The 144,179-nt window shown below is 35.6% G+C and overlaps 1 protein-coding gene and 1 long non-coding RNA gene across 8 annotated transcripts; one reads left to right on the plus strand and one right to left on the minus strand.

The window, feature by feature from the left end:
• Positions 1-8,398: 8,398 nt before the first annotated feature.
• Positions 8,399-82,585, minus strand: CHD1 (chromodomain helicase DNA binding protein 1). 7 transcript variants are annotated; one of them, XM_061189479.1, is made up of 37 exons: positions 82,109-82,585; positions 79,846-80,044; positions 56,041-56,242; positions 54,888-54,992; positions 53,555-53,619; positions 51,462-51,611; positions 51,056-51,324; positions 49,457-49,682; positions 49,176-49,276; positions 48,771-48,949; positions 47,381-47,508; positions 46,479-46,695; positions 45,722-45,811; positions 44,646-44,836; positions 43,739-43,927; positions 42,255-42,417; positions 41,242-41,394; positions 39,456-39,527; positions 38,845-38,994; positions 35,813-35,961; positions 35,346-35,442; positions 35,131-35,226; positions 33,251-33,427; positions 30,573-30,733; positions 29,235-29,276; positions 28,415-28,545; positions 27,582-27,720; positions 27,203-27,353; positions 25,742-25,864; positions 24,812-24,940; positions 24,107-24,370; positions 23,602-23,742; positions 19,509-19,687; positions 12,420-12,516; positions 11,402-11,453; positions 10,670-10,880; positions 8,399-9,116 (listed from the first exon to the last, which is right to left on the minus strand). In XM_061189479.1, exons 2-37 carry the CDS (start codon positions 79,896-79,898, stop codon positions 8,771-8,773), a joined length of 5,388 nt encoding a protein of 1,795 aa, XP_061045462.1. In that variant the 5' UTR covers positions 79,899-80,044; positions 82,109-82,585; the 3' UTR covers positions 8,399-8,770. The 7 variants fall into 7 exon arrangements, with proteins under 7 accessions (XP_061045462.1, XP_061045463.1, XP_061045464.1 ...); XM_061189482.1 differs by having other exon boundaries at positions 8,943-9,116; positions 10,670-10,717; XM_061189480.1 differs by lacking the exon at positions 24,107-24,370.
• LOC133090884 (uncharacterized) lies at positions 82,261-92,444 on the plus strand. The gene is made up of 5 exons (XR_009700825.1): positions 82,261-82,881; positions 84,549-84,587; positions 86,951-87,038; positions 90,251-90,430; positions 91,836-92,444. It is a non-coding gene; the product is annotated as an uncharacterized LOC133090884 (long non-coding RNA).
• Positions 92,445-144,179: the final 51,735 nt, after the last annotated feature.

Below are 144,179 nucleotides of genomic sequence, written 5' to 3' on the forward strand. Positions count from 1 at the left end.
AAGGCAGACCATAGATTTGGAGGAAATATTTACAATACACATATCCGATAAATAACTGGTATTCATAATATATTAAAAGTGCTTATGGAGGATGTTGATAATGGGAGACGCTATACATGTGTGGGAGCAGAAGGTATATGGGAAATCTCTGTAGCTTCTGCTCCATTTTGTTAACCTAAAACTGCTCTAAAAAATAAAATGTATTTAAAACTATAACAGAAAAAAAAGCTTACAACTCACTAGCAAGAAAACAAACTACAAAACAGGCAAAAGATTTGGCAGGTACTTTACATAAGACATACAAATGGCCAAAAAGCACATGAAAAAGAGATCAATATCATCAGTTATCAATAAAATGCAAATTAAAACCATAATATGACTGCATTACACAACTATTACAATAGCTTAAAAAAACTGACAATAGCTCATGCTGACAAGGATGCAGAACAACTGGAACTTTCATACATTGCAAAGTGACACAGCTGTTTTATGTAACAGTTTGGTAGTTTCTCTAAAAGTTCATTAAGTACTTACCATATGACTTACCAACTCTTTTCCAAGGTATTTACCCAAGAAATGAAAACATATGCAAAAAACAACTTGTAAAGGAATGTTCAAAGAAGTTTTATTCATATTAGCTAAACACTGGAAACCCATTTGTGAGGTGAGCAGTATATCCATACAATGGAATTTTACAAAGCCATGAAAAGGAACGAACCACGGATATATGTAACAACATGAACTAATCTCAAAAACACTATGTGGAGCAAAAGACAAAAAAGTGCATACACTGTATGATTTTTACTAATTTACGTATTAAACTTGTTAGACAAATCTAATATGTAGTATTTTAAAGCAGACCAGTAAGTAGTTTCCTGGGCTACCGTTCAAGTATGGAGATTGACTGGAAAGGGGCAATGAAAACTTCTGGAGTGACGAAAATATTCTGTGTCATGAGTATGTTATATATTTCTCAAACCTCACCAAACTGTACACTTACAGAGCATGCAACTTATTGTACGTATATTACACCCCAGTAAAGATGACTCAAAAAAACTCTCATTTGAGAGTTTCTCTTCTTAGGATGTAAATAGCTGCAAGAGAACATTCCTCCTGTCCTAACAAGAAAAAAGATGGTTAATCTAAAAAAAAAATCGTAAGTTTTTCTTGAATCCATTAGAGACCGGAGGTCACCAGGCAACCAAGTGAGCCGAATTATAAAGAATGACAAGACTCTCCAAGAGGAGCTAATATACATTAACTGTATACTACATTTGACATATTATGACAGGAAGAGAGAGTTTATAAAGCAGGTAAGAATAAATTAGTTCAGTTTGAATGAATTCTTAAAGACTGTGTATGGGTTACTGCTGTGGTTTGCAAATGCAGCAAAAACACAGGGATGCTGCAGGAAATTTTAAATTTTCAAGGGAAACACAGTGACAAATATCTGTTGGCCTAAAACAACATTAACTACCAGCTTGAGATGGTTCAGTTTCATCATTATATCCCATTACATTGCAAAGCTGTTTTTTGATGGTTTCTTTGATAAACAAGTACTGGGAGAAAATCAGTATGAAACAGGTGATAAGGGTGGCTGTCTCCAATCTGATTCCATGATCTGAGAAGTTGTACAACAGGTGCACATATCCCATGAAAAAGTACTTAAGGTTATTTTAAGAATAAAAAACAAATATTTTTCTTTTAATACTCCAAAAACTAAGATTAGAAGGGAATTTCCTTAACATGACAAAGGTCATATACAAAAAACCTATGGCTCATACCATGCTCAGCTGTGAAAGACTGAATTCTTACCTTTTCCAACCCAGATGGGAATAAGGTAAAGATGCCCATTTTTACCAACATTGTACTAGAGGTCATTGAAAGGACATTAAGGGAAGAAGAAAAGGCATCAAGATTGTGAAGATACAATTTTTTTCTTTTCACAGATGTGTTTATCTACGTAGAAAATCTCAAAGAATCTGGAATTAGAACTAATTAGTGAGTATAGCAAGGTCACAAAATAAAGGTCAAATCCAAAAAACAATGAACACTTAAAAATTGAAATTTAAAAAAACATAATAGTAGAAAAATACGAACTACTAAGGGGTAAATTTAACAATATATGTGTAAGATTTGTACACTGAAAAACCACGGCACCTGATGAAATTAAAGACCTAACAACAGACATATATACTGGGTTCATAAGTCAGAAGTCTCAATATTGTTAAATTGTCAATATTCTCCAAATTGATTATAGATTTAATATAATCTCAATAAAGATCCCAGCAGGCTTTTTGGTAGAAATTGAGAAGTTAATCCTAAAATGTATGTGAAAAAGCAAAGGAATTTAGAATGCCAAAACAATTTTGAAAAAGAACAAAATTTAGAATTCATACCACTTGATTTCATGATTTACTATAAAGTACAGTAATCAAGATAGTGTGGTGTTAGCATAAGGGCAGAAATATAAATAGGCCAGAATAGGGAGCCCAGAAACAGACCCACACGTATATGGACAACTGATTTTCAACAAGGTGAAATAAAAATTCAGTGGAAGAGGACAGTCTTTTCAATAAATGGTGCTGGAAAAATGGGATATACATATTCCAAAAACAAAATACGAAAAATCCACCCCCACATGCAGTTTTGATCCATATCTCATACTACATACAAAAATCAACTTGAAATGAATTGTAGACTTAAAAGCAGTTCCTAAAAGTATAATCCTTCTAGAAGAAATCATAGGAGAAAAAATCTTTGTGACCTCAAGTTAGGCAAAGATTTCTACACACAAAGAATGAATCGTAAGAGAAAAAAATGGATAAACTGGACTCTTTCAAAATTTTTTTAATTCTGCATTTCAAAAGGGACTGTTAAGAAAATGAAAACACAAGCCATAGACTAGGAGAAAATCTTTGCAGCTTATCTGACAGATGACTTGTATCAACAATTCTGTTTTATAAAGTTGGAAAAAATGTGAACAGATACTTTACCAAAGAGATAAGGATGGCAAATAAATACACTAAAAGATGTTATCACTAGTCACTAGGGAAATGCAAATTAAGTTACCACTGCACACTTATCAGAATGGCTAAAATGCTAAATGCTCACATGAGTAGAGAGTAATAAGAACTCTCATCTATATCTGGTGGGAACATAAAATGGTACATCCACTTTGGAAAATGGTTTGGCAGTTTTTTATAAAGTAAAACATATGATTTACCATACCACCCAGCAATCCCACTCCAAGGTATTTACCAAAGAAAAATGAGAATATGTCTATCCAGAGACCCTTACATGAAATGTTTATAGCGTCTTTATTCATAACCCAAAGACTGGAAACCCAGTTGGTGAATGGTTAGAAACAAACTGTAGTACATCCAATACGAGAAATGCTACTCAGTAATAAAAAGGAGGGGATTTTTGCTATTTCACCTGAAAAATATTGCAAATGCAACCTATTTCTCTTGCATTATAGTGTCTTTACAAGTTGTGTTCTTTACTTGTGAGTAGGAAAAGATAGTGGCATGCCATCTAAAAACATATTTCCTCTCAAAAGATAAATAAAATAGACAAATCCAAATGTTTTATATTTTCCTCCTACATACCACATCTCTGAATATCTTTTCACAAAGTATCATTAAATTTCTTAAGTAGCCATAAATAACAGAAACCAATTTTTCATTTATATGTAAGCACATGCATATTATTTATAACAGTGGAATTAACCTCTATTATTCAAGTCAATAAATATTAAAATCCTTAAAAATATTACTTGGGCCCTTCTCTGCCAATTTTAATTTATGGAAATGACACTTAGTTGTTTCTCTATTTCTCAAGTGTCTCAGGTGATTTATTAGTCAGGTTTAAAAACTGGAAGATAGTAAACAGACTCTAGTAATAGAGATGCTGATAAGGCATACTAAAGTTTCCAATAATACTAACAGATCACGTAACAATGACAAGAAAGAAAAGTTTGGTAATGCTAGCCATTTATGGAACATAGCATTTCTGGGAGACATCAAAATAATGAAAAAAACACAACTGATGTGTGAGGCACTGTTTTAGGTGCTGGGGATACAGCAGTGAACAAAATAAAGGCCCTGCCCTACTGGAACTACATTCTAGTGAAGAGACAATGACAAATGAAAATAATAATAATAATAAAGTCAAGTAATGGTTAAGCGTTAGAAGAGAAAGCAAGATAAGGAATGTAAAAATAAGGGCAGGGTACTAATTTGGAGACCTGAGATGACATTTGAGCTGAGACCTGAATTAGGTGAGGGAACAAGTTTTCTGCAAATCAGGGATAAAAATATTCTTAATAGAGGAAACAACAATCCAAAGACCCAAGAGTATTCTCGGGTGTATTCTAAAAACAATGGAAGTAACATGAGTGAGGCAAAACAAACAGAAATAGCTAGGGGGAAAGTGTCATAGATTAGAGAGCTGTGAATGCTGAGTCCATTCATCAAAAATTATGGAACATTTGGAAGTTGTTTTTTTTCTTTTAACTGTCAGTGATGGAGAAGAGTTGAATCTAGTTTTACTATTTTAAAATTAGGTATCTATTAGATATCTAAGTGGAGATGACTTCATGGGGAGTGGTTGAAGCTGAAGATACTCTGCGCAGAAATGGAAGGAGAAGGAAAAACAGTAAAGCTGTTGAGACAGAGAAAAGAAATTCAAAAGTCGTACGCTAGCAACACCATAGGAATTCCAAAAAGTAAAAAGAACTGGGCAAGAGGCAAGATGTGAGCAAATAAATAATAAAACCACACCTAGACTTAGCACAGTGAAACTGCACAACACCACAGACAAAGCAAAGGTTTTAAAAGTAAAAAGAGAATAAAGCAATTAAGTGCCAATTCCATAGCTCATTCTACAGATTGGAAACCTAATGGCAGCCTACAATAATGAAATTACAATGCAACCCACATTTCTGCATGTGAAGTATGTATGTCATCAGTACAATCGATTATCCTTAGCTCATTTAATAGAATCATTATAAGCTAGGGAGCTTCTTGAAACTGTTTATACCTCTTCAATTTAATATTTAGATCAAAACTCAAATGTGGAATAGAATTTGGAATTAAACTAAGCAACTCCTTCATTTGGGAGTTTGAACTACCAATCCCATTTCAAGTAAAGGTTCGGTTTTTTTTTTTAACTTAAGAACAAGATGGCTAATGGCCTTTTACAATAGAAAATCTGGCACATGAAGCCCCACTGGAGAACTTGTATAGATACTTGAAAAAAATCTGAAAAGTATTTTTTAAATTCTACTTTACCAAGTAATCTCATCTTTCATTATTTAACATAGGTACTATTTCCTAAATCTAGGTCTTTCTTTATAAAGAATCCAAAGAGTTTCTGTAATAAAATCTACCTATTAGGTAGGTGCTAAAAAAAAGAAAAAAGAAAGAAAATTAGCGTAAAGCATTCTGCAAAATCACTCACTATCAATATATAGTCATTTCCAGGAGAAAATGTAATTTCAATTGAATTATTTTCTTTTAAATGTCTAAAAGTAAATGCCTTAAGAATTTAACACAGAAGTTTTGACACTGTCTCGATATTTTTGTTGTTGCACTATTGCCTAGTTGCTTCCTTTTAAACATGTTGCATCCATCAATCTTGCATAAAGTGCTGCAATAATATGTAATAGGTTTTGTTTGTATTTTTGAATTGAGTCTTGAATGTAAATAATCTGTTTGATAGAGGTATCTGTTAATATGCTTGAATGTATCAATTCAGAAACATTTAAAAATTTTTTTTGCATTACTTGCTAAGTAATGAACTACTCAAAATTTTAACAGTTAAGCCACATTAAGCAGTTTACATTTAACTTTCAGATGAAGCTGGGAAAGTCTAGGAAAAAAATCCTATGTTTAATGATTAGTTGCTTTTTCAAATCCCCCCACCTTAAAAAGCCTCATAAAGTTATTTATAGTCCAATGATCATTTTCTAGTCAGAAACAGTAATGTGGTGCAAAGACAGAATTATGCCATTTACCCTTTGTGCATACTCCTGATAAATTTCAAGGAAATGAAATCTGTGTAAACCAGCCTATAATCTACACAAAACTTTAATTACTTAACCTCAAAAACAGATCACAAAAGGGAAATTACATATGTAATCTATGTTTTATGCAACTTTAAGGTTCTAATTTTATTAAGCCCACTCACTGTGAAGTTAATGAATGAATCATTCACCCTCATTTTCCACAGCTTTCCAGTCTGAAAATTATCTTCTAACATACCCTAAGCAAAGAATATTTTCTTTATACGCAAACAGGCCATTGCTTTTAGTAAGAATCATTTATTGTGTATTATTAAGGTGGAGGGTTAATTGGTACAGTACTATGCATAATCTCTCATTCTCGAAAAATTAAACACAAATGGATAAAAATGGCAGATCAGAATGAGCATGTAAAAAGACAAAAATTAAGCATATTTTATAGAGAATTTTTCCTGTTATATCTATGTACTAATGTTCTTCTCCATGTGTCTTAAAAAATTTATGGCTTGTTCCTTTTCTACATAATTGCTGATTCTTAAAAATAATGAACATATTTTCCATCAATTAATAAATGTTACATACAGTTTTAGATTTTTTATTCAACTCAGCTATTAGTTGACTGAAATATTCAACTAAACGTAGCATTGTTAAGAAAGTTAGAGCCCATTCCATTGTCTCAAAAATGTAATACTGTTTTATGAAATTTTCACAATAGGATATAATGCAAATGTCCCAGCTACAAAGTGATAAATTAAAAATGCCAACCCTGATCTGTTTCCTCTGTTAATATTATGATTTTATTAAGCATTATAATTTTTTATTAATGCTATCTTGTAGAATAAAGTAATCATTTATACTAATAGTGGAAAAAAGTGAAAAAGCTTAAAAAATGTGTACCAGCACTAAACTGTTTTATCACTTTTATATTTAATTATAATCAGACGTTTAAAAATTTGAGTTATTCCTCTTGTTATCTGACATACCAGGAAAAGACATTCAGGGTAACTCTGGGTGGGGGAGGGGGGGGTGAGGGGGGCAGGGGGGGGATAAAGAAGCTCTGTTTTGTACACATAGTGTAAATTTTAGACCTAATTGGATAAAAGGAAAATATTAAAAAATACATCTATGGACAAATTTCTGTACATCACTCCCACAGCTAATCAACAGATACATTTAAGAATATTATAGGAATATATCAATATACTTATATTTGTCAAAGTTAAGGTTCAAATTTGTTACATCACAGCACACATCCAAGAATGTATGCCACATGATTAAAAAATTCCCACTGAATATAACAAAATAAAAAAATCTGTAAATAAATATAAGGCATTCTAAAATAATATCTGCAGAAAATCAAGAGTCCAACAGAGATTTCTATGATCTAAATTTTACTTCATAGATTCATATATTCTTCAAAATAGATTTAACTGTAGTGCTACACATTAACAATATTCAACTGCTTATCAAAATATCCTTTTCTAGAAGCTAAATGTGACTACTTAAAAAAAAAAGTTAAGTGCTTGAGGGAATAAGAATGCAGCAGAAAATTACAGGAGCCCACATATCCTTTTTCTTAAATTTAATTTGTCATATATAAGGTTTTTATATACAATCAGTGTGCATTGTAACAGTTTTTATTAAAAGTCAATCAAGTTTATCTAAAATGTTACCTGGCTGCATAGCACATTTGACATTATTGCCCACATGAAAAGGAAAACAAATGGATTTACAATAACTTTTGGCCATTTGGATTCTGAAAGTGTTCATACACCTACCCTTTTAAACCAAATGCATCTGAAAAAAATGTTTCCAGAGCATGCAGTTTAGATTTTACATTATCATCTCACCATTTTGTTACACAATATTGACTAAAAAAGGGAAAGGAAAGAAATAACATGTATCTAATAAAATAGTCAATATAAAAAGGACTAATGGAATTAAGTGGCCCCTTTCCCCATTTTTTTACATTCTAAACAATGACTCCATCAAGACAAATCATTAAAAAGTGTTATTACACTGATATATATATTTTTAAATGATAAGAAGGCCTGAGTTGGTAGGGAAAGGAACAGTCAAAAAAAGCCTGAGAAGGGGAAGGAAGTAAGGAAAGCTCGTTTAATCCATTTACAGTAATTTACAGCCATTGTTTGTGTGTGTAAAAAGGCATAATAATAGATCACAAACAGGAAATTCCTGGCTATTTTACAGATATAAGTACAGAATTTAAATATTCAAGCTTGTGATGAAAAGCGGCAAGGTGGTCGCAGTGTACATGTAAACAAGTAGCTTTGGAAAGTGAATAAAGTCCTTGAGTGTGTTTTCTTTATTAAGAAAAGAACTCTCTTTCATTCCTTCCTGAAACATGATCACAGGTCAGAGTAAAGTTCATATACAAACATAATTTAAATGGATGTCAGTCTAAAACCACTGACTTAAAAACAGTTTTATCCAGCCTATATGGAAGGGCAGTGTTGAGGTCCCTGTAATAGTAAACATTTTCCATTTCTTTAAAAAAGAAAAGAAAAAGTACTACAATATTTGTAGTACAGTGCAGCATAATCCTTAAATATAAAAATATTTTCTCTTCTGTTGGGATAATAGACCTTGCATCCTGGAAAGAAGTAACAATACTGCTACTGATAGAAGATCTGTTTATATCTTTCAAGTCATGTAAGGCAATTACTGTGTTGGTTTATGATATATGGCTAAAAGAAAAGTCCAGAAAGACACTATCAGTTTTTGTTATGTTTTCCGACTACTCCAGGTATGCTCAGGTGTACTTCTGTGTTCAATTGAGTGTTCAAATGGAGATCTGGAGCCATAAGGAGACCTCTGATCTAGTGGTGATCTAGAGCCACTACTGGAAGCTCTATGGTCCAATTGCCAATCTGAGTGATACCTATAATCCCTGGAAGATTTATGGTGTGTATATTCAGAACTTGACCGATGGTCTGAATGCAACCGATGATCTGAATGAGAACGATGATCAGAATGAGTTCTGTCTTTTAAACTTCCTTCCAAATTTGACCTGTGGTCTCTACTCCTGTGATCATCCAGTTTTCTGTGTTTCTCTCTATCACTATAGTATCTAACAAAAGAGAAATTAGGAATTTTAGTTAAATTAATAATGCTAATTAAATGTTTCCAAATAAATAAAATCTTATTAAAAATAAAACAAAATTACTTTAAAGCATACTTTTAATTGTATACAAATTCAGTGTTTAATCACAAAACTTTATAAGTGAGCTTAAAAATCACTGGAAATATCTCTGCATGCCTTTGGAAAAACTATTCCATTCATTAAACTAAAGTGAAACCATACAAAGCACTTCAGGTAGCATCTAATTTCTCTTGCTCATTTTAGATTGGCTGCTACTTTTTATTCTATGCATCATTTGTCTTAATACATCTTAACTATCTGAAAGTTGGAATTAAGATAACTACATGAATCTAAAATACCCCTGAAATCAGAGCCTTTTATGAGCCTGTAAGCAGGAAAAAAAATAAAAACCTCTAAAACAGTCTATGAAATAAATTTGTAAAAGATAATTTTTATTGGTTGGTGATGCCTATTAAAAGCTTCCTTAATTTGATTACTTATATAGTAAGACTTGATATATAAGTCATTGTGAAATTTACTCCATACATAAATGTGGCAGTTGGCTAAAAAAAATTATGGCAGTTTAATATAAAGTAATCTCTAAAATGTTTGCCTTTTCAAATAAAATACACCAAACATAATTTAATGGTTTTTGGTTCACAAAAGGTCCTTATTATAAACAAAATAAATTGTTATGTAAGTCTGTGAAATTACAAACATTTACCACTACAAATATGGCTTTTCCTTTTCATTGTGTGCCTTTTTCTAATTTTTAAGAGCCATTATACAGTTGACATGTTTATAATGTGGCTGTGTTTCTCAGAAGAAATTACTGCAGTGAGCACAACTAAAATACAAAAAACCTACTAACTTCCTTATTTCTGATCTTTACTTTTACCCTTCTCAGTATTTTTGTTTGGCTTACAGTAATGATCACTATAATGAAAATATTCCCTTACCAACAAAGGAGTAAAATATATTGTTATATTACAGTTGTTTACTACTTAAAGGCTTCAAAAAAATAATAATATATGGAGAAAACGTCCTGATTTCAGGACTATCTCAGATTGCTTTAAGTTTAACCTCAATGAATTGTTTTCACATAAATTAATTATTCACATAAATATTAGGAGTTTTTTTTTTAATGGAATAGAATGTAGAATTCACCACCACCTCACTTCAGCCACAGTCCATCAATCTTTTATTTTACCTTACTATATTTTGAAGAGTATTTGAGCCAATATTCTCCAAAACCAGCAATAATGAATCCCATGACTTACAGAACTCCCTACACTAAACTTTTTCTTATTGTATACTTTGATCTTAAATTTATAATTAAAAATCCATTTTTATAGAGAAATTCAGCTCTTAATATTAACCAAAAGAACTATATTTCAGTTTTTCTTATTTACAAACAAAACCTTTACCTTACATAAGACTTATTTTGATTACCTGAAGACTGAATTGGCCGATAAAGTCAAATACAGCAAATAAAATAAAGAAGACATCAATAAGCAAAATTTTAAAACTGTCAAGTTTACCTGCTGTCTTGCTTGTAGTGATCCCAATCACGATGATCTTTACCATTACTAAAAGAAGAATAGGGTCTTTTCCTAGAGTCACTCTTTTTATAAGAATCTCCCTGATGTCGGTCTTTATGATGATCATGATATTGAGATAAGTGCCTATCAGATGAGTAACTGTCCCTGCTGCTATCATCATGATTTGTATTCTCTTTTAATCTTTCCACATCTGTTAGATAGAAGTGTCCAACTTTTGTTAATGACTTAAAAAAATACATGGTAAACAAAAGTAACTTCACTGCTAGATTATAAGAACTCCTGTTTCAACTCCAACTAACAAAACCGGTTCTCAAATACAGGCAGTTAAAGCATTTAGAAATGGCTTTATAAAAGCTATACTAAGGCTTACAAATAGGTTACTTTAATCTGAAATGTGAAAAATCACAACCGAAAAGTATAAGGCCCTTTTCCTTCTTAGACTATACTTTTGTGACTCTTACACAGAAAGAATACATTATTATTCCAAATAATGTTTTTTTAAAAATATGTTCATTTCAACAATTATTCTATAATTTCTAGAAAGTGGTAATAGGTTGATTTATGGGAAAGTTAATAATAAGCTAAAAAGGATTATTAAGATACTAGATTCGATATAATAACATGGGTATATATCATCTAAAACACCCCCCACCAAAAAACCCCCCCAATTTTAAAATTTACTTTCCAAAACAATTAGCAAGACTTACTTACCTGGATTTCTAATCACTTGAGTATTCAAGTTGCTGTTCTGGTCATTATTTTGCTAAAATAAATGCACAGGTGTAAGAATCTTTTAAGTGGCTTCAAACACCCTTATAAAAAACAGGATACAGAAAATCCTTATGCTAAAAGAAGTTCTCACTTAAGATGTTAGAATGTATAAATGTAATGTCTGCAGATATTTTTTAAAAGCATAAACTATTTGTCCCATGACTTTTTAAAAAGTTTGACTTTGAAATAATTTTAGACTTACAGAAAAGCTGCAAAAATAGTACTGAGGGTCCCCATATGCTTTTTACCAGCTTCTCCTACTGTTAATATCTTATATAACCATGGTATAATGATCAAAACTAAGTAATTAATACTGGTACAATACTATTAACTGAACTACAGACTTTATTCAGATTTCACATTTTTCCACTGAGATCCTTTTCCTCCAGAATCCAATCTGGTACTCCATTACACTCAGTTTTCATGTCTTCTTAGTTTCCTCCAAACTGGGACAGCTCTTTAGGTTTTTCTTGTCTTCCATGACCTTGATACTTTTGAAGACTACTAGACAGCTATTTTATAGAGTATTTCTCAATTGGGGTTTATCTGGTATTTTCTCATGATTGGATTGAAGTGATGCTTTTTTGCCAGGAATTCCACAGAAGTGATGTACCTTTTTCAGTACACAGTGCAGGGGGTTCATGATGTCAATATGTCTTATTACTGGTGACATTAACTTTGATTGCTTGTTTAAGGTGGTGTGAGGCAGGTTTCTCCTCTACAGAGCTATTATTTTTCTCTTTGTAATCAATAAACATCTTGGAGGAGATACTTTTAGACTATGCCAATATCTTGTTTTCTTGCCCACTAATTTTAGCTTCCCTTGGAGGATCTTACCTGCAACAATTTTTATTGTGAGATTTTCTATTTCCTTCATTCCTTCTACATTTATTAACTGAATTCTTCTGTAAGGAAAAATGTTTCAATAACATAAAGAAAAAATGATGCATTAATTTACCTGAGATTCCTGCCGTTTTTTAATAGCATGCTTATATAATTTATGTAATTTTCTTGCATCAAACTCAGTAAACTTAGATACAAAAATCCACAGGTTTCTAGAAGAAGAAAAGGCAAATTAGTCTGGTGGAAAATATTTAGCTTTTTAATGAAATCCCTTCCCTCTACACAGAAATATACACATCTTAGCCCTCTATGGAACAAGGTCTCAGGAGATTATTTCTAGCATTTTTTTTTTTAAACTTCATATATGGATAAGATTGCAAATAAAACTGGACATTGTTAACTTTTATTTCTCTTTCAAATTCCTTCATTTTACAATCTTTGGATTTGAAAAGTAGTAATCAATCCTAATTTGAAACCAAAGGGAAGTAAACTTACAAATCAGGAAGGGACTCATATTGTGGTTCAGATTAGATACAAAAGGAATAAACTATGTTAATCGTTTGAGTAAAGATACCATCAGATAATATGGATTAAGCCTGTGAACGAAAGGTCCTGAATAATGCATTAAAAAACAACTGTCATTTTATAATTGTGATGTAATCGTCGTGAGAGTAACATGATCAGACACTATAAACCAAGGACAGTATTGTATCTTTAGGTCTCTCTTCCCATTCCCAAGGCTGGGATCAGTAATTGATCATGGTACTCCTTCATGATAAATTCAGATGCAGTCTCTGAATCCTTCTCAACACAGCTTCCTCAGAGCCACTAATAACCAGTGACACTTGAGTTGAAGTCTATGTGCCATCACTGAAAAAGTAACAGCTTCATATATTTACAATTTTTTCTTGAACCACTAGCTTTACAGTAGGTATGTTAAAGATTTTGAATCTTGCTTATATAAACAGAGGAAAGAGATTACTAATTAGCCAGTGATGGAGGTTTAGTGGACTACCCAACATCAACATCTTTGCTGAGTCAAGCAATAGATTTTAAGTGATTTTTAAAAAATAATAAAACTCTGTGTGTGTGAATAATGACTTCCCAAAAGAAAGCCATCTGTCAGGATATTAATTGAAGAAAGAAGGCCTAAGGAAGCAAAAATTCTTAGCTAGAAAATAACTATTCTCATTCTTTTTTATGGGAGAAATAAAGTTATACAGAAGCACTTAATTGGGGGATTTTTTAAAAAGATTTATTGATTTATTTATGGCTGCGTCAGGTCTTAGTTGCGGCACGTGGGATCTTTCGTTGCGACGTGTGGGTTTTCTCTTCTCTAGTTGTGGTGTGCAGGCTCCAGGGTGCATGGGCTCTGTAGTTGTGGTGCGCGGGTTCCAGAGCACGTGGGCTCTGTAGTTTGCGGCCCACAGGCTGTCTAGTTGAGGTGCGCGAGCTCAGTAGTTGTGCCACGCGGGCTTAGTTGCCCCGCAGCATATGGGATCTTAGTTCCCTGACCAGGGATCGAACCTGCGTCCCCTGCATTGTAAGGCAGATTCTTTACCACTGGACCACCAGAAGTCCCAATTTGGGGATTTCTAAACGGCTGAGACATATTTCTCTCAAATACCAAGCATCAATTTGCCTATGACTACAAAACATACATTGTTACAAAGGCTTGAATGAGATAACTGTATAAAGTACCTAACCTGTGTCTGGCTAGGTACTTTATACAGTTTTTATATTTTCAAAGCTCTTTTCTATTACTTAATTCCACAAATAACCAGCCTTTAGGTAGGCACAGTCAATGTAGCAGACAATTTTTAAAATAAACGAACAAATGGGGTAATGAGGCTAAGTGACTTGCCTAAACTCATATAGCTAGGTAAGGCTAGAAGGCAGGGCTCTGGCTCCTAATTCTCTTTCCACTAAGATGAGTAATTCCCAGCCTTTTGATTTTGGACATCGATATGTGTGAAGAGCTGCTTGCTAGTAAACTCCTAAGTGTTAGTAAATTTTGGAAATCAGAAATCTGTGAGTCATACAGTAACTGCAAAATTATCCCAGCATACGTGCATACAGAGATGGATGGATATCTGGTGATTTTCTAAAAGAATTCTTGCCAGTGTTGTTAAGACAGTTGTGGCTTTCTCAAGTGTTTTCTTTCCTTTCTTTTTGTTTTATTAATTATAAATTACCATTTATAATTAATTTAGTTTGTGACAGCTCTTTGCTTAACTGTGTATATGATACCTATTCCTCATCAATATTTTGATCTATAATTTTACAAAAACTAGACTATAAAATTGTACTGCAGTTTAAAGAGCAGTCACCCAAACTCTTATAGTTAATGTGCATATGTGTGTGTAATACTCTCAAAATTTGCTTCTATAGTGATACTTCATATAGCCTGTAAAATTGGGCTATTTAAATAAATTATGGCATATTAACAGGTATATCAAGTTATAAAGACTAATATTAGCAGGCTATTTTAAACTAATGGGACATTTTCATAATACATATGCATAGACTATTTTGTTTCTTAATTTTCAACATCATGAAAATTTTCATACATCAAAGATAAAAGAACTTTACAATGATCACCCATATACCTAATACCTAGATTCTCTTATTAGCATTTTACTGTGCTTGCTTTATCACATATGATTCCATATGTCCATCCCTCTGTCAATCCCTCTAGTTTTTGTTTGATACATTTCAAAGAAAAATTATAGGTATTAGTATATCTCCCCCCTAAATACTTCAGCATGCATATCATTAACTGGAGTCAATATTATTTAGTTTTTTCTTTTGAAACGCTCTTTAGATTATACTACTCTCGGTAATCAATTATCAATGAAACGAAAGAATGAAGAAATAGCTAATACCGAGTCATGAAAGATAATTCTTTCAACAAATTTGATAAAAGTTTATCAGATAGCAGTTGGGAAAATTAAATCATTCAACAACTTCAATACTAAATATAGTAAAATCTCTGTAATTTATATCTAACTTAATTAGCCAAATCCTATTATTATCCATTGTTTGACATTAAATTAGAACAGCTTATTTAAAAATTAAAGTATCAAAACACTGATTAAAAATGGGCAGAGGACCTGAGTAGGTATTTTTCTAAAGAAGACATACAGATGGCTGAGAGGCACATGAAAAGATGCTCAACGTAAGGGAAATGCAAATCAGAACCAAAATGAGATATATCACTTCACACCTGTCAGAATGGCTATCATAAAAAAGGAAAAACAAGTGTTGACCAGGATGTGGAGGACATGGAGCCCTCATGCACTGTTGCTGGAAATGTAAATTGGTGCAGCCATTATGGAAAACAGCATGGAGGTTCCTCAAGAAATTAAAAATAGAGCTACCATATGATCCAGCAATTCCACTCCTCCGTACTTTTCTGAAGGAAATAAAAACACTAATTCGGAAAGATATATGCACCCCCATGTTCACTGTAGCATTATTTTTACAATAGCCAAGACATGGAAGCAACCTAAGTGTCCAACCATAGATGAATGGATAAAGAAGTGGAACACTCTCTCTCTCTCTCTCTCTCACACACACACACACACACACACACAAATATTACACTGTCATAAAAAAGAATAAAATCTCGCCATTTGCAACAACATGGATGGACCCAGAGGGTATTATGCTAAATGAAATACGTCAGACAAAGGCAAATACTATATATTTCACTTATACGTGGAATCTAAAAAAACAAAACAAATGAACATGTGACAAACAGAAACAGACTCACGGATACAGAGAACAAACTAGTGCTTGCCAGAGGGAAGGTGCGTAGGCGCATGGGCAAAATAGGTAAAGGGGATTAAGAGGTACAAACTACCAGTAAGAAAATAAATAAGTCACAGTGATGTAACGTACAGCACAGGGAATATAGTCAATAAATATAACAACTCTGTATATTTACAAATCACTATGTTATATACCTGAAATTAATAGTTAAGTCAACTATATTTTAATAACAATAAAGTAAAATGCAAATTTGGTCCTGTTTAAAAATAAATGAAATTAAAATTATGACTAATGTTCATGGGGTTCTATTAATTTATAAAATACTTGAGTTATTTATTAAAGATAAATGAGTATAATCTGGTTTTCATTTTGTTACTGCAACAAAAGGCTAAAAAGAATCAGCATGTCTTTAAATTGTTAAGAATACTGTGTTAGGGCAGTGGTCACCAGAAGATATTAAAACTTTCACTATAGGTATGACATTAACCTTGAAATAAAATTTATAAGCAAACTTAGAAAAAATTAATTAAATGATAACTGAGTGAAGTGAAATCCACAGCAGCTGAGAAAATTCATCACCTTTAAATGAATTTATACACTATCTCTAGACTATCTACATTCTACAGTTAACTCAAAAGAGTAAAGAGGTAGGAATTAATAAACTGTGTTTTTGTTAGTAATTAAATTTCTTTTTAAGAATACTTTTTCCCTAGAAAAAGTCTAGTTGAAATTAGATTCTGGTCCTAATTATATCACCTGCTGAATTGTGTGATCTTGGGCAAAACTCCAGATCTGGAACTAGCGTTAAGAGTGCGCACCTTGTTGTTAAAGTTCATGCCCTGTGCGCCTCCTTGGCCATACCCCAGTCCCAGCCCTACAAAGCTATTCACCTGAGTCCATTTTTTTCTTCTCTAAAAATGGAAGTATTAACTATTAAGATTTCCTAAATACAGTATTTTTAAAAGGATCAATTAGAATGAAGCATATGAAAGTACTTTGATATACAAATGAAACACAAATACACATTATTATGGTTATCACTTGATTGTAAGTGATTTTTAAATAAAAACTAGTGTTGCATTTCCTCACCAACTATTCATTTGGCCAAAATATTTATATATAAACATCTATAAGCAAGAAATAAAGCAGATAATTATGGTTACTGTAAAAGTTTGCTTAACATCAACTGCTGTATAATTATGGGTGAAGTCCCTATCTTTAAAATTACAGGTAAGGTCTTGATCTTCCTTCCTTTTGTAGAATCAGTAACTGTAGCTGTGTTCTGTGGGGTGGAGTGGAGTAGGGCAGGGTGGTCAGAAGTTCAACCTTAACACAAGGGACTCTCCCTTGCTTCTACATTTTTCCCCAATCTTTCTCTAAGACAGCACTCAGACCAGAGCAAAAACGAATTTGCTTTTGAAATATTTTTCAACTGGGGTCTTTCTGTTCGCCTTTCCCAGTTAAAGGAATCTGGTATAACCAGAGACAGTGGCAGCAGGAATAAGTACCAAGGAATATGAAATCAAGGTAGATGAGAGCTAAATGGGAGAAAAACAAAAGCTAATTTGCCCAGCTGGGTAAAAAGAGGAATACAACCTTGGGAGGTAAGGGCAAACACAAAGAAAAATGTCTCCTGGCTACTTGGTCTCTCTTCTTTTAAAGGTTTTTTACCCCCCTCCCCCATTTCCTAATAACAACCTAAACCTGAAATAACATCCAGTTGTATTAGTCGACATGTAATTTCAACGAGATGCTGCTTATTTCTAATCTAGAAAGCAGGTAAAATAGATATTCTGCCTTCTTCACAACCTCAAAAATCTGAACTCTAATTATATTAAGGTTTAAAAACTGGTATGTAGTACACAATTAAGTTTTGTCAGAGAGAAATAAGCTCCTTTACACTAAAAAGTAGAAAATAACTTTAGTATAATCCTTTAAATTAACTAAATTTAGCTTTAAAAATAACTCACTGCATTTCCTTTTTTTCCCTAATTTTATCACAGACAAGCAACAATCAAGAATATGTCCGGGAGCCACTGACAGAGAACATTTATTTAACTTTGGATCTTAAATATAAAAAGATAGAGGAATTCCGCTATATTCTCATTTAATCCTAGTATATATAATTAAACTCTACTGTATTCATGTCCTGTGGTTCTGTACTTTAGGGGTCCCTGTATGAGTTGATAAGAGCTTGAGAAGGATGGAGTAATTCTATTTTACGGTATATAAGGAAAGCATTAAGCTCCGGTGTATATATATTCCAACCATAAATAAAAGATTCAACTAGACACTATGAACAGTACTTGAGAATTATTGCCTCTCATTCTGCTAATATATCTTATCATTATCCTTCAATAACTGAAAAAAACGCAGTGCCTTATCATTTTACAGATGATAATACTGGGGGGCTCATAGATATTGGTAACTGTTTAAGGTCACAAAGCCAAAAATTAGCCAGGATGGAACTAAGCATGCATGTCTTGTAATGCCAACTCCAGTGATCATTCCATGTCATTATAGGCACATGACTTTAGGCTCTTCTTCATGTCTGTGAATGGCTTCAGTTTCTTTAGACATGAGCTCAGTTTCACTTGTTTTCAAAAGCCTAGTGATCACGATCAACTTCTATCTCCTCTTTCTAAAATGGGGGTCCTGGTTGAGTTTAAGAAGAAAAGGGACAAGGATAGAAAATTTTTTTTTAACTTTTGTGTAATCATCATGCCTCCTCCAGAAATGTGTCATTAAAGTTTTTTGTTTTGATATGTAGCTGCACTACATGTAGCAAAGAAATCAGAAGGCTAATAAACAGACGTCAATGACTGGTTTATGCTCATTTTATTTTTTTCCTATCCTGTCTACTCGTCTGGCTTAACAGTGTCCTGGATTTGGTAATCATTAAGTGATTAGTATATATTATAGCAGTTCAGATTTATAATTTTAAAATCAACTGTAATTTTAAAATCAATCAAATTGCTGCCACTTCTAAGATGAAGAGGAAAACAGAAGTCTGCATTTTACATTGCTTGAGGACATTGAGTTTTACAAGGCTTAACAGTCATACTTAGAAGATGAATTGCTAAATTTATGTAACAAATTGGTACACCAACCTCTGAAGATATTACTGAGAATAATTTGATAAATTGTGGAGATTTTTAAAAATAAAATGCAATCTGAATTTTAATGAAATGCCTTTCACTATTTATTTAAAGGCAGAGATGCCACCTGTGGTTTATCATGATGCACAATTAAGTAATCACTTATTTATAAAAAGCTTTAAAGGAAAAAGTGAAAGCAATCATCCTCAGGTTACCTTTTTAAACTTTTTGTTACCTAAACTTCAGAAGTAGAAAAAAAATTGAAATACAAGAGACAAATAGATGGTTACAAAATTACAAATTTAACACTTCCTAAAAAATACATCACTTACTTTCTCCACTGCTTGATTTGTTCAGGATTTGTATACTCTTTCAGACATTCCGTGATATGGTCTCCAATTTTTATTAAGCACTGTCTAGTATGTTCCAGTTGTTCTCTTTCTGAAAGGCCTTTCTCGGGCCTATCAAGTTGCTTCAAAGCTGCTTTGACAGGCCTCATTCTTTCTTTACACTTTAAAACAGGAAAATAAGAACACAAATACATGTATTAAAACCATGAGTTCAACAAAGATCTACTTCTTTCAATGATACTTACTTACCTGAGTAAAGATAGCATTGTCTAATGCTGAATTGAGCATTAAATCTCACCTCACAGCTCTTAAACATCAAGCATTTTTCCTTCAGACTTTATTCAGAAAGCAAGGCTTTCCATTATCATTTAAAATCAGTCTTTGCCTAAGTAAAAGCCTTGGATTTTACTTACTTTTTATAAAAATGGTTACTTTTTACACTGTAGAACACCATTCTAAACAGACTTAAAGAACGTTAAAAGATAAAATATTTCAGAGTATAACTTAATATTATGTATTGACTATAATATAGAATAAAATGTAAAAAAAGATCTTTATGTAATATATTGGCAAAGCTATTTTTATATATAAATACATAAATAATAATCTTCATATACTATAGTGGCAAAGCTATTAACATCAATATAGCTACAAGTATAACCTGTCTATTCTTGGGGCCAAAGTAGCTAATGATGAATTTTGATTCTATCATATCTGGGCAGTCAGGGACGTGGGGGTAGTTGATGGAAACCAACCTCTTCCTTGGCCTACACAGCACTAGCATGCTAGTAAAAGGACAACACACCCAAACTGTACCATTCAGTAAAGTCCAATTTGTGTAATAAAAACTGTTAACCTTATACCAAAACCAGAATTAAAATATTACTAAAAAGGCAAACTGCAGATAAATTTTATTGTATACAAATGCAAAAACAACTTTATAGTAATTATATCCATGAGTAGCAAGTTGGGTTAGCTTGGGGAATGTAAGGATGGATCAACTACAGACAATATATTTAGTTGACCCAATGCCACCATTTATTTGAAAAAAGAAATCCTTACATCACTGCTGTGAAGGGCCTTTCTTATTATCAATTAAGTGTCTATATTATACGTGCGAATTTGTTTATGAGTACTTTATTCTGTTTTATTGACCTGTTTCTCCAAATCAGTTGGGAAACTTTCCATCTTTTGTCAGGAATAATTTAAATAACACTGGAATCATTTATTCTTTAGTTAAAATTAGAACTCAGCCAAGCCTAATGTCTTTTTAAAAAAGGGAAATTTTTAATTTCCTTTCTAATTTTTAGTGTTACTCATATTTGTTCTCTACATTTTCTGTTTCTTGTTCAATTTTCTAGTTTATATTCTGCTAGAAAATTATTTATTCAGCATATGTAGGCTGAATACATACTGTATTCTAGGCATTGTTCTAGACCCAGAAAACAGAGCAGTAAATAAAACGGAGACCCTGCTTTTATGGAACCTGTAGTCTAGTAGGAGAATAGAGCCAATATATAAACAAGACACAGTGTTTAAGATGGTGACAACCATGATAAAAAAATAAATAAATACAGCAAGAAAGAACATGGAGCTTTCTACCTTACTTAAGATTTCAGAGAAGGGTGATGCTTGAGCAGGTATCTAAAGAAAACGAAGGAGTAAGCCATTTCAAGCAGAGGGAAGAGCAAGTAAAAATGTCCTACAACTTGTCTGACACGTTCAAGGGAACAGTATGAATTCCAGTGTCGTTGGAACCAAGTGAGTCAGGCAAACAGCAGGAGATGATGGGAGTAAACCAGATGCTGTATCTTTTAGACTATTGTTATGAATCTTTTATCCTGAACAAGAGGGAAAGCCATTCAAGGTTTTTAAACAGCAAAGTAACATGGGGTGACTTTGTTATCCCTGTAACAGTTATTGTCAGTCTGGGTTGCTGTGTGGAGTACAAACCGGGGTACGAAAAGGGCATAGGGTGAGATGGGAAGGGTGAAAGCAGTGAGAACAGCTATGAAGCTATTGAAATAATCTAGGAAAGAGATGGCTATGGCTTGAACCAGTGTGTTAGAGCCAATATGATTTACTCATTGACTGAATGTGAGTGGAGGAAAAAGAGAGGAATTGATACTAAAATCTATGCTAAGGTCAAGGCCTGAAGATGGGAACTGGAGCAATGATAACTAATATTTATAAAGCACTTATTAGGTACCAGAGGCTGTGTGTTCGTTGTTTTAAATTTGATTCTGACAATAGACCTTCGCAATACCATTCACTCTATTTTATAGAAAAAGAAATTGAAGCTTAGAATGAAATGACATCTGTGAAACCCAGTTTTGACCTCAAACACTTTCTTGACTGCTAAATTATACTGCTATCTAGGAAGACACATCAATAAGACATAAGAAAATCAAGAGATGCTAAATGAGGCAAAGATGTCAAGAAAAATGAAGACTAAGACCAGTGAATTTCTTAATAATCAGAGCTATTCCCGAATACAATAAAATGTATATACCAAGAAAATCTTAATCATACAAGCTCAGAAAATCTGGCTCTGGAGTCCATGTTTAAAACTATTCCATTATTCCTTTCCATAATACAAGAGATTTTAAATCATTTATGAAGGTTAATGAAGAAGAAATTCATGCACTGGGCACAAAAGGAAACTTTCCATTTCACTGGTTATATGAACAAGTCAGATGGCTAAGGAGGAAATGTGGGCAAAGAAGAGGCAAGAGGTGCAATTTCACCTACCTCAGTAATGGAGCAGATAGTGTAGGGGAAGCAGTTCAGAAGAGTTCAGTGTTTTCACCTCAGAAAAGCAAAAGCACACCATCACCCATTCCCACCCAATACAGAGGGGGTAAAAAAACCAAACCAAAACAAAAAACCAATAGAAAATGGATAGAGAGGCTAGATTAAGATCTAGGCCATAAATAGAAAGGTTAGCCTTAAAAGTTGCTAAGGAATCACAACATGTGAACCTGGAGAAAAGATAAAAATGAAAGTCAAGAGATAAGATATATGTTTATTCAAGTAAGTAAGATGGAAGACAGGAGCTGGAACAGCTTACCTGGGAATGTCCCCAATATTCTCAGAGATTAGAGGGCTGTAAACAGCCCAAAGTGAGGAGGACAAGAAAACTGTGGTAGGAACTATGTTATTTAAAGAGCATATCTGGAACTATATTAGGGCATGTAATGGAATCAGTAGGAAATGAATAAATGCGTTCTCAGTCTTAGTATCATCTAGTCAGAGTACACAATAGGAGAAAATGGGACATGAAGGTGAGCTGGGGATCTAAAAGGATGTAGTAGGTCAAACACAAATATAATTTTAGAAGGTGAAAATTTCCATCTTTCAAGTATAGCATTTGATTAGTATCAGTGATAAAACTGACTTAAGATTACACCCATAAGATTATTTGGGTTCCTGAATGTATACAGCAAATAAACCCTTTGGAGAAAGGCCAAGATAGATTCTCCCTGACTTCGATGAATATAAAAGCATGGTAGCATGTAAAACCAGTCTATTTTAGACCAGTGTTACTCAAAGTGTGGTCTATGAACCTGTGTTAGTCCAAAGCAGGATAGGTACAGAAATTTTAGAAACCTTTATATCAGTTTGACAGTGCAAATTTATACCTACTGAATCTAGTAATACAACACCGGGGTTTATATTTTATATTCTTTTTTTCCTATTTTCATTTTTATTTTATTTTCTAAAAACACTGGTCTGTAAAAGATCAGAAAAGAAGGGTCCTTCAGTATAGATAAAAAGCACTGTTATATGGATAATAGGCTCAGGAATTGAAAAGTTTAAAATTCTAAAGTTGGAGGAAAAAAAGTTTATTCCCTAAATACCTCTTCTTAAAATCTTTAATTTATGAAGAAGTTTTTCTAGGTTGATTCTAAATTTAGGATACCTTTCAAAATTTAAATCTATTGCTTTTGTCAACTTGAACTGCAATACTATCAAATTCAAACATATTTCTAAAGTTAAAGTTTTAAAAGATGAATATAAATTAAATAAAATGTTATATGAATTATTCCTAATAACCAGAAACTTTACTACTTACTATGCTGAATGTCTTCTGATCTAGCTCTTCAGATTCTTCAGATATGGGAACTGGTTCACCACTTGCAGTGATATGAACTGGAGCATCCGACACTGAAGATTTCTTAGATCTTTCCTTGCTATCAGACTTGGATTCACTCAACTGATGAAAAAGAGAAAATAAAACAAAAACATAACAACAACAAAGGCAAAAATGATTAACACTTCCAGAAGAATTATGGTCTCATTTTATTCTATAAAGTTTACTCACATTTAACATTCTTATCTATTTTATCTTTCCCCCATTTTATTTGGGGAAACCAAAAATAAAGCTATTCTGTAACATTCCTTTTAGGTAAGGCATCTAAAAAAGGATTCAAACCTGTTCTTCTCCTCTACTAGATACCCATATGCATTTTTAAAGAACTCAGTTATTGAGACTAATTGGGCTGACAGGCAATTTATTCTCCTAAACTGTAAATATCCTGTTGTGTCACTTTCTAAATTTTATTTTATGATTTGCATACCTTTTCTTCCTTTATGTCTTTTTCTTTCTGTATAGCTTCTTTTACTTTGTTTTCTCTTTTCTCTTTAAAATCTTTTTCCTTTATATCTTTCTTATCCTCTTTTTCTTTTATCTCCCTTTTAAGTTCTCTTTTATTTTCCTTTTCTTTCGCTTCCCTCTTTTCTTCTGGTTCCTTCTTTATACAAACATCTGGCTCAGGTTTTTCTTCACTGTCTCTTTCTGTTTTAACTTTTTTATTTGGATGTTTCACAGAAGTGATCTCATCCTGAAAAGTGCAAGTATGGCCAATGTATTACTAACCAAATCTCGACAAAGACTAATTTCTTTTCTTTGCATGACTATGGATTGCATGTATGTGGATTCTCAGAGAAGTAATTCAGAATCCCATTAGTAATGATACATGCAATATTTACCTTCCTATAAAAATTAAGGTAAGCCAATCCCATTCAAAATTCATAACAAAATTAAAGGAGACAGAATGTCTTTAAATGGCAAATGTTTGAAAAGGAAGGACCTTTGCTCTATCCCTCTAGTGAAATATAATCTATTGGATGGGTAGAATTCTGTTCTGTAAATGAGACTACATAACAAACTATAAAAAAGAACTTCAGTATCTAAAAGTAAAATTTCAAGCCTTACTTCAAACTTCAAATATGCCATGTCCCCTTTCTATATAACAGGTTGCTTTTCTAAAACACATTCTTACCTTATCATCATCTTCATCAGACTTTTCTGAGGGCAGGGGAGAAGAATCGCTCTTTATTTCCTCTTTCATTTTTATAGACTTCATTGCTTTATTCTTCTTAGCTCTTACTTTCCTCCTTTTTGAACCTCCCTAAAAATAATTATTTTTATTCTAACCAACCCCACAGATTCCATTAAAAAAAAATCTTAAATACCACATCTATAAAGCTAAAGAACACACACTCCAACCCAATCCTTAATCTGCTGGCACTAAGCTACACCAATCTTAGAAAGTTATTATCAACAAAAGTGATATAACTTAATGAATCAAGTACAAATTAATGTGAATAAATGCTAACCAACTGTAATTATTTCTTAAAAAAAAAACAGAGTAGAGAGAAATAGGAGGGTTGTTCACCTTCCTAAATTATTATTATTTTCAACTAAATCCAATGTCACCAGAGATAGCCTTAGAAATTATTTTTAATAGTACATAGGTAGTTATTGACACTGTGGTCACAGGTAAACTTTCAAGGGTTGCTTTAGTTTCCAATCACCTCTCTTTTAGTGTCTTTTTCCTTCTTTTGTGAAACGCCCTCATAAATAAGCTTGGTGATCTTTAATGCTATTCCTTAAGCTGCCCAGTGTCGCCAAATGAAACAATAATGGAAGCCTGTCCTCTCAAAAAGCACTCCAATCCACTCCAAAAGTTGCTCCCACTCTCTCTCTAAATACTAGGAAAAAACAGATCCCATTCTGAAAGATAGGACTCACTAGAGTTTTAACATGAATGCTGAGATCATTTAAGGCAAAATATTACCATATTCAAATAAAGCTAAATTACAGATAAACATACTGATGAGCCCATGCTAACCACAGGTGCCTAGGGTGATCAGAAAACTAGATTTATCTTATTCAAAAGTAAACTGCTCTTAAGCATATGTTAACTTACTGCACCAGAAAGCCTCTGAGCTTCTTTTCTTGCAAGATCTTTACTAAGTAATTTGATGAGGTAGTCCGCACGTGTCTGTAACTGTTTTGCTTGTGGTTTTTTATCAGGATCATCTGGAAGAATCTGAAAAGCAATTAATTTTTTCATCTTGTCTTAATAAATAACATGAGAAATAATAATCATTGTTTAAAAAAGGCTTACTCATTTAAAAAATATGTATAATTCACTAACAAGTTACAACTCTTAAAATCTGTAGGAATAAACAGCTTAGAATGCAAAATACATTTTTTATAGCTATGCCACAAAGATTCAATTTCTCTGGGAATGAATTCTAAATACACGAGAAAAATATCCCTCTATTCAAAATGAGACTACACAGTATGAGGTTAGAAATTTCTTTCAAATATGTAATGGTGTATTGGCATTCAGTGTTATTAAACATCATAGTATTCTTAGATTTCCTTCCTTCTCAACAGTATATTTTAAGTATAAAGTATACAAAAATTCCTAGAATATAAAGTATCATCTATCAGGACTTCCAGGGTGGTGCAGTGGTTAAAAATCCGCCTGCCAGTGCAGGGGACATAGGTTCAATCCCTGGTCCAGGAAGATCCCACATGCTGCAGAGCAACTAAGCCCGTGCGCCGCAACTATTGAGCCTGCGCTCTAGAGCCTGTGTGCCACAACGACTGAAGCCCGTGTGCCTAGAGCCCGTGCTCTGCAATAAGAGAAGCCACCACAATGAAAAGCCCGCGCACCACAACGAAGAGTAGCCCCCACTCGCCGCAACTAGAGAAAGCCCGCATGCAGCAACAAAGAACCAACACAGCCAAAAATAAAAAATTAATTAAAAAAAAAAAAGTATCGTTCATGTAGAAGATGACCCAAAGCATGTACTGTGAGGAAACTTTTATAATGAAAACATAAACTAATTTTGTTTCACAGTAGCAAATGACAAATATCTGAAGGTTCCCATTTGTCCATGAAGAAGTAAAATATAAAAAGATAAATGATAAGCATAGGGCAATGCTTCCAATGTTTTCCATTCTAGGCAAAGAAATGATCGTAACTAGTGTGGTGGCATCAAATCACCAAAACTCCTAAACATTGTTTGTTATTTAAAAAATAAAAATAAACACACACACATAAAAAACAATCCTTTTTTGCTCTTGAATAATATAATGACTGAATGACAGACAGGTTTACTTTTAACCTGATACTATGAAGAAAAATATACCTATGCCTTAATAACAAAAATGTAATTTCAGAGGTAAAGCAGAATCTAGAGATCATTTAAATTCAATCCCTTCATGAAAACCAGATTCCAAAGAAGCCAAGGTCACACAGCTAACTACAGCCATGGTTTCCTGACTCCCAGTTGAGTTTATTTCTAACATAATTTAAAAGCAAAAAATTCAATTTAACATCAGTGGTCAACAGAATCAAGAAATATTTAAGTACCTTGTGTGTCAGACTGAGGTCAGGATCCATTTTAATCATTTCCCAGCTTCCATATCCGTATTCGTAGATACCAATTAACAAATTGGAATCATCTTCTTTGCCCCAGTCTATATCAAAATGAGCTGCCTTCGTGTGGCATGGGATGATATACCTATCATTAAAGTTAACAGCCACTGTCAAGTTATAATTGCCTTATTAAAAATTAATTTTGAAAAACATATATGAGTCATTACAACTTCAAAATACTATGCTTTATTTTATTTTTAAAAACATTTTATTCAAATTGGCCAATGGCATAAAAAACATTTTTAACATACATTCATATCCAAATTATTGAATAACAACAAATATTTTACAATGGAAAAAGTAAACAACTCACTGCTTTCTTTCTTCTGGATCTGAAGGAATGGATTTGTGCAACGGTATTAATTCTTCTTCATGGGAGATGACTAGCTTGGCATTCACCTGTACTCCTGATATTCGGAACGTTGGACCCTTTACTTTTCCAAGTCTACCACCTTAATTTATTTGAAAAAGAATATTAAAAAGTATAAAATATATACTATGAAACACAAAGCAAAATATGTTATTACTTATATAAATAAGTACTACTACTTATTTACCTATATTTTTAAGTATTACTTATTTGTGTTAAGGGGAGGCTTGCTGGCAAACCTAAATTTCACTCGAGATTTTTCAGTACATACTACTGATTATAATATAGCACACGAAGATTCACAAAAAGCATTTCATGTACTTTAGCAAATGCATAAGATACATCAATCTATTAATATGTCAGCCTTTCTAAATAAGAGTTCCAGTATGATTTTTTTCAGTACATCTAATTACTGAATCTATTTTTATTTAGATAGATGAATTACAAAATAAGTATAATGAAGTAACTATGCTAAAACCATTATCACATGTGTACACTTATAATATCTCATCTATACTAAAAATATAGTACAACTAACAATAATTCCTGATGTTACCTCCCAGCCAGAAAATATACCAGGCAGATGGATTCTACTGCCTTCAATAATACAATTCTGCTGCCCATTTTCTATTACCCAGAAATGGCCTTGCTTTGTTTTATAAAGCATCTTTTAAGACTAATGAATAGGTAACTTAAGATATAACACCTAAGTCAATAAAAGCATATTTTGAAAATTCCATTTACCTCTCTTTAAATCACTTTCATTTTAGTATTACCTGTTCGTTCTGTTCCTGAAGAATTGTCCTTTAAAGCTTTAATGCAACCATTATGTACCAATTCTCCTAGTCGTCTGAGGTCTGTCTCTGACTTATCAACTAATTCAGCATCTCGAGCAATTGCATCTAATCTGTAATAAAATAATACAATTTTCAGGTAAATATGCAGAATAAAATGGAGCCATTTAAGACAGATATTATAAGAGTAAAGTTCTATAATTTTTTATTACTATACACTGAGAAAATATGAATAAATGTTCAAAACATTTTTTTCATCATCTAAAATAATTATGTAAGTATTTCATTGTAACTTCATGCAAGTCATCTCAAAATAAAACAGAAAATATCTCTATTTTAAGATGGAGTTTTGGGGAGAAAAATAGAATTAAACCAATTTGAGTCTCTGCCACTCTATAATTAAGATAGTGGTTATAGCAGTTATTGAGAATAACTGTTAAACAAAATTGGTCTTTAAGTCAGAGGCTAGGTTAGCAACTTAGCTTCTCTATGGATGAATCTGCTATTTTATAAGCTTGTGATGAAAAAGTAAGAAAAAGCATTTGAAAAGTAGCTTACAATTATAAAAATGCAAATGTTTTACAGGCCATGTATTTTATAGAAAACTTCACTTGTAGGTAAAACTTTAGAGACTAGAAAGGATTAAGGATAGTACAAAAAGCTTTCAAAAATCGATCTGAAATTTGCTTTCTACAGGTTAACTTTGTAAAAACCTTTTACAGCAAATTTAACAATAGTATAAATAAAGCTGACAGCATGTGATACATTCTATAATTCTATTGAGAATGACAGATGTATTTACCTTTCTAGAGGGCCACCAAATTTCTTGTAACTCTTGATAAACCTAACAGAAAATAATTGTTTGGTTTAAATGTGGGCTTCACTATTCGTTAAAAAATAGATATAAATATATAGAAATAATACTTGTTAGTATAAAAATTAATTCAAGGCACTGTTACTAACAAAAATGAATAAACTATGCTAGAATCAAAACATTAAGATAAACCAAGTTAAGACAAGATATATTTTTTAACACCCAGGATGATGTTTAGAAACCAATATAAATAAAACAGAAGCTAAATTTTATTTTAGAAATTATTTTTTTCACAAGACAAAAAAGGTTCAAGGCTACCAGAGGAAGTGTCTCCAGAATTATCAATCATATTACACCTCCTCACATTTCAAGTGTAGATAAAAGTTTACTGAATATAGCTTTAATTCAGATGTATGGTATTATACCAACAATGGAAAAATAAATATTACTTAAGAACAAAGCTACCCAAGTGGTTGATGGATGGGGGAAAATATCCAGGAAAAGTAGAAGTTGAAATGCCTCTTCAACTAGAGACAGAAAGTCCAGCAAATCAGGTGGTCACAAAAGTACCCTAAACAAAATCTAACAATATATTTAGTTTTCTGGTAGAAAAAAATGAGGAAGAACTTTATCAGTCAGGTCTATGATTTAAAAGAAAAGAGTTACAATGGCTTGAAAGAAACAACAAACTCTCAAAATACAACAACGAACAACCTTTCACAAATTTCATATGCAAAAATATTACATAAACAAAGTAAGCTGCTATCCCATTCCCCTTAAATAAATCTGTATATATGAACAAACATATTTTGAAAGAAAACTACAATTTATCCTGCCTGGCCAATCTTACCTCAACTCCTATTTGGACATATCAGAAACACTTTTAACATGGTTAGTTTCAAAAAACCAATCACCTCAGTGTAAAAAAACTAGAAAAATATGGAAGTAAATTACTCCCACGTAAAGAGTAATGTTGGGAGTCATAAATACAGTCAGAATTTTTAATAAATAATCTAATGTACTGAAATATACACTCATTATTCAAAAGGGCCACTATTCTGAACCACATTAATAAAACCAAAATAATTTAGCAGTCTAAATAGAGTACCAATAAATAAGTAACACAGCAAAGATTAATGGCAAACTCATTTTTTACCCATAGTTATAAAGAACAATCAAAAGCAGAACCACCCAATCCCTACACAATTATCATATATTTGCCTCCTCTAAAACTTTCATCTTAATCTTTAAAATTTATGGAATTTGTTTTAATTTCACCCCCTACTAAAAGCAAGTTGAAGTAAAAATGGTCTTATGTCATCTTACCGCCGAATTTCTGCATCACTAAATCCTTTAATATTTTCCCGAGGGATAGTTCGTGGTCTTCCACGTTTCTTTGGCCTTTTCCTTTCTGAGACTGAATCACTATCAGATCCAGAGTATCTCCTACTTCTACTGCGCCTCCCTTCACTTCCATTGAAACTAATCTGGAATTTGAAAATAAAATTTTGCCCAAGTTTAGGTAAAGCAGGCTTCTATGTTAAGGGCAAAGAAAACATTATAAAACATTGACAAAATTAACAAATATGTATCAAAAATATTCTATAAACAAAATTAAAAAGCAAACAAAACAGAAAAAATATAGCACATTAATGACAAAGAGTTATTAACAGCCTTAACACTTAAAACATTCTCATAAATCAGCAGGAAAATACCCATTGTCCTTTTGTAAAAATATATGAAAGGTTATTAAAAAGCAATCAAATAACATAAACACAGAATTATACAACCTCATTGGTATATTTCTTAAAATGTGAATTAAAGTTACAGTGCAATGTAGTTCTTTCTTTAATCCATCAACTTGACCAATACTAACTAAGCAATAATAGCCAAGACTGGTACTGGTATAGAATAATAGTCAAACAGCTCTGGTGTGTATTTAAACTGGGACAGAGGGCAATTTGGCAATACTGTATCAAACGTCTTAAAATTTATCATTCTGCTGACCCAGCAACATCCCTACTAGGCATTTTTCTTGATATCAGGAATGTAAAGGAACACTGGTCAAGTCATTTTTATCATAAAAATTAAAAAAAAAAAATTGCAAACAATCTAAATATTCATCAAAAAAAGATCAGACAAATAATCTATACAACAGAAAGCTGAGAAGCCATTAAAAATTTTGTAGAATGACTAACATTCATTATATACTGTCAAAAGGAAGAAAGCAAGTCCCAAATTAATGACTCCAATTAAACCTGGCAAATGATATGTATTAAAAAAATACTAGAATTATGTATACTATATACTGTAATAGTATTATTACTATGATATCTCTGAGTGGACAGACATTTTTCCTGCAAGTCTTTGCAGTTCTTCCAAAGCCTCAATACATATTCTGAATCCCTAATATGCTGAAAGCTAATTGAAAGTCAATGATGGTATTTAGTTCTTATTTGTTCTAACCTTCTCCCATCCTTTCACTAGATGTAATATAATGCTGTGCTTCCCTTGCACTATAAAAAGAAACCACTAAGGGGTTTGCAGAAATAAACACAAACAAGAAACTACACATACAATTACTCTCAGGCCAAACACAAATTACTTGGCTCCATTTCTGCCTGGGATATAAAAGTTGGTAGGCTGCTCCCGCCCTAACAACAAATCTAATCTACAAAATCATAACTTTTATTACACACATCAAAATCACAAGGCAATCTAGTAGTCTAAAATATAAGGAAATAAAGCAGATTATAAGAAGAGATGGAACTTGGACACTGGCTCACTTGTGAAGAGCATGAATGGCAGACATCAAGTACCATTCAAGCAGGAAAGAGGAAAGTCAGCTAACATTTGCTAAAGACTGAGTGTGAGCTACCATGAGAGCAGAGGATCCCTGGGAACCAAAGACACAGGGAGAACCTGTACCCACTCTCAGGCGCTTCTCCACAAACCTCCACCAGCTGCTCATGAGACAGACTGGAAACAGGGCTGGAGATTACAGAAAACTTTCCTTCATGGTGAAGGCCTAGAGAAAGAGAGTAGTCACCTTTGAGGGGACAGGCAGAAAGCCTGGCCAGACCCTTCTCACCTACTGAACCGAGGACACAGAAGAAGACCTAATACAGTTGTAGGAAAAGAAAAAGAAAACAAAAAACTAGCAGGGCAAGGATTAGGGTAGGGTGGGTTCCTCATTTCCCTCAGACTCAAAATTTAAGGAGATACCAAAAAATTCAGTAATCAGGACAAATAATCTTGTAATGCAACAGTAGTCTAAAAACAGAAGTTAACGCAAAGAGCTCTAACATTAAAGTTTTTCCTTTTGCCACAGGACCCAATATAGCTTGGCATGGCGCTGCTACCATTATTTAAAAATCTACCATTTTGTTCATCTGGGCCATAAAATAAACACCAACAAATTTCTAAAACTTCAAATCACACAAGGTATGCTCTCTGACCATAAAAGAATTAAACTAGAAATCAATAGCAAAGATACTTGACAAATCTCCCAAATATTTGAAAATTAAACAACACACTTCTAAAAAAACCCTATGGGTCACAGAGGAAGTCACAAAAGATATCGGAAAATATTTTGAAATAAATGAAAATGAGAACACGACAAAAATCAAAATTTAGGAGATTCAGAAAAGGCAGTGCTTAGTGGGAAACTTGCAGCATTAAATGCTAGTATTAGAAAAGGAAAGTCTTGATTTAATGATCCAAGTTTACACCTTTAGACACTTAAAGGCCTAGATAGTTTCCCTAACACTGCCAAACATTTAACGAGAAAATAATAACCTATCCTACACAAACTCTTCCCAAAAATAGAAGAGGAGGGAACACTTTCCAACTCATTTTATGAGACAGGCATTATTAAATCAGATGAAGTCATTACTAAGGAAAAAAAAAAAAAAGCTAAGAATCAATATTTCTCTAAACAAAAAAGACAGTCCATATGTAAATACTCTTACAATACAGAAATATCTTTTAAATTAGAAAGTCACCTGTTTTGCACAGTTTCTCATTCTGGGGAGCATATAAATTTCTTCAAGTTCCTTTTGTCTTTCTTCCTCTTCTAATCGTCTTCTTTGATCTTCAGGAATGATTTCTTCCCAATTCTTTGAATTTCTTTCAGGTTCCAACTCAATGTCATCCTCATCCATATTTGAAAAGTTGGCAACCTGATAAATTCCAGAATTTTAGCAGAATAAGATTAAAGAAGAACTCATCCTTAAATTATATTTTTCTTTTTTAGCGGGAAGGAAGAGGCATACCAGAATAAGATAATATAACTTAAATAGCCTCAGGATAATGAATATGACTATGGGTTAAACCAAATATGACTGCTAAGCTAAGTTTATTTCTTCATGAGGTCAAAGTAGATAAAACCAAATGACTTCTAAGATTTCTCTTCCAGGAATGATTCTCTTTTGCCTTGCTTATCAACAAAATTATTACTAATAACAGAACTAGAGGAAGTTAACAGAGTAACAACAAAGTAATTTATAGAGTAATATGCTAAATCACCTTCTGCAGAAATTACCACACCAGTCCATTAACTACAAAGTGCTATAGAACAACCCAAAATTCTTATTTTTATGATCATAAACGAAGTACCTAAAGAGCTAATGACAAGACACAAGGAGCTCTGAGACCATAGATAAATTTATTTAGGTTCCCTAAGCCCTAGTTTATTCAACTCTGAAAACAGGGGGCTAGTAAGAGCTCACTAACTTTTGTGAGGATTAAGTAAGATAATGCATTTAAAGAACTGCGCAGAGTCTGGTACACAGAAAGCACTCATTAAAGCTAACTGCCAATACTAGTACATTAAAGCTTACAGATAACTGAAAAGACAAGAAAACTATGCTCATGCTATATAAGGAATGGGGCTGAAAATATAGTGCTTGTTCTCTCATGTATGCTATCTAAATGTTGATGATAGCCTTAAAGCCAGCTGTGTATGAGTAGCAACTCACTGGTATAAACATAATCTGTATTTATTCAAGTTAACTTATCAGTGACTTTTTCAAATTGCCAATTAGTCAAATTAAAAGCAAATAGTATAACAATGTTTAAAAAAACAAAAGTTCATTAGACAATACCCAGAGTGAGTGCCGGTTCCAGAAAACTTTACCTCTCACCAGGATTACTGAAATACTCTTCTAACTTTTCTTCCTGCTTCAATTCTTGCCTACTACAGTAAATCCTCTGCACTGCAGCCAGAATGATCCTCTGCATTGCAGCCAGGGTGATCCATTAAAATTGCAAAAGTTTCTATTCACTGCTGTGTCTGTGTGTGGCACATTGCAGGTGCACAATAAATATGTGTGAAATGAATGAATGACATTAACTGACTCTTAAAAACCTTAGGTTGTAGGAAATGGCTAGGATATAGAGGAACCTGCTTCTTTATGCTAAACAACTGGCACACAATTTATGAGGCTGGTTGACTTTAGGACTCCTTGCAACCTTTTAGCCCTCACCTAACCAGGGGTATTTGTCAGTGTTACTGCTTACTTTGTCTGACTGATTTGAGTCAAACTTGAAAACTTGAGTTTTCTTAGTTGTGATAATGCTTAAATTAATCTGATGTCAAAAACTGCTCCAATAAAGATTAGCTAAAGTCTTCAGTCATGAAAATGTAACTGTTCATAAATGATTTGGTCCCTTTCAAATCAGGTCACTACTGGTTTGTCAGAATAAGAAAGAAAAATTTTTATACACCAAAGCAAATTTTAAGACAAAGATGTTTTTAACATTTTTTTAGATTATCATGCTGATCCTGCTTAAAGAAAGAAAAGAATAAAACACTAAATGACAAAAAAAAATCATCTCTTATCAATTTATATAATTATAAAGAAAAATTAAAAAAGAAAACTACCTTGAACTGAGAAAGTAATTCATCTCCTACAGTTAAAGGTCCTGGTTCATTTTCATGAGTTTCAGCCCTCTTCAAGATTTCATCTATATCCATTTCCTAAAATAAGAAAGAAATCTTTATTTTAAATATGCTTTATGTTTTAAAATAAATATACTTTACATTTATGGCTTAAAAAATGACACATTTTGAGACAAGTTTGTTTTTGTTTGTTTTACCTGGGGCTCTTGTTCTTCTCCCTCGGGCTCCTTAAAAAGTTCCTCAGCACCAAACTTTAAAATGGCTGATAACTCTTCTTTATTGAAAGGAGTAGAACTAAAATCAGGAAAAACAAAAATACTTAACACTAACAGTCACAAATTTAACATTTACATAGCACTTCTATGAATTATTGACATAGTCACCTTTACAACAGTTAACATGACGTAGATAAGTGAAGCATTACTAGTATACTTATTTTAAAACTAAAGAACTTGAAGCTTAGGGTATTCCCCCAAGATTACAAAACTAGAGTGGTGAAACCATGTACTGAATGTATGCCATTGACTAGAAATTAGCTCAGTGCTTTAAAAAATAATACAACAACACTAAATATAGTACTTCAATGACCTGTTTACACTATGTAACATTTCAGAAAAATGAGTATAGTATGATTCTAAAAGGACTTTTTAAGTAAAGTAACTACCTTGAGGGAGCAGAACCTGTGTGTAATACTGTCTTCCCAGTTGTGTCCATTCTTTGAATCACAAGATGATCTAAAACCATCTTCTTTTTGGCCCTTTCAAGAATATCCTCTTCAACTGATCCCTTTGTAACTAGACGATAAATGTTCACCTGTAAAGATACACACGATGAAACTTAAAGCGCAGTAAAAAGGATTCGTTTTGCTAATGTTAAATGCCCAAATATTGGTACACAGACTGATGTTCATCCGACGTGAAATTTTCACTGGTCAAAAGCAATATGAGGGGCTTCCCTGGTGGCGCAGTGGTTAAGAGTCCACCTGCCAATGCAGGGGACACGGGTTCGCACCCCGGTCAGGGAAGATCCCACATGCCGCAGAGCAGCTAGGCCCGTGAGCCACAACTGCTGAGCCTGCGCGTCTGGAGCCTGTGCTCCGCAACGGGAGAGGCCGCGACAGTGAGAGGCCCGCACACTGCGATGAAGAGTGGCCCCCGCTCGCCGCAACTGAAGAAAGCCCTCGCACAGAAACGAAGACCCACCACAGCCTAAATAAATAAATAAATAAATAAATTTAAATTTCTAAAAAAAAGAAAAAGCAATATGAAAATTTAAAAATATAAAACTAAGTTTCTTCAATTTAAAGACTGAGAGTATGTCCTTCCTTCTTACATTTTGGTTAGTAGACTTTATTTGCTTCTTTTTCTTTTTTTAAAGGAATGACAGTAATTTTTAAATTATCTTTTAGCTGGGAAGGAGGGGGAATGGTAATAAACTTATGACAACCTCATACCAGTTCCCTTAATTCTGATTAATGTTTCATCATTCCAATAATCCAAAATTCCACAAATCACTTGCCAAGTTAATGATGAAGCCCTGCCATTAAAAAAAAAGAAAAAGTTTTCCAAAATAGACAAAAATTGATGTGTAGTAATTCTGCCCTACTTCTCAAGGTCAGTGGTTCTATATCAAACAATACCACCATATAGGGATACTTTGAAAATTATGGAAACATTTTTAGTTTTCAGTGATTAGGTGGGCTTATCAGCATTTAGAGCACAGGGACCTGGGATACCAGGCATTCTTCATCAAACTGGACATTTTGGCTCAATGAAAAATTATCCTATGCCTTTTGAGTCTTCCAAATGATTTTTTAAAACTGTTCTAAATTATCATGAGTCTAAATTATAACTATTTTAATATAAACATGAAGCGTTTTTACAAAGTTACAATACACACTAATTTTTTCAGGATTGGAACTACTGTGTAAATCAGTAGATAACTGGATATTGTATTATTTGGATCTTTATCAAAAGTTATTTCTAAACATTTATAGTATTGGGTCACCAATAAAACTCATCTGTATTACTAACCTAAAACTACTCACTTTGTAGTTGCTGCATGCAAATATTTAAAAGGAGATCTTAGACTCCTTTGATCAGATTTAGAACCAACTACTACTAAAATAGCAAGTACATGAAGCACAGGAATCTTATATGTCACCAATAATGAAATAATAAAGAATTTATCTCATTAATAATAAAAATATATTTCATATATATACCTATGTTTAAAAATTTTTGTTAACACAATGGTAAGAAATCTGTATTGCATTATTTTGTGATCTTATTTAGGTATTCATCCCAGAGGTCTACCACACAGCTTTCTATAGTATCTTGTCTTACTGGTTCTTTTCCTAATATGTATCCTCTATTTTCTATCCCGTATTAGAAAATGTGGTAGCCAAGGTCTTTAAGTAGTATAAGTGGAATGTTTAGTCTAGCCATGTGTTGAGGATTTCAATATAGGAGGTATCTGTTCAGTGCAATTAATCACTTTTCTCCATCTCATTCATAATATAGGAATATGCTGTCTTTTCACATATACATTAGGCCCAGCTCACCTGTGAGAATATCCTATTTCCTCACTTTCTCATCTTTGACAGTCTATAATTTGTCTTGGCATGTTGTTATCCCTCCTTCAAGTTTCCCTCTCTTTTATAAGAATTATCTGAGTAAAAAATTTTTTTAGTTTTATATTATGGATTTATTTTTCAGTAGAAAATATGAATGTTTAAAAAGTAAATAAAACGTGCCTTTTTGTGCTACTTGCTCATATCTCCTGCTTTGAAGAAGTGTGAGAACACTAGTCTAGATGGAGGTAAATGAATTAAAATTACAAGGACCAAGACATCAAAAGGATGACAGACGGTTTTTCTCAAGGGCTATTACAACTGTGCCAGACAGTTGTACAAAACTTATGAGAATGGCTTTTTTGCATAGAGAATCTTGTGGGCACATGGATAAAACACAGCCTAACAAAAAGGCAGCAATGTACTAAGCAAAACTCTTTCAATAGTTAAAATAAGTATACGAAGACATTTTAAAGTTTATATACTGAATGAAGAACACTGTATTCTATAGTTGTAAACAGAATTATGATCAAAAGAGAGTGCATGATCTTATTTAGGCATAGTTTTCTCAGTTCTGTCAGAATTTCCAGGTGATTCTGGTAAATTTGAGTTCCTCAGTACCCTATCTGTTCAATAGCAATGACTGTTCCAACAATCTTACCAGAAGGATAAACCAAAATCACTTCTAAACACTGATCATAAAAAAGATTCTAAAAGAGTAAAATAGGGCTTCCCTGGTGGTGTGAGAATCCACCTGCCACTACAGGGGAAACGGGTTCAATCGCTGGTCTGGGAAGATCCCACATGCCACGGAGCAACTAAGCCCGTGCGCCACAACTACCGAGCCTGTGCTCCACAGCCTGCGAGCCACAACTACTGAGCCTGTGCTCTAGAGCCTGTGAGCCACAACTACTGAAGCCCGTGTGCCTAGAGCCTGTGCTCCGCAGCAATAGAAGCCACCGCAATGAGAAGCCCCCACTTGCCACAACTAGAGAAAGCCTGCGTGCAGCAACGAAGACCCAACACAGCCAAAAGTAAATAAATAAATAAATTTATTTATTTTTATTTAAAAAACTTTAAAAAAATAAAAATAAAGGAGTAAAATAAGGAGAATAAAAAAATACCTGTTTCTTTTGCCCAATTCGATGAGCTCTAGCCTGTGCCTGAAGATCATTTTGTGGATTCCAATCAGAATCAAATATAACAACAGTGTCAGCTGAGGCTAAGTTAATTCCTAAACCTCCAGCTCTTGTGGAAAGCAAAAAGCAGAAATCCTGTAAGGAATTAATAAATAGGCACAATTTTAAATTTTTCTAAACTGGGACTGTGAATAATCAATGTGAGAATTTTACAATTGAATTTCTGAATTTAAAAAGTATTTTACCAATAAAACTGAAAGGTAGTTTTAAAAATTACTAATAAAATATATAAACATCTAGCAAAACCAATCAACAAGACTCCAAAATACAAATATATATATGGGAATAATAAACAATTCAAAAAGAATTCTAAATCAAAGTGGGCTAATTTATTTTGAAGCAAATCTAACTGTCCTATATTGTAATAGTATTGATACGAAAGGGTAAAATTCCTCAGATTTAACACAGAATACTGATTTAAAAACCTCACTTGCAAATCGAAACTGGCTACCACCAATAAAAAACTACAAGTTATGTATGACTAAAATAATGACTAAAACAATTTATTTACAATAAAAATTGAAAAGCGTTCATACCTCTGATCCTTCAGCATTAAAATGATCTAGAGCTTGTTTCCTCAGCTCCCCTTTTATTGATCCATCTAATCTCTGGAATAAAACATTAAAATACTGCATTGTAACAAATCAAAACTTTAAAAAGGAATTAAAATCAATTATGAAATTAAGTATGAAAATGCAGCATCGCTTTTGCTAACACTAGAAGGTACTTATAGGTAGGAAAGCAACGCCCAGGAATTCTGTCTCCAGAATCTGTGCTCTTAACCACTGGAACTGCTTTCGCTAAGAGTAAATAATAGCACTGGCTGTCATTTTACCTGAGACCCACCGTAAGAATACATTTTACATGGGAATGAAGTATACAGCTATATGCCCAAAGCAAGTTTCATGACACAATGTACTGTGATATACCCTCATTATTTTATGATTAAAAAAAAAAAAAAAAAGTTGGTACAACCCATTAAACTGATTCCCAGATCCATTAATGGGTTACAGCCCACAGTTTAAAAAACACTGAGTCCAGTGTGGTTACGGACCGACACATTGATGTCACCTGAGAACTTAGAAATGCAAATTACTGAGACCCATTTCAGACCTACTGAATCAAAAACTGTGAGAGAGGGATCCAGCAAAAGCCCTCTGTTTTAAAGTATGAGAATCACTGATTTGGGGCACCATGGGCTCTAGATGAATAGCCCACATTTGAGTATACTGAGTATTCATGGGTGCCTTGGGCAAGTAATTTGCCTTTTTCTCCTTGTAAGTTTACTTCTCAGTATATGGACATAGGAAGTAGTGTACTTCCTTCATACAGAGGATTCAGTTAGAGAACATAGTAAAACACTTAGCACAGTGTCTGACATATTGAGTGTTTACTAAATATTACCTAAACAAGAATGTCCAAAATCAAAAAAGTTTTTAAAGTATTATGTTTCTTTTTCACTAAAAATTACAATTAGTAAAACCTTTCATTCTTTCTACTTTTTCCCCTAAATGACTACATGTATCTCAATCAAGTTTATATCACCCAACACCTGCTCTTCATAGCACTTACCAGAGTCGTAACATTACATTTATTTGTAATTACCTACTTAATGGCTATCTCCCACACCAGAGTGTAAGCTCCAGCAGAGCAGGGATTATGTGTATTGAGGTTCATCATTATAATTCTGCTTCTATTTTACTGCCTGTACTAAATATACATCATTTATTAGCTGTATATGCTGAGTGTTTGCTATGTGCCAGGTACTGTTCATAAAATTGCTCTAAGGATTAAATAAATTAGATGTAAAGTGCTAAGACTGACTCTAATATTAAACACTCATTCATATTAGCTGTAATTATATTGAATGAATTTCAAAATAAATATTGAATAGACGGAATATAAGCCCATTTTGGTCTTTGGTATATTTTCTAAAGTCATGTAAGTTTTATTCAGCAAACTATGCATTAGAATAACTATGAGCTCATAATCTTCAGAATCTGCAACAGTCCTGGCAACATTCACAAGAACTGCTCTCTCTTGTCCTTCCTAAGACTAAAGCCTAATACATAAGGCTGCCCCTTAGCATTTGAACACAGGAGAGGAATACAAACTTAAAAGAAAAACTGCTTTGCTATAAGGTCAAGAAGAAAAAAAAAGAATGACAAAAATTTTTTTAACAGATCTATTTTCTTAAAAAGAGTATGATTTATATAAAATCTATTCTTCATTTACAGAAGAATTTCAAAGGTAATTTTGTAGAACACGCCCAGGAATTAGATGAAATTTAAATCAACAAAAAAGACAAAATGAAATGCTTACTTGAAAGGGGAATTGACGATACTTCAAATATTCTGCAAGTATATCTAACATCCGCACCATTTGAGAAAAAATAAGAACTCTATTGCCTCGCTCTCTTAGGCGAATTAACAGTTTGTCAAGAAGAATTAATTTTCCGCTACTACGGATTAAGTGCTATAAAGAAACAATAAATTACAACTGTTATGATGCGTTAAAAGAACTATATCAAATGAAACAAATGCCCCACAACACCTGTTTCTTTAATTATTTTAAATTGAGATTTTAAATTTTTATGTTGGAAATAGTTTATTTCAGTTTTTGAAATTTTCAGAAGCTTTATCAATTTGCTCTATGACTTAAGCTAAATTTTCCTTGCCATTTAGCACCTAGGTTTTTGCTGTATTTTCTGGAGACAAAAAAACAAAAGCACTGTTTCACTCTATTTGTCAGTTATTACACCATTTCTCCAAAAATCTTAGCTGAAAAACAATACACTGAAAGAAGCAACAACTAAGTAATCAAAGGTCTTGAAAGAGTGCGAAAATGTATTCTAATTTATATATATAAGTCACTGATAGCACTTCAAAGCACTACTATGGCTGGATGACAATTGTGCCTTCTTCACACTCTTCATTTGTCTTCCAGAAGTGATAGGAAAGGTAAGATCTAAGGTCCAGATGCTCTTCTTAAGACTACCATTTGCCATGTCACGAATTCAGCACAATCACTATTAGTGAATTTTTTCCACAATGAAAAATACACTAAGGGGTTTTTGCTGGATAAAGTACGACAGCCCATGGTTAGAGAGATCTGTTTTTAGAAAAATGATCAAAATGATTAAATGGATAAATTATAATTTTAAAATCTTTTTATAAAGACTAAAAAATAAGCAGCACCATTATTTAAATATACCATTAACCAAAGAGAACTTCTAGTCAATATATTAAAGCATTGTGCCATTTTCAGTTAAAACTGAAATAAACGTTTCTAGAATTTTGCTTTACCACAAAGTAATAAAATTTTTAAATTCTTACTTGTAAGGCCTCCTGTTTATTATAGAATTCATTATTATCTGGTGGTTTAATGAGGTAGCAATGGTTACAACATTTCTTTAGCTCCATCATAATATTCAAAAAGCCTGAGGTACTGCCCTTGGAACCTTTGCTGAGGGCTTTGTAATTTCTAGTTAATATCCATCTGTTTAGAAAAATGATTATGAAAATGATGTAGCAGAACAATTATCAGGATGAATTCTAAAACCATAAAAAATCAATTAAGTACCAAAGCAAAACTGCACCATTAAGAAGTTCAACTGCATATACAATGGACCAAACTTTGTTCACAAGACTAATGAACCTCATTCATAAGACTCATGAGAACACATAACTTGTTATCCGAACCATTAACTATACAAAGTAAAGGCTTAACGTAACACAGTGAATATAGTGTATTAATCCCTTACCCCCAAAATTTATTTTTAAAATGGTCAACTGTATTATCTATCTTAACCTTCCTACAAATTTCACTACATTGGGCACCTAATACCGCATGAGGATATCTGGTTTAGCTCCATTGCCTTCTCTAAATTACAGTTACACAATACACATACAACTTAGAGAAAAATTTTAAGTGGTTATTTTATTACTGCAAATTATATATAACATTTCCACTCACCATGATCTAACTTGACTAACACCTTTTATTTTCTTCCTTTTTACAAAGTTAGTCTTCGAAGGGACTTGAAACAATTACATCTGATTTACCTCAAAATGACAGAAAATAGGGGAAGTAGGGGTGGCTAGAGATAAAATAAGACTGGCTATGAGCTGAAAACCAAGCTGAGTGATGGAGTTTAATATATTACCCTATTTTGCATATGTCTGAAATTTTCCATAAAAAAATGTAATATTTATATAATAAATGTATTTTTTAAGTGGATGACACACATTTGTCATAAAATGTTTCTGAGAATTCAAATGCATGTAGCAGTGCATTTTATGCAATTAGATGTTTAAAAAGATATTAGGACAGGTATTTCTTTTTGATTCTTTGAAGTATTACTATATAGATCCAACATACATAATTTATACAAAATATGATTATTAACATTCTTCGAAAAGCAGGGGAGGCCTAAAATTTTGTTCTAAGTTTGTTCTTCTGGCTTCTACTTCTATCTGTCAATTATATAGTCATCATAATTACATAATAATGCCTTGGTATCATGGCAATCCTAACACTTAAAAAGAAACCCTCCATAATGTAACATAGTATGAAATAGAGAAAAACAATTAATGATGTGTTATAAGATGAATTATTTAGTCTTATGTCACCCATGATCTTGGACATACCATTAAATCTCTCTGCCTCAATCAATATGCCATAGAATAAACCCATTCTAAAATTTAAGAATTGTTACTGCTCTAAGACCCAAATGGGGCTGGGGGGGCACCTGGATGAGACAAGGACAGGGGTTATGTACAATTAAATGTTCAGAACATGTGCTCTGTTTACAGCTTACTTGTAATATTGTTTCTGTAAAGCACTCATTTCCATTCTTAAAATCTGCTCAACCTTGGCAGGAAGAGATTTTTCCACATCTTTCTTAACCCTGCGTAACAGAAATGGCTCAAGCTCCTTGTGGAGGCTTGCATAACCATATTCTCTGCCTTTGCCATGTTCTTCTTCAAAATCTTCCCAGGAAGAAAACCTTAAAAATGTAAGCAAATGGAAGAATCACTAAAAGAAGTCAAAATGCATTTGAGATTTTTCAGGATAGTCAGATGTAAACAAAATACAGATTTTTAGAAAAAAAAAATTAGCTAAAATTAATCACTTCTAATAACTATCCTTCCAAGAAATCTATTGTATATCTATATAGAGGTAAAATATAAGGAGTTGTTTTATAAATAATTTTTGATTTTCCTTGAGTTAAATAAAGATGAAATATTTTCAAATACGGGAGTAATTATCACTAAAATATTTCTCAAAGAAAGTTCTGAATCTATTCAAAGAAAATATGTATGTGAACTTGGATGAGTTATTTATCTTTAGTCTGGTTTTCCTCATTTAGAAAATGGAATTTTCTAAGAGCACCTCGTTACTGTTGTTACTGCTACTGTTCAGTACTAAGAATGATACTATTTCCATTTTTTAAGCAAGGTATATTTCGAACCCAGGCAAAATCAACTGTTGTAATTTATTATACGTGGCTCAAGCTTATTTATTTACAAAATTGAAAAATTAAAGTATTATTTCAAACATGAAATATTCCATCCCATTTCCATTTCGTTTCTTCTTAATAATCCCTGGTCCAATGTTTGGGACAATATAACCTCCTTCTGACCTTATTACCTACACTAATTATTTTCCTGCTAAACTTAGCATACAAAACTAACACTAACATTGTATATCTCAATTTATCTTACTTTTCTGGCATAATGAAATGTAGCAAAGACCAGAGCTCTTTGAGGGAGTTTTGCAGAGGAGTTCCAGTGATAAGGAGACGGTGATTGGACTTAAAATCTATTAAAGTTTTATACAGAAGAGAATCATCATTCTTTAATCGATGTGCTTCATCTACACCTATAAATGCCCAATTTAGACCTCCAAGGAATGCCTTAAAATGAACAGAAAAACATAGTTAATATTTCGAGAGAAACATTAAAATGAGGCAAATTTAAAAACAAACCTATGTCTAATATTCAGATAAAAATTATGTATTATTCTAAGATTTATTGGAATCTTCAAATCAAGTAACTCAACATGCAAAATAAAGTTCCTTCCATGACTAATTGAGCCATTAGAAAAACAAAATATAATATAATAAAATGAAAGTTTTTTTACCAGCTTACATATTGAAAATAAAAACTATGGTATCATTTAAAAATTTTACAGAAGATTTTTAAGCCTAAGCCCAGTAGAAACCTCTATTAATGTTAATTTGCAGAATATAAATTTGGAACAGTGTGTTACTCCAAGTGTAGTTATAATTTACTGTATAAATTTTATGAATTGTATATCTCCAATATATAAACGTGGGTCTCCGACTTAAAACAGAGACAAACCTGATTCTGCTACTTAACAGTTGCATGACCTCAGGCAAGTTCATTAACTTCCTTGAGACTTGACTTTTCTTCACAATAGGGACAGCAGTATATTATAAAGTAATTATGAAGAATTAAATAAGACAATAGCTATAAAGCATTTACCCAGTGGTAGCGTAATCCTGTTAAGTATCTTCCTCCTCTTTAAAGACTTCAGAAATCAACAGACACTACACCAAACTAGTTTCATATTCTTTGGCTTGTTTTTACAACACTTTAAAAATGTAAAAATTATTCTTACTTCAAGGATCATAAAAAAAATAAACAGATAAGCCAGATTTGACTCACAGGCTTTAATTTGCTGACCCCTGATTTAAGTTATCTTCTCATCCTATCCACAACGTATGGTAAAGAAAAAACTGATGTATACTAAACAGAGAAATACAGATAATACACACCTTATCCTTCAATAAGATTTCATAAGTTGTTAACAGTATATTAAATTTTAACCGTTTGGTCTGGGGATGCATCCATTCATGAGTTCTTATCTATCAAGAAATTTCAAAGACAATTTTAGGACAAACAGTAAAAAAAAGTATACTGTTACTTGAATATCTAAAATAAAATCCATTCAAAATACACAAAAAACTATGTCTATATGTTTAGGTAATAAAATAATTTTAACTATTCTTTATATAGTCCAACAAGCTACAATGATCTTACTTATCATAAATAAAATATAAATACTCCAGCATATCAAAACCTTCTATAAAAAAAGACACATTTTTAATATACACTTCTTACTGAAGGAAGTTCTCATTTGACAAACACAAGTGATTTTTTTTTTTGAGGATTAAATATTATGTCTGGGGTTTGCTTCACAACAACTGGGAGGAAAGTACCATGTAGAGGTACAGATGAAACAAAACTGGCAAGAGTTAAAATTGTGAAGTTGTACCTATGCACATGGAAATTTATTATACTCTTCTGTAGGCTTTCATGCATATTTGAAACTTTCAATAAGGCAGGAAAAATATATATATATAAAGTAACACTAAACCAAAAATTAATTTTTATTAAGCCAATCAAACACGTATTGAATCTTACTGTGTGGCAAGTTTAATGCTAGAAACTAAGACTTTATAAAGACAAATCAAGATGTGTCCTCAAAGACAAGTTTGTCTAAATTTCTAAATTTGTGGAGAAACAACTTACCATGTTTCTGCTGTTGATGTCACCTAAATAAACCACAGCATTCATTTGAGAAGCCCATGTTTGAATCTCCCTTTGCCAGGAAGTGAGAGTGGAGAGTGGTACTACTAATAGAAAAGGTCCATATAATTGGTGTTCATGAAACAAATAGTTCAGAAATGATATCGTCTGTATTGTTTTTCCAAGGCCCATTTCATCAGCAAGTATGCAACTATTTCCTCTACAAAGTTAAAAACAAAAATCATGTATGCAATAAAGATTCAAATTTACAAGACACCTTTTTACATAATCCATGTACAGGTTTATATGAAGTTAAATAAGATGAATCTGATAGTATTATTTATAATATGCCACTTTTATTAACTATAAATAATAAATGTCAAGGCCATTATAATAGTGTAAGAGAAGAGTTTATCATTTTAGACCAGAAGCAGCTAAAAGATTAACAGCATTACCTATAATCAGATATGTAGACAAGAACACAACCCATCTACAAGTGGTAGAGCCCAGATAAAACTACAGCTATGGTAAAGTTTTAAAAAAAAATTGCACCTTAGTCACCTATATTGCCAAGAACAGAGTAGGGGACATAGGAGAGAGGAAAGAAAAATAGAGGCCTAAATGGATATTAGAAATAACTGGAAGAGAAATAGTCCAGGACTACTGTGAAACAGAATGTATACATATTCTGATTTCAATTTCAATAAAAACTTATTTAAATACTGCAACGATCAAAAGGTTCTTTCTTCTTAATATGTAATAAGTACTGTTTATATAATTGGAAATTCAAAGACCTGCATATAAACACCAAAGGGTCTTATTCTTTACGTTGGTAGAAATCTTTTCCAAACCCTGTATTTGTAAAATTTTTACCCTCTTAAATAGACAATTCAAAATATACTTACTTGCACCAAGAGTGAGCAAGCCAATTTAAACCATTCAGTTGATAATCTCTTAATTCTAATCCCTCATGTCCTCCAATATAGGATGGCTGCTTCTTTAGGGCTACAAATCTTGGCCTCTGTTTTAAAACCTTTAGTAGAAATAAATGTTAATATGAAGAATTATTAAACATAAGAAATCATATTAAAAGAAGAAGATCTTTTATCTTTTACCATAAATTTTAAAATTTCATTTCAAATCATCAAGCCCAAAAATTCCATGACTCAAAATATATCTGAGGATTCAGTCAAAGAAGACTGTTTTCTATTACTGTAACAATGTACGGTAAAATATTTTGCTCTCTTTTGTGAATAAAAAATGATAGATAAGTAAGTTCTTACTGAAATACTTGGGTCTCACATGTTTCACAAGCAAAAGCTATGTTAAACTTATTCATTTAACCATCGCTCCAGCCCTGACGTAGAAATAAACCATAAAACTGGTTTAACTTCCCATTTGATTTCTGATTTCTAAATTACCATTATGAATTTAATTCCATCTTGTAATAAGAAAACAAATTCTAGTAGTACACACCCAAAACTATCACTAATAGTAATTTTAAGTACAAAGATATTATATTAGGCAAGGTAGTCCTGGATACTTTCTTATGGGACATCCCTCTTTTCCTTTCCTACCATCATGGAAAATATTCACTACTTTTTAAAAAATAAGTAAATAAATAAATAAATGTATGTATGTATGTATGTATGTATGGCTGCGTTGGGTCTTCATTGCTGTGCGTGGGCTTTCTCTACTTGTGGCGAGCGGGGGCTACTCTTCGTTGTGGTGCACGGGCTTCTCATTGTGGTGGCTTCTCTTGTTGTGGAGCACGGGCTCTAGGCACACAGGCTTCAGTAGTTGTGGCAGGTGGGCTCAGTAGTTGTGGCTCGCGGGCTCTAGATCACAGGCTCAGTAGTTGTGGCGCATGGGCTTAGCTGCTCTGCGGCATGTGGGATCTTCCTGGTCCAGGGCTCGAACCCGTGTCCCCTGCATTGGCAGGCGGATTCTTAACCACTGCGCCACCAGGGAAGTCCTTCACTACCTTTTAAATCAAGCATATACATCTAGTTTCCAAGGAATTTTCCCTTTTTGATCTCCCTAACCCACTCCCCACAACTACCACCACCAATTTATTATCTATCTGACACAGATTCACTCACCAAGGCTAAAAGACAGTGCCACATGTAAGATGGCATAGCAATTACAGGAACATCATTTCCTGTAAGACCTACCATCCAAGCAGTTCTCTCCTTTAGCCTATGTGAAATCAGGATCCAACTCTCTATGTAGGCTTGTAATATTTATGATGCATAAATATATTTTCAATAATTAAAAATGGCAAACAATACTCACTTTGCAGTCTTTAAAAGGAGTAGTTTTTGATTGATTCCTGCTGAAATACTCATCTATGCACGCTTGAAATTTTTTGGAAATGAGAGCTCCATCTTCCCAGCTGCACTCTGAGTATGGAAGGCCCTGCCATTTGCAATAATAATCAGGATAGCCAGCAGCTGACTTTTGATTGGAATGAGCTGTGAGATAAATCAGGTATTTATTTTACTTTTTACACTCTTATCCAAGGAATAATTCTTGGTTAAAAACTATACAAGTAAAAATAAGCCATCTGATTTAAATACTCTATTATTATAGTAAGAGCAAGCTACTGTATTTGATGTGTAAGCAGTAAATTTAAGATTTTTTTCAGATGACTTCAAGCATGGAAAGATAAATGTTTAATTAGAATCATTTATTACTAACCAATTATTCGCTCCACTATTTGATACTGCTTATGGAGATCATCTGTAAGTTCTTGCTGGCAATTATAATATTCCACATCTTCTGGAGAAGCATTTTTCAACCTGAAAGATTATTAATCCAAGAACAGACTTAAAAATCTCCCCCAATAACCCATCCTCCAAAAACCATCTGTAGCACAAAGTCTCCCATTTTGCCACTCATCATGTGAATCAGTTTGAATAATGAAGAAACTGAAAAAGAAATAAAGCATCATTAATTTTTAACTCTAATATAAAACATACCATCTTTTTGTTTCCTGATCTTTTTTCTTATAATTATCTAATTTTTTCATTCCTCTAACATTCTGCTGCTTAAGGGTTTCTTCTGTCTCCCAAGTATTGTGGATATGTGACCATCCTTTCCATTTAATTAAATACTGGATCTCTCCTGGTTCCTTGTTTTTTTCAAATCCTGCATTTGGGTCACCATCTGCTTCAACTGCATAGATGGTTGTAGTAGCACCAGTAGCTGAAAAGAAAAGCACAATACATTCCATGTAATTCTGTTATAGAAGCATTTCAACTCAAAACTTCAAGAATATAAAGAGAAAAATATATGCTCTTTTAAATAACAAACAGGGTGTAAGAATTTATGGGAAATTATATTACACATTTATAAAAGAAACTCTGAATTCTAGAACAGAAAGATTATCTAATTTAATCCCCTCGGTTTTAAAATTAGAAAAAAAAAGGTCAAAAAGACAGCAGCTCACATGAGATCATACAGCAATTTATGATAACTGATGATTGAAACATTAATAATTGGAAATTAAAATAACTAAAAATCATCTTTAAAAACTACATGTCCAAAATCACTGTGGAAAAGATATCTGCACCCCCATGTTCACTGTAGCATTACTTATAATAGCTAAGACACTTTGGAAAGAGCGTAAGTGTCCACTGACAGATAACTGGATTAAAAAAAACATGATACATACATATACATATACATGTACATATACAATGGAATACTATTCAGCCATAAAAAAGGAGGAAATCTGCTATTTGTGACAACATGGATGGACTTTGAAGGCATCATGCTAAATGAAATAAGTCAAAGAAAGACATGCTGTGTGATCACACATATATGGAAAAGGGAGGGAGGAAAGGGAAGAATTCATAGAATGAGAGATTAGATTCATAGTAACCAGAGGTAGGGCAAGTATGATGAAGGTGGTCAAAAAGTACAAACTTCCAATTATAAGATAAATAAGTACTGGGTATGTAATGTACAACATAATGACTATAGTAAACACTCCTGTATGGTATATCTGAAAGCTGCTAAGAGAGTAGATTCTAAAAGTTCTCATTACAAGGGAAATTTTTTAAAAAATTCTATCTATATTGAGATGACAGATGTTAACTAAACTTATTATGGTAATCATTTCACAATATATGTAAGTCAAGTCATTATACTGCCCACCTTGAAACTTATACAGTGCTGCACTGTCAATTATGTCTTAAAAAAACTGAAAGGAAAAAAATGTATGTCAAGGTAACTAAAAAATAACTTACATATTTGAGATGGAAGAAAGAAGTTTTAAACCAAACCATATGTCAAATTGAAAATACTTAAAAAACAACTATTTATTTAGGTATGGTAACAGAAAAACTCAAATGCACAGGTTAAAAATTCCCTAATATCCACAACGTACGATGAGATCAAATGGATACTTCCTGGAAGAAAATATTCAGGCTAAGCAAAGTATATTTTATAGCAAATAAGTAAAAAGAAAAAAATCCACCCTCTTGGCTTTCAAAGTTGAAAAATCTTCAAGAAATACTTTACTCTAGTAAATATTACTGAAACAACCAAAAAATAAATGTTTCTTAAAAAAATACCTCCTTTTCTCCCAATCCGACAATCCATAAACCGTTCTATTGTTTCAAATTCCTCTTCCTCGGGTTGAGGAACATCCTCTCCACAGACTTCAAGTAGGTCATCAGAATCTGTTTTCATTTCTTCGTCTTCCTTATAGCTAACATTGACAGTTGCTTGTCGACGAGAGCTTCTTTTATCATTATCATAGTCTTCTTCATCCTCCTCCTCAGATGAATCAATCTGTCTCTTTTTTTGTCCAATAATCTTTTTTCCATTTTTTGACTTAGATCTAGGGAAGACCAGGGGAGAGAGGTGTTTTACAGAAATACTGGCATAAAATAAGATTTGAGAAACTGTGAGAAAAAGAACGAATACCTTCTGTAACCAACAATTTTCAGAATCAAACCAAGAACATACTATACTTACCTATTTTGAGGTTTTCTACTTTTAACTTTGTTTTTTGGCTCATAATCAGATTCTGTTTCATCACAACTACTTTTATCTCTTTCTTCTTCAGATTCTGAATCTGAACCAGACTGAGATGGAGATCCTGACCCAGACATCTGCCAATCTTCACTGTATGTAAAATATATAAAGGATGTTTATTCATACTTATCACATAGCAAATTATGTCTGATAAGATATAAAAATAATCAGGCTAAATTACATTCCAGCTGATATCAAAAATATTGCTTTCACCCATTATAAAAATATTCAAATGTCTATAGAATAAGAAAAATGCTAGAAAATATTCTTCACAGATTTCTCCAACTCCAGAGTTTTCTGTTAATTATTTAGTTATACCTCAGTGAAAGGCAAATTAAGTGGATCTATTTTGATTATTAGTATAGATGAAAACACAGTATGTTAATTTGAAGAGTCACAGTGTTTAATTTTGAAAACCTTGTATAATTATTATACTGCCATTTCAAAAAGAGATTCTAATCCCTTTCATCTTAATTTTCTGGAGATTGTGATTTTTAAAAACATACCCTTCAAAAATGATTTTTAAAATACAACATGTTCATTAAGAAGCTTAAAATAAGGTATCAGAAAATGGAAAAACAAACAAAAAATCCCATCTTAACCAACATTCAATTATTACCTTAACTTTATTACTATTTTTAGTCTATTTAATTCCAATTAACATGTAAAGAAAAAAATATTGGATGCACTGTTAATATTCTGCTGTAATATAAACTTCAAATGAAAGATACACATTTAAGTTCTTACGTATACACTACATCCTGTCTCACAGTTGCTGTTGCTACTCCATTGCTCTGCATGGCTTGCATCAATTATGACTGTGTTAAGGGTTACACAAGCAAGCACATATGATAAAATCTGGTTTATGATAAAAAACATAATAGAGAAACTAATTTTTTTATCTTGAGATTTGTTTTCAGAGTTTGCACATTAGACAATAGCAATAGGCAGGATATATGAAAAAGTCTCCGTTTTACATTTTTATAATAAATATTATGATTTGTATATCCAACCAAATCTCTCCATCATCCCAAATTACTTTTGTTTTAAAAATATTCTTTGCTTGCACCCATGCTAAGTTCAGAAATTACTAACTCAGTGGAAGAGTTAAACAGTTGATGAGACACAGTAGTTGAAAATACACTTAGTAAAACAGAAGACAGATCTGAAGAAATCAGCCAGAATGCAGCATAGCAATAAAAGGATAAAAAACATGATACAGTAAGATTCATGGATAGGATGGATGATCCAACAAATATATACAATAGATATGATCCAGTAAGACAGATACAATATATATCTATTAACTGTAGTAACAGAGAAGATTTACAGAATGGGAAAGAGAAAATGCCTAGAGATACAATGACTGAATTTTCAGAAACTAGTAAAACTCATGAATCTTCACATTAAAGATACATAAAATAAAGTGCATAAAGTGGGATAAATAACAAATCCAAAGCTGGATGCACCAAAGTGAAAGTGCAGAATACCCAAGACAAAGAGAAAAATAAGAGACAAGACAATGGAACAATGAGAAATGAGAGAAAAAAAACTCAGACCATCTAAAATATCAGAACTGAGATCTGAGGTACTCTTAACACTTCCTGGGTCAAGATCTTTAGGAAATTACAGTGAGTTTCTAAATGAGTTCTACAGAACAAGTAAATTTCATGTGCAGATAAATAGTAAGGATAGCTATTAACATCAGAATCACCTAAAATCTATCATCTGTTGGTCCCTACACTTCTATATAGGTTTCTCAAGTTATCAAGATTTTCTGATATTGTGACTAAGAAGATCTTTGAAGTTTAAAAATATATAGGGGAGAGGGGTTATAGGAGATAAACAAATGGCACAAAAAACTCAGGTTGTCACGGAAAGATAAAAGTTAAAAATTAATGGTTTAAATTAACCTAATAAAATGCCATGAACCAAGAAGTTCACTTTTGGCAACAATTGTTCATAAAGGAAGAAATACAAAATCATTAGGATTTTCTTGATATAAAAGTAATCAGTTGAACAAAACGGCATACTCTTTATGCTTTTTCCTTTTGACCTCACTCGATGAGTCATCGGAATCTTCACTGCTAGAAGAATCCTGTAGAGAAAAATATATGAAGTTAATGTTATTAATGATTAGAATTTAACCATAATATATTTTTATTACTTTTATTAACTTTGTATTACTTTACTACTTTTATTACTTTTTATTAACATTCACTTTAATAATAAAGGCTCCTTTTTTCCATGTTATGTTTATACCATTAATTAGCACATAAAGTAATTAATAACATTTTTATTGCAAATATATAACAGCCAGTGAAATTAGGTAAACATCAGCATTTTGTATAAAATCTTATAATCTACTGTCTCTGGAGACTATTACTGTTGCCTAGTATGGCCTCAAAAAGGAATCCTAATTGTTGGTATGTCAAATTTTCATTTAATATTTTTCTTCCTCATCAGGCAGTTTTTGATACACAAATATCCCCCACTCTTTGAAAGTTCAATTTCTACCACTTCACTTTTACAAAAAACCTTCATTGGTACCTGTTTTCACTAACTGAAAAAAATCCAAAGAGAATTTTTACTTTTACAAAAACCAGCAAAAAGCAAAAACAGCGTTCAGCATTTGTTTTGCAGAGAGCTGTTATAGAGGCGGCAAGCATGCGGAGCAGCGAGAACAGCACCTCCAAGCTCCTTCCCTGGGAACTACACTCCGCATCTCAGCACTAGCTCCCTAATTCTGAACTGTGTCTGTGAGCATCTGTGCTTTATCTCCGTTTATTCTGCACAACAGTTACCAAGATGTGTCCTAAGGAAATAGCTTCTTTGCTTTACACCATTTGGCTTAGGAAAGGAACACTCTACTTTCGGATAGTTGGGGAAACCTACAGTTCTTCCTGAATGTCTTTGTGCAAACACACCTGCATGTGTGCTCATGTGCGCACAGGAACTACAATGTTTACAGTTGCAGCCTATTCTTTTAAAAACATGTTGAGAATTCTGTTATTAATGTTCTGTACAAATATGATTTAACAGTATAGTACTTCTTCATTCATATATGTGAGTGCATACATGTGTGTGTTTGTGTATGTGTATTTTCCTAGTATTCATATTTAGTTTATTCTAGTTTTGCTGTTATGAGCAAATGCATACAAATTTCTGTTGTTTGTTTTAGAAACAAGAAGAAATTTGGATAAAAATATGTCTACATTTCAAGGCTATTGATACACATATTTAAATGTAGTTATTTTCCTATCCTTTTAAAACCCTTACTGTTTCTAGTAATTTCATAAATTGCTACCTAAATGATTACATATCATGTCTACTTTTCAGATAAGAGTTTTCACAATGAAAACTCACCTCTTCTGATCCACTATTAGATGAAGCTTGATGTTGCTGCTGCTGCTGCTTCTTGAGCATTGCAGATCTCTGAACAGCCAGAATACTAGGGCTAGATTTCCAAAACTATAATAGAAATATAAACAAGTGAACAAAGTTTTGAGAAAACTGGAAAAAGATTAATTTATTGAAAAGTAGTACCAACATTTTCACTGCCTCCAAATAATAAATTAAGACTATTTTTCTTACTCACATTATATGTAATACAATATTATTGCAATATAATTAAAATAAAATGCTGAGCTTTAGTTGTATATAAATAATTTATGGTGTTTTGAGTTTCACAGACAATCAATCAATATGTTCTTTGGTATTAAGACTATTATTTTCAAAAACGATGTGATAATATATGACACCAGTGCTACTCAAAGTGCGGCTGCTATTGTTTTAATTGGCGTGAGGTGAAGATGAAGAGCTTGAGTCAGAATGCAAATCAACTAAGCACAGTTTTAGTTCAACTGACTTTTTGTTTTTGTTTGTTTTTGATAGCAAGACTTCCTGAATGAAGGAAGCTGTATGTATATTCTGGCCCAAGCATCTTATCATGACTGGTACTCTAAGTAACACTACTGTATACTATTCTGAGGTATAGACAAGTTTTAGTAAATCTTGTAATAGCCTTTTTTAAACAGAATGGCTCTTAGCCGATTCTACCATGTATCTTCAAGGAAGCAGAGTTCTATTAAAGTCTCCTATTAGCAATAAAGTATCTCCTCTGAAGATCTTGAAAGTAGAGATCACACTGTAAGATTAACAAAAAGACCTCACAAAGCCTTAAATTTTTATCCATGAGACAATGAATGTTTATGCAACAATTTCTGCCTCAAAAAGAGAAAGTTTTGTATGTGTTCATTTTTGTATGTGTTACAAAGTTTTGTACAGTTTTGTATAGTTAACAAAGTTTTGTATGTGTTCATATAGTTAGACTGCTTCTCTTCCAAGCCAATCAGTCCCCAGATACTGAACCACAAGTTTGAGAATCACTTAAAGTGTATTTTAATATTTGAAATTAACATTTTCTAAAAGCTAGATTAAGAATGCTCTAAACCAAAGCTATACATTTTCCCAAAGTAATACAAGAAATCTACCTTTCATTGGATAGTTTATTTATTACCTCAGCTCCATCAACTTTCGGTGGTTTTGCTTGAACTTTATTTTCTCGGGAATTGTCTGACTCAGACTCTGACTGACTGCCCGATTCAGATCCAGAGTCAGAGTCACTGCTACCTGACTGGCTACTGCTTCCATCACTACTGCTTCCAGAACTTGAACCAGATCCAGAGCCTGACGCTGACCCAGAATCATCATCCGACTGGCTACAATTTGAAAATAAACAGATTTCAAACAAAATTCATTAAAAAATTTAGTTTTTCTTAACTCAGCAAAAAGCCCCAAATCATTAAACCTTGTTCAGTTCATATGTCAACTGTCTATAACCAAACAAATAGAAAAAGGAATTAATGTTAATCTCTGGTAATAACTGACATACTGGATAGATTTAGTACAGTTTGGGATAAAACACAAGCAATCAGATCACAATCTTCCTCCAAGATAATGAACAAAACCTACCAAGTACAGAATCCTGGGCTAGAAAGTTGGGAAAATGAAAAGTTTAAGCGGCAGTCCCTATCTTTAAAAGGCTATTTGATGTAGTAAACATAAAGAATGAATTCTGTGAAGAAAAGGTTAAATGTGTTAAAAATTCTCATAGCAAAAGGTAGAAAACAAATTAATTTATAGTTTCAACTTGTTTTCAAGTTTACATTTTATGTTCTATCATCTCAGGGGAATGTAAATTAATTACCACTAAACTACGATAAAATACAATTTACTAAAAAATAAGATCAGTAATTGCTTCTCTGAGAAAATTATTGAGTCTTTTACGGTTCCTTAGTAATAAATCTGAAATAGCAAATTCTCACAATCTTTCCTAGCCTCTATACACACACATGTGAAAGCAATTAATAGTTCAATGAGAAACTATCTCATTCTCCAGAACTTATTTTCAGTCCGAAGTGACCTAGAGATGGTCTGTACGAAATAAATGATTGTATAAATTACTATTATCCAAAAGGCCATTTGTTCACTTGGTGTTTACATTTGAATTGTTGAAAACCAGGGCATTAAATTTTTGAAATACATGGTAGACTCAGCTTTTGATGTAATTTCATCTGGCTTCATGAGAAACAACAGGGAATATACACCAACACACAGCAAAACTCAAGCTTCATGTTCTCTTGCTGTAATTTTCAGAAATACCACCAGATGGAGGTATTACTCTAAGAAAATCCTGCAATATCAAAAAGTAATCCCTTTCTAAAAGTAATTTCTCCTTTTCGAGAGCAAGAAGTTTCTACATGGAAATACAGACATAAAAGTTTTCAAGAAGACTTTTGATTCCAAAAGTTAGATATAAATTAAAATGCTTAAGGTGTGAACAAACATATGCCTATTTTTAAAATCTGGGAATCTAGTGGAATATATGTTTTTCTACATTTCTGCCACAATTTCTACCCTCTAGACACCTGGTTCAAGAACAGCATAGTGTCTTTTAATTAAAAAACAAAAACAAAATTTACCATACTGTATTTTACTTGGGTCCCTTGAAATTTCAACAAGAATATCAGAGAAGATATTTTTCCTGACACACAATTTTATTGTTCCTTTAACCCACTAGGCAAGAGACGTTTTTCATTTATTCAATAAACCTTACTGAGAACTTTCATTCGTTAGGCACTGGGAAGACTGAGATGAGACAAAGTCTTTACCATTAAAAGAACTTCTAACCTGTTATGGAGAGACAGTCATGTCAACCAATGAATACCACTCTGGGCATATTTAAGATAACTGAACTAGGAGTATGGGGAGCACTGAAGACACAAACAAGTCAGGTACAGTAATCACGGAACATTTAGAAGAAAGGGAAGATGAACTAATCCCTTAGGAAAGAAGAATTAAGCAGAGGGGTATCATTTTAATTGCTTACAAGCTTCTTGAGGGTACTGTTTATTTTTCCCAGCATACCTTACACAGGTGGGCGCTCAGTAAATACCTGAAAAGTAAATGGACGGATGATTGAATTTGGGAACTATCATGAGCCTATATTGTTAATTATATCTTGATTAGTCATAAAGTAGCTAGTCAAAATTCCTCGTTAATAAATCAAAATTCTTAAGTGAAGGTAGGAATCTTCCTTTCATACTCTCTAGGCAAAAGTTGGCTGGAGACAAAAGCTAACAGCCTGAGCCTAGACTACTCTAAAGGCATAGGTTTATTATTAGAATGTCTTCACCTTAGGTATTAAAAGTATAAAGTATTTATTTTATTTAGTTGTTTATAGCAGGATTAAGAATAGACAAAGAATTAGTAAGGAATGTTTTACATACTGCCATAGAATGAACTATAGGATATAGTTAGGTAAAAAGAGCAAGATGCAAAAGTGTTTATAGTATGCTTCCTTTGTATATGAAGGGGGAAATGTTTACACATAGTTGCTTATGCTTCTGAAAAAAGCAATAATGGCAGCATAAAACAACAATTAAATTAAAAATGGTTACCTACAAAGGGAGGGGAGGGAAGAACGTAGAGGGAACAAGGATAGAAATGAGTTGTCAGGTTCTGAACCATGTAAATGCTTTACATAATTTATTTAAAAAGGAAATCCTGGGCTTCCCGGGTGGCGCAGTGGTTGAGAGTCCGCCTGCCAGTGCAGGGGACACGGGTTCGAGCCCTGGTCCGGGGGGATTCCACGTGCCGCGGAGCAACTGGGCCCGTGAGCCACAATTACTGAGCCTGCGCGTCTGGAGCCTGTGCTCCGCAGCGGGAGAGACCGCGACAGTGAGAGGCCCGTACACCGCGATGGAGAGTGGCCCCCGCTTGCCGCGACTGGAGAGGCCCCTCGCACAGAGACGGAGACCCAACACAGCCAAAAATAAATAAATAAATAAATAATTAAAAAAAAAAAAAAAAGAGTTATCCTTATTACTTATATTAAATCTCACTAGCCCAACAGTAATAAGGTGGTAGATTATTAAAAACACTGAATTCTTTTCCTCATCTTTCTCAATTTACCAAAAAAAAAACCCACCATCATGTTTATGGGTACTTTGATAAAATTATAGTTTTCTTAGGGTAAATTAAGTAGAAATACAACATTTAAACATAAAATAGCAATTCAAATTAAAGTTTCTTTTCAAGCTTGTTTCTATGCTCAATTTCAAATATAAACAAGAGAGGAATATAATGAATTACCATTTATCTAACAACCAGCTTCGCAATTAACAACTCATACCAATCTTGTTTCAAATAATCCAGCTTCCCACAAATACACAATCTCAAACATGTTAAAATTTCATCCATAAATACTTTAGTACTCATATGTAAAAACAAACAACAAAAAAACCCCTACTATTTTTAAACATCCACAAAATGAGTATCATTTTTAAAACAAAATCACTTATTCCTTAATGTTAAATATGATATTATTATTAAATAGTATTAAATATCCAGTTTAGTTTATCTCTTTAGTTGATTTTGTTTCTTCATGGACTGGAAATCCAAACACAGTTCATACACTGCAACTGAATCACATATTTCTTAAGTCTCTTTCATTAACCTGACAGTTCCCTCTCCCTCTTTTTTTTCCCCTTGCAATTTATTTTGTGGAATAAATTAGGCAGTTTTTCCTGCAGACATTTCCTGCTTTCCAGATTTTACTGACTGCATCTCTGTGGTATTATTTGACAGATTTTTCTGTCCCTTGTATTTCTTGTAAACTGTTAGATCTAGAGGCTCAGATTTAAATTCAGTTCTTCTTGGCAAGAATGTATTTTAAGAGTTGTTGTGGACTTCTATTAGAAAAGCAATGTTTGGTTGTCTCTTTTTGTATGAGGTTGTTTGATCTGTGTGTTCAGGTTATTTTCAGCCTTATCCTTCCATTATACAGTTCCTCATACCCCTACAGGGACTTCATCCACTATTTATTTAGAGGCAGTAAAATGGTGATATTATATCATTCTTTATTTACCCATTATATCATTTATTCACTAGTAGGTGGAATACTTCTTCTATAAGGAGAAAATTTCCCTCACCATATTTGTTAACTTTGAGGTACAGTTCATACAGGAAATGCACTTTCATTTCTTTTCCTTCTTTTCCAGCTTTCAAAATGAGTTAAATTGCTAGCATCCTTTCAAAGTAAGTAGACCAGTAATTTTCTAAGTCTCATTATGAACTCATGGATTTGAAGTTATTTGATGAGTTTTAACAATCCATTATCATTGTTAATGCCCAAATTGTCCCCTCTTTAGCGAACAGGAAACCCTTTACTACTTCCTGAATCCTTTTCGCAAGACCTCAAGTCGTCTTTGATAGCTTCCTCACTTTCTGGTCTGATGAGATGAACCACGCTCATCTTGTATATTTCTTGCCTCAGACTGTAACTCAGGCATTTCATCAAAAAGCCCTGCTTCTGGGCTTCCCTGGTGGTGCAGTGGTTGAGAATCTGCCTGCCAATGCAGGGGACACGGGTTCGAGCCCTGGTCTGGGAAAATCCCACATGCCGCGGAGCAACTGGGCCCGTAAGCCACAGCTACTGAGCCTGCGCGTCTGGAGCCTGTGCTCCGCAACAAGAGAGGCCGCGATAGTGAGAGGCCCACGCACCGCGATGAAGAGTGGCCCCCGCTCGCCGCAACTAGAGAAAGCCCTCACACAGAAACGAAGACCCAACACAGCCAAAAATAAATAAATAAATTTATTAAAAAAAAAAAAAAAAAATCCCAGCTTCTGTTTAAGCTGGAAATTAAATTGCAATCTGAGTACTGGGTGAGCCTATTACTACTGGATTGGTCATTGTTTTTAAGATTTTTTTTTAATAAGATGAGCTAGGATACGTGTATTTTTAGAGACAATGCATTAAGGATTTACACTGTATTTCCAAGTCAAATTCGTAGGTTTTTTACTTCTCTGATTTTATATTTACACCATCACTTGGGTTGAGTTTCTTGGTTCCAAATGACACTAATAAAATTATTTATTTGCTTTATCTTAGAATAGACATAACAGTTTCAAAATAGCAATAACATTGATTAACAATGTTAACTAAAAGTTAAGATGTCTTAACTTTTAGTTACGACGTCTGAAGTAAAAGTTAAGATTTCTTCACAATTCTTCTTGGCCTTCAGGAATACTCACCCCTACTATCAAATTATTGCTTTGAAGCCAACTAAAATAGTGATATTTTATTAGTGATATTAGTTTTGATCACCAAACTTCTGTATGGTCACTAATTTTGTTTAATTAGGGTCATTTGCTTTTTTTTTTTCATTTTTAGGAACTGCTTTTTATTCACTTTGATTTAATGTTGCTTTATTATTTACTTGGATCCAACTTGAGAGCTACCAAAGTTATCATCAAAATCCAGCTTCCATCCTTGTCTCCTCTACACCATGACCTCTCGCCCCCTTCAGAAATTATTTTTTTAAGTTTTTCACTTATTTTCCCTTTTTCAATATAAGCAAATTATGAATAAGAGTATATTTATATTCCCCTTTCACAAATGATTATTAACATATTTACAATCTTATATAAATGTCATATTATACACACATTGTATCCCGGAGGTCATTCCATAGCAGTGTAGGGATATAGTCCCCTTTCCTTTATGCAACTGCATATACTCCATTTTGTAGATACACCATAGTTTCAACCTGGCCCTCAAAGATGAACCAGTCTTTTGATACCACAAACAATGACACAAAAAAATGACCCTCTGCATATATCTTTTTTGTATTTATGGCAGTGTATCTTCTTATTTGCTATTTATCAACCAATGTAAATATATCCCCTTTGAAGTTTTAAATTTACAATCACCTAGCACCCAGGTCTTGATTCCTAAATACAAATCCACACTTAAGTAAACTAGAAGTCCTTTGAGAAATGGCAGATTCTAAGGCTGGGACAGGGAAGGCACCAGATGAACCTAAACAAGCTTGTTGTGCCAAAAAGCAAAATACTAAAGAGAAAAGAAGAAAAAACAGGATATGGGAGCCAACTTGAAGGGGCTTCCATCAGCTCAATCTGATTTGAGCATCAAAACAGACAGTAAAGGATTATTACCTAGTAAATAAAACAGGAATCCTCAAGTCCATGCTGATGATAGGTAGGTAGGTAGAAAGACAGACAGACAGATGGCAGATGACAGGCTGAAAGAATTCTGAATGCCAACTGGTAAATGTGGACAGGGTGGCAGTGTTAGAAAATTACCATTTTGCAATCATCATAGAAAACACTGGTTCAGGCAAAAATCATCATAAGATGCTAAATCTAGGGGGAGAGTTTGATGAGTAAGATATTTACACAGTCTCAAAGTATCTTCTCACAAATTGCTTATTAGCTGTATTAATGGATGAATTAGAAACTACAGTGGAAAAACCAGATATCACCCTGTCCTGGTGATCAAAACTAATATCACCAATAGGGACAGACAGACATGAGCCTCCAGATTTGATACCTTTGTGAAAGACATATCATCACTCACACAGTCCTCCAGCCAGGGGATGCAGAGTGAAGGGGATGCATAAATTGCATCAAATCATAAGTAAACATAAGACAAACCTAAATTGAGAGATATATTCTATAAAATAACTAGCCTATAGCCTTCAAAATGCTAATGTCATGAAAGACAAAGAAAGAGGAACTGTTTCAGATTAAAGGAGATTAAAGAGACATGACAGCCAAATCCAATTTTAGACTGAACCCTGTACTGAAAAATGACTGGGATGATTGACCAAACTGGAATACAGAATAAAGATTAAACTATTATATTAACATAAATTTTCATGAATATAATAACTATACAGGGCTTATGTAAGGGAATTCCTTGGTTCTTAAAAATATATATACTGAAGTTTTAAAAGCATAAATGGATATGATTTTTTCAACCTACTCTCAAATTATTCAGGAAAAATAAATACATATTACATAAATATCATGTATATAAACATATATGTATAAAAAGAAAGAATAAAAGGGAAATGTGGCAAAAAGCTAAAAATCAGTGCATCCAGGCAGAAGCATATTACAGGAACTATTCTTGCAACTTTTCTGTAATTTGAAATTCTTACAACTTTTCTGTAATTTGAAATTAATTCAAAATTAAAATGTTAATAAACAAAAATAATTTTTTCCAATACAAGATTTTGTCACTAATATTCAATATTGTGGTATCTCATATTCAAGTAGTAAAAGGTACAAAGATGAGGAAATTTTAAAGCTGCAGAAGTCAAATGCATATGAAACAGGCAAGTAAGTAAACATTCAGTGGCATGAAAAATAAAAGTATCTAATATTCAGTCAATAAAATGGCCAAGCTGAATAGGTAAAAATATAAGAACTGCATAAAGCTTTTCCTTAAGAGATATGGAAAGATAAAAACACTAAGGAAGAGAAATTAAAGACCAGCTGTATACAACAGCTGCCTCAGAAACTGCTAGTCACCCAACTCAGCATGTCTTCTTTTCCTTAGTAACAGAAATCCCAATGTTATGGTCTACACAGTATAAAAAAGTGTACAGCAACAACTCCTTGCAGCTAAGTGGCTATTAGCTAAAAGTTCTGACAAATGAAACATAAGCAGAAATGTTGGGTTGTACTTCCCAGAAGGCTACTCAACCGGGCTGACTCAGCTAGGAGATGCTCCCTTGTCTGGTCCTTCTGATTTGCCTTCAAAACTTCCAGCTGTCTGACAGTAGGAAAAGTGCTCAAAATTCACATCTGCACAGGTTCTTTTAGTATAAAAGCCAATATTCTTTTCCAGTATTCCCAAGGTTATGGTAAGTGAATGTTCTTAATAACCTGAGTGACCATGAACAATTAATATTCTGTTCTAAGACATTAAATCCATTTTTAAATTGTTTTATTCAAGTTAAGTTTTTAGGAGCTTTAGTGCAGCTATCGTCAATGGTTTACTTCCTCATGAGTTCCACATAACTAAAATGTTATGATTCTGTATCTATGGATTAGCTCTGAGAAATGCTTTTCAAACTCTAACAAACATGAAGATGACCATCCCTCTCCAAGTTTTCAATTACATATGCCTTGGCCCCATCTCATAGCCTCTGGTGAAGCTAGCGCCTTGAGGAGTTTTAATGACTCACTTTTGTTCTTGGGATAAAATGACTAAAATCTGATCTCTGCCTACCTCTCCAATTTATCTTAAATATCTCTATTGTGCACCCTAGTCTCACTAACCTCCTTTAGCCCTTGAATTTGCCATGCTTTCTCACCTCATAGCCTTGGTATAAAGCAATTCTCCCTACCTGGAAAACTTGTTAATCTTCATCCCACCTTCTTCCCTAGTTTTAGACCTCTTCCCCCAGACTAAATTAGACATCTAGCATGGTATCTGGCACTTAGTGTATGCTTAACATAAACTAGTATGAGCACAGGGGTGTTTTACTTAACAACTGTATCCCTACTTTCTAGCGCTCTACCTGACATATTCTGAAAATATATTTGTGAATTAATAAATGGCTAATACTACCTCCTCATTACTTTTTTTCAAAAACACCATAAGCCTAAGTCTTCCACAGAAATTTTCTTGTTATTACTCCTGGTTTCTCTGCCTCTACTTTTCTCTTTTGGGTTTTTTCTTCCTCCAAGTCATCTAACTTAAAACTGTTTTGGAGAAACTAATTTTAAGAAGAAATTTTTTCTTCCTTTTTTTTATTTTGAAGAATCAGACGATCTGAAAACACCAGGTCCACTTCCCACATGGTCACAATTGTCTATATCTAAGTAGCACTGGTTCCTTTTGATGAAGGATATGACCTCCAATTCACCAGTCGCCTCCCCTAAACAAATGTCTTATACCTGGACAGCTTCGTTCATTTATGTTATCTGTTTGGCCCTTATGGCTCCTTTTCTCATTTATACTCCAATTAAGAAAAAATTTTTAATATCTCTTTATAGCTTTCAAAACATTTTGGTAAAACGAATTCCATTTTATCCTCACCACCAAAAAATGTCCTTGAAGGCACATATAGGGAGACTTTATGAACTGTTTTCAGAGAAGACAACCCTTCTAAGGTCCCAGCTTTAAGGAGACTTAATTCTGTAGTCAAATACTAAGTTCCAGTCCCAATCCCAGCACCCTGTACAGAGGGCCCGTATCCTTCCAAATATCCTGCGTTGCCCTGTTTGCTCAGAGCTTACTGCTCTGACTTTGAGTTCCGTTCTGTTCCTGGCACATCAAAGTTTTCTCTAAAGTTCAGCTGCACATCTACTTTTTTTTCCTTTGCTCTATATTATTTAGCATTTTCATGTGTTTGTGGGTAGGAAGTGCTTCAGAGTGAGTCTATGTTAGCTCAGCCCAGCCTATAACAGAATTGCAAGACCTCCTTTCTCTATACTCAACTTTCCACTCTTATCAGTCCTTTGAACTAAAGAAAACACTACTACCTATACTGAGTACTTGAAAATGATGTATTCTCAAGTGAATAAACAAAGATTCTTCTATGTTACAAGGAAAAACATGCTTTTTTATCACAGGAATTGGAAACTAGCCTGCAATGGAACATAAAGAAAGAATGAATAAAATAATGACCTTCTAAGAAAGTGGTAGCAATGGACAGCTGCTTTCCTTACCACCAGATCACCAACAGAAGAAACTGGCCCTGATAAATCTTGGAATAGATTGAAAAGTCAAAAGAAAGTAATACTGAAGTGGGTGTAGAAGTACTGAGGAGGAATGAAAAGAACATCTCAAAACAGTAGCACTAACGAAGAAGAAAAAAACACTGTGTATTTAAACATCATATGTAAATTAGACTACCTGTATCAAAGGCTTAAACCGACGATTTCATTTTAAAAATGTATCCATTTGTTTACTTCTTTCCTTCCTAATATGTAAAGATTTTCTTTCTAATATATCACATTTCCATAATTTTTCTTTCCTTTTTTTAAACTGGTAGAATTTAGATGAATTAGACTCTGGGGAGGAGGAGGGGAAGAGAAGTTATAGGATACATTGATAAAAGGTAAACTGATTTTACACGGATATTATAATAGAGGCTTGTGTGCCTGACAATTACAGTAATAATTTATTTATTAAATTACAATAAATAGAACTGTATTTGCAATCAAAGAACTGTATTTATTGTTCTAAAGAACAAGCATACTGCACTAAATTCTCACTTTACGCCTTGCTCCCTTCCTCCTTAACTACTGCTTAATTGTCAATGCCATTCAAAAGGACTTCTTTGAGGGAGTTTTTGAAAGAATTTTTTGACAGACATTTGTGGGGAAATTCGGGACTAACTTAACTTGATGGTGTTCTGAAATTCAACTGACTTATTTTCTCCTCGCCTCCTAGCCATTTTGTCTCATTATTTGTATATATTTACACCCATTAGATAAGCCTCAGGTTTCTACCACATGGAAATAATAAACATACTTACGGATTACTGTGAAGATTTTAAAAAATGTAAAGCATATTATCTGACATATACTAGGAGCTCAATATTAATAGCTATTAGAATTTTTAAAAATTGATTTTTTTTCCCCTGAGTTCAAGATCAGAATCATTACTTCAAAATTTGTGTTAGATGTTCTTTGGACTGTCATAATTATAAGTATAAATATATAAAATGTCTATGAATAAAACCTGTAGAGGCTTCCCTGGTGGCGCAGTTGTTGAGAATCTGCCTGCCAATGCAGGGGACACGGGTTCGAGCCCTGGTCTGGGAAGATCCCACATGCCACGGAGCAACTGGGCCCGTGTGTCACAACTACTGAGCCTGCGCGTCTGGAGCCTGTGCTCCGCAACAAGAGAGGCCGCGATAGTGAGAGGCCCGCACACTGCGATGAAGAGTGGCCCCCGCTTGCCGCAACTAGAGAAAGCCCTCGCACAGAAACGAAGACCCAACACAGCCATAAATAAATAAATAAATAAATAAATAAAAATTAAAAAAAAACCCAAAAAGACCTGTAGAAATACTAACATTTTCAAAACAAACTAATAAAAAAAGGAAGACATGGTGATTATTAACTGGTGCTATGTGCCAAACACTGGGTTCTCGTCTAATCCTTTCATTTTCATATAATAAACAAATAAACAAACTGAGGTTCAGAGAAGGCTAAGTGAAGAAAACAAAAACTAATATTATGAAGAATTGAAAGAAAATTCAGAAAAATGAAAGCCACTAATTTCTTAGGATGATAGGAGTGATTTTTTTTTTTTTTAAAGCAGAGGTTCTTTTTTTTTTTTAATTAATTAATTAATTTATTTATTTTTGGCTGTGTTGGGTCTTCGTTTCTGTGCGAGGGCTTTCTCTAGTTGTGGCAAGCGGGGGCCACTCTTCATCGCGGTGCGCGGGCCTCTCACTATCGCGGCCTCTCTTGTTGTGGGGCACAGGCTCCAGACGCGCAGGCTCAGTAGTTGTGGCTCACGGGCCTAGTTGCTCCGTGGCATGTGGGATCTTCCCAGACCAGGGCTCAAACCCGTGTCCCCTGCATTAGCAGGCAGATTCTCAACCACTGAGCCACCAGGGAAGCCCAGGAGTGATTTATTTTTAATGTCCCTTTATGTTGTGCCATATGAATGTTGTCTACTTGCCCCTCCCCACTCGCCCAGTATCCACTGTGCTTGCCCTTTGGTATTACATAACTGGCACTCCAGTTTTAAATGGCAAATGCCCACCCAGCTAAAGATTAGATTTCCCAGCATGTCTTTCAGCTAGGTGTGGCTATGTGAACAGGTTTTGGCCAATGGATTATGGCTAGAAGTGATGTGAAATTTCTACATCTTAGCCTTAAACATTAACTGGCTTGCCTTAAATCCTCCCCATTCCCATTTTCTTCCTGTTGACTGAAGATGGCAACCACTGGAGCAATAGAAGCCACATGTTACAGATAACAAAGCTGTCCTACTAGCCAGAGTACCTGGATAACCTCAAGAGGTAGAGCTCACTTACCTGATAATGAAAAGAAGTAACTAATTTTGAGACCCTGTGTTTTGAGGACTCTAGTATATATGGCACCTTAATTGGTTCTCTAACTGATATGCTATAATAATGTTTTTGCAATAAACACTTTTGAAATAACAAGTTTTATACGTATGTAATTTGAATTTGTTTGCTCATCTCTTCAACTAACAAGTATTGAACAAGAGTTTCTAGCAGGGACAAAATGCCATGGGAAGAGTAAAACTTGCGAGAATCAAAGATATAAGGATGATGATAAAAAAAAGGAAAAAATGATATAAGGATGGATCGGTTGTTGATTGAGGAACCGGAGGTAGGGCAAATGAAATTAGACGCAAGGCTTCATGGAGGGAGTAATTTTAGAGCTGGGTATTGGTGTATTCCCCACACTTTCCCTCTAGAAAACACTTCTTCTCTGAAGCAACTGATAAAACTTCTCACCCTTTAAGATTACTCAAAAATATCCTATCCTTCACGTAACTTTCTCCAATTTCTCTAGGGACAGGTCATTGTTCCAGCCCATGTGTTCACAATATTTTGCTCATATGTTACTAATAATTCCTTCACAATACTACAAATTATGCTTATACATGTATCTCTCTTCTAACTACATCCTGGAATTCATTAAGTTGGGGCCTTTAGTTATTTTTATAGACCATTATCCACTTCAACAGGGCTAGAGAAACAATATGGAAATTAGCAGGTATTGAGCACTTACAATTAAAAAAATATAAATTAGTGGTCAAAGGAAATGGCTTTTAAACTTTTTGGATCATGACTTAAACAATAAATACATTTTATATCATGATGTAGTATACACATGCACACATGTAAAGTAACAAAAGTTTGATGAAGTAATACTCTACAAAAGGAACACTATTAGTTTACATTATTCTCTTCCATTAAAAAAAAATCCAGTTATGGTCCTCTAAGGTGTTGCAACCCACTATTTAAAATATATTAGCCTAGAAGCAGTCACTTAGAAGAAGGGTTCAGCTAGATGATAACTAAGATCAGATCACCTTCAAATTCTATAAAATTACATTGTATTAAAATTTGTTATCCTTATATTTCACTACAGTCCATAAAATAACTATCAAAGGTTTGAGAAAATCTGGAAAGTATTCATCCTCATGGGTCTGAAAACCAGTTACTGCCTTTGTTAGGAACTAAAGAACACACACAACAGCTCCTTTCAGCATTCTAAATTACCAATCCAATGCAAAATTCTATCATAAACTCTTCTTAAAGTACAGTATTATTCTTAAAGTCTCTAACTGAATAAATGAGAATAAAACTGCTAGAAATAGATGCTAAGAAAGGTAACATTTAGCATGACTAATTTCAAAGATGACTGGGTTTAGTCATGCTGAATCTGAAGTAAAGACAGTAAACTCAAAAGTTTCTCTAATAAGCATTCAGGGAATCAGATGAGAAATAAGGACTATGTATACATACACTTCAAAGTCACTTAACAAGTTTCATAAAACATGTATGAAATTTGTTATAATATCAATGATATGATAAAACCCTCTAATTCTATTATTTATAATTATAAAAAGTAGGCAAAACTTAACATTTATATTTTTTCCCCATTAGTATTACCTATCATGCGGAAGTCTAACACATGTAGAAATTATATAATGTTTCAAAACAATCCACAAAGTAATTGAGGGGAGGAGTAGTAGGTAGGATTTACAGATTAAACTAGATTGACCATGAGATGAAATATGTTGAAGCTAGATGACGTATACACAAGGGTTCACTTTACTATTGTCACTACTTTTGCATATGTTTGAAATTATCCACAATTTTAAAATTAGCACAAAGAATAAAATAAATGTCTACATTTAAAAGTCCAATCTTTAAAAGATTAATCATTTGATTAATTTGCTTTTTTAAAAAGGTTTTTAAAATATTTATATGCTTTTAAATTACTTTAATGAATACTCTCACAAGAAAACAAAGTTCCCAGCACTATATATTTTACTTTCTAACAAAATCATTTGTAATTTGGTATTTCATCACAGTCTGCATATACCAATGAGAGTGTGCTGCACATAAGAACCTCCATCTACTGTGTCATTTAGTTAAAAAAAAAGTGAAATGATCAATGTAGTACAGTATGACTGAGATAAACTACTGCACACTAGGTCAAACCTTTGGTATAAAATGCATGCTAAAACTGGAATAAGGAGATTATTTACATTTTCAGCTCTCATGTACCCCTAATTGTAATTCTTTTCTTATAAAATTTCCTTTCAGATCAAACTTCTTCCTTTTATTAATATAATTCAGGATTTAGTAATTTAGAACTGGAAATACTGTAGTATTTGCATCAGATGGCAATCATCATATTATAATCTACCTCAAGCACAAAAACAAGAACAGCCTTCTTTGAGGGAATTTAGACTAACTCCACTCTTTTCCAATGGCCCCAATCCTTTACATAAAAACTCTTCAGCATAATGTATTGCCTTCTAACATCATTTTTCCTCGGTATAAAAAATTTTTCTTTGCTTTTTGCCTAAGCCTGTCAAAACACCTTACCACCATAAAAGCCACATAACAAGGACTTTCAACATGTGTAAAATTTAAGGCTACCAGAGGTTTTAAATGATCTCTCAAAAACAAACAAAAAAAAGCACAAAATTTCATTCTGATATTGGGTTTGATACAGAGATTAACCATCTGTCTTATGATCAAACTTCCTTGTCTCCTACCTTTGAACTGCTGCAGACTGTATCTCTCTGTATTTACCATACCCACCTGATACTCAGACATTTAAGGTTTAGGTCTGTCTCTTTCATGATTTTAAGTTTTAGAGAATAATATCAAATTTTAGCATCTTATGATACTCATCACATAGTAGTTGCTCAATCATCTAAATTAAATAACTATCTGAGGACAGAGAACTGTATTTCTAAAAGCAGTAACAGGAGAGATGTGAAATAGCTAATGGGAATGGTTTTCATTAAAAAAAGTGCTCCCCACTATTTTTGTGCCTTATGCCACAGCTCTGATAGATACTGTAGACAGTGGATCCCATAAGCCAGTACTGTTTAGCCAGAACTTTGTGTGTCTCTGTATTTTAACCTCAATAACTAAAATCTCAATCTATCCACACCAAAGAAACTTTCAAATTCAGTTTAACATTTACTTAAAGTTGACTTCTAAGCAGTCACCTCATATCACAATGACAGATAATATACTCCTAATTATAAACAGCAATTTTCTCAGTCATTAATACACAAGAACTTGATTCTGGTACAAGAGATTCCTAGAGTCTCTCTCTGAAACCAGTGGGTCTGACCAGTCCATTCACATGGGTAATATACTCTCCCATGGGTATCTCTTAATACTCGTAGTGTTTATTCAGCTATGCTTCCTTTTTTCCTCCTTCCTCCACCTGGGACTAAACCATACAAAAACTTCAATATGACACTAAACAAACCTCAGGGAAAAGAACTGCGAAACTAAGATGTCCAACACATTCTCTGCACTAGGGAACTTGTACTTCTTTTACTGGGGGACTATGAATCCTGTGAAAACCTTCCTCTCCATCATGTTTCTCGATATACATCATTGTTCTTCTTTTCTTTCCAAACCACATCATTTCTGATCATTAAGATTACAAAAGTTCAAAAGCTCCATGAAGACTTCCCATAGAGCCCATTACCTCACTCCAGTAATTTGCCCAATTCCATTTTCTTTCACCTCACCTGAATGCCTATACGACCCCATGAGTTTGAGTGTAGTCACTTGATTGTGTATTTAAACTTGGCTATTCCATTATCACCTCTAGATCAAAATAATCTTTCTGCAACTTAATTTATAATTTCAAAACATGGCAAGATACTGAATGACTCCAGGTAAATAGTTTCATATATATGCATATAAATTTAATATGCCTATACATTTCCTTGGGAATTTTGTTAAAATGAAAATTCTGATTCAGTAGATCTGGGACACAGAGGGCAACTTTTAGGGTAAAGGAATCATTCTGTACAGTACTGGGGTGGAGGATAAATGATTCTATGCATTTGTCAAAACCCATGAAACTGTATATCACAGAGTAAATGTAATATATGCAAGTTTAAAACATAAACCCACGTGACTGAGGATCCCAGGATAGAATGCAAACTGATAAGTGAATCTAACTATTACAAATTTATGACATAACCACACTGAAGGGGATGAGGTGAAGAAAGCTACCTTGAGTAACTTTGGAAATCAGTGTTCTGACTAGAAACCATAAGGCTAAATATAATAGGAACTGTACACTGTACATAAACACTGTATTTTAGTTGGTAAATCTGTTTCTTCTGAGAGTATAGCCTAAAAATTCTGAAACTACTTTACTTGTATACTGAGGTTGGAGTACATGCATGGTGGATGGCAGATGGTGGGAGCCAGGTTTCTCTCTATTAGAGATGGAAGTTACGAAAGTACAAGAAAGGAAGATTAGGATGAATCCTGTAGTATAGGATTAGAGTTGGAGACAACAGTACTAACTCATGTTTACCCTAATATTCACACAGATGGGGGCTTCCCTGGTGGCACAGTGGTTAAGAATCCGCCTGCCAATGCAGGGGACATGGGTTTGAGCCCTGGTCCGGGAAGATCCCACATGCCGTGGAGCAACTAAGCCCGTGAGCCATAACTACTGAGCCTGTGCTGTAGAGCCCACGAGCCACAACTACTGAGCCCATGTGCCGCAACTACTGAAGCCCGTGTGCCTAGAGCCCGTGCACCGCAATGAGAAGCCCGCGCACCACAACAAAGAGTAGCCCCTGCTCACCGCAGCTAAAGAAAACCCGCGTGCAGCAACGAGGACCCAACGCAGCCAAAAATAAATAAACAAACAAATAAATAAATAAAACTTTAAAAAATGCACACAGATGGACAGACACAGAAACAACTATAGATACACATGGTTTAGTATATATAAACATCTATAGATTGATATAACTCTGTCTGCTCTGTCTACTGAGAGGGCCTCGAAGCAGTGACACCTGAGTAGCAACCCAGCACCCAAATCTTGGTTTCTAATACCCTTTTCTCCAATAAAAGAAACCAGGGCTCTTTGGAGAAATGGTTGATTCTAGGGCAAAAGAATGGGAGGGTGTAAAAAGAACACAGAAGCCAACTTGAAAGAGTTCCCAATGGGCAAGGCTAAAACAATCTGAACAAAATTAAAATTAACCTACTGGATTATAACCCAAAGAATAAAATATACATAATAAGTCCATGCTTATATAAGTGAATGACGGAATTAATGAGGGAGAAATTATTTCTTTATAGAAGAATTCCATTTAATACTATGTAGTTACTCCCTCCCAGCAGGAGATAGAACTTAATTCCCACCCATGCCACCACTCACCACATCCCCTGAGAGTGGGCTAGACATAGTGACTTACTTCCAAAGAATACAGTATGGGAAGAGAAAAACAGTAACTTTATAGTGGAGAAACCTGGCAAATACTATCTTGGTCAAATGATAAAGGTTAACATAATCAGTAATGTCAAGTGGATATTCTGCTCCCCATATGATGTGACCAGTAGAGCACTTCGTCTCTGCGATACTCTTTCTAAAAACTGGTAACTGATAACCCTGGTTTATCCTAGTAAAAAAAAATCAGACAAAGCCAAATTGGGGGACGTTTTATAGGATACCTGGCCAGTACTTCTCAAAACTGTTAAAGAAATTAAGGAAAGACTTAGAAACTCTCACAGATCAGAGGACACTGGGGAGAGTTAACAACTGAATGCAACATGGTACCCTGGATTGAATCCTGGAATAGAAAGAGGGCATTAATGGAAAAACAATAAAATCCAAGTAAAATCTGAAATTTGGTTAATAGTTGTTTGATTTTTTTTTAAGACGTTTAAAAAGGCTATAAATCTGGTTTCCCCTTCTGGAGAATGGGAAACATAGTACTAAATACATCACAGGAATTTTGGAAGGAATACCTACAATAAATTAATGTAATGCACCATGTACACCATGGCTCAGTCAGAGTAAGAGCTCAGTAATTACTGGTTGCCATTATTACTGAGAAATGAAACGTACCCAGCTTTTTGCTTGCATGGCCTATGACACAGTTCTCTGGGGGGTTCCCAGAAAATAAAAAGCATGCGTAATAAACTCAATGACAACAAGTAGCAAGGTGGTGAATGACTCCATGCAAACAGCTTCATATATATGCATATGAATTTATTATGAATACATATCACTTGGGAATCTTGTTAAAAAGAAGATTCTGATTCAGGAGGTCTGGGGTGAGGTCCAAGGTGGAACATTACAAACAAGCTCCCAGGTGATGCCAATGCTGGTAGACCAAGTACCACAACTGGAGCTATAACTTTTCTACTTCTGTAATGTTTTAAATTTTTTCATAAAAAATACAAAAAAAAAAGTTTTCTCCATCAAACTTTGTCTTCGCCACAAATACTCGTATTTTTAAACACAGAACTGTACCAGCTATAACCCACAAGTCATCAATATCTTAAATAAGCAATGACTTAATCAGTATAAAAAAGGGGCAACTACACATTAATATTTGCCCCCACATCATCTCATGCCTGTGAAGATAAAAGTAATGTCTTTCAAAGTCAAATCACATACAATTCTCTTATCTTTACCAATTAAAAATTAGTCTAAATACACTACAGTAATCTAGATTAACCACAACTTTCAGAAGTCCCGGGAAAATTTTAATTCTGTGAATTCTGTTTGGAGAGAGTAACCTATTACCAAAGCTCCTGATTAACAGTTTATTGAGTTTTCAAAGCATAAAAAATGATCTTAATAAATGATCTGAGATTCAGTAGCATGTACAAGATATTTGAGGAAAGAAAAAACTAGTAGGAAAAGATGAAGAAAGTACATACTGAATCAAGAAATAGGGATTAACAAAAAAATGAGATGTAAAACAGTCATACTTTCCTACAATTAATGACATCACAGTTAATTTTAAAAACCAGTTTCTTTAACTCAATGATTTCTAGCCATTCTGGCTTTGTGATTTCACATTTTCCTGTCTTCCTTAAAATGCTTCTTCGCAAAAACTTTTGAAATTTAAGAATAAATTGAACCTTTTTAAAAAAACTCTGAGGACTTCCCTGGTGGCGCAGTGGTTAAGAATCCGCCTGCCAATGCAGGGGACATGGGGTTTGATCCCTGGTCTGGGAAGATCCCACATGCCATGGAGCAACCAAGCCCATGCACCACAACTATTGAGCCTGCACTCTAGAGCCCGTGCGCCACAACTACTGAGCCCATGCGCCACAACTACTGAAGCCCGCACGCCTATAGCCTGTGCTCCACAACAAGAGAAGACACCGCAATAAGAAGCCCGCGCACCACAATGAAGAGTAGCCCCCGCTCACTGCAACTAGAGAAAGCCCGTGCGCAGCAACGAAGACACAATGCAGCCAAAAATAAAAATTAATTAATTAATTTTAAAAACTCTTGAGATAACATCAAAGTAAGCTCAGGAAATACCATTCTATTGCCTTTAAAAAATGTTCAATTTCATTTATTAAAAGAAACTGATTTTGATGGCAAGAAATCTTGCTGGTATGTGTATACATAAAAGCAATGTTTCCAAAATTGGTATACCATAGAAGTCTTTGATAGGGTACTAACAGATATATGGTGAAATATGCAGCCCTGTCTTCAAATTAACTTTGACTTGGTGTTCCTTAAATTTAACAGGTCATTTCGACTATCTGGCTTTTTTCTCAAAGCCTTTAAAAAGTGTTTAGTGACTCTGAATTTCTAAAAATGAGATTTTCATTTAGAACATTTCCATTGATCGATCATATTTCCTACTCACTGCCTACTCAAAACACTTCAAAAGTTGAGACCCAAAGATTCTTGAAGCATAAAACAATTAAAATATTTTCAGTAAGCCAAGGAAATTTAATTGCAACAGACTTCCTCTAAGTAAATATAAAATTTACACACATATATTTAAAACATATTTATATTTGGTCAAGCACTGTTAATGCTATAAAAAGCTGTAATATATCAAGGAAAAGAATTCTTTTAGGGACTTCCCTGGTGGTCCAGTGGTTAACAGTCCACCTTCCAGTGCAGGGGACATGGGTTCAATACGTGTCAGGAAACTAGGGTCCCACATGCCGCAGGGCAACTAAGCCTGTGTGCCACAACTACTGAGCCCGTGCACCACAGCTAGAGAGCCTGTGCCAGAACTACTGAGTCCATGCACTCTAGAGCCTGCATGCCACAACCAGACAGAAGCCCTCGCGCCGCAACGAAGATCCTGCGTACCGCAACTAAGACCCGATGCAGCCAAATAAATAAATAAATAATTTTTTTTTTTTAATTCTTTTATAATCAGGTCAATATAGCCCAGTTGCCAGCCCTAGATCAATTCTAAGTAGGTAAGACTGTTACAACACATCACCAAAATTTCCTTCACTCTGTGATAATTTTTCATAAGCATACTATATAGACTAATTAAAGCAATTAAAATAAATTCTCAAATTTACATGGACAAATTTACATTATTGAAAATTTAATCTACAGGCAAGCAGAGAAATTACTTCTGAGTATTAAACATTTATCAATCATCCAAAAATTAGTAAAATGTAACCATGTATTTCTGGTCTTTACCCACAAATCTATTTCTAGAGCAAATCATCATTCAAGTTAACTTTAAAATAAAAAATGTCTAACCAGGCTTTGAAAAACTTCATTACAAATAACAACAGAAATCTACACAGCTGGGAACTGATGCTTTGAAATCTTCCAATAGTATCTTCAGAAAGCTTAACTTCAGTTATATAATAAACTTTGTGCTAACTTGAAACTGAGGTACAGGTGCATCCTGACACACGTTTCTTAGTAAATAAGTTTCAAAATTGTCAGTTACAACATAGCCAAAGAGACATTCTCCTGTGTATTCTTCTTCCTTTCTGTCAATGGTTATGGAAAAGTTTTCACGTCAAAAGAATCAAAAAAGACACTTTTGAGTAGAAAACTAATCATACCAACTAAAAATGCCAAATGACTTCTTGCTTAATTCTACTTCATTTCATAAATTTCCATGAAGGAAAAAAAGGAAATCTGAAGCAAAAATACATGTAAAAATTCTAGCCAATAACAATCAAATTTTACAGCATATATCAATTTTAAAAACAAGCATAGGGCTTCCCTGGGGGCCCAGTGGTTAAGAATCCACCTGCCAATGCAGGGGACACAGGTTCAATCCCTGGCCCGGGACGACCCCACATGCCACGGAGCAACTAAGCCTGTGCACCACAACTACTGAGCCCGTGCTCTACAGCACGCTAGCCACAAGTACTGAGCCCACACGCCACAACTACTGAAGCCCGGGCGCCTAGAGCCCGCGCTCCGCAACAAGAGAAGCCACTGCAATGAGAAGCCCGCGCACCGCAAGGAAGAGTAGCCCCCGCTCGCCGCAACTAGAGAAAGCCCGCGCGCAGCAACGAAGACCCAACACAGCCAAAAACAAACAAACAAAAAAATTAATTAATTAAAAAAAAAATGTGTGCTTTATTAAAAAAAAAGCATATTTCTCCCCTCATCACTCTATATTAATATTCATAGTTATGGTGACTTTTGGTTTTTGCAAGAAAATCCCTGTATCTATAAAGTTCACCTCACTCTTTTAACTAGGCATAATCTCCCTTCTCTGTACTGCCTTGTTATGAAAGCTTTTGGTATGGGGGCACTGAGGCTTAGTAACTTCGGTAGAGCAAAGGAAAAGGACAGCATAACAGCAGAAAGGAAGAAAATGAAAGGAAAACAGAAGCAGGTCTCCCTTCTTCAGATAAACACCAAGGCAGTTGCAAGAACTAGATAACCTGACAGCCACAATTCTCAGAAGTACATAAAACCTAGATGGTGGAAATAATGACTCAGAATAATTAGAGAATATACTTTGCAATTATTTAAAATGAGTATGCATTGTAAAAGATTCTAGTAAATTTGATTTCACAGGGTTTAATTTTTTTCATCTCTACTATATCAAATTTGATTTACGACTCCCCCTTTGCTTTACATATGGCAGCAAAATACATAAAAGATTACTGGAAAAGGTAAGGGGTCAGAATATAACAGCATGTGATCTCTCTACATGTTCAACCAGAAGATTTACTCTCAAGAGCCTTATTTCCTATTTCGTGGGTAGTTAGGCTCCTGCGTTTCCCCTAGATATTTCTACCTATTAACCATTTCATTGTTCACTAATGAACAAGAGAATGTGGACAATGTGACTCTCCTATTCACTTACTCCAGTCAATATACCTGTAGAGATTGGAATCAAAGCTGAAATTCAAAGGTCTTCTAGTTTAGCCCTTCAACTTTGGCGCTTCCAGTTAAACTCTGTTGTTAAATACTTTGTATATTAAGTAGTAGGATGAAACTTCAAAATCATTTAATTCAACTCTCCTTATTTTACAGTTCAGAAGTCATTCAGAGAACTAGTTAGTGCAGAGACAGGTCAACTCAGGTTTTGTAACTCCTAGACCAATACTTGTTTACTAAATCATTCTGCTTCCCATAACTGCTCCTTGTTTTCTATGATGTTCTTGTTATCCAAACTGTCTGCCTGTGAAACTGATAAACTAAAGTATACCTAGCATAACCAGAAAATCCCAAGCCTCAGGTCAAATACATATCCCACTGCTTCATTTTCTATCCAACATTTTCCTGAAGCCCTCTTAACTGCCAAAACTTTCCTGTTCCTTGTCCTTCACATTTCTCCATCACTGTAATTAATGTTTCAGTTATGTATTATTCTATGTTATATAAAATCTGATGCTAATTATAATAATATAGAGTGCTCATTATATCAGGAACTATTTTAAAACCTTTACAGGTAGCATTTCATTTAATCCTCAACTTCAAATAAGATAAATAATACTATAGTCTCCATTTTATAAATACAAAAATCAAAGTCTCAGAAGTTAAAAAATTTGCCCTAATTCACACAGCTAATAAGTACAACTGGGTAAGTAATCAGGCAGTCTGACCCCAACGTCCATATTCCTGACCTCTCTATATGATAAGCATATATGATAAGCATATATAACTACATGGGATTGCATTATTAACGTGGCTGGTAACTTAAAACTGGGGGGCTACAGAAGAATTTTTAAAGTCTTTGTATTTGAAGAGGTTTCTTACACATTAAAATAGCTTAACATGGCTTACTCCCATAAACCATATCTTCTTTGCAAAGACATGGCCCACGTAAGAACTCTTAACTCAGTCATATATAATTAAAACTCAAATTTGAAAAGGTAATGGGGGAAAAAAGTGTTGCAGCAATACTCTAACAAATGTCCAGATCAGCAGTGTCCAAAAGAACCTTTGCCATGATAGAAATGTTTTCTATTTTTCTCTATTCATCACGGTAGACACTAGCCACATGTGACTATTCGGCACTTGAAATGTGTCTAATGTGACTGAGTACTGAATTTTGAATATTTTGTAATTTTAACTAATTTAAATTTACATAGCCACATGTGGCTACTGACTACTACATTGGACAGCACAGGTATAGAAGACAAAATGCCAGAAAAAAATGAGTAAAGAAATTCTTATTGTCTTTATTTGAAGAGTGCAGTAACAGTCAAATCAATTTAAATGTCTTCCTTTACTTGCTCTAGTTTCAATTATTAACCCAAACAATATAAATCTCCAAAGAGATTTAAGTATCCCAAACTTTCTATATTTAAATTTCTCTCTGTGCATCTCAATGGAAAAAAATAATTAAACTCTGTATTTTCAACAAAGCTTTATTTATTAGAAACTTTTTAATGTTTGGAGAGCTAACAGTGAATCTGAATCTGAAAACTCTGCCACCTATTAGAAAAACTAAAAAGAGTCACATAAGTTTTCAATTGTTTTCATAATAAAAATTTGATAATAAAGTACTTACCTTGACTCTCCACTACTGTTTCTAACACTTTCTTCATCACTGTGTCCATTCATTGTAAATATCAAGAAGTTTTAAAATAAAATATAAATCTTCCCAGTTTAAAAGATGAATATAAATACTGACTCCTCTTTGAATATCAAAAATTCACAGATGAATTTTCTTCAACATTCACAGGTTTCCTGGGACCCTTTTGACTCACCTAAAAAAAAAAAAAAAATTAAGAAAGTGAGAAAATTTCCTGTAGACAAAAAGATAAATAAGTTTATTTGGAACTTATACAAATCTATCTACGCCAATTAGATTAGAGGTGGTAAGGAAGCGGTAGGGGTCTTTTTCTCAAAATACCTAGGCTTCTATTAACTACATTCTTGACTACTTACTAGAGTTTAACACACCACTGCTTATTTTTGACAGAAAAAATTGAAATATTTGTGGAGTGATAGAACTTTTAGACTAATTGCAACCGTGTGTATATACCACACATTATAGACAAAAAACTAAAGCAAAATGGTAGTATGTAACATACATACGTTCCAAGAATAGAAAATAGAGTCTTATTACATACTTGGCCAAACAAATGCAATAAGGGGGAAAAAGGTTACCTTAATCAAGCACTAATTCCTATCACGAAGGACTTCGTATACCAGAGCGAGGGGAAGTGTTGAAAATGCTCACATGAGAACAGGAGAGTAAAAGTGTATCATATAATCTTAGCCAAAAAAATGTACAGGTCAAAATAAATGTGTCCTTTCACAGGTAAACCGATAGTGCAGTTTTAAGTTTAAATAATACAGTATATATCCAGTTTGGACAAGCAGAGATTCCTCTGGGGGAAAAAGGTAACAGAATATACACTATGATTTTTTAAGTAAGGGGTTTGGGGCAGAAATCATGGACCAAGACACAACATTTCCACCTTTCAACATATCAGCACAACACTGGAGAGTCACCTACAAGCCACCCACTAATAAACAAAGGAGATCTCTGGCAGGGGAGGGAGAGGAAGAAGCGGGGGAAGGAGACGTCAGATCCTTCCCCAGCCAGAAAGTACCGATACAGACGACTGAGAGCAGAGCTGTCCTCCGACCTCAGCAAAGAGAATTTACTCCTACGATTATTTCCACTCCACAAAAAAAGAGGGGGGGAAATAGGCTGCTGCCAACTTAATCATAGCAAACTCTGCATCTAGATCCGGATTTTAATTCTCCAGAAACTACAGTCCAGTAGACTTAGCAAGAACTGTTATCTAAAAATTATTTCACGCAACATTTATTCCTAATGTTAAATATTAATTCCAACTAGCCAAAGAGATTAACTATTAAACAATTAGATTTTAAAAATCGAGGCACTCTAACAAACTGCCTCTCTTTCCCGAAAGTCTCTCTTCATTGAGAAAGTTCACTCCTCTTTTCGTTCTTTCCTTTTCACCTCCCTTTCGCCCCTCAAAATGGCTTTCTCTGTACTTTGTAACTTCCTTTCTCCTCCTCATTTTCCTTCTCAGAGTTAAGTCCTCTTTCTGAGACCCTTCTTACAACCGTAAGTTCTGAAGCTCCAAGCACCCGCAGCTCTCTCCTGCCTTTCATGCGTCTAAACAATGATTCTTCCCTAAATCGTTATACCTCTTCAATTCGCCTTTTCTTTGCCCCGTCTTTTATCAGTTGCTTTCCTCCTGCTAAGTTTTCAAGCGGTTCTCGAAAGGAGGTTGGAAACCTTCCTCCCCCGTCCGTCGCAGCTTCGCTCCAATCAGCCTGCCACCCGGACGCACCCCCCCACCCCCATCCCTCCCAGGGCCTCCATCCCGGTCCCGGAGTCTCCCTTCCCGCCTCAAACTTCCTACAGACCCACCCCGCGCCCTCCCGGGCTCGCCCGGGCTGCTGCCCCCTCCCCCTCCCCGCCGCTCCCCACGTGCTGGGAGCCCGGGTGGCGGCGGGACCCACGCACCGGCCAAGCGCACCGCTCGCGTCTCGCAGCTTTCCCCTCGCGGCCCGGCCGGCCCCAGGCCGAGGAAGCCCGGGCTCGACCGCCAGCTGCACGCCCGTCCGGAGAGAGGATGCGCTCCGCGGCGCCGGCCTGCGCTCGCCACTCACACGCCCCCTGAGCGGCGAGCCCATCCGCCGCCGCCGGCCCTCTAAGACCGCCCCGGCCTATGCCCGGCGCCCGGCGGCTGGGCCGCAGCCCGGGCACCGCGCCGCCCCCGCCCTCCGCCTGGCCAGCTCCCGTCCTCCCCGCCACATCCTGACCCGCCCGCCGACCCCTTTCTTACCGGCGGGCGTGCAGGCTTCGCGGGGCGGAGAGAGCTAACTCGATCGGCGGCCTCCCGTGTGTCCGGGCCCGCGGTCTCCGCCGCCGAGAGTCCTCGGGCTCCGGGCGTTTTGGGGTAAGCAGAAGTCCGTGAGGGCGAGGGGGAAGGGGAAGGACGCGGAGGAGAAGGGGAAGCCCCGGCCCGCGGCTCTAACGCGCGATACCCTGCGGAGCGGATCCAACAATCAATTCATTATTAAAGCACCAACGGCGAGGTCAGCAAAAGCAAGAAGTAACGAGTCGTCGTCTTCACCGCGGCCGCGCGCGCGCTCCCGCTCCCGCCGCTTATCGGCTCCCGGCAGCCGCCATGACGCCGAGAGAGCGAGCGCAACCGTCTCCGTCGTAGGCGCCTCCGCCGCCGCCGCCGCCGCCGCCACCGAGCTAGCCGTCGCCTCCGCCTCCCGCGCGACGTAAGCTTCTCCGCTCACTCCCCTTCCTCACTGGGCGCGAGACGGGCAACAGGGCGCGCGCACGCCGAACTCCACCAACTGGCGCCCGGACAGTGGGAGGGGCTACGTTGTGGAGTCGTGGGGCGTAGGAAGAAAACGATTGGTGCTGTTGCGGGGCGGAGAGCGAGTGCGCGCACGCGCAGTGATGGGAACGCGCACGCCGGCCGCGCAGAGGCTGCCGGACTCTGGCTGCCGCGGTGGGCTGTTAAGCCTTGCTCGGGCTCCCTCCCTTAGCGGCCTGGAGTTGAATTCCGGGAAGTGGGAGCTGCAGGCTCGCTCCTTGCGGGTATGGACTCTACTGTCACTCGGCACGGTTGCGTAAGGACGTCACGACTGAGAGCCCGAGAAGGAACTAGGGAAACAGGGGGTTGGGGAGATATTGAAGACTGATGGGGCTTGGGGAGCCGCGGAAGGGCTGTGGTGGATAAGCCGAGGGGGCGGGGTCGAACGTGGGGTCGGTAGCCCAGGCCTCGGCCCCGCGCCGGGTCTGAGCGCCTGTCTGGAGAGGCGGGGAGGGGGATGCTGCGTCACACCATTGCAGCCTGGGAACCAAACTGTTGGGCCACTGTGGTAACCTCCCGCCGCCTCCTACGCTTAGGCGACCTGAGACAAAGGCTCCCTAAGGGAGGTGCGAGCCGGGCACCTGAGAAGGCGGAGAGAAAACAGACCGAGTTGTTGACACCCTGTGACCTTTCTTGATTCATTTGTGGGTAGCCCGTGCCCGGTTCAGGAAAAAAACGTGTAGAACGTTTCCAGGTCGCTCCCTGGAGGGCTGGGGGAGGGTGCGGTGCCGAATCACTACAAAAAATGCAACGCGAGAGACGTTAGTAACTGTCGCAGGTTAACGTACTGTAATTTAGTTGACGGTTTGTTTCATAACTAACTGCGGGTCTCAGTTACAACCTTTTAGATCTGTCCAAAGAAACATTATCTTATCTTTTCAAGCACGGGAGTGTTCCGCTTCTCTCCTTTAAACCATTTTTTTAAGTCAGAATTATTTTACAGTTCATTATTTTTCTCGTCCACAGATCAGTCTTGAGTCAGCCCAGGTTAATGATAATTTCTGAAACTTTCTAATCCCATTCTTCAGTTATTTGATCTGATGTAAAGGACTGCCTTCCAAGTCAAATGAGTTTGAATGCGGTAGCTTCATTCCCAAAATAATTATTTTCACATGTGGGAAATATTCAAGTTTTAGTGTACTGTCTGTTTAAACAGTTTGTTCCGAGCCCTCAAAAAGATCTCCAAACATAACACCAAATACGTATTTATTATATGGAAAGGTATACTCACCCTTGGGGAGTAGGGGAAGGCAGACAGGTAGACACAGTCTCTCGAAAAAAATGTGTATGTCTGTGGTCAATGAATAGTGAAACAAAATGAAACACCACCATAGTTTGCAAAATGATCTATGCTCAGCCTCTTTTTTTATCCTAGTGATTATTAAAATAGCTATAATTCTGGGTTGTGAGGAATAAAAAGATCATACAAATATCCATCTCTGAAGTCCTTAGAAACTAAGTGCTAATTTTTAATACTGTGCTTTAAAATTATGATAAGGTGCCTTGATAATAGGAACTTCCTGTTCCTCGGACTAATTTATTTCTTGGATTACTAGAGTGGTAAGTAAAAAATAAAAACCTGAGGAAAACATGGCAGGTAAAGAATTTTGTAATCAGAAGTGTGATTCAGATAATAAAGTCTTTAATTATAACCATATTGCATTTTGTTACCTCACCAAAAAATGACTACTGTATTGACTTAATCTGTTTTATATGTTTTTTGAAAGCACCTTTTTAAACTGAGTTGCTGTTTGGATGTGATATGCTACGTATAATTTTGAGACACTTTTTTTGCAGACAAAAAAAAAACCTTGCCAAATTTGTAATAATATATTGAACCTTGGAGACTTATATTTCTGGTAAAATTATAATATACTTTATGACTTCACAGAATTTTAGAATGACTGTTGAGACTGTGGAGAAATACAAGGTAAGTGGAAAATTGAAAAATCTTACCAGTTCAGTTTTTTAAAAGTCAGTTGATAAATAAGACAAAAATATTTTTTGACCATATTTTATCTGCATAGTTAAATTCTCAGTTTCACTTTGTTTAAACAAACTGTATGTCTCCTTTTTGAAAAGTCTACTGAAAACAATAGACAAACAGTAAATAATCTGAACACATGAATAGCAAAAATCCCTGAAAATTAACATCAACCAGGAGGTCTTTATTACTATCTGATTTTCCATTTGGGAAATTTCATATTCTTTGGAAAGAATATTACTTTTACAAAATCTGGGACAGCACTTTGTAGGTTCTTAATTCTGACTTGCTCTACTAGGACTAGTTACCAATGGGTATCCTTAGGTGGGAATAGATTGAAAACCACTTACCCAGAATTGTGAGATGTGCAGCATAAAGGCAGTAACAACTCTTGCTTTTCTGTTAACATTTTGGATGCCAAGATAGGATTTTAATTCCATAATTATGTTCTTGTTGCCTAGAGGATTTGTATACAAAAAGCTGCTAAAACAATCAGGACAGTATTAAAATACTCTAGAATCTCAATCTATGACATCATTTCCCGGGTTTTTGCCAAACAGAGAAAGAGTCCTCCAAATATGATACTTAAATTTACAAAGTCTGCTATAAACAGAACCCATGAAATCCCAAGTCACCTTATAGTGAAAATTTACTGTACATTTTCTATTTTCTTGATCTTAAAAATTATAGGAGAGTAGCTGTGGTTCCCAGTGTTGGGCAGGGACAGGAGTCAGTCACCTTGGAAAGTTTTTCCTAATTACACATGCTGGACACTCCCTTTCTGAAATGCACAATTTCTAGGTTCTAAGTAGTGTTTGGAAAAACTAGATTGTTCTGATAACCGCCAACAGCTCATCCACCTTGTTTATGGCCACTGTATTTGGAGATTTTTACTGATAAATTCTTAAATCATAGTAAGTAAAATTTCAAATGTAAAGCTCTTAGAGATGATACTAAGAAGCAACTGTGTATAAAATCTAATAGGTATTGAAGTGGATACAAAGATTCTACTTAAAAATTAAGTGTGCAGATGGGGAAAAATGTTGTTTAAGTAGCTAACCTCAAAATATCAGATTGGTGCCTTGATGCTGTATGATTCCTTCCTCTCCTCCAGATCCTTTGTTTACTGTCCATTTTACCTCATGTATGTTGTCTTCAGCCTTTCTCCTTAATCCCCACTACTTTGTTTACTTAGGTTCTATTCCCTACACCTTTCCCTCCAGGCCACCCTACAGGCTTACTTCAGATTTGAAATCTAGTGATATCAGTCCCCTGCTTCAAATACATATGTTTAAGTATACCACATATATTTGCATACATAATATTTTAATTACTTCGTTCACAATCTGATTCCAACATTGCATCCCATCATTCCTAGCAGACACTTGACACTCCAGCCATACATTTCTCCAGGTCACTGGGAATGTATCAATATCACTGTAAATGGATATAGTCCATCTGTCTTATGAATCATTTTATTTTAGGTGTAAGTAAATCAATAGCTGTTGAATACACTGACAAATTGTGCCAAAACCCTATGAGACATGTCATGCAACTCTCTCATTTCCCTTTTAGGAAATTTTGTATTCTGCAAATGCAGCATATTGTTATATTGTAGTAAAGCGTTTGTTTCCATATTACATTGCGAGCTCCTTGAGCAGACTCTGTTTCCCATTGCATTATATCCACATTTATTCAATACATTGCATACCAGGCATTCTACAGGGGTGGGGGAGGGAGGGTTATAATAGAGCAAACACAGACACTTTCAAGAGTTAAAGTCTAGTGCAAGAAGCAATCACACTTGGAAATGATAACTGAGAAAAATGGTATGAAGAAACATATAGTGCCGTGAGAATTCATAGTTCAGAACCCTAGTCCCAAAAGTCTCCCTAAAGGAAGTGACATCTGAGAACTGAGAATTTTTTTTTTTGAATTTTATTTTTTTATACAGCAAGTTCTTATTAGTTATCTATTTTATACACATCAGTGTATACATGTCAATCCCAATCTCCCAATTCATCCCACCGCACCCCGCACCCCCGCTTTCCCCCCTTGGTGTCTATATGTTTGTTCTCTACATCTGTGTCTCTATATCTGCCTTGCAAACCATGAGAACTAAGAATTTAACGTGGATTAGATAAAAGGGAAGTGAAGAGCTTCGTAACAGGTAAACGGTAACAACATGGCAAAAATTCAGGGGCCAGAGAGATGATATCAACTTACATCCCAGTTTGCCAAGGATAGGCCTTTTTTTACTTACAGAAGTGTTCTGGTTTGGATGATAAATTACATTGTCACTCTATAAGGGACTAAAAGAAGTACAGTACTGCTGGAGCAACAACTGAGGAAGATGAAGCTGCATGGTGGCCAGACCATTCAGGGCCCAAACGCCAGGTAAAGAAGTAGGTTCTTTGCCTGGAATAAAGGGAAACCTTTGACAGATTTTAAATTGGGTGGTAATGATGAGATTTACAAATTGAAAATTTTAACTGTAAATTCCAAAAATGGATTAAAGGTGGGTCAAAGTCGACACAAAATTCTTGAATTAGGAGGCTAAAAGATTAGAAATAACTTTAATGAAACAGGGTAGTAGTATGGAAGTAGAGAGAGTAGATTTGGAAGGAAATGTCCATAGGATCTGTTGATGCAGTTGGATTCAGGGTTAGGAGAAGGAGGGAAGCTGTACACACAATGGAATGGAACTGAATGGTAATATGTTTGGAAATGGGTAGGTGTGACTATGATAGATTTAGTTTAGAATTTAGAGTTTCTCATGTCATTGAGTCATCCAAGAGGCTTTTGGATAGAAGTCTGGACCTGAGAAGGGAGATCTAGACTGAAAATAAAAACTGTTAAGTGTGTAGGGGAAAATTAAAATCTGTAGTATATGTGAAATAGGCTTGGAAGACAGCCTAGGAGTGTACAGTGAAGAACTGCAATTAATTTTTGGCTAGGTAGAGGAAGATTAGCTGGATAAGGAGTTGCGATGTCAGAAGGGTGTTGTGCAATAGAGGACAAAGGTCTGAGTGCTTCAAGGAAGGAGTGGTGAATAGTGTCCAGTGCTATGGTGAAATAAGGCCTGAATAATAGCCACTGGATTTAATAACATGACGGTCATCAGTTACCTTAGCAAGAACTATTTTGTTGGAATAATAGGGCTAGAAGCCAGACTGGAGTAGAACGTGATAAATGAAAAAGTGGAATCTGAGTCTAAATTTCTCATTTAGGTGATTTGACTTTGACTTGGGAGGGAATATGAATTTTTTTTTTTTTTTTTTTTGCTGGCTTTTGTGGATTTTTGTTTAGGTGAAAGATTTAGAGTGTTTGAAAGACAATGGAAAATGTCATTATGAGAGAGAGAGAGAATATATGAGTTAGCTACAAGAATTAGCTGGAAGGATTACCACATAATAATCATTCAAAAAGAAAATACATGAACATTTCAAAGTGATTTGGGGAAAAAATAGAATTTTTTTTTTCAGTCAGGAACTGAACACTAGATAACCACTGTTTATAGTTATGGGCTATAGGTGGCCACTTAATTGCTGTGATTTGAGAGTTTCTGTGAGCCTTCTACTCCCCAAATACATGCCTCATGCTCTACTAATGTTTGAAAAGTTATTGGTAGAAATCTATTTTAAAACATATATTCATGGGAAAAGTAATCTGTTAAGAAAGTAGTTCTGAACTGTGCCAAAATTTAGAAATACCTGAGGAACTTCATGATAAAAATGCTGAAGCCCTACTTCAAGGGATTCCATTCCATTGTTCTGAGAAGGGGCCTGGGCATATGCGTTCTTTAAAAGCTTTTTAAATGATTATTCTAATGTGCCACTGACGTTTAAAAACTATGGACATCATCACGTTAACACTGCATTGACTCAACATTTAGTTTAGATGAAGTAGAGGGAGGCCAGGTCACTTATTTTGAAAATGGTGGTTATTAACGGGGAGTTTTTGCCTCTCGGGACATTTGACAAAATATGGAAACATTTTTGGTAGTCACAATGAATGGGAAAGGGGGTTGGAGCTGCTGACATACAGTGGGTAAAGGCCAGGGATACTGCTAAAGATACTACAATGCACTGGACAACCCCCCACATCAAAGAATTATCTGGCCCAAAATGACAATAATGTCATTGTTGAGAAACCCTGCTATAAAATAGGATGGCAAGCTAAGTAGTATTTTTTAGTAAAGTCTTAACGGGTGGGGCTTACAGTTTAGTAAGAGTGCTAATGAATGAGGATCTACCTAACAACGTAGCCCCACCTAACAACTTAGCCTTGCTTATAACCAGCAACAAAAGAGCCTCAAATAAAATAAATTTGTAGAACTACGAAGTGTGACTAGCACAATAGACTGATTACATTATTTTCCTAGTTTAAAAAATATAGTGCAACTGAAACTCTTATTGCTGGCGGGGGTATACATTGATTGCAGTCACTTTGGGAAAATGATAGACAGTATCCATTACAGCTGAATTTAGGCCTGTAATTCAGTTTCTCTCATGAGTGTATATCCAAGAAAATGAGTGCAGGTGTCTTCTAAAAGTCTTGTATACAAATATCCATAGTAGTTTGATTCATTATGGTCTCAAATAGGAACAAAATAAAATATATTCTTACAATGGAATATTACCCAGCAATAAAAATGAATAAACTGCTACACACAATAATATGGATGGATCTCATAGGTATTTGTTGAGTGAAATAGACAAAAACCAATTCATATTGTATTGGGTAGGCCAAAAAGTTTGTTTGGGTTTTTCCATAAGATGTGACGGAAAAACTCGAACAGACTTTTTGGACAACCCAATATTATTCCATTTATGTGAAATTCAAGAAAAAAACTAATTCATGATGATAGAAGTCAAGATAGTAGTTACCTCTCTGGGCATGGGTATTGACTTAGAAGGGGCACAAGGGAGCCTTATGAAATGATGGAAATGTTTTGGATCTTGATCTCATTGGTTATATGAATGCATACATATGAAAAAGTTCATCAAGCTGAACATTTAAATTTTGTGAACTTTACACATGCCGTACCCCAATTTTTAAAAACTAAAAGTTATGAAAAAAAATCAGGAAACCTAATTTTGAACTACTTGAAATCTTGTATCTTAAGTACTTGGTTAAATAAAGGGTTGGCTACCTAACATGTTCTCAACAGATAAAAACAACTCTAGTGCATTGTATAGTGAAAGTAAATTTTGGATTTGGAGTCAGACCTAGTTTTGAACCACACCTTCATCCATTATTACCATATGACTTTGGGCAAGTCCTTAAATTGGGACCTTATGTTTGTGATTATGGAAGAATAGAAGATCAGTGAGTTGGGAGGAGTATAAAAAAATTCTTAAAAAAAAAATTCAGCCTTGATTCATGATCCCCCACCACTGAGAAATATCCAGAGACATTTAGGGTGGGCCTCAGCAGCTATATATGTATAGGTATCCCCTTTTCAAAAGTTCACTTTATGCCACTTCACTTTTATGAAAAACATACCTTAGTACCTGTTTTCACTAAACAAAAGAAATCAGAAGAGGATTTTTGCTTTTACAAAATAAGACGAAAAGCGAAAATAGCATTCAGCATTTGTTTTGCAGTGAGCCGTTGTAACAGAGGTGGCATGCACCCTGAGCACTTCCTGAGCCCTTCCAAGCTCCTTCCCTGGAAACTACACTCAGCCTCTCAGCATCAAGCCATCATGCTTTGAACTGTGTCTGTGAGCATCAGTGCTTTATCTCCATTTATTTTGTGCATCCATTAGCAAGATGTGTCCTAAGGTAATTGCTTCTTTGCTTTACCTCGTTTAGGTTTGCGAAAGGTTTCATAGGAACACTATCCTAGCTTTAGCCAGGATGAACAACTGAACCCTATCTGGACCAATCAGATTGTTCTGAGAATTTAAAATTGGAAAGTTCATCAGACAGCTGATCTTTTCCTGAGAAACATAAAGTTAGGCCAGGGTACTTTGTTTGGAAGCAGCACATGGAGAGTCAGAGTTGTGTTGCAAAAACAAGAATAATCTCAGATTACTTACTATACCACTCAGTGTTATAAATGTCATAACTCTATGAGGTTGGTACTGTTATCTCTACAGGTAAGGAAACTGAGAAGCTTGACTAAAAAGTGCTGAAGCGCTGAAGCTAAAATATTTTTTTTTTTCTTTCTCTCTCTCTTTTTTTTTTTGGAAGCTAAAATAAAACCTGGGCAGTTTGAATCCAGTCTGTGTTTTCATGAAGTGCTGACATATCAGACACATGTATAATAGCTGCCTTGGTTCCTGATAGCTTTCCAGTTCCTGAGCTCAGTCCCTTGAGAAGGGTAGTCTGCTCCCTATCTTTGAATTATTTATCATAATTTATCCTTATAATAAAATTTCATGTCTTTGCCTAAGTGGATCAGCCAATTGCAACTGAAAGTGTCCTGCTCTAGTTTGACTATGAATGGGAATGCAAATAACAAAGCCCAGAGAAACTAAAACTGACTGAATCAAGGTGGGGCTGCCGGCAATAAAGACTTTCCTACCTTAAGATGGGAACCTGTTAGCTTCTGTTGTGCAATAGTGAATCTTTTACCCAGGCTTTCTCCAATATTGTCTCAGAACTCAGACTAATGTAGTCACTGAGGTAGGGCCTAGAGATCTTGGTAGCCAAATATAAAAAATATTGAGTGCGTTGGTTTCTATGTGTGGAGTTTTGAAAAGTATGTTGGAAAAGAGGGGAATTCTAAACAGAGTTCCTAGGTGAAAGTAGATTGGAACGGGTTGTGCCAAATTTAGCAAATTTGATTTAGCAATTATTGGAAGCCAATTTGCCTTTGGGCTGAGAATATACAACTAGATCAAGAGATTACTCAAAGGGCTTATTGAATGGCAACATAATTTTTTTTTTTTTTGGCCACCTGTTTCTAACACTAAAGTTTTGACATTAAATACCAGAAAGTGAAATTTTAGTAATAGGAATAGGACTGTCAAGGAAGAACAAATGATATTAAGGACTCTAATTCCTCAGCTCCTTCCAAAACATTTTCCACTTCCCATCCCCTCTCATGCTTCACAAAAGTGTGATGATCCTTCACATTGTCTATCAATAGCCACTAGGATTGCAATGCAGTATGTGTCTGGGAATATTACTAAATGGCAAACTGCAAACTGCCTTGCCTACTTTTTCTCTTGTTTGCTTTGAGGCTAAAGCAGAGAACAACGGGGATGGACAGAGTCTCAACTGTTGCTAAGAAACAAGTCCAGATTGACAAGGAGAAACCAGACCCACTAAAGTCTTCAGCATTAGCTAAATGGAAAAGGAATCTGCCTAAAAGAAAATTAGCAGGCTCTCCTCCACAGTAGAGCAGTTGCATGCCGTAAAACCCCAAAGCAGACTCAGACCACAGACTATCTCAGCCCCTCAAGCACCTCCTGTTTTCCAGTACAAAAGAATCTGCACCAGCTAGAAGTGGGTATCCTTTCCCGAAATGAAGAACCTTAGTGTCCCTTCTCAAGAGTGGCCCTGGAGGACTCTGTACAAGAGAATCCAAACTGGATATAGACAGATTTTCTAATAACTGACTAGGAAGTTGGTCAGTTAACTCATGCCTTATGAGATTTCAAGGGCCATTATTTACTATCCCAATCCTGCTGGGTACAATACATACTTTAGCGAGCTAGTTAAATTTATATTTAGTCCACAGATTGCAGAATTAATCCAAGTATTTCTTGTATGGGCTTTATATACCTATCCTAGGGCTAGTTACATTCAAAATAGTGTAAAGGGGCTTCCCTGGTGGCGCAGTGGTTGAGAATCCGCCTGCCAATGCAGGGGACACGAGTTCGAGCCCTGGTCTGGGAAGATCCCACATGCCGCGGAGCAACTCGGCCCGTGAGCCACAACTACTGAGCCTGCGCGTCTGGAGCCTGTGCTCCGCCAACAAGAGAGGCTGCGATAGTGAGAGGCCCGCGCACCGCGATGAAGAGTGGCCCCCGCTTGCCGCAACTGGAGAAAGCCCTCGCACAGAAACGAAGACCCAACACAGCCATACATACATACATACATAAAAAGAATGTAAGCAGACAAGAATAGCATTAAAAAAATTCAAAAAATTAAAAAAAAAAAAAAATAGTGTAAAGATGGACAAGGGTTTTTCTTACTTGGAATTGACATTCTAGTTTGGGGAAGAAGGAGAAGAGAGAGAGATGAATGAGGAAATAAGCTTACAAGCTGGGATGGACTCTATAAAGGAGAGATAGATAGTGTAATGTCAGAGAGAGTAAAGAGAGACATACTCAGATGGGAAGAGCAGTGGGGTGGTCAGAGGAGGCCTCTGAGCTATAACTGGTAGAGTGAGGTAGAGCCTACTGTGGCAAGAACCACAAGAAGAGTAGGAAGGAGAACAAGTGCAAAGACCCTAAGGTAAGAAAGGGTTTGTTACGTGTGAAGAACTGAAGGCAACAAATACAGCTGAAGCATAGCAAGGGGGAAGCTGGGTTGACATGAGATTGAAGAGATGGCCAAGGAACCTCCTTTGATCTAGAGCCTTGAGGGCTATGGAAAGCATTTGGGGTTTAATTCCAAACACAGCAGGATGCCATTGGAAGTTTTTACACCAGAGAATTGCATAATCTGATTTGCCTTCCATAAGATTGTTCTAGCTGCTGTGTAGAAAATGGATGGTAGTAGTAGCAAGAGTGGCTCTCCACTCTCTAGCTCTCCACTTAGGGACCTACTTTAGTATATAATGGCCTGTTAGGATTAGAGGAGTAGCTTTAGAGATGTAGACAAGATGGAATCAAGATAAATTGGGGATGTTAAAGTAACATTTGAGTTGAGGTCCTCATTTACCATTCATTAGTATCTAAATATGTTAATTGATAAAAAGCAATACAAACATATTATTTGGAAATGTGGAGACATATCAGAGCTAGAAATGCTGAAGATAATTGGGAGTGGAGAGGGGTGGGGGAGAGAATGCTATTTTTTGTTATAAATATTCAATATCATTTTCTTACAAAAATTGTATATATGTGTGTAAATGTGTTTACGTGTAACCTTTGCTGTGAAAAGTTCAGAGAGGTGTAGTGATAGATGGAGGAAGTCAGGATTTTTTTTTAAGTAGGAAATACTAATGTATGTGGGCAGAATAATAACTAATGTATGATGCATGAATAATAAGCAGAGAATGAAAATTTGATGAAGTGCAGTAGACAAATGGAATAACTGAAGAAGCAAAATACTGAGAAGAAAAGAAACTATAGGTGTTAAGAGTTAGAATTGACCATGATAGGAAAAATGACACTCTTTCAATTTTTTACAGAAAAGAGGCTGAGAAGGTGAGTACAGATGCAGAGAGGTGTGAATATTTGTTGGAATGAAAATGAAGTAAATCCTCTCTGATGGTTTCTGTATTCACAATGAATTATGGAGTAGGATCACCAGCTGAAAATGGGTAGAGTGAAGGAGTTTGACCTAACAGGAAAAAAATATGACATTTTTACCTCAGAGAATGTGAACATGAATTTCCTAGGGAAGCATAGTAGGACTGCCAGGTTGTCTTGAGTGTTCATTTGCAGTCTGTGGTCATGAATTTCAAAAAAAAATCAGTCAGCTAATTGAATTGTTTCTTTATTAAGTTGCTTAGTTCTCTGCACAAGGAACCAAACTGAGTTCAAGCAGATCTGGGATTTTGTTAAGTGAGTTCAACAGAGAGAGATGGGAGCCAAGGCAGTTGATTGTGCTTAAAAAGGAATGAATATAATGATGAACCATGAAATTCAAGCTGGGTAAACGTGGGAGTAAATACAGATAATTAAAAAGTAGTGGGGTGAGGGTGGGAGGTGGGGGTCAATGGACTGGACATCTCTAAGAGGCCAAACACTTATTGCCAACCTAAAGTAAGATGGTGGACTGAATAAGATGCCCAGAATTGACATTTCACAGGTAGTGCAGTTATTAGGGCTTACGTCGTCTGGGGTTAGTCTAAGATATGAGTTTAGGTTGTGTAATAGTCTTTGGAGGTGATGAAGTTAGAGAATTAAGTTTTTTCTGGTTCTGCTTGTAAGGAGCTTACAAGTTTCCACTCCATCCTAACTGAGTGAAAAATCAGCAACTCTTTTTGGATCCGTAAGAGGGGGGAGGACATAGGACAAACCTCTGTCCCCAAGATTGGAGAGACAGGAGAATATTGGGAGTCACAGTTCACCTAAGCAGAGGTGAGCATAAACCACTGTGGGAACCAGTCCAGGATAAGAAAATCTGAACTATAATTATGAATTGCTGGAAGCCCAGTGCAGACGACTCTAAGAGTTAAAAACTTCAGGGGACTCAGTCATGGGCGGGTAGGGAAGACAAAATCGTAAGGTTTACCTCCAGGAGCTCGACTAGGTTCCCACAGTAAATATCTGACAAAAAATCTTCTTGGGCTTCCAGCAGGAGGAAGGGAAAAGGACCCATTTTGAAATATCTAAGAGCACTCTGTTCTAAAGAAAGCCTGCTCTCGGGGGAAGCTAGTTAGCCAGAGCCCAATCTGCTGGGATACTATCAGAGCCTAACTGACCTAGGGGAAGGGAAGTACCCAACTCCAGCCCACTCTAGCCATCCTGTCCCACCTAAGAGGGCAGAAAGAAAACTGAGGAAAAAAAAAAAAAAAGAAAGAAAACTGAGGAACACTTGTGAAGTACACAGTCCATAGGCATAGGCTCACTAAAAGACTGAGACCTAATCATAGGACTAGAGAATGCTTCCTCTGCCCCCACACATCACTGCCACATTGCTGAAGACATTTCAAACAGTTTCTTTTACCTGATACAACGTATTTAGCTATCAATAAAAAAATTACCAGTTATATCAAGAGGCAAAAAACATAATTTGAAGAGAAAGAGAAAGCATCAGACCCAGACATGGCAAGAATATTGGAATTATCAGACTAGGAATTTAAAACAATTAGTATCCTAAAGGCTCTAATGGATAAAGTAGACATCATGGAAGAACACATCGGTAATGTAAGCAGAGATGGAAAACCTAAGAAAGAAAAAGAAATGCTAGGGATAAACAACCAAACCAAAAAAACAAAAACTAAAAAACAGTGAAACAGAAAAGAATTAAGGGCTTCCCTGGTGGTGCAGTGGTTAAGAATCCACCTGCCAATGCAGGGGACACGGGTTCAAGCCCTGGTCCGGGAAGATCCCACATGCCGTGGAGCAACTAAGCCCGTGTGCCACAACTGCTGAAGCCTGAGAGCCACAACTACTGAAGCCTAGAGCCTGTGCTCCGCAACAAGAGAAGCCACCCCAATGAGAAGCCTGCTCACCGCAACTAGAGAAAGCCTGCACGCAGCAACGAAGACCCAGTGCAGCCAAAAATAATAAAAAATTTTTTAAAAAAGAAAAGAATTTAGAGACTGTGCTGTTGGATGGGCCATCTACATATATTTTTGAAAGTCACTGGGAATGACTGTATATAGTCTTGGAAAATATGATAGTAAACCAGGAACTAAAGTTGATAATAAATAAGAGAGTAACTAGAATGGACAGCTACAGAGGACTGATCAGTGGTAGAGCTGATAACATTAGCTTCAAGGGAGCATATATTCTTGGAGAAAGGAGAATAGTGGCCCCAGATCCTAACCCTGAGATTCATAATACAGGAGCAAAGAAGGTCTTCACTTGAAAAGGATATAGTTGAATCATTATGAGTTTAAGACAGCCTAGACTCAGTTAATGTTAAGAATATAGGTCTTAATTTGAAAAGGACACACTATTATTCAACAACTATGTGTTGAACATCTGTGTATTGTGTTTTTGTTTTAAGTGTTTGAGATACAGCAATCAACAACAACCAAAAATAGTCCCTGCATTGTTTGGGGCTTATATTCCTGTGAGGGGAGCCAGAAAATAAACATATGTTATACCTAATAGTGGTAAGTGCTATGAAGAAAAAAATCATGTATGTGTGTGTGTATATATACATATATATATATACACATATATATATATAGAGAGAGAGATGGGGATGGTATTTTAAACAGAATCACAGAGAGCTTCCCTGAAAAGGTAATAGATATGTGAGCCAACACCTGAATAAAGTAAAGAAGAGAGACTTGCAGATATATTTCAGGGGTAGGGGCATTCCACCATGTAGAAGAGTGAGAGAAAGCCATAGGCTAGAGTGGGCTTATGTTTATGGAACAGCAAGGAATCTAATGTGATTTCAGTAGGATGAGCACTCACATACTAATTTTTAAAAATTGTTTGTTTGCATTTATACTAATTTTTGCGTTAAGACAAATTTCAGGAAGTAAGAATGCTTATTTAGCTAGAAGTTTCTCTCTTTTCATATTTTAAATTATCCATGGATTTTAATTTTTCAACCTGAAATTTGAAGTATTTGGAGACTTGGTATAACAGTTATAATAAAGCATAAAGGCTTTTTTTTAAAAAAATAGAAATCAGTTTGATTCTATGGTTTCTTAATATTATTTGTAACTATGGATCACCTATTTTTTCCTCTGTTCAGTTAATATCACTTTCATTAGAGAAATGTAGGTAAAAATTACATGAAACTATCAATTCATATGTATCACTAGCAAAACTTTCAGAGGAAGTGAGCCTACATGATTCATCTGAAATAATTAGCCAAGACAAATAGACATATTTGAACGGAAGGAAAAATAAGTGTGAGTACCTTGTTTAAGTTTGATGTCCTATGGGTCTTCATAGTTAAAATTAACATTTAATTTAAAGTGACAATACATTACTAAATAAAGCTAATTAGGCATTTTCAAAACTGTTCAAAACCATAATTCAAAAAGAGTCATGCACCACAATGTTCATTGCAGCTCTGTTTACAATAGCCAGGACATGGAAGCAACGTAAGTGTCCATCAACAGATGAATGGATAAAGAAGATGTGGCACATATATACAATGGCATATTACTCAGCCTTAAAAAGAAATGAAATTGAGTTATTTGTAGTGAGGTGGATGGACCTAGAGACTGTCATACAGAGTGAAGTAAGTCAGAAAGAGAAAAATAAATACTGTATGCTAACATATATATGGAATCTAAAAAAAAAAAAAAGTTCTGAAGAACCTAGGGGCAGGACGGGAATAAAGACGCAGATGTAGAGAATGGACTTGAGGACATGGGGAGGGGGAAGGGTAAGCTGGGACGAAGTGAGAGAGTGGCATGGACTTATATATATTACCAAACGTAAAATAGATAGCTAGTGGGAAGCAGCCACATAGCACAGGGAGATCAGCTCGGTGCTTTGTGACCACCTAGAGGGGTGGGATAGGGAGGGTGGGAGGGAGATGCAAGAGGGGGGAGATATGGGGATATATGTATATGTATAGCTGATTCACTTTGTTATAAAGCAGAAACTAACACACCATTGTAAAGCAATTATACTCCAATAAAGACGTTAAAAAAAACCCTCTTTTTTAAAAACTGCGTTTATAGGACAAAAAGTACAGTCCAGTAGAATTGCTATGAGGAAGAGAGTGGCGGTAGTACCCTGCTTGTTTTTCATGCTTCCATTTCTGCCTTACCCTGCCCCCTACCTTCCATCCACTCTCAATATAGAAACCAGAGGGGTCTTTTAAAAACATAAAACAAATCATATCACTCTACTGTTTAACACCCTTTCAGAAAAAGCCAAACTTCTTTCCATGGTCTTCCAAGAGCCTGCATGATCTCACTTCAGTCTGGCTCTCCAAAGTCTTACCCCATCATTCTCCCCCCTACTCATTATGTTGCAGCTACTTGGCCTCCTTTCTATCCTCATGCCTGCCAAATTGTCTTCCACTCACGGGCTTTCGCTTTGGTTGTTTCTAGGCGTGGAATGCTTCTTTCAGCTCTTCTCATGGAGGCTATTCGTTATCCTTTGGGTCTCAGGCCAGATATCACTTCCTTACAGAGGTCTTTTAAACAACATACTCTAAAGGGGGCTTCCTCAGTGACTTTTCTAGTTACTTTGTTTTTTTCATAGTAATGATCATGATTTACAATGACTTCATTTTACTTGCCTTACTTGCCTATTGCTTTCTCCCCTTCTTACCAAGAAGGTAAGCTCCCTGATAGACTGCTACAGTGAAACATTTGGAAAAGTAAAGGATATGTGGAAAGTAAATTTTTTAGGATTTTTTTAAAAAAGCAATTAAAAGGTTACAGGTAAAGTGTAAAAGTTCTACAGAAAGGAAATAAAATCCTAGTACCCTATGGCCATCTTTTCCACGGTCATCATAAAGTTAACAGTTACTGTTTTAGATAAATATGATGATGTAATTCTCTCAGTGTGGTTGGGGTGGAAGGGGTGTGTGAGTTCTGGATGCCCACAGTGGAAGTCAGCATTGCCATTCAACATCCCTTCCACCTTTACCCCCTGCATAGTGGCCAGGTACTTCAGCTTTAGAAGTGCACCTGATTAATCCTAATTGACTCATGTAATCCAATACCCCTTGCCACTCTAATAAATTTATAGGTGGGCAGGTGTAAGCCAAAAAATTCATGACATTCCTTAGGCCATAGGGGATGATTCAGGAATGAGCTGTGACCCAGTTTGTAGTATAAAGCTGTCTAGGAATTCAGAAAAAGATTTTCTTATTCCAATGTGAAAGATCAGAGAATGAACCTCTTTCTTCCTCTGGATTTTGGGTGTGTCAGTGCGAAACCAGGAGCTGTTATAGGTCTTTGCCCCCACAGGAGAAGCAGTCTAAGGATGGGATGTCACCTGGAGGAGAATAGAACTGAGGAAATGACAGAGAACTGGAGCTAGAGCCACTGAATGAAGCTGACTCAGGTTCATTGCAAACTCTGGGCTTCTAATTGTGGAAATCAGTGCATTTCTTAATTTCTTAAGCCAGGAGGGATTGGGATTACTAGAAATTGAGGCATCCTAACTGACAAAATCCAACTCTCTCCTAACAAGTCAAGAGATATTTAAAATTTGTAAATTATATGTATATATGTTAGTATGCATCATTTAGAAAAGTGGAGCTTGCTAACAGAAGAAATAGCTTTAAATAGTTGAAGTGTTTTCTTCTTGGAAACAGGGCCGAGAGATGGAGGGAAGGGAGATGAGCCCCAGGCTATTCTTTTTCCTTGTTCGCCTTACAAAACTATTTGATTTCTTAAACATGTACCTTAATTATTTAGATTTTTCAAAAAGAACCTAATGAAGTTTAGAATTTTAAATTGAGTCCATTTAAAAAATTATTTCTTTAATTACTTTTTTTTTTTTTTTTTTGGTCCTGCCGCGTGGCTTGTGGGATCTAGTCAGGGAACTAGGGATTGAACCCAGGCCCTCGGCAGTGAAAGCATGGAGTCCTAACCACTGGACCACCAGGGAATTCCCTTTAATTACTATTTTAATAAAGGCAGTTTAAAGATTAAAATATTTGGTGTTCTAGATGTAAAAAGGATAAGAAGTTTGAAGATGTCTTTGTTTAAGTGCCTAATGGCCAATATCTTTAAATGTATGCACTATGCTGCGAAAGTGTTGAACAACCGAAAAAGTACTGAATGCTTGTTTATTAAGACGGATTTCTTAAAATGAAATGGACATTTTATATATATGGTTATCATAGCCTGTTTCTGATTGGTAAGAATATCAGCTTTTCTTTTTCTTAGGGTGATATTGATAATACACTTTCCCTACATAATATTATGGCCCATGTTCCTCTTGTAAAATACTTTTTCTACGTAAAGCAAATTTATTACTCCCCAGTAGATGTTCACAGTGCTCTCGTGTTCACTCTACATAAAATTTCAGATAATGTTTGATACTTTCCTCCTACTACTACAAATTCACTTTGTGTCTTTTCTCATCCAGATTTCAAATGTCATCTGACATATATTTTAGTGGAGTGTTTCAGTATCTTCCACAACCACTTAATTTTTATACAGTCTAAATAGTTGGAGACACATTGAGTAATTTTTTTCAGTACACACAGAAGTGTCCACATGAGGGGAAAGCGGTGGCTGAAATCCAGCCTGTGTCCACACACTGTGTAGTCTGGATTTTGCTTCCAGGAAAAAAGGGCACATTTTGTCATTTACACAAAATTTCTGTATGTATTAGTGGTGAACAAGGTTGGAGAGGGAAATAAAAACAGCAATAGGAGAAGGTCATAGAATATATAATCAATTTCAACTAAGCTTTTTGGAGCACAAGCTGAGTGTTAGGCACTGAGATCACATTAATGAAGCAATTGGTGGGCCCATAATGAGTAGGGGAACCATAGACCTGTCTGCATAGGGCTACCCCAGTTCATACCTGTTTTCTCATTGTCCTATCTGATTAATGTCCCCTTTCATTCTCAAATGTATACCAGTTTGGACAGTAAATTATGCAGTCACCCAAAAAAGAAGGAAAAAAGTCATTCTAGACTGAGCAGCAAAATCGTGAATAAGTGAAAAAGCATGATCTCTGGTTTGGCATGACAGGGAGGTTGGTGGGGGGAAATGGCATGAGGTAGAAATATGACTGAAATAATAGGGAGTCTGAGCCGGTGAAGGGCCTGATACACTACTTTTAAGGAGTTTATTTTTCTTGAAGGCATTGGGGACTGATGGTGGTTTGGAAGCAGGCAAATGATAAGATCAGATCTTTTTAGCATTGAAAAAGAGCAAAAGTACATTCCCCTACCACTATTCTCCATGCTCCTCCCACACACATGGGGGGAGGGAGAAAGAGATGAGAATCACGTCCTTTCTGAATGTAAACACACTCATAACTGAGCTCCACTTAATCTTGAAATCTACTCTTAACTCCTTGGAATGAATAACAGATCCTCTCCTTTCCATCTGTAAAACACACTGCTGTCACTGGAATGCTGAATTTCTAAATGCTTACAGGTGGTAAACTGCTCTAGTACCACATACATTTCTGCTCCTGTAAGTTGAATTGTGTATTTTAAGAGATTATGTTTTTGTTCTTAAGCCTATTGTTGCTACTTGTTATTGCAATTATGTAATTGAAAAAAATTATGTAAACTGATGAACTAAGAAGGCAAACGGTTCTTTCCATGAAATTTTGTGGAATGCTTTTTAAAAACCAAAGGCAACTGACTAAAAATATTCAGATAAGTGAGGTGTGGATGAAACAACTGTAAAAACAAACAACAAAAAACAAAAACAGGAAAATAGCATAAACATTCAGAACGTTCTGTGCTCAGTTTGCTTTTTCACATACTGTATACCTGAAGCCATGTTAATATGCTTGAGTAAAGAGACAATTCAAGGCTGCCACCTACAATTAGGGCTGCTACTTGGTTGGGCTTGCTGTTGTCTATGGTCATTCTCCAGGATTCATCCAGTTTTTGTAGGAGACAGACAGCTGAATTAAATAGAGATATGATAGGGACTTCCCTGCTGGCACAGTGGTTAAGAATCCGCCTGCCAATGCAAGGGACACGGGTTTGAGAGCCCTGGTCCGGAAAGATCCCACATGCCGCGGAGCAACAAAGCCCGTGCACCACAACTACTGAGCCTGAGCTCTGGAGCCCGCGAGCCACAACTACTGAAGCCCGTGCGCCTAGAGCCCGCGCTCTGCAACAAGTGAAGCCACCAAAATGAGAAGCCCACGCACCGCAACGAAGAGTAGCCCCACTCGCCGCAACTAGAGGAAGCCCGCGCACAGCAACAAAGACCCAACGTAGCCAAAAATAAATAAATTTATTAAAAACAAATAGAGATATGATAGGGACCATATTAGTCAGGAATCTCCAGAGAAACAGAAACAATAGGATATCTATAAATAGAGATTTATTATAAGGAATTGGCTCATGCAATTGTATAGACTGAGGTGTCCCAAGATCTGCAGTTGGCAAGCTGGAGACCCAGGAGAGCCCATGGTATAGTTCCAGTCCAAGTCCCAAGACCTGAGAACCAGGAACGCTGATGGTATAAGTTCTAGTTTGAGTCTGAGTCTGAAGGCAGGAGAAGACTGATGTCCCAGTTCAAAGACAGTCTGGCAGAGAGAGCAAATTCTCCTTTACTCAGCCTTTTTGCTCTATTCAGGCCTTCAACAGATTGCATAAGGCTCACCCACACTAGGGAGGGCATTTTGCTCAGTCAAACAATTCACATGTTAATCTCATTCAGAAACACCCTCATAAACACACCCAGAATGTTTAACCAAATATTTGGCACCCTGTGACCCACTCAAGTTGACACATAAAATTAACCATCACAGACGACCCTTGTGATTTTTAAGAGTGGCACTGATCTCCACCATCCTCACCTAAAATATATGTTGCTTTTGGTTTATTTTGTCTGAAGTGGGCTGAGTATAAGTTTCCCAGACTTCTGCTTGGCCTTCCCCACTATGATAGCTCTTACTTCAGGAGCTAAAACCCAGTGTGGGGATTACTCCAACTGCCAAGTGTGTCAATCACAATTGTAACCTTCAGGGACTGAGGAAATGACCACTAGCTGTTTCCATGGACCCAGTACCCACTGTGAGCCAGGATTTAGCCAGGACTACATTTATTACCTGGCCTCTGAATGTTTCTACCCTTAATGGGGAGGCCAAGATGATGATACTCCAGATCTCTAAGTATCAATGTCAGCTCAGACCCTGTGTCTGATTTTCCATGAACTGTCTGGATATTCCCTGTTTCTCAGTCTGCAGTCACGTGAGAAAATGGCCTAGATGCCTTTAGGGAAGGACTAGAAGAATTATTACAATATACACTTGCCGTAGTGTTTTGGGGTACTTTCCTCCAGGACCTGGCCACTTCTATAGTCAGCACGTTCTGGGTCTGAACGTTGGCTCAGATCTGGGAACTGGGCAAGAGATCATGACATTCTCTTATTGTAGTAACTACCCTCAGTCTCCTCATCCACTCTTGCTTTCTTTGCTTATAAATGGTAGGCAGTACTCTTGTTGCCTGCCCATCTGTTTTTCTCCTCGTAACACTGGGTTCTATAAAACATCTCAACTAGTTCCAGGTCAAGCTCCCTTAACTGTCAGTGCAGTTTTGCTAGTCATTATGATAATTGTGACTGTCCTGATTTTTGGCATTAAGTTCTGCCTCCTGGATCTACTATGCTTCTAGGCCCCATCATTTCCATTGCAATTTAATACAGCAAGCCTGTGATAGCATCTCCTACTGTGAGCCTTGACCCTCAGAGGTGAGCTGTCACTGAGCTTCTTAGGGTAGTTATCTCTCTTAGCAGGGCACTCCTGATTACCTTGGTGAAGGGTGTACCCTCTGGCCCCTCCCATGGAACATAATCTTCCCTGTGGGCTTCTGGCCTCCCATAACATATTCAGTCCAGCCTGCCCACTTCTCTGAGCTTTTTAATCCCACTCTCCACTGTCTGCAATTCAAGCATTTCAGCATCTCAGCACAGACGATTACTTTGTGCAGACTTTTAGGAACCATCCTAACAGGAAGTTGGCACCATCCCCTAGTGTCAGGGTGTTAAATCCCATATTCCAAAAATGCCTCCAACTCAGTAAGTTCACCCTTATCCAGTCTCACCTTCTAGCTCTCTTGATCAAGCACCCTCAAAATCCAGTCCCAAATACTCCCCTGTTTCCTGCCAGTATATGCTGACTAATTCTTGCAGCTTCTTTGGGGTATAGATCAGACCTAGCACATTCCCATGTGGGTTATGCTGTGATTTGCCACTAGGTGTTGGTGTGGCAGCCCTGAGAGGAGGTGAGGTAGTTTTTTGAGAGGCCTTCTGTTATCTTGCTCAGAAGCACTCACTGCAGTGGCTTTTCTGCTTAGGGGGAGTGCTAGCTTTTAATAAGGAAGGTGGGTGACCTCTGCAGGCTCCGAGTGGTCAGAGGAGTCTCAGGACCCAGAATCTTTGGGGGCATCCACCCAGCTGTCCCCATTCTGTGTGTCAGGGTACCAAGTTTTCCAACAAGTTATCTATCCTTGGCTTTAATGACCTTTAAAGCATCTTGACGATTAAGTTCTGAGTTTGGTGTTCAAGTTTCTGTTTTTCCAGAGATAAGGCCTTCTTTGGAAGCTACTAAAGAAGCCATCTGGCAATGAGTTTTCACTTGTTTGTTAACTGCTTTCAGGTTTTTTATTAACTTCCTGTAGGCCTCAATGCAAGTTAATAATGGCTAGCCAATAATAGCCTGTATCCATTGTTCCATACACATACACAAAGTTTTGAACTGCCTGCATTTTTCCCCAGCCAGGGCATTCCTCCATATCAGAATGATCTTCCAAGTCATAACTGGTGAGTTTTAGTAATCAGGCCACCACATTCTGCCAGGGACTATCTGTGCCCCAAACACCATATGGAATGAGGTTCACTGATAGTGGGACAGTTCTGATCTAGCCCAACCCCTATCTTACTGCCTGCTTTCCTGGACTACTCCTTTTACCCACTGTGTCACTCTGGGTGTTCCAAGAAACAGAAGATGACATGAAGTTAGGAGTGCAAGAAGTCTACTGTAAAAAAGAAAAAGAGGGAGAAGGCAGGAATGGGAAAAATCTTCAGATTGTGCTACAGATATGACAAAAGCTCAGTCAACACAATGTGGAGCTCTGGAGCAAATATTGCCTGTCATGGAAATCCTACAGTGGGCAGAAATGGCTCGACCCTAGTACCATCACATGCTCAGTCATTGGCTGAGGGCTGCTAGGGAAGAGATGGCCTCAACTGGAAGTCTGTAGCATATCTTAAAATTGCTGCAGATGGAGGCAGTTAGCTTATTAGCATTCATGGCAGCTGAACGGCAAAGTTATATCTTGAAGGGAGACCTACGAAGTGCACTTTCATGGCTGCCCTATTGATCTAGCCTGAGAAGGTTCAGGGGGTACCAGCAACTGGAGCAGGAGAACTTGATCGGGAGAACGGACCTTCATGAAGGCTGGTTGAAAGCTGCTGAAGAAACAATGAGAATGCTAGATGTCCCCAACTTCTTATCACTGGGCAAAGGCCAACTGCAAACAAGTTTCATTGGAACATAGCCATGCCCATCTATTTACATATTGTTTATGGCTGCTTTCTTGCTACGACACAGAGTTGAGCAAATCGAAAACACTTAGTACCTGGCCATATACAGAAAAGTTTGCTGACTCCTGACCTCTGTTCTTAAGTTTTTTACGTCTGCGTTATTTCTGTGGTAGAAATACTATAAAATGCTGTGCTGCCGCCTATCTCTTCCCAACTCTGCACTCGGAGGAATCACATTGGTAGCCTGACATTGGCTGAAATAGGAGACTTATTGCCAAAGAAATAAGTAAATGCTAAAATTCAGGGCATTTTCTTTTTGGAGAGCTGCTTATTAAACATTTACCAGCAGCATTTATTGCTGCATGGTGAGCACTGTGGACTGAATTGTGTCTTCTCAAAATTCATATATTGAAGTCATAACCCCCAGGACCTCAGAATGTGACTGCATTTGGAGATGAGGTCTTTAAAGAGGTAATTCAGTTAAAATGAGATCATTAGGGTAAGCCCTACTCCAATATAACTGGTGTCCTTATAAGAAGAAATTTGGAAACAGGTACAGAGGCAAGACCACGTGAAGAGTTGGGGAGAAGACGGCCATCAGCAAGCCTAGGAGAGAGGCTTCAGAAGTCTACCCTGCTGACACCCTGATCTCAGGCTTCTAGCATCACAGGACGCTGAGAAAATAAATTTCTTTTGTCTAAGCCACCCAGTCTGTGGCACTTTGTAATGGCAGCCCTAGAATATAGTGAGTGACCCAAGAAAGCATTAAAGTTTCTACAGAAGTAAATTTATTGAGATGACTTTCAAAGAGCTTTGATCTAGTGAGTGTCTATACCCCACTCTTTTTACTCTAACACATTTTGGTGACACTTAGTACACATGTTGGGTACTCCAGATTCCAAGTCAGCCTTTCATACTCCTTGAAGGCCAGTTGCCTTAGGAAATAAACAAATACTTGCTATCCTAGTAGTAGAACTGTGCTAGTACTAGAATATGTATTTGAATAGACTTTTTAGCAAAGCATCTTTATTATTTCTTTAGGCATAATTTGACTTCAAACACTTTATAAATACTTTGTTTTTAAAAATGAAGTACTCTAGGGAAGATGCTATTCTATTTTCAATTCAGATTAATATAACAGAAACTATAGTCAGAAATACATTTTTGAATGTGGATAGATTTGCATTCAGTTAATAAATATAGTCATCTACCCGTGTGTGGGTTTTTTGTTCTTTTTTTTTCTCTGTAATTTCAGAACCTGAACTTGAGGTCAGTAAATGAAAAATGCTTTCTTCAGGGGGCTTTCAAACATGGACAGTATATTTTAAAAAATCTTCTTGCATGAGAAAGGAGCAATTCCTAAAACATATACCATGTACTAAGAAACCAGTTTAGTGTTTAGGTGGTGTTGAGCAGTTTTCTAGGCAGGCTATTTAAACTGTGTGTGCAGTGCTAGGTATGTACCTCCTCTGGACACTGTGGAGTAGTTTAGCAAATGCCAAAAATTTTAAACGTGTTTTTTTTTTAGCAGTGAAGCTATTTTAAAACAAAAGCTTGCTTAGAATCTTATGAAGTCAAAGCTGTTAGAGTAAGTTAGGGAGAGATGCAGAGGCTCTTCTACTTAGCCACCCCTCCATCATCCTAGAAGCCCTGTAGGTTTCTCCAAGAATCCTGGGTCCCTGAGAAATATAGTTTGCAAACTATTCTAGAGGAACAAGCATTAGGTAAGAATCTGAAAGCATTAGGTAAGAATTGAGCTGAACACTAACTCTCTTATGGTCTTTGCTTTCCTGATCTGTACAGTGGAGATATAGGATATCAATTATCCCTAAGGCATCACCCAGTTCTAAAATTCTATGATCTCCTGTTCTACCTGGTGACAAATCATTCATCATCTGTCCAGCTAATACCAGAGATTTAATCTATGCTCACGAGCAGGCCAGGCTATGCAAAGGGGAAACAGTTCTTGACTCTGCACATTGTATTGTTTTTAACTTTGGAAGCTTATTCCATTTTTCACATTGGCTAAATTCATCTCTGGTCAGGAACCAATGATTATTCCAACGTGGCCTGTTTTATCTGGCATAGCTATGAAATGTTCGTATTGTAATTAGAAAATTCTGACTTCTAGTACATGAATATCAAATTGAACAGAAACCTAGTACATAGTAGGCCTTCAATAAATAGTTGCTGTCCCTTGTGGCTAAAAACCACTGAATTGTACACTTTTAAAGAGTGAATTTTATGATATGTGAGTTATACCTCAATTTTTTTAAAAGCTGTTGAATGAATAAAATAGTTGTATTTTGAATGTAGAAGTAAGAGAATTCATTGCAATTTTAAAATGCTGATTTCTGATGCTTGGAATAAAATGATAGCAACAACCAAAACAAAAAAACAAATAAATAACACAAGATAAAAGCGAAGGAATATTAAATCAAATATCTAAACAGCACAATTAGTTGTCAGGAGACATTAAAGATACGTGGGATACCTCCTTGAACTTTGAGATTTGGCAAGCATATATAAAATAGAAATTTCTTTGCTGCCTTTTCAGAGGCAAAATTGTGACTAGATCAACTCTGCTCCTTTTTTGGCATAAAAATGTTTTTATGCTTTGTAAGTATTACACTTATATTTAATGACATGAATTCATGATGCCTAACATGTTGCATATTATTTTCTTGGGTAAATTTCTTAATGCAATGATAGCCATGGGCTTTCTCATTCACTGTAAAATTTTACAATCAAACCCACATGAATGTAGTATTTTAACATATTTCCTCCTTTCTGAGTAAATGAGTATTTGTCAGGAGGGGTGGTAGGAATCTTATAAGTTAGTTTAAAATAAAGCACTGTGTATTTGGTTTGTTATCTTCACCATATAATTAACAGAAGAGGGCAGTCATAGACTGCTTTCAAGAATTCTATAGCTTATATATATTTCAGAGGCAAAATCCTGTAATTCTGCTTTAAAAACACTTGCTTCAGTAACAGGTGCTTCGTGCTATCTACACTCATTGCTGATGAATCGTTTATACATTGGTTGCCTTTCTTAGACATGAGGGGTCCTTAGTAATTGTCTAACTAACTCTCTCATTTTTTTAAATTGAAGTATAGGTGATTTACAATATTGTATCAGTTTCAAGTATACAGCAAAGCAATTCAGTTACACACTCACACACACATACACACACACACACATATATATATATATATATATATATATATATATTTTCAGATTCTTTTTCATTATAGTCTATTACAAGAAACTGAATGTAGTTCCCTGTGCTCTACAGTAAATTCTTGTTGGTTATCTATTTTATATATAGTGGTGTGCATGTATTAATCCCATACTCCTAATTTATCCCTCCCTTCCCTGCCTATCCCACCCCCCACCACTACCCCCTTTGGTAAACACAAATTTGTTTTCCATGTCTGTGAGTCTGCTTCTGTTCTGTAAACAAATTCTTTTGTATTCTTTTTTAAATTCTACATATAAGTGGTATCGTATAAGATTTATCTTTCTCCGTCTGACTTACTTCACTCAGTGTGATAGTCTCTAGGTCTGATCATGTTGCTGCAAATGGCAAAATTTCATTTTTTTATGGCTGAGTAATATTCCATTATATATGTATATATACATACCACGTCTTCTTTATCCATTCATCTGTTGATGGACACTTAGGTTGCTTCCATGTCTTGGCTATTGTAAATAGTGCTGCTATGAACACTGAGGTGCATGTATCTTTTCAAATGAGAGATTTTGTCTTTTCTGGATATATGCCTAGTAGTGGGATTGCTTGATCATATGATAGTTCTATTTTTAGTTTTTTAAGGAACCTCCATACTGTTCTCCATAGTGGCTGCACCAATTTACATTCCCACCAACAGTGTAGGAGGGTTCCCTTTTCTCCACCCCCTCTCCAGCATTTATTATTTGTAGACTTTTTGATGATCGCAATTCTGACTGGTGTGAGGTGATACCTCATTGTGGTTTTGATTTGCATTTCTCTGATCATTAGTGATGTTGATGTACCTGTTGACCTTTTCATGTACCTTATCAGGTACCTTTTCATGTACCTGTTGGCCATCTGTGTATCTTCTTCAGAAAAATGTCTGTCAAGTCTTCTGCCCATTTTTTAATTGGGTTTTTTTTTTTGATATTGAGTTGTATGAGCTGTTTATATATTTTGGATGTTAACCCCTTATCACTCAGATCATTTGCAAGTATTTTCTCCCATTCAGTAGGTTGACTTCATTTTGTCAGTGGTTTCCTTTGCTGAGCAGAAGATTTTAAGTTTAATTAGGTCCCATTTATTTATTTTTGCTTTTGTTTCCTTTGCCTTAGGAGACAGGTCAAAAAAAATATTGCTATGATATATGTCAAAGTGTGTCTGCCTATGTTCTCTTCTAGGATTTTTATGGTTTCTGGTCTTACATTTAGGTCTTTAACCCACTTTGAGCATATTTTTGTACATGGTGTTAGGGTGTGTTCTAATTTCATTCTTTTACATGTAGCTGTCCAGTTTTCCCAGCACCACTTATTGAAGAGACTGTCTTTTCTCCATTGAATATCCTTGCCTCCTTTGTCATAGATTAGTTGACCATATGTGAGTGGCTTTATCTCTGGGCTTTCTATCCTGTTCCATTGATCTATATTTCTGTTTTTGTGCCAGTACCATATTATCTTGATTACTATAACTTTGTAGTATAGTCTAAAGTCAGGGAGCCTGATACCTTCAACTCTGTTTGTCCTTCTCAAGATTGTTGTGGCCAACTCTAACCTTTTTTCTGAGATCTAGATGAAAATTTCCAAAGGCCTTTTTGACCTCTCAACTTGAATTTTCTACAGACACTTCAAATTCATCATGTTCAAAATTAAACTCATAAAGGTACTGAGTTTATGGAGGAACAAAACTGCTCCCTCACAGAGTCTCCATCTCTTTTTTACAGTCACTACCTTCCCAGTTTCCCAAGTAAATTACCTGAATCATTGTTATTCTTCCTTTATATCATACTAACAGTTGGCACCAAGTGTTTTTTTTTTAATTGAAGTACAGTTGTATGATATTATGTAAGTTACAGATGTACAAATATAGTGATTCACAATTTTTAAAGGTTTTACTCCATTTGTATTTATTATAAAATTTTGGCTATATTCCCTGTATTGTACAGGTCACCAAGTCTGGAAAATTCTAATCAGAAGAGTATCTAAAATCTATTTTTCCCTCTGCTTTATTCAGATCCTCACTATTTTTTCTTTTATTGCCCCAAACCATACCTACATATCTTATTTCTTTAATCTTATTTCTTTAATCATCCTCCATTTTCTCTTTCAGCCTTGTATCTCTTAAGCAGTGTTACTCACCATGCCACTTACCTGTAGGCTATAAAAGAAACTACCCATTGATCTTTGCAGAAACCATTCTGGCCTCCACTTCCTGGTTCTGGTCCATTTCTTATACATATTGTGATCCCTCATTCCATCTCTTCTACTTCCTAACCTTGGCATTTATGTGTAAGTTCTGGCCCTTAAATCTTGAATTTGGGACTGTGAGTTGGCTCTCTCTATTCTGGACCTTTGCAGGTAATTTAGTCACCATAGTCATGCTCATGCCCAGTGGTCTGCAGTCCAGGCAAGCCTAATTCCCAGTCCCTGTGTGGAGACAATGGATATTTTGCTGCTAACCGTTGATTCTAGGAACATAGTCTTTTAAAAGATATATGCAAAAAATACACTTTAAATCAGCAATTTTTTCAACAAATATTTTTTGAGCCCACACTGTATGCTAGATGCTATTCCGATTACTAACGATAGAGCAGTCAACAAAAATCCTTACATTCTAATGGGATAAGTGCATCTGTTGAAGCTCAGATATGAGGGAGGGGAATGCTGACCACAATAGTTATACATACCCACTTGGCTTAAAAAGAGAAACTGCTTGTCCTGCAGGTATCAGCAGCTCCTCCCACAGCTGTCTAAGGGATCTGCAAGCCATCACTACTTCATCTCCTCAAATATGTCTTGGGGTCACTAAGAAAAACTGCCTTTTTTTTTTTTGGCCGTGCTGAGCAGCTTGTGGGATCTTAGTTCCCCAACCAGCATGGAGTCCTAACCAATGGACCGCGTTGGAATTCCCAAAACTGCCTTTCTTACTTAAGCAATTGCAAATCCATATGGAAACCCAAGACTTATAATTGGCATGTTTAATAGGGTGATGTTTTATTTTAAAATATTATACTGATACAACTTAGTGCTTCTTTGCAGGCTTCCTCCCCCTGGGTTTGAGGCTTATTACACAAAAGGAGCCCAAGGCTATTACACAAAGGAAGCTATACCAAAAAAGACACAGATGAGCTTTAGACTCAAAAGCTGACTTTCCTGACCTCTCTAGGAAGATAATTGTCTTGCAAACCTGGAGGGTGAAAAGGTTTTCCCAATCTTTTTTTTACTTGCATTTAACATATCAAAAGCTAGGCCTGATAGCTACCAGACTTTCAAAGCACCACTAACCACAATAGGAAACTTTGTGTTATGACCCAATTCACATATATGTATAATATTCAGTGTATATATATGTTACAGAAACAACAGTTTTGCATAAAAAACTTACTTTTATTACTTGCAGTGCATTTTGATATAGTCTATATCCGTTACAAATTACAATTTCATTTCTTTTTAATCCACTATTCATGATACATTAAAAAAAAAAAAGAACTTGCCTACGGTTTTTCGAAAGGGAGGATTCAAAGAGTCAGAAAAAGGAGAGAGGTTAAGTCGGCTTCTGGAGGGGATGATGGGGTTGGGGGCCAGCGCTGAGGGAGAGAATCTGAAGGATCTGGATTGTTCAGATTCCTGGTGCTGAGTAGAATTGATCAGAGGGAAAACACCTTATATTGGAGAATGGAATTGTAGTAATGTAGGTTATAAAAAGCAGAATGTATGAAGTCCCTGAATTCAGAGAGAATTGTAAGGTCATCAAGACATTGAGAAAAACAGATAAGGATGATGCAGCTGCAGAATGTTTCCATTCTTATGATGATAAGCACAGGAGTTTGACCAAAAGAAGGACAGACTGTAACTGATGTTACATCGTATAGACCCTACTCCTGATGGCCTGGGCAATCAAACCCCTCTTCTTGATACTGACATTTTAATAAGAAAATAAAATAAGAAAATGAATGAATTGTTAAACCTGTGGTCTAGTTAGTGTCTCCTTAAGGAAAAACTAGGGAGCATTTGAGGGGGTAAGGGGGAGGGAAGTTGTCCAAGAAAGAAGAGAAAGTAAAAATTATAAACTTGGGTTAGACATAAAAATGTACAGACTTGCATACTTAGAATATACTTGGGTGCCTTAGACCTGTTATAATTAAGTGACAAGGTTGCATTCACAATAGATGGTAGAAGTTTGTGTCTCTACGTTGCCTTATCAGTGTGCCCCATCCTACACATTTGAGGCAACAAGTAGATTAGGGTGAGATTTTCCTGGGTTGGATTAAATTTAAATTTTTTTCTTCCTTGCTTCCCAAAATGGTAGGGTCTCACAAGGAGGATCAGATAAGTTATAGAAAATGCAAAGACCTCATTGTCATACATCTGAGTGTAGTGAGTAAATGTGTAACCCTATCCTTATGATCTTTGTTCACATATCACCTTTCAGCAGGCCTTCCCTGACCACTCTGTTTATAGTTGTACCCCGACTACTCATTCTCCTATTCTGCTTTACTTTTTTATATAGCATTTATCACAAATGAACAATTGTGTGGGAATGGTATAATGAATGCCATGTTCCCAATACCAAGCTTCAATAATTATCAATATTTTACCAATTTTATTTAACCTATACTCCAACTACTTTTTTTTCTACTGTATTTTAAAGCAAATCTCAGATATTTTGGCATTTCCTTCCTGTGTTTTGCTTATTTTGTTTACTGTCTGTCTTATCTTACTAGCATGTACACTAGATGAGGGTGGTGATTTTTATCTGCTACATTTACAGAAACAGTCCCAGCTATTAAAAAGTTTCCTGACACATAATAAGTGCTCAATAAATATTTTTTAATAAATAAATATGGAATCTACAAAAGCAACATTTTTATTCTCTTGCTAATGAGGCATAGATGAATGGTTAATTTTATTTAGATAACCTGGCAGTTCCCCTTTGGGGAATTATGGGAGGGTTTCTGGCCACCTCCTAGTCTGTGTTTGAAGTATCCAACCTACCCTAATAGAACAAGTTAGCACATCTCTTTTGGACAGTATGGATGTAGAATTAAGGTTCTTCGAGCAGCAGGTGATCTGAAACTGGCCCATGCTTATGGCTTAGATCAGGAGGACCACAAGAGAGCACTGGCTGAGAAGCTGGCCCAAACTGTGAGTCCACTAGTTGGCCACAATTGGCAATAACTGAGATAATTAGGCAGAAACAACAAGTGGAGATGATACCTTTAAGTGTCTGGTAGTGAGCCAGACACAGCCCCAATCAGGTCCTAAACTAGACAAAAACACCTTGCCCCATGTTTCAAATGAGGAAACATAAACATGAATCTTAATTGTGTCCTCCTGCAATGTTGCTCGTAGAAATTTCACATGCTCCCTCTTCCAACACAATGCCCTACACTATTGCACCACCCAGTCATGTACTTCTTTGGAATCGGGAAATCCTGGAAGACTTTTCTTCATTCACTCCAAGTCCTTAGCCCCTCTGAAAAACCATCACCATGGATTTCATAAAATACTTGCATCTTTCCAAAGATCACATCACAGTCTTGGTAGATGCACTCACCAAAATTCCAGACTTCATTCTCTTTACTGAACTCTAATCCCCTGTCATTGTCATATGACTTAAGAAAAATTGCCTAGCACTGATATCTTACCATTGAGCCCTTTTCTCCTCATGCTTCCAGCTGTCACTGCTCACAGTTTTAAATCCTCATATCCACTTGTCCAACACCCACCATCTTAGACCAATTAACTCACCAAACATGTTCTAAAAGATCATTTATAGAAGATCACTTCCACGTACATACCATACAGGCCCAAGGAATAATCCACTACAGTGGAAATTTCAGAGTATATTGCTGTACCCATTCAGCTAATCACAACATTCATTTTCGTCACAGCTTCCATCCCTACTTCCCCATTTTTTGCCCCTCCATTAACAAGCCTCTGATTAATACCTGGATGAGCTGGTCAAGGAAACCTACAGGATCCCCTCTGCTCCTGGACATTTGTTGTTTTAGCTTAGCCAGAACAGCACATTCTCCTTTCTTATGATAAAGGCATCAGCTTTTTTTTTTTTTTTTTTTTTTTTTTAGGGCATTGCCTCTCTTCTATTGTCAATCCACATTGTTAGGTTGGGACTGATGCCACCAATTTGATCCAGGAGCGATTATGTGATCCAGTCAGAGAATCACATTAGCCTAGCCACAGTGCTTGGGTCATGGATAACTACACAATAGGAGACAGGAAGCTATATTTCTGAGCTATATGTTGGAATTGGGGTACAAAAAAGCTTCCTTTACAACAGATTTAAACCTAATAATAAAAATCTTGAGCTGATGATAGCAATTTTGTTACCATTTGTGGAGAGCCTGTCTGAGGAGAGCCTATCTGAGATTGAAGTTAATGCAAAGGAAAAGAGAATCAAAGTATGGTTAGAATCAAGATTAGTTGAGCAATTACTATGTATTAATTAACCATGCATTTAATCATTTAGTCCTACAATAGCCCTTAGAGACAGGGTTGACAATTTTCATCCCCACTCTAGAGATGAGGTAAATGAAGCTAACTGTCTTGCCCTAAGTTTTACAGCCAATGGTAAAGCTGAATTTCAACCTATGCAGTCTGGATGTAGAACCTGTGTTTATTACCAGTATGTTACACTACCTCAATATATGCTGTTGGGAATAAATACACAAACTTCAGAGAGAGAGAGAGATTGAGAGAGAAGGACTGAGATCCACTTTGTTTTTGAGTTCCTGGATGTAGTCATGCCTGAAATCATGAACTTCAGGATATTTTTTCAATTAAACAAAGAAATTTCTCTCCATTTCCTGTCTTTTTTCAGAAGCCAGTTTGACTCTTAAAAATGGGAAAACTGAGTAATATACTCTCCCAATATGCAAGGAGCAATATAAAGTACGTAGAAACCTATACTAAACGTCTCGGCAGTCAGGCCATATGGGAAACACTGAATGGTTCTCCCTACCTTATAGACATTTACACTTACACCTGTTGGAGGACAACTGATAAGGTTCTTTAAGATAATTCATTGCATTAACCAACCCTTTAGTATTTCCTCCTATATTTACCCCTGCTCATCTATGCTATATTTAATTCCTTCATGCCAAGCCTGTCTGACATACACACCGCTCCACATCTAGGGCCTGCAGCTTCAGGTAGGGAATCAGAGTACACAGTGGAAGCAGTGCCCTGGTGACCTTGTGTGCTGCAACCCAGCCTCCCATACCAAGGTTGCCCCTGAATGCATGCCAGCTTTTCCTTAGGTCATTCCAAAGAAAGAAAATATGGTGTGTGTGTGTATATATATATATATGAATACTATTCAACCTTAAAAAGAGAAGGAGATTCTGCAGTATGTGACAACATGGATGGATTTTGAGGACATTATGCTAAGTGACATAAATCAGATATAGAAGTAAATTCCACCTATATGAAGCATCTTAAGTAGTAGAATTCATAAAGTCAAAGGTTGGAATGGTAGTTACCAGTGGCTGGGTAGAGGAGAAACAGGAGTTATTAATCGATAGGCATAAAGTTTCAGTTAAATGAGATGAATAAGCTCTAGAGATCTGATGTACAACATTGTAGCTATAGTCAACAATACTACACTGTCCACTTAAAATTGGTTAAGAGGGTGGATCTCATGTTAAATGTTCTTACCAATAAAATAATAATAAAAAATGAATAAATAGTGTGTGGCATAGTCATAAAATAGAACATCATTCAGCAGTGAAAGTGAACAGATTCTATAGCTACATACACAGTGTGGATGTATCTCACAAATATGTTGACTGAAAGAAACCAGACATCAAATAATAAAACTGCATGATTCTATTAATATAAACTTCAGAAACTAAATTTTAGAAGTTAGAATAGTGGTTAGTTTTGAGGATGGGACAGCAGATAGCTCCATCTTGATCTAGAATACTTCTAGTAACACACATACTATCATGGCTAACTGTTTAGTGAGTGATTCTACCTTCTATCCCAAGTCTTGCTCCAGACCACTGGCAGGTTCTCCATTCTGCCTACCCAACCTGGCAATGGAAGTGGTGGTGAAACTGTGCTCCAACAATTGTTGACAACTCTAATTTTCCTGAATGTCCCACATATATGAGTATCTATTTGTTCATACTGTTTCCTCTGCCTATCATAGAATTCCCCCTTCTCTCCCAGCTGTGAAACCAGTACTCGTGATTCAAAACATAGATGGCACCCACCTGAGGCCAGAGAAAGAGGCAAAAAGGTCAGACTTGTCATTAACTCTTGACTTGCCACTTTCGAGCTGTGTATGCTTGGTCATCACTTAACTTTTTAACCTTAGTTTCTCATCTGTGAAATGAGAATAATGATATCGAACTCACAGGCTGTTGGGGGAATACATAAGATGATATGGTAAGAGTTCGTCACATATTATTTTTCTTTGCTTTCCTTTTTCCTTGTAGTATTACTTGTTTTCTGTTATGTACTCCTCTAGCACCCACTTGGAATAATTTTGAAGCCTTTATTCTATTTTATTTTATTTTATTTTATTTTATTTCATTTCATTTCATTTCATTTTATTATTTTTCCCCGCTGCGCGGCATGCAGGATCTTAGTTCCCGGGACAGGGATTGAACCCGTGCCCCCTGCAGTGGAGGCACTAAGTCTTAACCACTAGACCTCCAGGGAAGTCCCTGAAGCCATTAATTTAAAAATATGATTTAGTATAGGAGCAGGGGTTACGAAAATGAGGAAGATATAATTGAAAAAGAAATTACTATCAATATTTTGGCCAACAATAGCAGGTTATTGAATAAGAGAATGATTTAATGGAATAATTTTAGGAAAAGTAGTAAGGCCAGTATGTACAGAAGATATTAGAGTTTTTGAGAGAGAGAGAAAGAGAGAGAGAGAGAATAATTCGGAATCTACTTTAGTCATACTGATCTAAAGGTATCAGTACCTAGCCCACTAAGATGTGTCAATAGAAAGAGGAAAAGAAGAATAATACATGAGACATTAAGAAGGAAGAAACATTAGAAGCATTTTTTTTCCCTAATGGATATTGTACATAAAGAATAATATAATGGGAAGTTAATTTGAAGCTACACAGCTAGGAATAGTATTTATTCTGAAAACAAAAACCTGTGTTATTTTGTCTCATCCAAGATATAGGACTCAGATCCTTCACATAAAAATTAACTCACACTGAAGTGTTAGTGAGAAATACAGATTTCATTTGAGCTATTGCAGGGGACAAGGAGGAATAGTTTGTATGCTATGGTTCATATGCTTATGACATCATTGATTTCCTAAGTTCTTTCTCAGATAACATGCCATAGGGATTTTCTCTTTCTGGCCCTTCCCTCTTTTATACATCAACTTTGCTTACTTTTCTTCTTCCCTCTGATATATTCCCTAGAAGCTCAAATTCCTCTGCTTCTTTTTCAAGAGTTACTTTTTCCTTCCTCTTAAGTTTTCATGCCAGCTAATACCCAGACTTCAGGACCTCAGCTCCAACTCTCAGCTTAAAAGTATTTTCCCAATAAAAATAGCTCTTTCTCTATAAAAAGAATTCTCACATTTGTTCCTAAGATAATAAAAACTCTCCATCTTTACAGTGAGTTTATATTTTCCAGAAACTGAACTTGAACTGAGTATGTTTTTGTGTACCATGGAGAACCAAAGGATTGTAATGTCTGGGGCTGAGCTCAGCCTTGAAGAAAAGATAAATTGTTGATCAGAATTAACCTGTCCACCACCACTTAGTGTTGCAACATGACTCTGGTACAATTAACATAGAGGGATGCCCTTCAAAGATGTTAGGGGGTCAAAAGTGGTTTTAACTGCCCCTTGGACTTCTAGGTTTGTATTTTGGATGAACACTTGTGTTTTGGCCCACAATGAGTGATGTGATGGAAATAAGAGGCAACATAATACAGACACTTGGCTTAAATTCAGTCCTGGGTATAGGAATCCTTATTGCATATGGTGCCATGCTGGGTGCCCTGGATTTCTTTCAATCCTGCTAGGTATAAAAGTTAACTGCTATTGGCAGGGAGTAGCAGTGATGAAGTTGAAGGGTGCCGCAGGGTAGGGCTATCTTCCAGACACCTTGGTAATTAATCTTTTCAGACATAGCATCAATTTCCCAAGACATGAAATTTGGTATCCAAACACTGGAAGAACAGAGTTCATGAATGTTTATGCCTAAGCATGGACTCTGCTGAGAGCCATGCCTTGTTTATGTGGACTTGTCTTTAGTTAGTATCATAATCCCATCCCCAGAGTATGCTATAACTCACAAATAAAGGTGGAAACTGGCAGACATAATCCCTGTTTCCTTATTGCATGTACATATCTGGGAGTAATTGGATTTTCCCAGAGCATTTCTAAATCCTGGTCATGGTGGATTCCCAAGCATTAGAAATAATTTCTGTTAGGGTCTAGGACAATGAGCCCAGGCTGTGCTATTCCAATCAATGTAGAAACTATTGAGAACATATCACTGGGAGTCTTTATTTGTGGGTCATAGTACACATAGCCTGTCACATTGAAAATGCTATATAATGTTAGCTAATGTAGTTGACAAAGCTAGCTTTTAGTAATATACATTCTTTTCCCCTTCCTGATACATGGAAGACCACTCCTCAGTTCCATTGCTGTTGAGTAGAGCTGTGGCACTAGATATGTGAGTGAAATGTGAGCAGAAATGATGCATATCACTTTTAGGCAGAGGTAGGGAAAAGCCCATTCACACTTTTTTTTTTTTTTAATCTAAATAAAAATTTTTTTGGCTGCACGACATGTGGGATCTTAGTTCCCCAACCAGGGGTTGAACCCATGCCCCCTGCACTGGAAGCATGGAATCTTAACCACTGGACTGCCAGGGAAGTCCCCCCCTTTTTTTTTTTTCACACTTCTTTATCTTCCTTTTCCTGCTGGTCATGGAGGAGGCCTCAAGTTGAGATGAAAGAGCCAACACATTGAAGCAATCTAGATCACTGGAAAGTCTATGGAACACAGCTGCCCTAAAACAGTTCCTAAAGCTGCAACAAACTTTGCATAAAGGAAGAAACTGACCTTTATCTGAGATTTTTCTTTTTTTCTTATAGTAACGTAACCTAGATTCTCCTGACTAATACAGCTACTATTGTTGTTATCGTTATTTTTAAAGATGCTCTTATTTAACTGCTGAATTTAATTTTTTGGAGTGCTGTTTTACAATAAGGAATTTATAATTGGGAATAGTCATTAATTTTTGTTCTTTTCTATGCTCACATTCAATCCAATACTAATTCTTGTAGAATTCACCTTCAAAAGATATCCCAATTCCAAAAACTATTCACTATTTTAAAAACTTTTTGATCTTTTATCTGGATTACTACAATAGCCTCTGAACTCATCCTCTGCATTCTCCCTACTTGCCCTCCAACCCCTTTTCCTCTCCAGTCTGTGCTCAACGCAGCAGCTAGAGATCCTTTGAAAGTGTAAGTCAGATCATGCCACATCTCTTTTCCAAACTTCTTTTTCTTTTCTTTTAATTGAAGTATAGTTGATTTACAATGTTGTGGTAATTTCTGCTGTACAGCAAAGTGACCCATTTATACACATGTACACATTCTTTTTTCATATTCTTTTCCATTATGGTTTATCCCAGGAGATTGGATATAGTTCCCTGCGCTATGCAGTAGGACCTTATTGTTTATCCGTTCTAAATGTAATAGTTTGCATCTACTAACCTCAAACTCCCAGTCCATCCCTCTCCCTCCCCACCTCCCCCTTGGCAACCACAAGTCTGTTCTCTATATCTGTAAGTCTGTTTCTGTTTTGTAGATAGGTTCATTTGTGCCATATTTTAGATTCCACTTATAAGTGATATCATATGGTATTTGTCTTTCTGACTTACTTCACTTAGTATGATAATCTCTAGTTGCATCCATGTTGCTGCAAATGGCATTATTTTGTTCTTTTTTATTGCTGAGTAGTATTTCATTGTATATATGTACCACGTCTTCTTTATCCATTCATCTGTCGATGGACATTTAGGTTGTTTCCATGTCTTGGCTATTGTGAATAGTGCTGCTGTGAACATAGGGGTGCATGTATCTTTTTGAATTATAGTTTTGTCTGGGTATATGCCCAGGAGTGAGATTGCTGGATCATATGGTAAAATGGGCAGAAAACCTTAATAGACATTTCTCCAAAGAAGACATACAGATGGCCAGTAAGCACATGAAAAGATGCCCAGCATCACTAATTGTTAGAGAAATGCAGATCAAAACTACAATGAGATACCACCTCACACCAGTCAGAATGGCCATGACTAAAAAGTCTACAAATAACAAATGCTGGAGAGAGTGTGGAGAAAAGGGAACCCTCCTACACTGTTGGTGGGAATGTAAATTGGTGCAGCTACTATGGAAGACAGTATGGAGGTTCCTCAGAAAACTAAAAATAGAACTACCATATGATCCAGCAACTGAAACTTCTAAAAGCTTCCCATTTCACTTAACATACAAATCAAAGTCTTTACTAATGTCTTCAGGCCCTACCAATGTCTTTTTAGTGAGGTCTTTCTTGACCATCCTGTTAAATATTTACACTGCCTTCTGTGTTCCTCCATATCCCCCAGGCTTTCTATCTCCATTCCCTGCTTTATCTTTAGGCCTTGTCACTAGTTGAAAACCTTAGTCATTACTTATTAATTGTATTATTATCTGTCTCCTTCTGTTATAATATAAACTCTCTAAGGGTTATTTTGTTTACTACCATATCTCTAGTGTCTAGAATAGTGCCAGGCATATTTAACACTCAAAAAATATTTTCTAAATGAAGAAATAAAGATTTCTATTCAGTTAGGGCACAGTAGGTTCGTTCTCATATTCATGAAGAGGGATATGTAATTATTTTAAAAATGTATGTCTTTGGTTGTTAAAAAATAGAGGGCAACTTAAAAATACGTGCCATTAAGAGTGCAAATTAGGTTTTATAATTAATTATCATTGTATAACTTTAGTTTTATATCCTTTTGGGATTTTTAAGTAGAGAGAATTTCATTGTAATTTTTTGAGGCATAATTTGTCACCATAAAATTGCTCTAATAAGAAGAGTTATAGGGACTTCCCTATAATTCCACTTTCCTGCTGGCACAGTGGTTAAGAATCCACCTGCCAATGCAGGGGACATGGGTTTGATCCCTGGTCGGAAAAGATCCCACATGCCACAGAGCAACTAAGCCCGTGCACCACAACTACTAAGCCCGCGTGCCACAACTACTGAAGCCCACGCACCTAGAACCTGTGCTCCGCAACAAGAGAAGCCACCACAATGAGAAGCCCGCGCACTGCAACGAAGAGTAGCTCCCACTCGCCGCAACTAGAAAAAGCCCGTGTGCAGCAACGAAGACCCAATGCAGACAAAAAATAAATAAAGATAAAATGTTTCAAAAAAAAAAAAGAGCTATAGAATTTTATTTAAAGCTTTAATCAAAGCTTTAATTCTGCTGAAGTGTTAAATGTAACACTTTTACTGGTAATATAAATCGAAAGAGAAGGAAGATGTTTTCTAATGGGACATGGGAGAGTTATGACAGGAGTTTACTTGAACTTTTTTTTCTGTTTATATTTAATTGAACATAAGTAGAATTCAAATTTTTCCTTAGGCATAAAAATTTTCCCTTAGTCACTTGTTATTGTGATTGAAAAGCTGTCCTTTTATGTCTGATATAAGAAATTTAATCTATGAAAAAATCAAGCTTATAAATATTAAATGAATAAAAGTTATTTGATACCATTAATGTAAAAATTCTTAATTTTGAATACTGAACTTGATATTGCTCCTTCTTATCTCTTGGTTTCTGAAATGTGTTAGGACATTAAATAGAGGTGAATGGTTAACTACTGTTTTAACTGCACAGTTTTCCTAGTAAAATTAGAGTCTGGTGAAAGTCATCTGCAGATTAGCATATTCATTTTATAAAAACTTACAATTGAATAATGTAATTTGGTGTAGAAAGAAGGAAAGGAACTCTGAGTACTGCATCCTTGATAAACTTTGATGAACTCCAATAATAGTGTGACTTTGTGCTAGAAATCATAAGTTTTGGTTTATATTCAGTAACTTTATTTTCACGAATTCTTACAGAATATAAAAATTCTTTAATATGAAAATTATAATATTATTGAGATATTTTATTACATGAAAATATTGTTAAATAACAAAAGTTAAGTGCAAAAAAAGTCCAAAAAATCCTATTTAGCTATTTAAGGCTGTTTTGAAAGTTTGGTGTTCTGAGAAGGCTGTCTCACCCCTACCTATTTGTTACACTCTTGCTACCTATATGTTGTTTCCTAAGTAATAAAAAATATCCTCTAGTAATGTGATGCCATTTCTTTTGCCCTGGAAATAAAACAATACAATCCCATGAAACAACTACATAAATGCATCCAGTTAGAAATTTCAAAAAACTCAATAGTAGCCACCTTATTCCAAGTGGGAGGGACCCAAAGATGACCCAGAATTATTTGGTTCACACCAAAAATGTCAATTAAGATTGGGGAATCATTTTAAAAATGATACAAACATATCTTAAACATTTTATCTTGACTTAAAATATAGACATGTTCATTCATTCATGAATGTTCTCTGTGTATGAGTCAGCTGATGTCTTCCTTCTGGCATGAAAAAATACTCAAAATGGTGACATGGAACACACAAATTGCATCATTTCTGATTTTTAGTTTCTGTTTCCTTAAAGTGATATAGGACAATGACACATAAATCAATTTGAATGCAGCCTCTTTTGACTTTTAATACTTTCCCACTGATTTTTACAGTTGCCTTGAACTCTAATTTGACAGCAACATTTTAAAAACAACTCACCTCTTTTTTTTTTTTTTTATATTTATTCATTTATTTGGCTGTGTGTGGTCTTAGTTGCGGCACGCAGGATCTTCAGTTGTGGCATGCAGGATCTTTAGTTGCAGCATACGAACTCTTAGTTGTGGCATGTGGGATCTAGTTCCCTGACCAGGAATCGAACCCAGGCCCCCTGCATTGGGAGCACAGAGTCTTAGCCACTGGACCGCCAGGGAAGTTCCAACAACTCACCTCTATTGAGTCTTTACAGGCATTAAATTTAGTTTTTATAGATATAACTGTATTTTTTACATTCATATTTCTTTGGTTTTAAGTTTTACTGTTATAGTTTGGCATTTATTTACAATATAATAAAAGGGAAAATATTGTATTAAATTTAAGAATATTTTATTAAAATATTAGTATTTATAATTTAATACAAATAAATATTTTATTAAATTAAGAAATTATACTGATAAGCACAGCTGGCTTAAATAGGTTGGGGAATGCATATATAACTCTTAAAAAGCTTACAACTCATCTGGGAGAATAGAATATTAGGAGGTACTGGAAAGGCACCTCAGTGCAAGATTCATCAAACCATGGGCATCAGCCAGCAGAAGTGAGGAGTTAAATAAATGTTAGTTAAGAGAGCTATTCTGTGATTTTGTGGAATACTACTGAGGTTTTATATACCACCTCCATTCCCATACTTAATACTTATGAATATCTGAAACCTTGGGCAAATAATCTTCCCAGAGTTATATTAGTACATTTAATTAATAATAAATAAAATTATTCTAGTTCTTGGTAGATGAAGGTCAATACTGTGATTTCCAATTTTGTATTTTATGCTTAGGCAACTCTGCTTTCCTTTTGCTCTGTGTCTACACCCTTACACACTTTCCTAATGCTCAGTTGCCATCCTTGACCACTTTCTCATAAGCCCACATACTAATCTGGTTTCTTGATGGCTTGTAGATGGTAAGAAGAGGTTAGGAAGGGCTACCCCAAGGAAAGGTATATCGCAAGCAGAAAAAAAAAATTTTTTTTTCCAAAGACCAAGCACATCGAACTCAAATAATTTGATCTCTTTCCCATGTGATCTTTTTAAAAGGCAAGGTTTAAGAATGGAAGAGAAGAAAGCAAAGCACAAAGCACCTTCCCAGTTAGGAGGATCCCTGGGACCATCTGCTACTTACCCATAAAGGAATCAAGTTTCTTAGAGAAGAGCTGAGTGAGGAAAAACCAGATGTAATATCACATGTATTCACAAGATTTGAAATAGTGCTTCTCAAAGGAAAAGGTCAGAAGTGTGATTTGGGGCCAGGTAGGGGATGGAAGCCGGACAGCTAGGGCCCCATGCCAGTTGCCTTAGGTCGCGACATAACTGAAAAAAGGTTTTGAAAGTACTGCTTTAACCTTTTCACTTGCCACATTAAAAACTCCAGCTCCCAGCAGTATTACCTACTTCTGTTTTTTATCCATTGTCCTCTTTTGGAGATGAAGTGAAGCAAGAAACACCTTGAGTTCCCTCAAGTATTTAGTCAATAGTAGCCTATCTTTTGTCCTCCTGTGGACCCACATGGACTTAGCACTCAAGCCTTGGGATGTTGAGGTTCCATTCAAGGGAGATTGCAGAGTACTGGAAATGCCTTAACTGCACATAATCCTCACCTCAGCTCCCTTGCATCATCCAGAGATGGGCCATTCAGACTCCTTAAGGTCTGGAGTTTCCCCCAAAAAAATCTGAAATAGGAAGGGACAATACTTTGAGGTGACACATAGCAACTCTGGAAACTATGCATGTGGCTGACAGGGAGTTTAGGGCAATCTGACTTAAAGACGTTTTTCATATTTGGCCAGCACTTGATAAATACTGAATTTGAATGTCCTTAGGCTGGACATGCTTACTCTAATTTGCAAAAGCCAACTCCTTCCTGGTTCTATCATTCTCTACTTTCTTTCTCTCTCTCCTCATCCTCCAATATACCTTGTACATATATTTGTGCAACTTCCCTGTCCTCTAGAAGCATTTGGGCTTGCTGCTTCCTATTGCTGTTTGCAATAGGCAAAGCAGTCTCCTATTCCTTTCTTTATTTTACAGTGTATTCAGCTGTATATTGTCCAGCAAATTTCACCACACTATAATATAATAATAATACCTAACATTCATATAGCTCTTGTGTGCCAAGCACAAGTCTGTTTTCTGCAAATATCATTTCACTTAATCTTCACAACAAGTTATTTTTTCTATGTTAAAGAAAAGGAAAGTGTTAAGGTGGAGATAGTATTGGAACTAGGTTGGTCTAGCTCCAAAATTTATCTCAGCCACTGTGATATATAGTGAGCCCTTGATGACTGCAGCACATAATGTGAAACATTTTCTATATGCACTGTATACATTTTAATAATATAAATCTCATCCCAGTATCAAGCCAATCCCTTGTTCCTACAGAGAAGTCAAAGCTCCAATACTGGATCCAATCCAGTGTCTCAAGCCCTCTCACATGTCTCCCTCCTGCTTGCCAGCACCCATGCACATTTTCCTTTTAAACCATGCTTTCCCACATACAGGGTCTAATTCAGGGGCCTCATTGCAGCCTGAGGTTTCTCCTCTGCAGCATATCCTGGGTCATCTTTCACTAAATCTAAGGTAAAAGTTTTAGCATTTCCAAAGTTTAGTTAATCCAGTCCCAAAGCCCTCAGTGGATATACTTATCCCAAGTTCCAGAGGGTCAACAAGAACATTAGGTTATTATGGTAGCTGGTCTCACCAAAAAAAATTTAGAAAAATAGAAGAACATTCTAGAATCGAACATGATCAAGGCAGCACCGTACGCCCTAAGCCAGTATTTCTCAAAGTATGGTCAGAAGACTCCCTGAATCAGAATCTCCTAGGAAACTGGTTGAAAATACAAATTCATTGTTTGCATAGAATCTTGCTGGGTGGGGGGGGCAAGAATGGCATTTTCTTATGTTACCTAGTTGATTTTTAAATACACTAAATTTTATAACCATTGTTTAAATACTAGTTTCTTTATATTTAGCACATACACACAAAAAGAGCAATGGCCCCAGAACCAATGTATGTCACAGTCTAGATCAGCGTTGTCCAATGGAAAAATAATGCAAGCCATATGTATAATTTTGAATTTTCTAGTAGTTGCTTTAAAAAAAGTGTAAAGAAACAGATAAAATTAATTTTAATAATATATTTATTTAAACCAATATATCCAAAAAATATATTTTCAATATGTAAATATAAAAATTAAATGAGATATTTTACATTTTTTTGTACTAAGTTTTTGAAATTCAGTAGATATTTTATACTTAAAGAATCTCTCACTTCAGACTAGCCACACTTCAAGTGGTCAATAGCCACTTGTGGTTAGTGCCTACTAGATTAGAGAGAGCAGGTCTAGATCCACATTGCTGTTACCAGCCATCAGCCAAAAAAGCATTGGTATTTTCTGGGGTAAGAGAGTAAACATAAAAATAAAGTAAAATAAAAATAAAATAAAATAGGTTTTTTTGTTCCAACCTCACGAAGAGACCAATCAATTCCCATTAGTTGTTCAGGATCCATTTCCACTGATGGCGAGGTTTGCACCTCCATGACAGGCCTTTCCTGAGATCCTCATGTTCTGCCTTTTTCTGAATTATTTTTATTGTCCCCTAAGGTTCCATTGTTTTGGCCTCACGATTTTGGCCTGAATTGAGGGTGGCCTGTGTGAGCTGCTTTCATCCCAGCAGAACCCCAACTTTTTTGCTTGTGCTGCTGCTCTAAGCACATCCTACCACTCTACATGCAGGGGCTCATTAAGAAGTGTTTTATCTCAGCCATGTCTCATTCCCCAAATCTCACCTTTTGTCAGTGTTGAAATCACATAGCTTTGGCTAAACTTATCCTTCTCATAGTGATGCAAACATTCTTTTCTGTCACCTATTTTCCTGCTCCAGCAGGAATTTGCTCTATTTTCTCTGGTGTTACATATTATTCCTTCTGCCCTGGGTGGAATAGGATGAAGAGGAAAACAGATAATAAAGTGGAGAACACAAAGCAGTCCAGCAAGGTAACTAGCATTGCTAAGTCAGAAAATTACCTATTGAAACTCAGCCTTCAGATCAGCATGTTACCTTAGAACTGAATCTTTATTCTCACCACGACCATGGTCCACTTACTAGCTCTTTCCTGCTGCAGTAGCTTTGCTCTTCTTGTGGGGATTTACCCATCAATAGTGCAACCATCCTTCAAGTTTGAGATTCTCAAGTGATCTTACCTCCCAAACCTTAGCTATATACTCACTTTGGTCAGCTTAACTCCACCAGACTTTGGTGATCAAATTCCAAATTCTGAATCATGTTATTGGGTTGTCCTTTGGCTTTCAACCCCAATGTAGTCTGCTCATGATTCAGCCAGGACCCTGTGAGACTCCAAGGATTTCTCTTGCCTGGATCAGAGGCAGACTGAGAGACCATTCTTTAGGAACTATACCCTAAAGTTATACCTCAAAAATCTCACTAATTGAATGAAGTGAAGGGCAAGAACATATGAATATAAGGACACATGAATCAAAGAAGCAAAAGACATTTCTTTCAGAGGCCTAAATTTGAGTTGGTAGAAGCCACTTCTCCTAAGCCTTCTTAGGGCTGCAGTTGTGTTGTTGGAGTTAGTTTGGGACATGAGAGCTATTTTCCAATCACTATGACCATCTTTTTGTTTTTATTTAATTTTTATTTTATTTTGGAGTATAGTTGATTTACAGTGTTGTGCTAGTTTCTGGTGTACAGAAGTGATTCACTTATGCATATATATATATCCATCTTTTTCAGATTCTTTTCCCGTATAGGTTATTGCAGAATATTGAGTAGAGTTCCCTGTGCTATACAGTAGGTCCTTGTTGATTATCTATTTTATATATAGTAGTTTGTATATGTTAATCCTAAACTCCTAATTTATCCCTCCCCCCTACCTTTCCCCTTTGGTAACCATAAGTTTGTTTCTATGTCTGTGAGTCTGTTTCTGTTTTATAAATAAGTTCATTGGTATCATATTTTTTAGATTCCACATGTAAGTGACATCATACGATATTTGTGTTTCTCTGACTTCACTTAGTATGATAATCTCTAGATCCATCCATTTTGCTGCAAATGGCATTATTTCATTCTTTTTTAATGGCTGAGTAATATTCCATTGTATATATGTACCACATTTTCCTTATCCCTTCATCTCTCAGTGGACATTTAGGTTGCTTCCATGTCCTGGCTATTGTAAATAGTGCTGCAATGAACATTGGGGTGCACGTGTCTTTTTGAATTATGGTTTTCTCTGGGTATATGCCCAGGAGTGGGATTGCTGGGTCATACGGTAGCTCTATTTTTAGTTTCTTAACGAACTTCCATACTGTTCTCCATAGTGGCTGTACCAATTTACATTCACACCAACAGTGTAGGAGGATTCCCTTTTCTCCACACCCTCTCCAGCATTTATTGTTTGTAGACTTTTTGATGATGGCCATTCTGATTGGTGTGAGGTGATACCTCATTGTAGTTTTGATTTGTATTTCTCTAATAATTAGAGATGTTGAGCATCTTTTCATGTGCTTTTTGGCCATTTGTATGTCTTCTTTGGAGAAATGTCTATTTAAATCTTCTACCCATTTTTGATTGGGTTGTTTGTTTTTTTGATATTGAATTGTACGAGCTGTTTGCATATTTTGGAGATTAATCCCTTGTCAGTTGCTCTGTTTGTAAATATTCTGTGGGTTGTCTTTTCATTTTGTTTATGGTTTCCTTTGCTGTGCAGAAGCTTTTAAGTTTAATTGGATCCCATTTGTTTATTTTTGTTTTTACTTTCATTACTCTAGCAGGTGGATCCAAAAAGATATTGCTGCAATTTATGTCAAAGAGTGTTCTGCCTGTTTTTGTCTTAGAGTTTTATAGTAATTGGACTTAGGTCTTTAATCCATTTTGAGTTTATTTTTGTGTATGGTATTAAAGAATGTTCTAATTTCATTCTTTTATATGTAGCTGTCCAGTTTTCCCAGCACCACTTATTGAAGAGACTGTCTTTTCTCCACTGTATATTCTTGCCTCCTTTGTCAAAGATAAGGTGACCATAGGTGCATGGGTTTATTTCTGGGCTTTCTATCCTTTTCCATTGATCTATATATCTGTTTTTGTGCCAGTACCATACTGTTTTGATTACTGTAGCTTTGTAGTATAGTCTGAAGTCAGGGAGTCTGATTCCTCTCGCTCCATTTTTCTTTCACAGGCTATTTGGGGTCTTTTGTGTTTCCACACAGATTAAAATATTTTTCATTCTAGTTCTGTGAAAAATGCCATTGGAAATTTTTAAAATTTTTTTATTTTGGTTGCGCTGCATCTTAGTTGCAGCTGATGAGCTCCTTAGTTGTGGCTCACCAGCTCCTTAGTTGTGGCATGTAAGCTCCTTAGTTGTGGCAGGCAGTCTCCTTAGTTGTGGCACATGAACTCTTAGTTGAGGCATGCACGTGGGATCTATTTCCCTGACCAAGGATTGAAGCCGGGCCCTCTGCATTGGAAGCACAGAGTCTTAACCACTGTGCCACCAAGGAAGTCCCTGCCATTGATACTTTGATAGGGATTGCATTGAATCTGTAGATTGCCTTGTGAAGTATAGTCATTTTGACAGTATTGATTCTTCCAATCCAAGAACATGGTATATCTTTCCATCTCTTTGTGTCATCTTCAATTTCTTTCATCAGCATCTTATAGTTTTCAGAATAGAGGTCTTTTGTCTCATTTGGTAGGTTTATTCCTAGGTATTTTATTTTATTCTTTTTGATGTGATGGTAAATGGGATTGTTTCCTTAATTTTCTCTTTCTTATCTTTCACTGTTAGACTATGTCCTTCTTATTACATCAGCCAGGTTGGAGGTTGGTGCTCCAAAAAATGGTGACTCAAAGAACATTAGGCCATGGCTAGAGCTCTAAAACTGGTCATCACTCCAAATATGTCCCCTAGCAAAGAAAAACTTAGTGAGAAATAGGGAAACATCTAGGACAATTTTTGAATATCTTACTAGATGGTGGTACCCATATTCAAGACAATATAAAAGAGATAGCCATTCTGTGGGAAAATGTGGTGAGTTCAGTTTTGGTTTGTAGTATTTGAGTCATCTCTGATATTCAGAGGTAAATGTCTAGTAGGCAGTTGGATATACTGATTTGAAGCTCAAGTTATAGAGAGTTCTGGGATAGGGCTAGAGATTTGTGAGGCAGAAGAAAAAGATAGTAGTTGAAAGTACAAGGTGATCTTTAGATCTTCTGGAGCCTTATCACTCTGTTATTACTGCTTTTCATGTTGATGATGACTACTTTTTGCCTACCAGTTTAAACCATGATGTTAAAAATGGGCAGAGAGAATGTCCCTCATTTTTTGCATCCTCAGTGATATAATGCATTGACTCCATAGTTAAGTGTTCTATGTACAGGTTTTCTTTTGAAGGGTGTTAACCAGTGCAGAAAAGGAAAGGGGAGTAGAGTATAGTTATGATGATATTGATGCAAATCTCCTCATCAGCTCCTCCCATTCCCAGGCAGATTTTATACTTTGACTTTCAGTGTCTTTGTTTAGGATTATTTCTCATAATAGAGCTGAGAACATATTCATCACAATATTTTAAATGCCTATTAACATTAAAATTTCTAGGCCATTTCCATTCCTATCATATTATTATATATATTATAATATTCAAACTAATATTTAAGAATCTCTGGCTTGGTAATTATGATTCCACTGAAGATAGCTATTGATGTAACCACCTTTGAAGCAGTTCTCAAACTTTAGTGTGTATGTCAGTCACCTGGATGCTTGTTAAGAATGCAGATTCAACAGGTTTAAGAAAAAGCCAGGAGAATTGCATTTTTAATAAACACTCCATAAACGTGATCACCTGATCACACTTTGAGAAGTAGTATTAAGTGTTTGGCTATTGAGGGATCCAAGGATAGGTGTAGAATGGGGTTTCTTAACCTAAGATCAAATACCCCCAAGGAGCCTATGGTCCACAAATTTGGATGGGAAAAAAGATACATCTTTATTTTCAGTAACTTATAACTAAATCTTAGCATTTAAAAAATTTTAAATGTAGGCAACAAGCCGCAGAAATAAGAGCAGTTCCTCTAACCTTAACACCAATAGAAAACACAGATGTTTTCATACCACATTAGAGTTGTTGCAAATATCTTAAAATGTTGTTTACAACCATTACTACTTTGAAATTATGGTAGTGTTTAGACTGCCATTAGGTCTCATTTAATTTAATAAAGAAGCACATGTAGTGCTCTAAAATTAAATTTTAAAAAACATTTTGATAACTGTGCCTTAATAAAATTGGTTTCTTTCATAACCCTACATATTTTCAGTGCATTTAAAAATTATTATTAGATGAGGTCTATGGCTTCTCTAAAATGTTAAAAAGGTCCATGGCACAAAAAAGTTTAAGAATCTTAGTGTAGAGAAGAATAGTCCCCGTATTGAAACATTAGAGAGGTGTATTACTTAATTCTATGAAGAAAAAAATGCAATACTTACACATCAAAAGAGATTCTTGTCCCAGCACCTGCTCCTCATTCCTGACTAACTTCACTCTCCAATATTTCTCCTCATGGACTACACATCTCCCTGGGTTCGTTTACTGCTTCTCAATGGTTGAATGACTGTGTTTTCCATCAAGAATAACAGATTTTAATCACAGATCTCAAGCCCATTGTGAACATTAATTAATATCTGACATCTTTTTATTTTAATCAGTCATCAATTTTATACACATCAGTGTATACATGTCAATCCCAATCGCCCAATTCAGCACACCACCATCCCAACCCCACCACGGTTTTCTCCCCTTAGTGTCCATACGTTTGTTCTCTACATCTGTGTCTCAACTTCTGCCCTGCAAACCGGTTCATCTGTACCATTTTTCTAGGTTCCACATACATGCGTTAATATATGATATTTGTTTTTCTCTTTCTGACTTACTTCACTCTGTATGACAGTCTCTAGATCCATCCACGTCTCAACAAATGACTCAATTTCGTTCCTTTTTATGGCTGAGTAATATTCCATTGTATATATGTACCACATCTTCTTTAACCATTCGTCTGTCGATGGGCATTTAGGTTGCTTCCATGACCTGGCTATTGTAAATAGTGCTGCAATGAACATTGGGGTGCATGTGTCTTTTTGAATTACGGTTTTCTCTGGGTATATGCCCAGTAGTGGGATTGGTGGATCGTATGGTAATTCTATTTTTAGTTTTTTAAGGAACTTCCATATTGTTCTCCATAGTGGCTGTATCAATTTACATTCCCACCAACAGTGCAAGAGGGTTCCCTTTTCTCCACACCCTCTCCAGCATTTGTTGTTTGTAGATTTTCTGATGATGCCCATTCTAACTGGTGTGAGGTGATACCTCATTGTAGTTTTGATTTGCATTTCTCTAATAATTAGAGATGTTGAGCATCTTTTCATGTGCTTCCTGGCCACCTGTATGTCTTCTTTGGAGAAATGTCTATTTAGGTCTTCTGGCCATTTTTGGATTGGGTTGTTTGTTTCTTTAATATTGAGCTGAATGAGCTGTTTATATATTTTGGAGATTAATCCTTTGTTGATTCATTTGCAAATATTTTCTCCCATTCTGAGGGTTGTCTTTTCATCTTGTTTATGGTTTCCTTTGCTGTGCAAAAGCTTTGAAGTTTCATTAGGTCCCATTTGTTTATTTCCATTACTCTAGGAGGTGGATCAAAAAAGATCTTGCCATGATTTATGTCAAAGAGTGTTCTTCTTATGTTTTCCTCTAAGAGTTTTATAGTGTCCGGTCTTACATTTCGGTCTCGAATCCATTTTGAGTTTATTTTTGTGTATGGTGTTAGGGAGTATTCTAATGTCATTCTTTTACATGTAGCTGTCCAGTTTTCCCAGCACCACTTATTGAAGAGACTGTCTTTTCTCCATTGTATATCTTTGCCTCCTTTGTCATAGATTAGTTGACCATAGGTGTGTGGGTTTATCTCTGGGCTTTCTATCTTGTTCCATTGATCTATGTTTCTGTTTTTGTGCCAGTACCATATTGTCTTGGTTACTGTAGCTTTGTAGTATAGTCTGAAGTCAGGGAGTCTGATTCCTCCAGCTCCGTTTTTTTCCCTCAAGACTGCTTTGGCTATTCGGGGTCTTTTGTGTCTCCATACAAATTTTAAGATGATTTGTTCTAGTTCCGTAAAAAATGCCATTGGTAATTTATAGGGATTGCATTGAATCTGTAGATTGCTTTGGGTAGTATAGTCATTTTCACAATATTGATTCTTCCAATCCAAGAACATGGTATATCTCTCCATCTGTTGGTATCATGTTTAATTTCTTTCATCAGTGTCTTATAGTTTTCTGCATACAGGTCTTTTGTCTCCCTAGGTAGGTTTATCCCTAGGTATTTTATTCTTTTTGTTGCAATGGTAAATGGGAGTGTTTCCATAATTTCTCTTTCAGATTTTACATCATTAGTGTATAGGAATGCAAGAAATTTATGTGCATTAATTTTGTATCCTGCAACTTTACCAAAATCATTGATTAGCTCTAGTAGTTTTCTGGTGGCATTTTTAGGATTCTCTATGTATAGTATCATGTCATCTGCAAACAGTGACAGTTTTACTTCTTCTTTTCCAATTTGTATTCCTTTTATTTCTTTTTCTTCTCTGATTGCCATGGCTAGGACTTCCAAAACTATGTTGAATAATAGTGGTGAGAGTGGACATCCTTGTCTTGTTCCTGATCTTAGAGGGAATGCTTTCAGTTTTTCACCATTGAGAATGACGTTTGCTGTGGGTTTATCATATATGGCCTTTATTATGTTGAGGTAGGTTCCCTCTATGCCCACTTTCTGGAGAGTTTTTATCATAAATGGGTGTTGAATTTTGTCAAAAGCTTTTTCTGCATGTATTGAGATGATCATATGGTTTTTATTCTTCAGTTTGTTAAGATGGTGTATCACATTGATTGATTTGCGTATATTGAAGAATCCTTGCATCCCTGGGATAAATCCCACTTGATCGTGGTGTATGATCCTTTTAATGTGTTGTTGGATTCTGTTTGCTAGTATTTTGTTGAGGATTTTTACATCTATATTCATCACTGATATTGGTCCGTAATTTTCTTTTTTTGTAGTATCTTTGTCTGGTTTTGGTATCAGGATGATGGTGGTCTCATAGAATGAGTTTGGGAGTGTTCCTTCCTCTGCAATTGTTTGGAAGAGTTTGAGAAGGATGGGTGTTAGCTCTTCTCTAAATGTTTGATAGAATTCACCTGTGAAGCCATCTGGTCCTGGACTTTTGTTTGTTGGAAGATTTTTAATCACAGTTTCAATTTCATTACTTGTGATTGGTCTGTTCATATTTTCTGTTTCTTCCTGGTTCAGTCTTAGAAGGTTATACCTTTCTAAGAATTTGTCCATTTCTTCCAGGTTGTCCATTTTATTGGCATAGAGTTGCTTGTAGTAGTCTTTTAGGATGCTTTGTATTTCTGGGGTGTGTGTTGTAACTTCTCCTTTTTCATTTCTAATTTTATCAATTTGAATCCTCTCCCTCTTTTTCTTGATGAGTCTGGCTAATGGCTTATCAATTTTGTTTATCTGCTCAAAGAACCAGCGTTTAGTTTTATTGATCTTTGCTATTGTTTTCTTTGTTTCTATTTCATTTATTTCCGCTCTGATCTTTATGATTTCTTTCCTTCTGCTAACTTTGGGTTTTGTTTGTTCTTCTTTCTCTAGTTCCTTTAGGTGTAAGGTTAGATTGTTTACTTGAGATTTTTCTTGTTTCTTTAGGTAGGCTTGTATAGCTATAAACTTCCCTGTTAGAACTGCTTTTGCTGCATCCCATAGGTTTTGGATCGTCGTGTTTTCATTGTCATTTGTCTCTAGGTATTTTTTGATTTCCTCTTTGATTTCTTCAGTGATCTCTTGGTTATTTAGTAACGCATTGTTTAGCCTCCATGTGTTTGTGTTTTTTACATTTATTTCCCTGTAATTCATTTGTAATCTCATAGCGTTGTGGTCAGAAAAGATGCTTGATATGATTTCAATTTTCTTAAATGTACTGAGGCTTGATTTGTGACCCAAGATGTGATCTATCCTGGAGAATGTTCCATGCACACTTGAGAAGAAAGTGTAGTCTGCTGTTTTTGGATAGAATGTCCTATAAATATCAATTAAATCTATCTGGTCTATTGTGTCATTTAAAGCTTCTGTTTCCTTATTTATTTTCATTTTGGATGATCTGTCCATTGGTGTAAGTGAGGTGTTAAAATCCCCCACTATTATTGTGTTACTGTTGATTTCCTCTTTTATAGCTGTTAGCAGTTGCCTTATGTATTGAGGTGCTCCTATGTTGGGTGCATATATATTTATAATTGTTATATATTCTTCTTGGATTGATCCCTTGATCAATATGTAGTGTCCTTCCTTGTCTCTTGTAACATTCTTTATTTTAAAGTCTATTTTATCTGATATGAGTATAGCTACTCCAGCTTTCTTTCGATTTCCATTTACGTGGAATATCTTTTTCCATCCCCTCACTTTCAGTCTGTATGTGTCCCTAGGTCTGAAGTGGGTCTCTTGTAGACAGCATATATATGGGTCTTGTTTTTGTATCCATTCAGCAAGCCTGTGTCTTTTGGTTGGAGCATTTAATCCATTCACGTTTAAGGTAATTATCGATATGTATGTTCCTATGGGCATTTTCTTAATTGTTTTGGGTTTTGTTTTTTTTTTAAATTTATTTATTTGTTTATTTTTATTTTTTTTTGGCTGTGATGGGTCTTCGTATCTGCGCGAGGGCTCTCTCTCGTTGCGGCAAGCGGGGGCCACTCTTCATCGTGATGCGCAGGCCTCTCACTGTCGCGGCCTCTCTTGTTGCGGAGCACAAGCTCCAGACGCGCAGGCTCAGTAGTTGTGGCTCACGGGCCTAGTTGCTCCGCGGTATGTGGGATCTTCCCAGACCAGGGCTCGAACCCGTGTCCCCTGCATTGGCAGGCAGATTCTCAACCACTGCACCACCAGGGAAGCCCCTGGGTTTGTTTTTGTAGGTCCTTTTCTTCTCTTGTGTTTCCCACTTAGAGAAGTTCCTTTAGCATTTGTTGTGGAGCTGGTTTGGTGGTGCTGAATTCTCTTAGCTTTTGCTTGTCTGTTAAGATTTTGATTTCTCCATCAAATCTAAATGAGATCCTTGCCGGGTATTGTAATCTTGGTTGTAGGTTCTTCCCTTTCATCACTTTAAGTATATCATGCCACTCCCTTCTGGCTTGTAGAGTTTCTGCTGAGAAATCAGCTGTTGACCTTATGGGAGTTCCCTTGTATGTTATTTGTCGTTTTTCCCTCGCTACTTTCAATAATTTTTCTTTGTCTTTAATTTTTGCCAATTTGATTACCATGTGTCTCAGCATGTTTCTCCTTGGGTTTATCCTGTATGGGACTCTCTGCACTTCCTCGACTTGGGTGGCTATTTCCTTTACCCTGTTAGGGAAGTTTTCAACTATAATCTCTTCAAATATTTTCTCTGGTCCTTTCTCTCTCTCTTCTCCTTCTGGGACCCCTATAATGCGAATGTTGTTGCGTTTAATGTTGTCCCAGAGGTCTCTTAGGCTGTCTTCATTTCTTTTCATTCTGTTTTCTTTAGTCTGTTCCGCAGCAGTGAATTCCACCATTCTGTCTTCCAGGTCACTTATCCGTTCTTCTGCCTCAGTTATTCTGCTATTGATTCCTTCTAGTGTAGTTTTCATTTCAGTTATTGTATTGTTCATCTCTGTTTGTTTGTTCTTTAATTCTTCTAGGTCTTTGTTAAACATTTCTTGCATCTTCTCAATCTTTGCCTCCCTTCTTATTCCGAGGTCCTGGATCATTTTCACTATCATTATTCTGAATTCTTTTTCTGGAAGGTTGCCTATCTCCACTTCATTTAGTTGTTTTTCTGGGGTTTTATCTTGTTCCTTCATCTGGTATATAGCCCTCTGCCTTTTCATCTTGTCTATCTTTCTGTGAATCTAATATCTGACATCTTTTAACAAGGTAGGTAAAAACTATTATTGCATTATTGAGAAAATCAGGTCTAGGCAAGTTTGGTGACTTCTTCTTAGGCCACCCAAGATATTGTGGCTCATTTCCAGAATCAATGTTTATTCTCCTCATATGCAACCAATGTTTTTGATTCACGATACACCAATCTGTTATGAAAACAACCTATTTTGCAAAATGTTTTGTTGCAAAATAAACATGGAAATAATCTTCCTTAAGTAGAAACATTTGATGGTATCAATATTCATACTACTCAATACCATTAACTTATTTGCTGGATTGTTCTCTGAAAAATAATATATGTCCTGGTTGGAGAGGAAAATCCTCAAACCAAAATAAACCATTAAAAACCATTATTCATTTTGAAATAAAGTGATTAGTTTCTTATTTTATTTAGAAACTTTACACAGTAAGAGAGTCAGAGAAAAACAAAATGAACATTAGTCATCAAAATGCATTGACTTTGCTTTTGCTCTCAAGACACCACAAGTTAGTCAGCAAGGAGTTTTGTCTTTCTGAGGTCAATTTGTTTTTTATGGATTTATGTTGCTTCGATCAACGGTATTTATGTGTCTGATCTTATTCTAACTTTTTTTGTTTGACAAATCCGTCTGACTTGACAGGATAGTGTGAAAAATTTGAAAATTTTTTGTGAGTTGTCTTTTTAAATGTTGTTTACTTTTATCTATTGCTTGCTGAATTTCTATTGGCTTGACAAGGAAGGGAAACAGAAGGAACACTCAAAAATGAAGGGCACAAGCGAATAAATACATAATTGAGGGGGGAGAGATAGCTTCTCTTTATAGAAAAATTCCAGTTAATATATGTAGAGGGAATAAGGAAAATTAAAAATCTTCGTTAGACAGACAGCACAGTTATACTTATCAGAGGCAAAAATACGTTGAAGGATGTTAAAATTCATGGGCAAAAGTTTGAGGAGAAGCAGAATATTTGTATAGTCTCAAGGTATCTCCCCTAAGATATTTATTAATGACAAGGGAATGGAATAATTACCTGCAGAAACTTGGCAGGTACCACCATGTCTCCTGATATGATGCACTGAGCAGGACACAACACCTTTTTTATGGTGTTCTTGCCCAAAATGCATAAACTTGATCTAAACATGAGAAAGCATCAGATGGATATGTGACAAAATAGCTCCACTGGTACTCTCTTCCAAAGTGTCAAGGTCAATAAAGAGAAAAAGACACTGAGGAACTGTAACAGATTGAAGGAGACTAAAGCAACTTGACAGTTAAATGCAGTGTGGGATCCTGGGTCAGATCCTGGAACAGAAAATGGACCTTAGTGGAAAAATGATCACCAGTGTAAAGTCTGTAGTTTAGTACCAATATTAATTTCTTGGTTTTGTTGACTGTACTGTGGTATGTGAAATGTTAACGTTAGGGGAAGCTGAATGAGGGTATATGGGGACTCTATTATTTTTGTAAGTTTTCTGTGAACCTGAAATTATTTCAGAATTAAAATTTTAAAAATCAAAGGGGCATTTACAGCAATTTTCTAAAATAATTGTCCATTGGTGATGGGGAAAAAGATTTTGATGGCTTTGAAATATCTGGAAAATATATCTTTCCAACTCAGTCCAATAACTCTTTACCTCGGCATGTACCATTTGAGAATTTTACCTCTTTCAAATGCATAGAAGACCATAGCCTTTTTCTATATGAAATACTCTATTTTTTCCTCATACGACATAGGCACTCAAAAGGTATTTTTATAAAATGTGAACGATAATTGCTGTCCTGCCCATTCCACTTTTCCCTGCTGAACTTACAGGGTTTTCATAAAGTATAAAAAGGATAAAGGAAGTGGAAAGTATTTTGCAAGTTGTAAGCATTGTACCAGGTGTAAGGTGTACTCTACTTTCCCTGTACTCTAATGATATTTCCACCTGTTTCCCAGGCTTAAAATTTCAAAATTACCTTGAAATTAAGGACTAAAGGAAAGGGAATGGGTATCAGTTACCAAAACTCCAGCTAGTCATCTTAAAACATGCCCTCTTTCTTTGTTGTCACTTCTATTCTCGTGTATGCTATATGAAAGTATAGACAAAAAAAGAAGAAATTTTAGAGCAGGATAGGGCCCTAGAAGTAATCTAACTCAGTGTCCCATAAATAATTCTGATTATGAGAATCACCTAGTGAGGTCATTTCAAATATGAATTTCTGGACCCCTGAAATCATAATCTATGGGAGGGACTCTAGAATATGTATTTAAATATACATTTCAGCTGGTTACTATTGGCAGGCAAATTTAGAAGCACTATCATTTTATAGATAAAGAAACTGAGACAAAATGACCAAATTTATTTTTCAAAATAGCATATACTATCTTTGATAGATATTAATTTTGGGATATAATCTAGAATAAAAAACAATTATGTAAACAACTGTATTGCATACTTTATTAGGAGACTAAACAAAGCTGAATGCAAGTAATTCTTCCTTGGGAGAGGGAGGATTAAGAAAACCTCCAGAGACTTTTGTAATATTGTGCCTTGTGGATAGATAGCAGAGGACACATATTTCAAGAAGAAAGTACAATATGCAGAGACACATAGATGTGCATGGCATTTTCAGGAATTAGGAGTGGCCCAGGGACCTGGAATGTGGTATGCAGCAGTGTAATGGTGAAAGATGAAATAAGAAAGGCAGACTGGGGTCAGATTTTGAAAGCCTGAGATACCTTGCTAAAAGGTTTGCTCTTATATGACACCAAAAGCACAGGCAACAAAAGGAAAACAGATAAATGAGACTGCATCAAACTAAAAAGTTTCTGTGTAACAAAGGAAACCATCAATAGAATGGAATGGCAAACTACAGAACGGGAGAAAATATTTGCAAACAATTTGTTCAATAAGGGATTGATATCTAAAATATATAAGAAACTCAAAACTCAATAGCAAAAAAACCCCAAAAAACAAAAAACAAATAAGTAATTAAAAAATAGGCCAAGAACTTGAATATACAGTTCTTCAAAGAAGACATACAAATGGCCAACAGATATAAGAAAAATGCATTGAATCTTTACATTGTACACCTGAAACTAGTATAATGTTATGTGACAATTATACCTCAATTTCTGAGAAGACTTGCATTCAGACTATAAAGAATTCACAAAATTCAACAATAAGAAATAACTCAAAAAAAGAAAGCCAAAGTTTTGAACAGACACTTTACTCAAAAAGACATATTGATGGTAAATAACCATATGACAAGACACCAGTATTCATGATGAAAATGCAAATTAAAATCACAATGAAATATATACTATACATATATATATATATGTATAAATCAATATACATCTATTATAATAGGAAAAAAATTCCTGACACTACCAAGTGTTAACAAGGATGTGGAACAACTAGAATCTTCATACTTTGCTGGTAAGAATGTAAAATGGCATGGCCACTGTGAAAAACGATTTCATAATTTTGTTAACTTAAACAAATCTAAACATATGCTCATATGTTTATTTATATTCCCAAATATTTATCCAAGGCAACTAAAAACTTATATATACATAAAAATCTGTACATGAATGTTTATTTCAGCTTTAAAATTGTCAAAACTTGGAAGCAACTCAAATGTGAATAAATGAATAAACAGTTTATAGTATATCTATACACTGGAATACTATTTAGCAATAAAAGGGGGAAAGAAACCATGAGGGATTCATGCAACAACATGAGTGAATGTCAAATGTATTTTGTTAGGTGAAAGAAGCTAGAACGAAAAGGCATCTTATCATATGATTCTACTTATATGACAATTCTGGAAAAGGCAAGATTATGAGATGGAAGACAGAAGACAGTTTGCAGGAGTGGAGCACAGGAAAGGGTTGATTACAAAGAGGCAGCACACAGGAATTTTTCTGTGATGGAACTTTTTGGATCATGACTGTGATGGTATATACAGCTCTCTGCATTTATTAAAACCCATAGAAATATACATCACAAAGAGTGAATTATGTAATTTAAAATATGTAAAGTTTTATTACAGATTTCTAGTTTAATTCCTTTGTGGTTTGAAAGCAGGCGTTGTATGATTTCTATTTTTAAAAATTTATTAAGTTGTGTTTTATGACCCAGAATGTGATCTATCTTAGTGAATGTTTCATGTGAGTTTGAGAAGAATTTGTATTCTGATATTGTTGGATGAAGGTGTCAGTTTTATCTAGTTGATTGATCGTAGTGTTGGGTTAACCGTATCCCTACTGATTTTCTGCCTACTAGTTCTGTCCATTTCTGAGAGAGAGTGTTGAAGCCTCCAACTATGATAGTGGATTCATCTATGTCTCCTTGCAGTTCTATCAGTTTTTGCCTCATGTAGTTTGATGCTCTGTTGTTAGGTGCATACACGTTCATGTTTTTTATATCTTCTTGGAGAATTGACCCCTTTTTCATTATGTAATGTGCTTATCTCTGATAACTTTTCTCATTTTGAAGTCTCTTCTGTCTGAGATTAATATAGCTATTCCTGCTTTCTTTTGATTAGTGTTAACATAATATATTTTTCTCTATCCATTTACTTTTAATCTAATATTCTTTGTATTGAAAGTGGGTTTCCTGTAGACAACATGTAGTTGGGTCGTGTTTTTTGATCCCCTCTGACAATCTCTGTTTTTTAATTGGTGTATTTAGATCATTGACATTCAAAGTGATTTTTGTTATAGTTGGATTAATATTTACCACATTCATTACTATTTTGGGTTGTTTACAAGTTTTGACAATTATAAAGCTGAAATAAACATTCATGTACAGGTTTTTGTGTGCACATAAGTTTTTAGTTCTCTTGGGTAAATTTTTGGGAATGGGATTGCTACTCCCACATAATTATAATTTTTGTCAGATATTTACTGTGAGAAACTAGTCAAACTCCTGGAGGGAAATCTCACAATATTGTAAATATTATAAATTAATTGCCTTGGAGTTTTCAATTCTCAGAATTGATTGCTCTCAGCTGCCAGCAATTTGTCAATTACAGTTCAGGCTTTGTACCCCAGTACTAGTTCCTGAGGCAGTTTCCACTCACCAGGCTCTGCTCTGGTAAGCCACTGCTCCCTATATTCACCTGTCTATCTCTCAGATCATGGGGTTATCAGTTTCCCTGTGTCCTCCCCTCTTTTATGGATCCAAGAAGAGTTGTTGAGTTTTCAATGTGTTCAGCTTTTTACTTGTTATTGGATGGAGTGGCAACTTCCACGTTCCTTACATGCAGAACTGGAAACTGGAACTAAAAACATGTAAATTTATTAAAAGTCAAGCAATATAAGGATCTAGAAAAGACTTTTGGATTTTTTAAGTAATGTATGTCATTGGTGACTGAGCTATTTTGATGAACTGGGGTTCATTGAAACCTAACAGCATTATGTTTAAGAGGAAGTGAGGTGTGTAAGTGAAAACACGTAGTGTAGATAACTCTTTCAAGAAATTTAACTATAAGGGGGAGAAGGGAAATAGCTGGATGAGAATGTAAGTCCATAAAAATTTTAAGTTTTTTTATTGGAGATCAATTAGAAATAAAACTAATAAAATATGCAAATTATAGAGAAAATATGAGAAAATTATAGAATTTAATAAAAGACATAAAATATCCAAATAAGTAGATACATCATGTTCATTGATGGGATAGCTTAATATTATAAAAATTTTCAATGCTCTCTGAATTTATAAATCCAAACAATCTCAGAAAAAAGCTAATAGATGTTTTTTGTGGACTTTACCAAATAGATTCCAAAATTCATTAGGAGAAGCAAATGTATAAGAATGTCAAAAAAAATCTTTTGACAACAGATGGTACGACAGATGAATGGATAAAGAAGATGTGGTACATATATACAATGGAATATTACTCAGCCATAAAAAAGAATGAAATAATGCCATTTGCAGCAACATGAATGGACCTGGAGATTGTCATACTAAGTGAAGTAAGTCAGACAGAAAAAGACAAATATCATATGATATCACTTAATGATACAAATGAACTTATCTACAAAACAGAAACAGACTCACAGACTTAGAGAGAGAACTTATGGTTACCAGGGGGGAAGGATGGGGGGAAGAGATAGTCAGGGAGTTTGAGATCGACATGTACACGTGGCTATATTTAAAATGGATAACCAACAAGGACCTACTCTATAGCAAAAAAAAAAAAAAAAAAAGTAATTATCATTTTTTTGTGGCTGCTTTCAAGAGTATTAAATATTTTTGTCTTTAGTTTTCAAAATAAATAAAAACATTATAAAAGAAAGAATGTCAAAAGAATCTTTGATGTTGGGAATTGCCTCATCAGTTTTGAAGACACATTATAAAGCTGTATTAATAGAAACAGTTTGGTACTAGTGCAGGAATAGATATCCAAAATTGAGATATAAGTGGAGTCCCTTGAGGAAGAA

This window comes from Eubalaena glacialis, chromosome 4 (genome assembly GCF_028564815.1).
Source record: "Eubalaena glacialis isolate mEubGla1 chromosome 4, mEubGla1.1.hap2.+ XY, whole genome shotgun sequence".
Classification (NCBI taxonomy): Eukaryota; Metazoa; Chordata; class Mammalia; order Artiodactyla; family Balaenidae; genus Eubalaena; species Eubalaena glacialis.

Coding starts and splice junctions, on each gene's coding strand:
- CHD1 (XM_061189479.1), bottom strand. CDS start 79,898: ATGAATGGACACAGTGATGAAGAAAGTGTTAGAAACAGTAGTGGAGAG. Junction 30,734..33,250: donor TGAGAAACTGTGCAAAACAG/GTGACTTTCTAA, acceptor TTCAAATTCCAG/ATTAGTTTCAATGGAAGTGA. Junction 11,454..12,419: donor AAAAACGGCAGGAATCTCAG/GTAAATTAATGC, acceptor CATTTATTTTAG/CAAAATAATGACCAGAACAG.